General features: G+C 33.1%; 7 protein-coding genes and 2 long non-coding RNA genes across 12 annotated transcripts; 6 read left to right on the forward strand and 3 right to left on the reverse strand.

Annotated features, from left to right (window-relative positions):
- Positions 1 to 17,771: 17,771 nt before the first annotated feature.
- Positions 17,772 to 25,397, reverse strand: LOC133194046 (solute carrier family 28 member 3-like). The gene is made up of 12 exons (XM_061329972.1): positions 25,260 to 25,397; positions 23,748 to 23,890; positions 22,694 to 22,932; positions 22,356 to 22,497; positions 21,850 to 22,041; positions 21,135 to 21,296; positions 20,796 to 20,921; positions 20,314 to 20,444; positions 19,834 to 20,002; positions 19,409 to 19,585; positions 18,999 to 19,179; positions 17,772 to 18,697 (listed from the first exon to the last, which is right to left on the reverse strand). Exons 1-12 carry the CDS (start codon positions 25,387 to 25,389, stop codon positions 18,555 to 18,557), a joined length of 1,935 nt encoding a protein of 644 aa, XP_061185956.1. The 5' UTR covers positions 25,390 to 25,397; the 3' UTR covers positions 17,772 to 18,554.
- Positions 25,398 to 27,482: 2,085 nt separating this feature from the next.
- On the forward strand, positions 27,483 to 34,101 carry LOC133193645 (uncharacterized). The gene is made up of 5 exons (XR_009721965.1): positions 27,483 to 27,615; positions 31,297 to 31,416; positions 32,215 to 32,325; positions 32,739 to 32,801; positions 33,054 to 34,101. It is a non-coding gene; the product is annotated as an uncharacterized LOC133193645 (long non-coding RNA).
- A 6,315-nt stretch (positions 34,102 to 40,416) lies between these two features.
- LOC133193646 (uncharacterized) lies at positions 40,417 to 44,435 on the reverse strand. Its single transcript, XR_009721966.1, has 5 exons — positions 44,229 to 44,435; positions 43,758 to 43,842; positions 43,404 to 43,507; positions 43,038 to 43,195; positions 40,417 to 42,013 (listed from the first exon to the last, which is right to left on the reverse strand). It is a non-coding gene; the product is annotated as an uncharacterized LOC133193646 (long non-coding RNA).
- A 9,604-nt stretch (positions 44,436 to 54,039) lies between these two features.
- LOC133194047 (tripartite motif-containing protein 2-like) lies at positions 54,040 to 57,912 on the forward strand. Its single transcript, XM_061329973.1, has 5 exons — positions 54,040 to 55,056; positions 55,254 to 55,569; positions 55,801 to 55,950; positions 56,146 to 56,244; positions 56,352 to 57,912. The coding sequence occupies exons 1-5, from the start codon at positions 54,076 to 54,078 to the stop codon at positions 56,957 to 56,959; spliced, it is 2,154 nt and encodes a 717-aa protein (XP_061185957.1). The 5' UTR covers positions 54,040 to 54,075; the 3' UTR covers positions 56,960 to 57,912.
- A 3,210-nt stretch (positions 57,913 to 61,122) lies between these two features.
- LOC133193927 (carbonic anhydrase 2-like) lies at positions 61,123 to 75,992 on the forward strand. The gene is made up of 7 exons (XM_061329841.1): positions 61,123 to 61,222; positions 61,747 to 61,896; positions 65,020 to 65,189; positions 71,239 to 71,331; positions 71,575 to 71,647; positions 75,197 to 75,348; positions 75,879 to 75,992. Exons 1-7 carry the CDS (start codon positions 61,123 to 61,125, stop codon positions 75,990 to 75,992), a joined length of 852 nt encoding a protein of 283 aa, XP_061185825.1.
- Positions 75,993 to 81,799: 5,807 nt separating this feature from the next.
- On the forward strand, positions 81,800 to 84,695 carry LOC133193647 (uncharacterized). Its single transcript, XM_061329601.1, has 2 exons — positions 81,800 to 81,859; positions 82,463 to 84,695. The coding sequence occupies exon 2, from the start codon at positions 82,479 to 82,481 to the stop codon at positions 84,258 to 84,260; it is 1,782 nt and encodes a 593-aa protein (XP_061185585.1). The 5' UTR covers positions 81,800 to 81,859; positions 82,463 to 82,478; the 3' UTR covers positions 84,261 to 84,695.
- A 5,079-nt stretch (positions 84,696 to 89,774) lies between these two features.
- LOC133193928 (carbonic anhydrase 2-like) lies at positions 89,775 to 92,761 on the forward strand. Its single transcript, XM_061329842.1, has 7 exons — positions 89,775 to 89,784; positions 89,986 to 90,135; positions 90,288 to 90,457; positions 91,394 to 91,486; positions 91,707 to 91,779; positions 92,150 to 92,301; positions 92,643 to 92,761. Exons 1-7 carry the CDS (start codon positions 89,775 to 89,777, stop codon positions 92,754 to 92,756), a joined length of 762 nt encoding a protein of 253 aa, XP_061185826.1. The 3' UTR covers positions 92,757 to 92,761.
- An 11,391-nt stretch (positions 92,762 to 104,152) lies between these two features.
- Positions 104,153 to 116,877, reverse strand: LOC133194048 (RNA-binding protein 45-like). Of its 3 annotated transcripts, XR_009722035.1 has the most exons (13): positions 116,665 to 116,877; positions 116,263 to 116,360; positions 115,766 to 115,891; positions 115,203 to 115,329; positions 114,501 to 114,650; positions 112,742 to 112,831; positions 110,220 to 110,396; positions 109,127 to 109,289; positions 108,833 to 108,902; positions 108,267 to 108,507; positions 107,505 to 107,672; positions 104,319 to 104,444; positions 104,153 to 104,219 (listed from the first exon to the last, which is right to left on the reverse strand). XR_009722035.1 is itself a non-coding variant. In XM_061329975.1 (12 exons), the coding sequence occupies exons 1-11, from the start codon at positions 116,849 to 116,851 to the stop codon at positions 107,509 to 107,511; spliced, it is 1,593 nt and encodes a 530-aa protein (XP_061185959.1). In that variant the 5' UTR covers positions 116,852 to 116,877; the 3' UTR covers positions 105,797 to 106,427; positions 107,505 to 107,508. The 3 variants fall into 3 exon arrangements, 2 of the variants coding, with proteins under 2 accessions (XP_061185959.1, XP_061185958.1); XM_061329975.1 differs by lacking the exons at positions 104,153 to 104,219; positions 104,319 to 104,444 and adding an exon at positions 105,797 to 106,427; XM_061329974.1 differs by lacking the exons at positions 104,153 to 104,219; positions 104,319 to 104,444 and adding an exon at positions 105,797 to 106,430.
- A 4,126-nt stretch (positions 116,878 to 121,003) lies between these two features.
- LOC133194049 (polypeptide N-acetylgalactosaminyltransferase 1-like) lies at positions 121,004 to 139,574 on the forward strand. 2 transcript variants are annotated; one of them, XM_061329976.1, is made up of 14 exons: positions 121,004 to 121,341; positions 125,036 to 125,298; positions 128,510 to 128,678; positions 129,834 to 130,006; positions 130,325 to 130,429; positions 131,121 to 131,223; positions 131,738 to 131,908; positions 132,233 to 132,350; positions 132,625 to 132,805; positions 133,642 to 133,781; positions 134,164 to 134,262; positions 136,108 to 136,242; positions 138,428 to 138,506; positions 138,819 to 139,574. In XM_061329976.1, exons 2-14 carry the CDS (start codon positions 125,085 to 125,087, stop codon positions 138,872 to 138,874), a joined length of 1,743 nt encoding a protein of 580 aa, XP_061185960.1. In that variant the 5' UTR covers positions 121,004 to 121,341; positions 125,036 to 125,084; the 3' UTR covers positions 138,875 to 139,574. The 2 variants fall into 2 exon arrangements, with proteins under 2 accessions (XP_061185960.1, XP_061185961.1); XM_061329977.1 differs by lacking the exon at positions 136,108 to 136,242 and adding an exon at positions 136,946 to 137,071.
- Positions 139,575 to 144,179: the final 4,605 nt, after the last annotated feature.

Here is a 144,179-nt window from a genome sequence, read left to right on the forward strand (position 1 = left end):
AAATCAAGTGAGCATTTTTCCCTATGTATAGACCAATTTACAATATTATGCGTTGAAATCAGCTGTTCATGACATTGTAAAGACGGGTTTCAGTCTTTATTTATCTCCAGGGAATCTCATCAAGAAAATTGTATTGTGGCAGAGGAAGTGGTCATTGAGAAACAATGATGTCGGATGTCACGAAATTCAATGGCGACAGCGCCGGGTGATCATATAATGCGTTTTGTATTTAATCATATTTTGGAAAATAATCAACGACTAAAGCTAAAATTTTCAACACTTTTTAACATTTAGTTGCTTTATGTTCCATGTAAATTTTATAAGCTTCGACTACATAATATTAATTGTATAGAATCTATCAACGAACTTTTTGATATCCGCTCGTACCTAGGAAAACAGAACTTAACCAGTTTTTTTTTTCAAATTCGATCACTTCATCATTAATGTCAGCTACCCCCCTCCCACTTTTTCAATGAAATATGTGGAGATAAGAATTCGAGCTCAAAAGTCCATTAAACATTACAAAATAGGAGCAGAGCAAACACTGACCTCTAAGACATCAGAGGTGGGACCAGGTGTCATGGAGGAGTGAGCGTCCCCTGCTCATCGGTCACACCCGCCGTGTGCTCCTTGTCATGATCGGGAAATAACGGGAAAATCCGTCGACAATTCAGTGAGCAAATAATGGCCTAACAATTAGTATGAAAAAAGTCAGTCAACAGTTGATTTTATGATAGATTGTATTTGCTGAATAGGTCATTATATCGACAATAATGACAATCCAAGAAAACAAACAAGCAAGAAAACAGAACATAAAACCGACAGGTTAAACAATTTCTTAAAAAGAAAGAGGTCTTCAACTAGTTGATCCCTTCTACACAATAGTACCAATTATTTTATAATGGCGCGTAAATGAACTGCATGATATAAATAAAAATTTAGTACATTCAATCAAATTGGGATATTTTACTAATCATGCATTTAATCTCGATGAATTTTCCAATGGAAAATTTTACAAAGGAATTAACTCTGAATTAAAGTACATGTAGTATCAAACAGGTGGGCCCGATTTTTTCTCGAATTCATTTTTTTAATTTGATAGTTTCTATTTGGAAACATATTTTTCTTCGTGTATTATTTGCAAGATAGTTTGAAATATTAGTATATCAGACCCATGAAAAAGAAGTTGGAATTGGACATTAAAATATGTCAAAATATCAGGTTTGTCCTATGAGGTTTTCAAGAGTAATATCTTAATATGTATACATCTATTTGTTACAGTTATAAAATTATTTTTTGAAAAATATTTCTATAAAGTATACACAAGTATTCATTGAATTCAAGCTAATTTTCCGCTTTCCTCAGTTTTCAAAAAAACAAAACAAAAACAAAAACAAAAGAAAAAAACGATAAAGTGTTTATGATAGAACGTATAATGACAAATATTAGTGTGCAATGTGTTGATAAAATATCGAAGCATAATATACTTTATCCGTAGAATGAAAAACTGTTCAAATCAAATGACAAACTATCAGTATATAGTTACAAGCCATCAGTGTAAAGTGAAAAACCATCGGTGAATACTGACAAACTTCAGCTTATAATGACAAACCATCAGTGTAAAGTGACAAAACATCAGTGTAAATTGACAAACCATCAGTGTATATAGTGACAAACCATCAGTGTATAGTGACAAACCATCCGTGTATAGTGACAAATCATCAAAGTATAGTGACAAACTATCAGCTTTTAATGATAAACCGTCAGTGTAAAGTGACAAACCATCCGTGTATAGTGACAAACTTTCAGTGTAAAGTGACAAACCATCAGTGTAAAGTGACAAACCATCAGTGTATAGTGACAAACATAGGTGTATACTGAAAAACGTCAGCCTATAATAACAAACCATCAGTGAAAGTGACAAACCATCAGTGTAAATTGACAAACAATCAATATATATGTAAGACTCAGAGTCGATGGTGACGCCAAAGTCCGATGGTCAGGCCAAACCCCGATGGTCTGCGCCAAACCACGTTGGTTTGTTGTCGGTGCAGATGCCAAAGTGCGATGGTCACGCCAATGTCCGATGGCTCGTTTCCTATGAGACGCGCTGCGCTAATGTGCGATGGTCTGACATGCCAAAGTCTGCGCAGCTATAATAAGGCTTCCCGAAGCTTTAAAATGCGCTTAAAACATAATATGTCATTGCGAGGTCGGTTTTGGTTTTAATTTATAAACATTGAACCTAAGTACTTCCAATTTATATAGAGGGTTTCCTAGGCTATATATTAACATATTTGTTATGATATCACATGACTTTGCTGATCACGTGACGGTCATTTATAATTTTTTGAAGTGTTTCATATAAATCACTTCGGCGCAGCTGATTAACACAATAATTATTAACATTTTGTTACGTAAATAAACTCATCGTATCCTTGTGTATCCGAAATGTGCTTGGGAAAAGTCATAGTATTACTTAGATACAAAATATTTCCTGAGAAATTCAACTTACCTACAAATATGAGGGTATTTTCCACACAATATCGTAATCTGTATTAAAACAAAGCCAACACACATTTTTCCCAAGCAAGATTCAGTTAGTGAACAACCTCTTCTTACAGATTTCACCAAAAATTCTCAGATTAATCCTCATTAATCACCTGCGCCAGACTTTTTTATACACAAAAAAAAATTCTACCTCCAACCACGGGTATAAAACAGAGTACATTTCAAAAGTATATTTTTCATAAGCATTTTGAACATGCTGAATTTCAAGCAAGGGTAGGTAAGCGGTGTATTTTTTTTTAAATATTCGGACATATACGACTTTAAAAACCTTTAACAACCCATGAATTTTGCAATAGCTATCTAGCATTTTACATACAGTTTGAAATAAAGTATCAAGTTCATGACACTCTCCCCATCATAACACCTCAAGTTTGCAGTGACTTGACATCATTATCTATTATGACGTCATATTTTGGTAGTTCAGAGATGTGAAGGCACAGAGTGCACTGTGCTATTCTACGGGAAGCCTTAACCTACCTGCGCGATGGTGCGGAGAAACAATTAACGTTTATGACGTCACAATAATCCGACGTCAATCCTTGATGCTGTTGTTCTGCATTCAGAAGCCATCATTTCTGAATTCGTCCTTGCATACAATTTTATTGATTTTGCTTATTGCTTGCATCTTCCAGAGATATTAGGATTAGTTCTCGCACACTACTCAACTGATTAGGGTTAGTCCTTGCTTCGCACCAGCCAAAGAGATTTAGGGTTAGTCCTCGCACACTAGTCGAGTGATTAAGGTTAGTCTCGCACCCACCAAGTTATCTAGGTTATACTTGTTACACACTTTTCGAGCGATTCGGGTTAGTTTCGCACCTATCCGAGAGATAAGGGTTAGTTTTCGCATAATGATATTTATTTATACTTATTTAAGACCTTGGCATGGCGCGGCATTGCAGTTTGGCGCAGTAGTACTATGATGTCATAAACGTTAATTGTTTTCCGCACCATCGGACTTTTGCGTGTCAGACTATCGGGGTTTGGCGCAGACCATCGGACTTTGGAGTCCCATCGCACTTTGGAGTCCCATCGCACTTTGGAATCCTACATATATAGTGACAAACCATCAAAGTATTGTGAAAATCATCCGTGTATAGTGACAAACCATCAGTGTATAGTGACAAACTATCAGCGATCAATGACAAACCGTCAGCTTATTATGACAAAGTATCTCCTTATTATGACAAAGTATCTCCTTCTTATGACAAACTATCTCCTTATAAAGACAAACTATCAACTTATTAATGACAAATATGCAATGTACGATGACAAATTATCGGATCAAATACTGCAGATACTATTGTGCATGTTTGTATGGGTTGTGTGCAGGTTGTTGTTGTGAAATATGTATAGATAACGAACAGTATTCAATCTCAAAAGTCCATTAAACGATCAAATTTTGAAGCAGGGCAAACACGGACCTCTAAAACAAACGTTAAAACAATCTGTATTAGGATTCTGGGCAGTATATTTATGTATGTATAAATTGCATTGTATATAGAGCATACAAATTCAGCATTAGAAAATTATTATAACCTAATGACATAAACTTTTTTAGTAGAGAATAATTATATACTGCCCGTAAAATAACAAGGTATCAAAGAAATCGTTTTTGTCTTTAGTATTTTATTTATTTACAAATCACTGTAATCTCTGGAAACCGGTAGTAATTTAATCATTAAATAAACTCCAGAAAAATCCTTCTTCTACTCCAAAAAGGTACTGTATTGTATTTTGTATTTTTTTCAGCAACAGCTGTAGCATTCATTTCCATATCAACAACTAAAGAAACATTTTATTGTTTAAATTTATGTAGTCTAAATGCTAATCGTTTCAGGGATTACTCATGCACCATCTTTTATTTAAATGAAGCGTTGCCTTGCAACACATAAAATTTTATAAGAACAAATTTCGCAAAAACTGTTAAAATTTCAAGAAAGAGATATTTCTATAGGCAGTTTACAAAGATATTTCGATACATCTTCAGTGGTTATTCTGTCTTACTGTGTATCGAAGTTTTCAAAATATAATGTATTACAATAAATATCAAGAATTCTCGTTCAATAACAATAAAATCTCATAATAAAAATGAAACTGTCAGTGTATTTTCTTCATATCTGTCAGATTTGTGAAATTAACAATTTAAAACATTGAATTTTACAATGATTAATCTAAAGTTTAGAAAATAAATCATGTTTGCAAAACAGAAACTGACGCTCCAAATGCAATAAAATACATTTAAAATAACGTAATGGTAATCTTATGTCATATGTGTATCATTGGGGGGCTTTTCAACGATTTGATTTTGTGAATCAGCTTTGGTGTAATAATTTTTTGTACTCAGAATTTAGTTCAGTCTTTCCCGTTCTTTATTGGATTTTATTGGATTTATTGCAAACAAAAATTTCAAAAGCAACATATATTTATTCTGGGGTTTTTTTTTCCATGTATTAGCGGGTATATAAATAGGGACAACAAAAAGGCAATGTGAGAGGCTCTAACATAAGAACACTTACAGTATTAGGATTTGGATAAATTAAAACCCATATGCACATAAATCATAGAAGAACGTCTTATAAATCAGACAGTAGAGTTAATATTGTTATTTTTTTTTTATTTGCAAGAACTCTATTTTCGCGTTATTATGTTTAAAACATAGAGACGGCCTGCTCGCCAAAAGTTCAGTTAATATAAAACATTTATAAATTCGAGAATAAATACCAAACACCTATCTCGCGAAAATAAGGTGTCGCAAAAAATTGGTGACGTAAAGTAAACACAGGGGTATTCAAGATATTCTCATTTTATAATACTGTACAATCATATATTTAAGTGGAGTCAGATTTTCGAGGTTCGAGGAAAAATATAGGTTCGTGGGGATTTGATTTCGTAGATTAAGTATTGTTGAATAGTTGTGTAAACGAAATTTATTTTTCGTGGTGGTCATGAATTCGCGGGTCTCTTCATACCTTGAAAACAACGAAAATTTAACCCCCTCGAAAATTAGTTATTTCACAGCATCCAAGACCATACGTTTTGCAAGTACAATGGGAATATTAGAGAATGGATTTGATGGGTAAGCATTTATGTAATAAAAAAGGGTGAAGATAACGAACAGTGATCGATCTCATAAAAACTTCAAACAATACAAATCTATGAACAGGGCATAATTAATCACAGACCCCTGGAAATTCCGGAGATGGGACCAGGTGCCCAGGAGGAGTAAGCATCATCTGTCACAACCGCTGTGAGTCCTATGTATTGATCAAGTAGACAGAAGACCATTGAGTAGTGAGGGATATTTTTATATTACTACCGGTACATAAATAAGGAAAGTTGACGAGTTGTCGTCTTTAGTCAGCAAAACATCCAAATATGAAGCAGATGTGACAGATTCTGTGCTGTGGTATCTTTAATTTTAAATTCACTTGGACAATTCGAGTCGACATATACAAATGGAAATAATTGTTAATTGATAAAACATCGTCGATAAATCTGAATGTCGGGTTGAAGGCCACAGCAAATGTTTTCTTCTTCTCAGGTAGAGGGTTTTGAATAAATTCTTCATACGAATATAAAAACAGGTCGGCTAATAAAGGAGTACTATTACTACCCATCGGAATCCAAACAGTGTCTTAGAAGACCTGGTGTCCGAAGACTACATAAATGTTGTCAATGATGAACTCCAGAATCTTTTTAATATCAATTTCAGAGTACTTGTGTGTAGAATCAGAGTGATTTTTAACGAAATTATTTTGAATGGAGGACTGGTTGTATAAAGTGTAGAAAAGTCGTACATTTTAATATTGTAGAATTTTGAAATTTTTGTGATTTCAGATTTTCTATAAGTTCTTTAGAGTTTTTGAGGATCCACATATGATTTACACCACTTCTAGAGTATACTGTAACACAGTACGTCTGAAGTTTCTCCTTAACGGCAGTTAATATTTTGGTAAGGAGTAAAGATAGGGGTTTGCCAGAGCATTTGCTGGACCCGGCAATATATTTTTGGTTGTAAGAATTTTTATGACGTTTAGGAAACAAGTATAGTAAGGATGGATAGAACTCACCTTGGTTGACTGGAATGTTAAAGTTATGAAACACTGAAATGTGATTTTGAAGAATTTCATACTTGGAGAGGGAACTGCGAGTTTCCACAGACAAAGAATGACATTTTATTGTTTATATTTTTTTTCTCTATTAAATTACATGGTTATGATAACCACAGAATGTAGTTGTGCATGCACCATCCAAAATGGCCGCCATGGAAATAGAGAGGGTCGGTTCAAGATGACAAACGCTATTGCTTGCAATAGCAGAGTCATAATAATAAGTCATAATTCTGTCATACTCTTTCTGTACATGTATACCTACGTAATAATTAAGTCTTCCAGTATTAGGACAATACCATTTTTTATTAGGTCATCTTTTATATACAGTTGTATAATGCTTGACCAAAGTAAGGGGTAGAAATACCCAGTAATCTTTACGTTTGATTATGCTTATTAGCCATGTTCTCGTCTTGCCCATAGGTGGCTTGATAACGTATATGTTTGGAAACTATAAAAAGAGTATTAATAAAATGGCGCCTATGTTTATTTTATTGATTCACAAATGTTTCCTCCGCATATATAACTCTTTGTTATAGTGAATGCGCTTCCTTCTCTAATCTTTGAAAATTACTCGTTTATGGCGTATTCTGATAGCACGTGACCCACGTGTGACAACAAACAAAATTGGACACAACTTCTGGGCACGCACGACTATAGGGCCTTTGACCATTTTATTATATGTCTCCACATCTTGTTTGAAATTGTAATCCGTACAATGTTCATTCATGTACCAGTAGATTACCTGCGTTTCAGGTTTTATCCACCAGAATGATAAAAATACTAAAAATGATTAAAATAATTAATCATACTAGGTAATACATACAGTATAAGCAAAAACAGCACATGAAAACAGTTGCTTTTACTTACTTTCTACAGCTGGCTGTCAACTTCCTCGCTTGATTCCACAGAATTGTCAACAAAATGAAACGTGAAGATAAGAAATAGTGATCATGCTTAAAAATATTTTAATCAATACAAATTGTGAGCAGAGCCAACATGGACCTCTGAAAATAGAAGTGAGATCAGGTGCCATGGAGGAGTAAGCATCCCCTGTCGACCGGTCACCCCCGTCGTCTGCCTAAGGTTCAATGGAATGCTGTATTCCTATTTCGTTTTTTCCTAATGTATGTCAAGATGCATACATTGGGAATTTGAGAAGACTACTTTAAAATAAAATATAAGGATTTTTTTTTCAAATTTTCTTCACAACATTACAGAATTTGACTTCTGTCATCTTAATAAAAATCACTGTAAATCTCATCAGGCAGATTGGAAAAATTAACAAAGCTATTCAGACCCAATCGTGACATATTGTTACTACAACTCTTTTTAATAAAATTCTTTTATTGATTCAAAGTCATAAAGATTATTTACATAATTATGAAAGGTTCATTGAAAATATGTAAATTTCTTTTGAAATGTCCTAGAAAAAAAACTACCTCTATTGAAGTTCTGTTTGAATTACATCTACATAATCTTCTTATGAGTATTGTTTTTATTTGGCATCGTGTGCCTGTAAATTTGAATAAGTATGAATATTGATATTTTTTTTTGAAATTTCAGACTTTAAGGTCCATGCCCACACAAATTTAAAAATAACAAGGATTGACTGCATCAGGAATACAGAACACTTTGAGTCATGAAGGGTTATGGATGTGAATTTAAAGTAAAATCTTCTAATAGTGCTGATGTTGATTGAATTTCAATGCAAAGGTGCATTTTGTTTTTTGTTTCTTTTTTGTGTGTGTTTTTAATGAGCCCATTCAGATAATTGGTTTTATTATTATACAATTTAAATGATTTCGATAAAAAAAGTTAATATTTTCAGTTCATAGCGACATAAAAGATTTCAAAGAGGAATGTGTACAGCAAATAATTATTAACTGTCAAAGAATATGACTTCTTCTTTACTTTTTACTATTGAATTGTCAAATACAAATTACTCAATGTTTTGAAAATACAAAATTGAGCAACTATTAAAGCAAATTAATATTTATTAACAGACTCTTTTTTTGTTTTGTATTTTAGAACTCAAACATTAAAATATTACTTCAAACCCACCAAGCCGAAATCTTTATCATTTTATTCAGAGATTCGTTTTCTTTCTCCACAATATTTTTACAAATTACGCAAGCTGATTAGGAATCGCAGGAATGGACAAGTATTATCACCGGTGATAAGATCTATATCTGCTATTACACTGTAACAAATTAATTCCTTTGATAAAAGTGAGACTGAGATCAAAAGTGAGCTCGTCTAAGTTTTATGGCCCCGGAGCCTGAAGCTTGTAAGGACAGAAGGATGGAACATTCCGTGCCTATTTAAAAATGCTAGCTAGCTAGGTTAAACCTGCCGGATTTCGAATCACATCCTTCTGTAAAAAATGTTCTTCTTATCCTTGGCGGTTGAAAAAAATGGAAGAACTTTCTTAAAAACTGGTTGAGGGAGAGGTTCTTAAAAAATAAACGCTTTGAGAATTTTTTTTAGTAAAAGGAGAAATCAATTCCCTTTATATACTTTATCACAAAATAAATATTGATTTTTTTTCAAGTTTGCATGGTTGAAAGCTTGTTACCGAATCATTCCACAGAAACGGATATCTTTTAAAATAATGATTCTGAATATACATCTCATTAGGTAGCTTATTTGAACGCCACTCGAAAAACTGACAAATCTTTTCAGAACCAATCGGGGTTACATTAGCTTAGCGTCTTAATCGGTCAGAAACCACCCAGATTATCAGAAGATTGAAAAAAAAGTTGATTGAACAAATGCATATGATCATAGCTGAAATTTTGTAGAAATATGTTGTCAAAAGACTGTAATAATTGTGAAGATTTGTTTAGACCTTTAATCTATCGATAGTAATTTTTTTTTTAATTTTGCCTCCTGTTCCTGTAATTTTGAATAATTATGGACTTTATCTGTACCATTAAAGCTGCAGATTATCAGCTCCATGCCAATACAAGTGTACAAAGAAAAAGGAACTAATTGTCATCAGGATTTCAGAACACTTCTAGATCTGAAGGATTATGGATGTGCTTTTAAAGTACCTGTTTCTTGTTGTGATGACTTTGGTTGAATTCCAATACAAAGGTGACGTTTCTGTTGTGGTTTTTATATGCAACATGACAAATTAACATAGTTGGCAAGTTATTTATATTATTATAAAATTTATTGTTTTCATCATTCTTTTTCTATGGATGTCCACACAATTATATTTACATTTGCTGTGTTTTTCTGCTAAGCCAACTGCGCAATTGATTTGAATGCCATTTTCGTGTATACTCACGCGTAGAAATATGCACGGAGAAATAGCACGCTCTAAAGTGACGTCACAATAGGCTACAGAGACGTTAATAAAAATGTTACGATATAGGGCAGCGAATAATTCAAACATTGAGTATATTTTTGATGCTTTTGAACATGTAAAATGTAAATATAAGGAATGTTTTTAAATTTTGTGTGAATTATTGGACAGGTGTGTAAATCACAGACATGCACATAGGCATATTTTTCATGAAGTGTTAGCGCACTTCATGAAATATGCCTACGTGACAAGTCTGTGTGATTTACACACCAATAACTCACACAAAACTTAAAAACATTCCTTATATGAATTTCATAGTTACCAAATATAGGAAGATTTCAAATATATTCTGTATTTTCATTCCAATTAACGGCCTGGATGTAAAGCAAACGAGAAAAAAAACATTTTAATAAGTGAAAGATAAATTACTTTTAGTATAGATTTCAGCATGCAATAACTTTGAGGGAAAACGTTGCTATTTAACAGTATTTTACTTGTTTGGTATTTCAGAGCTTAAAAAAAAATCATTTCAAACCTTCAACGATTGTTCTTGTTCCAAGCATTTGTTTCGTCTAAAAGACATGCTTACAAATTGTTGCTCAAATTTTGCTTCATTCACGATAATAAGGAAATACTCTTAAGAAAAGGGAGTATTTTGTCAGAGTTTGAAATGATATCGCACAAATGTACTTAATATTCTAAACTCTGTTGGTAAAACAATTCTTGGTATGTTGAAACGGAGGAAATTGCAGGTAAAATGAAAGTTGTGTTTCTCTCTTTTTCAAGCCACTGGTACAGTTATTAAACTTTTTATTCTCAAATTTGCTACTACAGTTATTTTCATGGGTTTTGAATATTGATTTTCATTTAGGTGAAGGATGTTTAACTTTCAATATGACCTATGGAGGAAGAGCTTACTGGTGCTCCCCTAAGTATCTAACCTTTAATGATGCGGAACATGAATGTAATATTAATGGTGGACATTTAGCTGATGTGCCTGATGAAGAAACTAATGATGCTATTTACTTAGAATTGTAAGATAAAAACAATTTATATATTTTTTCACATTCTTCAAACTTGAGATTTATTGTTCACAAATGAAATAAATAGGAAACGAAAGTCATTTATTACTGATAATGTTTTATAATAATATTAATCATTAATAATTGAAATGAATTTTTATCACGATGAGTTAAATCTATTACAGCCCCCCCCCCCCTTTTTCCTTTCTTCTTTTTTTTTTTAAATAATTATGTCAATTGAATGCTTTTTCTTTTGGTCCTTTTCCAACTTTGTTTTATTAACTTTTATATCTTTAAGAAAAGAAAATATTTTATTCAAGATTTCAAGCAATTTGTAATCAAATGAAATGTATAGAGAGATTTGTTTATTTTGCATCACTGTGTATCAGGAACAGAAAGAAAGCCCCACTTGTATATGCATGTACATAGTATTTCTAGAAATGGAAATTAACTTACAAAGTAACGATACCCGTCGTCCTTCTGAGTAATGATCCAAATTTTCAGTTTAAGCAAAGCTCTAAAAGCTATTTAAGTTTGAATATTTAAAGAATAAAGCATCTGAGATATCTTTAGCGAAGATAATGCTTATTTTTTCAACTTGAAGAATTTTTTTTTTTGTATGTTGTTTTACCGTCCCTCTCGAGAATTTTTCACTCATATGGAGACGCCACCACTTGCCGGTGGAGAGCTGCAAATTTTGTCCTATACTCGGCACTTACGGCCATTGAGCAGTGAGGGATCTTTTTCGTGCCAGCACCTACTGCGACACGGGACCTCGGTTTATACGGTCTCATCCGAAGGACCGGTCTCCACGTCCCACAGTGGGATTCGAACCCGCGACGTAAGGATCAACTCCTTACTTCGCGACTCTAGAGCAGACGCTCTAACCACTGCGCCACGCGGGCGACTGAAGAAATTTTAGCAAAAGATTCATGAACAAAACCTGATAAATTGTCTACAATGCTGGTAATGAATACAAAAACAAAGCAATGGTTTAATTTGCTTTTGCCAAAGTATGTAATTATAAAGCGTTTTGGTGATTCAATTGTTTTAAATTTTTGTCATCGGTGCATCATTTTTTAGACTTAGATTTTCTCAAGAGTACAGATGGATTGGTGTCCATGATAGGATAGACGAAGGTGAGTACCTTAATATGAGGAATATGAAGCAGACCTATTTACAGTGGGGGGATAACGGACCACCTAATGGTGTCTACTATTTAGAAGCGGACTGTGTTGCCTTTTTCCAAGGCTTGTGGATTGACAGCTACTGCTATAACTCATTTCAGGCCCTGTGTTCAAAACCATTAGGTAATAATTTTACAATCATTGTTCCCTAACAAAAAAAATACTACAGGGCCATCTTTTAAAAAAAATTATTATTTGTCCTCTCCCGACTCAAGATGTAAAACATGATTTTTCAGGTAGGTATTGAAATTTAAAAAAAAAAAAATCAATACTTAATTTTAAAAATCTTTTGAAAATGAAGGTATTAATGAAATATGGAGATCTCGTTATCTAGATAACGAACAGTATTTAAGCTCAAAGTCCATTAAAACAATACAAATCGGGAGCAGAGCAAACACGGGCCTCCAAAATTATCATAGCAACCCTGCTCTTCAAAAATTACATCCTGTGCTGTGAATACCGATTCACATTATATAAATTTCTCTCCTTTCTTTTCTTTGTTAAGGGTACACTTCTGGATTTGTTAGTCAGGCTCAATCAACTTTGCAAACAGAAACTCTGCAATACTCAACAGGAATTAACGAACTAACGCTGTCATCGACTGCTTCTAGAGAACACAATTCTGACTCCGAATCTCAAACAACCAAGACTGTTACTCTGCAATTAACACAGAACGAATCTTCTTTCTCTGAATCATTTACAACTAAACTCTTTAGAATGACGTCACCATCTTACAACGTTCGTGGAAATATTTCAGACACAACGTCACAAGAAATCGAACTAAACACCCAACACATGTCGATGAACGAGACGAGCACCTATGTTTTCGAATTTGGAGGTTAGCAATTTTTTTTTAACGCAGTTGTCAGACTTTCTGTAAGCAAATTGTAAAATATTTCGCTGAGAAATATATTTATTCGTTGTTTATTTTTACATAGGCATCCCTGATATGACAGTTTTTTATTCATTCATTATAAATATATTCCATGTCTTGTTAACATACCCTTGGTCAAGAAAAACTTCTTGAATGCATAATATAATTTTTTTTTTAAAATTTCAATTCATAGGATGTACTTGTACGTGCAGGACAGACTCTGGCACAGACAATCAAACCTGGATGCAGGAAATGAAGATAGCGAGGATTAAAGCAATGTTGCTGGTCGCAAAATCTACTCTTTCCAGTAGGATTCGCCGGAAGATCTCTGCAGACGATCCACGAACCACATCACGTGTCATTGGGAATGTCCTTGGTGCTGGTGTTCTGACAACCATCGCCTTCTTTGTTGTCACTTACGATATTTTCAAGCTTTATAGACGTATAACAAAACACAAATAGAATTAATCCTACATTCTGATGACTGTGAGTTTAATTCAATTACCTTTTGCCCTGATTTAATTCAAAGCATTCTGAACAAAAGATAACTTGTTCATTTTACTGTAACAGTTTGTGAAGACATCTTGTCTCCTAGAAGTTCAGGTGTAGAGATAAGGAACATTGTCTAACGAATTTCCATCCAAATGTTCGGACCCCAGGTGTTCCATTTCCAAATGTTCTACTAATTACTGCAAAACCTGTGATATTTTGATAACAAGTACTTTGTGTTATACTAAGCTCACTGGAAAAAGTTTTTTAAACTAAAACTAGAGAAAATTTGACCTGTAAAACTTCAAATGTTGTCTGTGGAATTGAATATACTATCTGTGGACTGATTTATATTAGGAAAACCAAAGGTTCCCTCTATAAGAAAATGTTGGGGTATGGTTTTAAAGTAAATGATGGGGGCCATCAGAATCTTTATAAACATCTTCATAAACATTTCAATTCGCTTGAGCACTCTATCCTATCAATGACTTAGAATTTTGGGGAAAACATATATCATCCAACTAAAAGCCTGACTTTAAGTACTCCAGTCGGTAGACAATGAAAGAAATACTGGATAAGAAAACTTAACACTGCATTTCCGTATGGTTGCAACAGCCAATAAATAATGCAAGGAATCTTTAAAGCCCACAATATGCCAGTGTGAATGTGAATTTTTAAAAGTACATAAACTTTACTTGGTACTCTTGAAATTTTGTAATGGACTATTTGAAGGAACTGAAGCAAGTCCATACTTGAATTTCAATGGCAGAATACAAGATACTGTTTATGACATGGATGTTTGCCAGCACAGGTTCTTTTAGCCGCCACGTGTGTCGGAAGATAATAAGTCCTATACAACACGTCCGTAGGTTTGTTAACCTTAAATTTGTCAACAAATGAATAAATGCAGTAAACAAGTAACATTTTTATTCAAAAAATGTTCATTCTTGCATTCCACAATATTCCAAGTTGAAATCTACACCCTGCCTTTCATACAGATATCTCCAAACTGTTGCTTCTTAACTTTCCAATTATAAACGCACATTGCAGTGCCTAGATATTGAACATCTAAAACAAAATTCTCAAAAATGTTCTTGCTCTTTGTCTCCTTCAACTATAGTCTCGCTGGACAGGTCAGTACTGAGTATTTATATAGTTGAAAATGACCACCTAAAAGCAATCATTTTAAAAGGTTCTAAAAACGGGGAGCCCGAACTTTCAATTTGCGGCATGCAGACCTCCATTTCTATTCTGTCGAAGATTATGCCAGACGTTAGGTGAAATGTGAAGAGGAAGACCTGGACAATTTGTCAAAATGTATTAAGTGTTTTAGAAATACATGTATATCAAAGTATTGTGTTAGAAAGTTTTAAAAGACAATATGCGAACCATCTATCCTTCCATTTTCACTACATCGGAGATGATAAAAGAATTAAAAAGACTAGGCCTACAGGAACAATATGTTATGGTTCCCACAGACAAGAATTGTACCAATATCGTCTTTGTTTAAAAGGTTCATCATTATAAGTGTATTTTATAAGAACTTTGTTTTAATTCTACATCTAGAAATCCTACTTATACTCACAGTTCCTTTTCTAAGGAGAAATTCTCCAAAATCCCATTACATTCTTTAATACTTGTAACATTCAAGTCAAAGAAGATTACGATCTAGCCTACCTATACTGGACTCCGAAACAAAAAATAAAAACATCCTTAGTTACGAAGATGCACTGTCGGGTCCAGCGAGTGCTTTACCCAGCCCCTTTATTTCTCACAAAACTTTTTAGCTGTTGTAAAGGAGAACCTTCAGACATACTGTTCTACAGCATATTCTAGAAGGGGAGTAAATAAAATGTGGATTCTCAAGAACTTGAAGAAAATTTTAAATCACGATTTTTTCAAAAGTTCATATCATTAAAATACCTGTATATCTATTGACTTTTCTACACTTTATACATCTTTCCTCGTGATTAATTAAAAAAAACTAGTCTTTTTGGTATCAAAAACAGCTGCTTCTTCTATACAAATTGAACCCGGAAATTTTCATATCTTGTTATTGGTAATCAATAAAAATTACTCTGTTCAAATATCACTCCGATTTTACGCACAAGTACTCTGAAGTTGATACTAAAGGATGTCGAGTCCCTCATTCACAACATCTATAGATGTAGTCTTTGTGAATACGAAACTTTTGGAATTCAGACAGGCACTTTTCTCCTTTATTAGCCAACCTGGTTTTTTATTCCTATGAAACAGAATTAATTCAATAACTTCTACTGAGAAGAAGAAGGCATTTACTGTGACCTTCAACTCAACATTCAAATATATCGACGACGTTTTATCAACTAACAGTACTTACTTAAACTCAAATGCAGACTTGATATATCCCACTGAACTCGAAATAAGAAACCACGGAGTCTGAAAAATATGTCTCAATTTGGGTGTTTTACCGACTATAGACGATTAGAGCCAACTAGTAGCTAACTGTATGACAAACGAGATGCAGTTTTTCCATCGGCAACTTTCCTCATTTATGTAGTAATATTTCGCCATCACATATGATGTTTCCTGGCTTATTCAATACTCTAAAGCATTCTCCGAGTATGATCAATTTTTAAACCGAGACAGACTCCTAACAGATAAGATGATGTTACAAGGATTTCAACTATCTCGTTTATTGTCAGTATTTCTAAATTCTATGGTCGATTTAATGACCTTGTAAGCAAATATAACTTATCGATGGGATTTATGTTGACTGACATCTTTCATAACAATTGTTAGGTCTTTGTTTTTATGCTAAACTTGTAATATTCCGTCTACCTGATCAATACATAAGGCTTACAGCGAGTGTTACTTAGGAATATTCCGTTCACCTGATCAATACATTGGGCTTAAAGCAAGTGATACTGATCCAGAGGATGCTTACTTCTCCTAGGCACCTGATCCCACCCCTGCAATGTCAAGGTGTTCGTGTTCTAGGCCCTGTTTACAGATTTGTATTGTTTGTAGGTTGTTTTTTTTTTTCAAAGATCCATCACTGTTCCCTTTCACCTTTAACATAAACATTTCCAACTTGCTCATTTTCCTCCTATTCATCCTGATCCATGAGTAAAGAATTCAGGAAGTAATGTACAGGTACAGGGTTCTTTGCGAATATGTACATGTATTATAGTCACGACAAGACTATAACTGCATGATGGCCCTGAATGTTTTAATGGTTTCTGCCACAACCCTCTGGTCACATGAAAGCTGACATGTACCATAATATTCAAATTTTTTCCACCCTTTACCCATTATTGATTGTTTGAATTCCAGAGAAGAAGCTGAAATTATACAAAGACAAATAGCAATAGGTCACCTGAGTGAATCAGATAAACTAGGCATAAGGTCATTTCATGGTCTATATATTACACCATTTGAAAAAAAAAAAATTAAACTTTATTCTTTTTTTTACTCTTATAAGATCTTAAATAAATGAGTTATACTACAAAACAAAGGCAGTACAATAACAGCAAAAAATTAAGTAATTTAGTCTCTGCTAATTTTATATTTCATTGTCTACTAAACATATTACACTGGAAACATGCAGAGAAAATACTGGTACATGAAGAAACATGTAGCTATTGAATATCTTGAATTTGAAATTTCAGTGCTTATGCAGTAAAACTGTAAATCTAAATATCTTCTACTTGACATTTTTCCCTACTCTGAAGTGCAACACAACATCAAGAAGCACTTGAAGAATAATCGTATGTAAGTGAGACAGGAGAATTCTCAATACTCTGAATCAGTTTTGTGCAGCTAAACAATATATACATCATCCCTCATTCTTCTCCAATATTGAACAGAATACATTTAAATATAAGGCAATAAAGTACATTAGTACTAAGCTTTTGTTCTAGATTGTATTGTAAACATAAGAGGTGCATGATGATTGTTTTCTCGTAAATGATAAATGTGTGGCAAAATTGGATTTCTTTCAAAAAGAAATAAATAAAGGGTAGCATATCAAACTTTCAGTCTTATGTATGTTTAAAAGTACTATAGAGTACAAAAACCTCTTGTACTTGAAATATAACTATTGATTAACCTCTATTCAATAGAGTTTTGATTCTATAAAGCTAATTACATAGATATCTTATCCTAAAAAAGCAAAGCTAACAACAAAAATAAGGCTAGATACAAATCATACAAAAATTTAAGAAGTATACAGGAAATGAAAAAAAAAAAAAAAAAAAAACACCAGGATTTCATTATTACTTGTAAGTGTTATGTATTTCTCACCCCATAAACAAGTAAAATAAAAGTAGACTAGACTCCAATCACCTAGAAGAAATCTTTGTTAGTATCAAAGACAAAATGAGCAAATCAAAATAATTAAAGCACAAAAAATTACATTTTGGGATTTGATAAAAAGAAGGTTCTTTGTGTGTTTGACAGCAACCATATTGGAGAGATTCTTTAAAAATATCAATTAGGTAAAACAAAATTGAGTTCTCTTAGTAATAAGCAACTTGAGTAAAATGTGATTAAAAATAGTGTAAGGGGTGCAACTCTTCTAAAAATATTATAAATGATGAAAGAGCTTCTACATGGACTGTTATATAAATACATGCATATAAAATATATTAATTTGTAAACCTGATGGTTGAACACAACACTATCAGCACCCCCCAAAAATACTGTGGCTAAAACACACTTCATATATACATAAGTAAATCTGGTAAAGAGCTCTCGCATTCTGATAAAAAATCATTCACATTTACACACAGAACAATTTCAAAAAATATCAGAAATGAACCTCCCTTCATCTCATTGAGCATTAATCTTGATCTTCTCATGATCTGATATATTTTTGTGCTTCTCCAACACAAATTTATAATTCAAGTAAAAAAATAAATATGGCTGCCTATCATTAATGGGATGAAATAAATACGACTGTATATCATCGAAAAATAAATACGGCTGCCTATCCTTTAATTGTCATCAGACGGATAAAGTTGTCTGCTCGATGATGCGTGTCACAAAGGTCAAGGACGATGTTGAGTTCATCATGGGAGCCACGGTTGAGTTGACAATAGTGGCATTGAGACAACCGAGATGTATCAGGGGTTCCTGGACAAGCAGGCCTGGAATCAAAATATACAAAAATGATTTGATTAATACATAAAATTAAAACAATTTCTCTTTTTGATTTAAACTTAGGTAACTTATTTTTAATTAATCAATTGTAGTAGAATTTTATGTAAGATTTGCACGTCCCAAATATGAAGTTGCAAGGATTTGAAAGCCACAAAAGGACAACTTCTTACACCATAACACAAATCAATTTTTAGTTTCTGCAATAAAATACCACAAAGTTGCTTTTGAAGATCAAAAAATTGTAAGTGGTGGGGGGGTGGGGTGTTCAACAGTTACAGTTTACTGTACCTGCTATACATGCGGTCATGAGACTGGTCACAATTCCTCCCAACAGAGCCCTCAGTACAATCTGGGCCAGGTCCCCCTTTCTGCTTGGAGCCATGGGACTTAGAGCCCCAAGCTGAATCCCTATAGAGCTCAAGTTGGCAAATCCACACAAAGCATAAGTGGCTATGATTTCTGAGCGAACCTAAATCACAAATAAAATAAAGAATATTAATTTGATTGATGACAAATATGTAAGAACTGGAAAATGCCTTCAAATATAAATTCTGAATAAAAGGGAAAATAAACAAGCATGTCTAAATCTTAAAGAAAATATAGAAACCTGTTGCAAAAGATTTTTTTTCCTTTTCAATGTTAACTTATGAAAAAAAAAACAGGAATTCAGTTTAAGAGCTACTTGTTTATTTACTCACCGCCAAAATACGACCAATGCACTGTTTTCGGTTGGTAAGATAGGTTGATAACTCTCCATATGCAAGGAATTCATTGAGGAAAGTTTTGATTCCGATAAGCTCTCCCACAATGCCACAGTCTTTCCAGTCTACGCCCATCAGGTACGCCAAAGGCATCAAGACGTAAGAGCAGATCATCTGTAGATGAAGAACTCATGTTACAATAATACAAGATTTAACCTTGCATGACTTTATTTTTTTCAATATAAAAAATGATAAAATATGATTTACCAAATGTTATTGTACATATTTATATTGTAATATTCTTTAAAAGTTATTCAATATGATAAAATTAAGTCAATCATCCAACTCAACATTACTTTATTCCACTGATTTAAAATAAAAGTTATCAGTTTCCATCAATTCCTGCATCTACCAATACTTACCTGAAATGAGAACTCAGGATAACCTACAAAGCCCCCAAACCAAGAGAGGACAGCATTCACAAACTCCAACATAGCCAGAAATGCAATGAGATTAGCAGCAATGTTGGCGACCAGTTTAATGGAGGACGAGGCACCAGCAGCTGCTGCCTCCAGAATGTTTCTCTCTGTCCTACAATTACATATCAAAAATATAAATTACTAAAATGTGCCATAAAATCACTGAGGAAGTTTATGTTTGCTGTTCTATTTCATACTTGTCTCTTATTCCCACAATATTCCTTTCAGAATTCTAAAAATAGACATGCAAATCTATGGTTATATTTAAAATTTAAACATTTTTAGATACATGAAGTACCCAAAATGTCTGACTTTGAAATTCAAAATGACACAAGTTGTATTCTTATGGGAAAATTACAATTATGGGAAAATTTTATCGAATTGAAACCAAGTTTTCAACAAGTTTTCTGATAGTGCTTATACTTTTCCTCTTTGTCGAGGTCCGAGGCCTTGCTGAGTTTGCTGGACTCGGTCTCGGGATACAGGAGTTTGGACACAGCCAGGGCACAGGGAGCATTCATCACGGAGGCACACAACAGGTGCTCAGCTGACACCTAAAATGTTTAAAACAAGGAAATGCTGAGACTTATTGTAAAAGAATTTTAAACAACATATCAAAAGTAATCAAAACATGATAAATCTTGGAAAGTATGAAATCATTATAAATGAGAGTACTTACTACCTAGTGATAATTTTTTTTTCAGATCTAAAGTACATGGCATACAAAATGTATAAAATGACATTCTTGTTTACTGAATTACTCATCTGCATGATAAGTTCTTAAAAAACATCAAAAAGTTTCACATTGTCTCAATGTTTATAATGCATTCCATAATGCTGAAGAGTAGCAAGCTGTCAAATTAACAACTGCTTATTTTGGTGAGTGTAAAATTTCTTGTACTTACTCCAAATGATATGTAAGCAGCTAGTACTCCCCCAGCAATGGTAGCAAACCCCCCAACCATGACGGCATGGAGCTCTGACTTCGTCATTAAGGCCAGGAAAGGACGAATCAGGATAGGGGCCTCTGTCTATAAATAGACAAGGTTCACTGAGTGTAAGGCAACATGCATGTGTTTATAGAATACAAAGTATAAATAATTTTATTTTTGTTCTGGATTCTCTCTATTTGTTTTTATTTTTTATTCTTATCATATAACTTAATCATTAAATACTGAATAAACAACCTATGAAAAAAAAATATCTTATTAAATTTATTTGAAAAAATTACAGAAAAAACCTACTTGTCCGATGAAAATATTGCCTGCAGCACACAAGGACTCAGGTGCAGATGTACCTAAGCTGATCCTCATAACCCAGGCGATCTTATTGATGACAACCTGCATGGCCCCTATATAGTAGAGCACAGATATGGCACAGCTGAAGAACACAATCACAGGTAGTACCTTAAAAGAAAATAACACACAATACAGAAGTTGAATACTGTTCAAATATAGTTTAAATCAAAGGTAAAAGATCTTTAAAAAGTCATTTCTGCCTCAAAGGGAAATAACTCTCTGCTCACATAAACTTTCTGTGTAGTTTCTGACAGAAGATGAAGAAAAAAAAACAAGCAATTCAAGCATATTTTGTATACATGTACCATACAGGACAAAATTTGATAAACATTATTGAAAATTAAAACTTTACAAAGGAAACAGCAATTTATCAGAGTTACAATTATCTCTCTTAGATTGAGCATCCCTTCTTCTTCAGCAGACATATTTGTCAAAAGAATTAGATGTGGAAGGGGGAGGGGGACTTCAGGTAGAGGGTTGTCTCACAAAAGCATTACACTCAAGCTTGTCCAACTTAACCCAATTGCAAAGTTTTGTGAATAATTTATTGAAAGAAAAAAAATTAAATCAATTTTAAAAATGATGAAAAGAAAATCATGTCTGCTAAAGAATACTGTATTGAAGAATGACAATAAAAATGTTTATACAATACAATGCCTACCATCATGGCAAAAGGGTGATCAGTGTACTTGTCTCCAAACACAAACTTGGTTCCTGTGTTGGTAAAACTTAAAAAGGTTTGGACCTGGTTTCCCAAAAATTCAAACACTGCTTGACCAACACTCCACTTCAGGATCAAAGCAGCAAAAAAGAACTGCAGGGCTAACCCACCAAAGACCGGCCGCCAGTTAACCTAGGTTAGAAAACACGTGATCGGCATTTAACATCAAAAAAAAAAGGTGCACATATGTAAACAAGAGCAAACATCTAGTAATTTTTAAAGTTTTACAAGATAATTGCTGATGAAATGTATGAAATATTGTTCAAAGACATAGTTTTAGAAGTATGCTTTCTGTTACAAAAATGCATAAGATATTGTGTCCATGCAATGAAAACTATACCACCAAATATGTTGTTTTGCCCAACAATTTTAACATTATATGGTAAAGCAAATGTATCTTTTTACAAAAAAAAATGTTTGCAAGAAGGAAGGGGGGTGGATCTTACTTTTGTGGGGTGGGCAGAGCAGATGAGGAGGATGAACAAGAAAAACACATAACCACAGATCGAGATCAGATTCCTGGGCCGATCCCAAACAGAAAAAGCTGTAACACCAATGGCTGCCACAATCAGTAGAATGCAAAACACTCTGTGTAAAAAAAATTAATTCAAATTAAAATTTCATTAATTACAAATTGATTGCATCTTCATTCAGAAAGCATCAGTCTACAACTTAATATACATTAAATTGACAAGTATTTTTATTATCAAATTTCTTTATAAACAGGGAATTTTGTCACATATAAATATAAAAGGTTTCAAAAACTACACATATGTTGACCTACATTTGAATGACCTTGACCAGCATCTGACGTTGATCAAGGACACTAATGAAGGGGAAAACCAGTTTTTCTGAGATCTTTCCTCCAAATTTCTTCCTCATCAGCCATATAACGATACAGGTCACAGTCACCATGGTAACAGCAATAAGAGGTGTAGGGTCCTTGACCTGCCTTTGGTGTGTGATCACCATGGCAGCCACAAAGTAGGCCAAGTACAACACACTCAAAGATACATATACCCCCTGCAGGAATACAGAATAAATTTAGATAAATTGATAATCAATGGAAACTATTAAATGTAGTACAAAAGAAAAAAAATCAGAAACTTAGGAATTGTTAATGTGGTGTCTTACAATGAATAAAGTTCTTTATACATATGATGCCATCATACCTTTTTTTTAATATTTTACTGTGAAATCACTCATTTTTGAGAGGGTTTAATTTTTGTTGTTTTCATGGAATGAAGAGATCCACAATTGATATCCTCCTGGAAATGCTTAAATTTCATACTACAGTACAGTGGTTCTCCTATAACCACGAATTCAACCAGCTATTTTTCCTTAAACCACAAAAATTTGACCCCTCGAAAATAAGTGATTTTACAGCATTTTTCTAAACTTCACAATTTTTTTTTCCAGATATTCTTCATATTACAGTCAAGGTAATTGGTGTCAAACTGTGTAAACAAAGGCTTTACAAATAAAGTTGGAGGTGTGAAGAAGGTGCTGATTATCAACAAATACTATGATAGTCCAAATTTTTGTATCAGATTACTGATAAAACGAAATTCCAATATTTTCTCATCAGAATATCAGGTGAAATTATTAATAAATATATAAGAAATGGTTTTGTGCTCTGATATTATATTGAAATAGCCGAAATATTAGTTAAACCGCTATCCAATAAAATGGAAGCCAGTGTACTACTAGTACAATTATCATTAAATACTAGAAGCATTTTTTCTGTCTTTTTACATGTATTTGGATATTTAATGTTAAACTGGCTTAACTTCCTGGATGGACCAATTTAACATTTTTTTTATAAGTGTGTTACTTACCATTTTGATGTGGGAGTGGTTGGACTTGTAGAAATTAGAAGCCCCACTGTGGATTTTGACAAAACTGTTAAACAACATGTTACTGCTGTCTTCAGATGACAATATGGAGCTACTGTCTGCTGTTCCATTTATATCTCCCTTCTCTGTGAAATAAAATAGAAAAAAATATGCAGAATTCTTCCCCTTTAGGGAGCAAATTTCGATGGGTTAAAAGTTTTTACAAGCAACAGAGCTAAGTGCAAATCCAACAGACATATATCTTTGTTGTTCCGAGCTACAGAGCTATTTTTCTGAAGTGCTTGCAGTTTTTACATGGCAATTTGTATTTATTAACAATATTCAGCATATTAAAAAAAATAGAAATATGTCCATAGGACATGAATGCCCCGCCGAGGGTATATTAGTAATGCAACATTTTAACACAAATTGAGAAAAGTGAGGTCAAGGTCAAAGGAAAGGTAAAGGTCAAAAAACATTGATGCAGTTGAATAGCTCTCATCGGTATGTATCAGCATATGAAGTTTGACACTAATTTAAGAAAAGTGAGGTCAAGGTCAGAGGAAAGGTCAAGGTCAAAAAATGTTAATGCAGTTGAAAAGGTTACATCAGTATGTATAAGCATATGAAGTTTGATGAAAATATTATGAATGGTTTCTTTAAAAATGAGCTAAACACTAATTTAAGAAAAGTGAGGTCAAGGTCAAAGAAAAGGTCAAGGTCAAAAAAATGTTGATGCAATTGAATAGCATACATCAGTATGTATCAACATATGAAGTTTGATTACACTATCTTGAATGGTATCTTTAAAACTGAGCTAAACACCAATTTAAGAAAAGTGAGGTCAAGGTCAAAAGTAAGGTCAAGGTCAAAAAATGTTGATGCAGTTGAATAGCTTACATCAGTATGTATCAACATATGAAGTTTGATTACACTTTCTTGAATGGTATCTTTAAAACTGAGCTAAACACTAATTTAAGAAAAGTGAGGTCAAGGTCAAAAGAAAGGTCAAGGTCAAAAAATGTTGATGCAGTTGAATAGCTTACATCAGTAGTTATCAACATATGAAGTTTCATTACACTATCTTGAATGGTATCTTTAAAACTGAGCTAAACACTAATTTAAGAAAAGTGAGGTCAAGGTCAAAGGAAAGGTCAAGGTCAAAAAATGTTGATGCAGTTGCATAGCCCTCATCAATATCTATCAGCATATGAAGTTTGATAAAAATATCTTGGATAGTTTCTTTGAAACTGAGCTTTGAACAGAGCTAAACGCAAAGTGTGACGGAAGGACAGACGGAAGGACAGAAGGACGGAAGGATGGAAGACGGACATGACAAACACTATATGCCCCGGCCATATTCATGGCGGGGCATAATAATAAAAAATGCTCAAGTAAGCACCATGAGACAACAATGTTGTACGTTTCAAAACTATCACAACTTGACAAGCTGTGACTTCATGGCCGTAAAAGCCTTAAAGACATCAACATCAATTTACACAACACATGGCACACCTTTTTCAATACAGAGAGAGATTCCTTCTGGGACGACGTCATCTGTGGGAACTTCTGTATACGTCGTCAGTAGACTGGCGTCCGATTTCTCGTACTTCATAGGGGTGGAGGAGATGAATGGTTTCGACATTTTAGAATTCTGAAAAAAAATGTTGAAATACTTTTGTTGATAAATACACATATTACAGATACTCAGTCCTTAATTCCTCCTAATGGCATGCAGGCAATTCTGGCAAAGAAAATACTCCAGTAAGAAGATCAGTAAATTGAATAAGTCGCCATTCGCATTTACAAAGAATAGAAGCATTACATACAAACTGAAAGTATATAATGCAAGCCTTAAAACAATGGGACCTTCACTGCTAGCCTAGTCTGCCACTTAACATACATAACAGTATATCAACATCTGAACAAATTTTAAATTTAAACATGTTAAAAGAGAGGTTCCTTGCTGTGCATAATATGGAAACTGACATGGGGTCAATTCAAGTGGACATACATGTAATTCTTTTTTTAATCTGTGAAAATTTACTGTAAAATCATAATTCTTCAGCGAGATGCTAAAAATATCACAGGTACTATTTTTGAAATGAAATATTAAATAAATAAATAGATAAATACTTCAGTATTTGTATTCCATGTCCCTTTTATAAATAAAGGGGAAAAACAATGTGTATCTTACGAGTTAATCGTTTTTACATTCTACTTTGTTGTCAGTTTGTTGAAAGCAAAATTAATTTTCTGTCCCATCACATGATTTACCTTCATATTTTTACTTTCTTTTACATGAATCTTGAGAAAAGATCTATACTTCTCTCGATCATTTTAATTTTAGTTGAATGTCAATACATGTTTAAAGTTAAGTGTATTATCATGATTATTAAGTCATTCATGATTTTATTAATTCTCAATGATTTTACATGTTAAACTTGAAAAAATAATAACTAGTTGTACAGATTAGAGGAAATATATATGAAAATTTTAACTAATTATTGCATTATGTACAATGTAAAATGGCGGTATTTCACTTCTAAATTTAAAAAAAAACATCAACGTTATAATCATGATAATGTCTCAGTGGGTAAAAAGAATATTATTTCTCAGATTTTATAAATTTTAGTCTTTGTAAAGATTTAATTTTTCAATTTTGATTAAAATTCATTAAATTTTTACTATAAACACGCATTAAATTTTCACTATAAACACGAAGTCTTTCTTTGTCTTACCCAGTGTTGTATTTCCCTCTTATTCCTAGAAAGGAAATGGAATTTTAAGCGCGCATCGCCAGCGCGTTAAAGCGCGCCATGCTTTATAATCCCCTTGATGATGCAACCAATCGATATACAATCGCCTATCGGAGTATTTTATTAATAACTCAAAATTTTTAAATGAATGAATTACTAATTCTTATGAAAACAAATACTTGAAGCAAATATTGAGTAATTACTAGACTTTAAACACGGTGGTATCGATACCTTATACACTAAATGCTACGAAAGGAAATAATGAATTTCTACACACATGATAGGGGATTGTCTCTCGTTACCACATGGCACATCATGTTTCGTGAAAAATCAAGCGATCAAAAACAAAAATAAAAAATCTGACACGAGAAACATATTTAAAAAACTTTGAAACAGTAGTTATCTGCTTAGTGATATTCCAAAATTGTTACATTGGCATAAAAACTTACTTCTTTTAGCACTGGCTCCCGCGTGTTTCATTCATTCCCTGTTTTGTGTTTCCCTCGAATCGATGAATGTAAACAACCAATCGTGTGAATCGGAGATGATCGGCTCTTTTCGTTACAATTGAGGAGCGGATCATTTTATTTGAGTCCGTATTACAAACCCGAAGCAAATAAATAAATACATAAATAAAAATAAATAAATAAATAAGGTTATGTTAAATATTGAATCATAAGTGTAATCATCTGGTAATTATAAATAAAGAGCAAACGTAATGAATTATATTCTTAACTTTTGTGTGTCTGGTGGGGAGATAAGAAAAACATAATTTGCTCAATATTTTATGTGGATTACTTAGTAGAACAATACATGTAAAATGAAGAAGGAACTGAGGTATATTTACTTATAGAAACAGGCTATGAGACCATGGTCTCATCTAACTCAAAACGAGGCTATTGCTCACCGGAATGGGTTCTCTCATCTATTTTCCCCTAATCATATCCGGTTATAGTGTAAGCCTAGCGTTTCCTTGCAAAATTATGAAATTATTTTACTTGTATCAAGCCTTAAATTTAGACCTTAAATATAGACTTTAGTTCTGTCTTTAGGGCCATGGAGCAGTGAGAGTTCTGAAGCATTGTAAACAGATTTTAAAATGGAGAAGGCAGGTATGATAAAAATTGACTAAAAAATATATAACCATATTTCCAGGGACCTACTAGTATATAGGTCCCTGATATTAATTATTTCATTATTAAAAAGAAAATGTCCAGTTTACAATGAGGAAAATATGACAACACACTTTGACACCTATGAACAGACAAACACACATGGTCTTAATTGTGTTTACAACACTGTAGTAAGAGACCATTGACATAAAATAGTCTTAAACGTGGATGGTCTCATGTTTACAAACTGTAGCATGAGACCATTGACATATAACAGTCACAAACATGCATGGTCTCATGTTTACAAACTGTAGCATGAGACCATTGACATAAAACACTCTTAAACATGGATGGTCTCATGTTTACAAACTGTAGCATGAGACCATTGACATATAACAGTCACAAACATGCATGGTCTCAAGTTTACAAACTGTAGCATGAGACCATAGACTTAAAACAGTCACAAACACACATGGTCTCATGTTTACAATACTGTAGCATGAGACCATTGACATATGACAGTCACAAACAAACATGGTCTCATGTTTACAAACTGTAGCATGAGACCATAGACATATAACAATCACAAACACACATGGTCTCATGTTTACAAACTGTAGCATGAGACCATAGACATATAACAATCACAAACACACATGGTCTCATATTTATAATACTGTAGCATGAGACCATTGACATATAACAGTCACAAACACACATGGTCTCATGTATACAAACTGTAGCATGAGACCATTGACACATAACAGTCATAAACACACATGGTGTCATGTTTACAAACAGTAGCATGAGACCATAGACATAAAACAGTCATAAACACACATGGTCTCATGTTTACAATACTGTAGCATGAGACCGTAGACATATACATGGTCTTATGTTTACAATACTGTAGCATGAGACCATTGACATAAAACAATCTTAAACATGCATGGTCTCATGTTTACAAACTGTAGCATGAGACCATTGACACATAACAGTCATAAACACACATGGTGTCATGTTTACAAACAGTAGCATGAGACCATAGACATATAACAGTCATAAACACACATGGTCTCATGTTTACAATACTGTAGCATGAGACCATTGACATATAACAGTCACAAACACACATGGTCTCATATTTATAATACTGTAGCATGAGACCATTGACATATAACAGTCACAAACACACATGGTCTCATGTATACAAACTGTAGCATGAGACCATTGACATATAACAGTCACAAACACACATGGTCTCATATTTATAATACTGTAGCATGAGACCATAGACATATAACAATCACAAACACACATGGTCTCATGTTTACAAATTGTAGCATGAGACCATAGACATAAAACAGTCATAAACACACATGGTCTCATGTTTACAATACTGTAGCATGAGACCATAGACATATACATGGTCTAATGTTTACAATACTGTAGCATGAGACCATTGACATAAAACAATCTTAAACATGCATGGTCTCATGTTTACAAACTGTAGCATGAGACCATTGACACATAACAGTCATAAACACACATGGTGTCATGTTTACAAACAGTAGCATGAGACCATAGACATATAACAGTCATAAACACACATGGTCTCATGTTTACAATACTGTAGCATGAGACCATTGACATATAACAGTCACAAACACACATGGTCTCATATTTATAATACTGTAGCATGAGACCATAGACATATAACAGTCACAAACACACATGGTCTCATGTATACAAACTGTAGCATGAGACCATTGACATATAACAGTCACAAACACACATGGTCTCATATTTATAATACTGTAGCATGAGACCATAGACATATAACAATCACAAACACACATGGTCTCATGTTTACAAATTGTAGCATGAGACCATTGACATATAACATTCACAAACACACATGGTCTCATATTTATAATACTGTAGCATGAGACCATAGACATATAACAGTCACAAACACACATGGTCTCATGTATACAAACTGTAGCATGAGACCATTGACACATAACAGTCACAAACACACATGGTCTCATATTTATAATACTGTAGCATGAGACCATAGACATATAACAATCACAAACACACATGGTCTCATGTTTACAAATTGTAGCATGAGACCATTGACATATAACAGTCACAAACACACATGGTCTCATATTTATAATACTGTAGCATGAGACCATAGACATATAACAGTCATAAACACACATGGTCTCATGTTTACAATACTGTAGCATGAGACCATAGACATATAACAGTCACAAACACACATGGTCTCATGTTTACAAACTGTAGCATTAGACCATAGACATATAACAGTCACAAACATGCATGGTCTCATGTATACAAACTGTAGCATGAGACCATAGACATAAAACAGTCTTAAACATGCATGGTCTCATGTTTACAAACTGTAGCATGAGACCATAGACATAAAACAGTCATAAACACACATGGTCTCATGTTTACAAACTGTAGCATGAGACCATAGATATAAAACACTCTTAAACATGCATGATCTCATGTTTACAATACTGTAGCATGAGACCATTGACATAAAACAATCTTAAACATGCATGGTCTCATGTTTACAAACTGTAGCATGAGACCATAGACATAAAACAGTCATAAACACACATGGTCTCATGTTTACAAACTGTAGCATGAGACCATAGATATAAAACACTCTTAAACATGCATGATCTCATGTATACAATACTGTAGCATGAGACCATTGACATATTACAGCAACAAACACACATGGTCCCATGTTAGTGGTTAAAGTATAATCCTCATTAATTAAATATCACAGGTCGTAGATTAGCAAATACCATATAGCAGGATTTTTTAGCGGTGTGCTAACTTTGGCTTATTTTAGCAGATTTGTAGTAGCTCGCTAAAATTTGAATTGCTAAATTTGCACCCTTGCTTATAACTACTGAACACAAGAAAAATAACTTTGATCAGCCTGTTGGTAAACGTTATATATATCATTTGGTATTGGTTTTTTCTCCAACTCTTGCTTAAAAAGGTAATCAAACGTTTATTTAACGTACTGAAATTCATCTAAAATGTGAATTTCCTCTCTTTTGCAGAGTCATTGAACTATGTGTCCGCCAAAATTATTGGCATACCTTTTAGAGAGCAAAATGCCAAATTTTACACCCGCTATATGGTATTTTGCAGGCTTTGCTTACACAGTTGATAAGGGAATTTTAAAGTGTTTTTTTTTCAAGGGAAATGAAGGAACAACGTGTAAGTTGATAATTGTTTCTAGGGAGCTTTTAAATAATTTTACATGCAGTTCAGTGATCAGTGATCAAAAGCAGTAAAGGGGTACAATTAGAGCCCATAGGAATTCCAATAAGTTGTTCAAAGATTTTGTCTCTAAAGACTTCATAGATATCATCAAAAAGAAACTTGGACATATTGCATAACCATTTGAATGGAATTACTCTAAAAATTTTGTAGCTGTCATGAATGTCAATTAGACATTTTTCAGTCAGTTAAATTTTAAAGTAAAGATACATGTAGCATCCATTAACCTTTGCATTATGTTAGATAAACATGATAATTGTTTAAGTAATAAGACATTCAAAAAATAGGTAAATGCAAGAAATATTCAGTGTTAATTAATTGAAATGTTTTTATTTTTTTCTTTAGAAAATTCCTTGAAGTTAGCATTGCCAGTCTTGCGCTCTCACAGACCAACTGGTCTGTAAACAATGTACCCATGTTAAACAGCCAGACAACAGTTCCTGAAGGGCCACACTCTCTTCCAAGGTGAGATACTAAGAAATAATGAGAATTAAAACTTAAGTGAAAGCCATATTACATAGTGTAGATTAAAGTTTGTTTTAAATGTAGTAATGCATAAGAAAATTCTTTAAAAATCTTTTTCTCTAGTGGACTTTTGCAAAAAGCACTGACTTTTACAATCAACAGATTACTTTTACAGCAGGAAAATATACGGAAGCTCTCTTGTAATATAAATATTTAGCTTAACAGTTAATAAAACGATAATAATGGGCCATTTCAAAGCCCGTATTACATTGTCTAGGAAGGGAGGAGCAACAATCCTACCCTGAACCCCCTCCCTTCCCAACTAGATCAACTCCTGCCAAGTTTTCCCTCCAGAATGTTTTTTCTTATTTATTTAATTCCTTTAGAAAATGAAAATAAAAAGGAGATACTATCTCTCATGAACAAGGTATTTTAAGTCATTTTATTCTACCTCCAATCATCTCTTGTATTGGTAATTGTTGACTCAGGTTAGTGTTGTGGCCCATATGCTTCTTGTTGTACATGCATTTAAAATCTATTTATCAACAGTCAACCAGCGAATTTATATTTTTGTGCTTTGATGTCCACAATTCATTTCGTGATAGGTACTCACATAAAATAAGGGATTTACAGTATACTTATAATGAAAATGTTATGGTAAATAGCATCTTAGTCAGTCCTTAAGACTGTTTTTTCCATGATGGAGAAAAATTAAAACTTTCACTAACAATAAAACAGCAATACTATATATAGAAATTCATTTTCAATTCAACCCATTCACACAATTTATTATAAAAGTTTGCAGAGAGGATTTTGCATGGAAGAGATCTTTTGTTGGAAAGCAACTATGCAGTTTATGCTACCTTTAGGCTGAAAGTCCAGTTGTGGCATCTATTACAAAAAATCAAGGTAAGTATACATTCTAAATTTTTAGGACCATGTATGACACATCCTTATCAAACATACTATTTAAAAAAAGGTGAGATCTTTATTTAGGAAATTTCAATTCAAACAGGTATCTTTGCTGGAAGAAAGTTTAATCACCCACCTGGAAGTATATATTTATTTGTAAATGATAAGTAAAACAATTTTAAAACCAATTTATCGACAACAGTCAATTTACTTGAAAAGAACAATATCTTTAAGTTTACATCATTTTCATGGACAAATCAAGAAAAATTCTACCTAATGTTAGAATTGCCCTAAAGGCAATGTCACCTTAAGTCTTCTGTTTTAATCTACTTTAGGGCCTCTTTGCTTGTTCTTGCCTAATATATGTAAAAAAAAGTATTTATATTTTTCTATTAACTTTATTTACTCAGATCTTGCATCTTTAATTGGACTGCCACATATGTCAAGAGTCCCAACATCCCAGAGAGTACCTGGTATATATACATGTATTATACATATTTTCTTTTCTACAATAATTCTTCAAAAAACAACCAAAAAAAAATATAACATTAAATCTTTCAATCTTTATTGAAATAACTAAAAGCAATTTGTAGCCTCCTAAAAGTATCAATATTGTATGTTTATTCCATTTTATTTCGATCATATCCCACTGTCATGTTTTGGGGCTTTGTATACCTGTAAATGGATACATTTGTATGTATATATTTATTGTGTTTTTATTTCAGATGGGTTATAAAGGATGTGATGTGTTTTGATACCACTTCCTCTGTTAAAAGACACAAATGAACATTTCCTGATGTTTTGAGGAATTTTCAACAAGGAGGTGGTCTTGTTTATATGTCTTACAGATTATCCTATGTCTTTAAATGGAAATTATGCATGTTAACTGTTCATATGTGTTTGTACTCAATTACATGGTTTTGTCCAGACATTTTACTGTAAAATCATATTTTTCGTAGTTTAAGGAAAACATGTTGGATTGTTAGCATTTGATTTCTTAATTAAATTAGTGCTGAGTAGTTATAATTAGAAGTTTTTCTTTTCATGGATGACATGAATTTGTGGTTCTCTCCATACCTTGAACAATGATAATTAAGCCCCAGTGAAAATTAGTTATTTCAAAACATGAGACTTAAACTAATGGATTTCTCTGAAAAATTTTACACTTTTATTGACCATATCAAGATGTGCATTATATAATAGCATATTGATTGTACAATTTTGGTTTCATTTTACAGGTGTTTTTTTTTTTCAACTTTATAGACATTTTTTGGTCATAGTCCACAATATATTTTAAAAACTGCGGAATATATATTGAATTCACAACTATGTAAACATTGTGCTTTCTCTGAAGGTTTGCATCTGACATTTTAAAATAAATTTCTTGAAGTTAAAGGAAGATATAAAGAATGTTAATATCAGAGGAAGGACTTATTTTGTCATTGTGACTGGGGTCTTATAGACAGACAACATGAAGACATTTGCAGGTTCAATAGGTTGTTTAATTTCCCAGCTGTAATTTGTAATAAATATAGAACATGGATAAATTGGGAAAATGATCACCCAGTAAATATTCATATAAATAAAATTAGTACAGTATAATAAAAACGGGATGACAATTCTTGAAGCGTACAATATACTTGTATAAAAATCACAATACATTCTATGCATATTATGAAAGAGTTATTCCCCTTTTCACAGTGATCATTTATACTTGTATGATTATATATTCTCTTGAAACATATATTGAATTGTTTTACATTATTTAATTGTAAGTCCAATTATTAATTTATATATATATATATATATATATATATATATATATATATATATATATATATATATATATATATATATATATATATATATATATATATATATATATGATAAGTTCATTTTTTCAAAATATAAAATGTGCCTGTTTATGGAACAGAGTTCCTGGCACTTAATCATTTTATATAGTGTAATAAAACAAAAACATTAACTTTCAACTCTTGCACACATGTTTTCATTGTTTATTTCACTTCAGATAAATCAGACTTCTGAAATATATTTGGTGAATATGAAGTAAATAAGATGCTTTTAGATTAGAAGCTGGTATCCAGTTCACAGTGAAAGTTATAATTTATATTTAATAATCATATCTTCACAGCCTGAAATCAAGCTGAATAATGTCAGATGCAAGAAAATGATGAATATTTTCATTTCTTTGACAAGAGAAATTCTTTTTTTTTTCCTGTGGAGGTATTAGTCTCATGAGTTGAATACCCATAAGGGTATAATGCTATGAACAAAGAATGAAACTTTATGTAATTTTGTATCATATTATGCATAATATAAATGCTAAAATTATGTTACTTCTTATTTCTATCAATACAGTGTGTGCTATGTCATATGAGATATGTCAGTCTTTGAACTAACTAGAAAAATATACTGTATATGTAAATGATAATTATTTTCATATATATTGGTTAAATATGATATGTTGAACATCTATGAAATCATATACATTTGTATATTAAATACTGTGTTTTAACATGTTATTTTTTATAGTGCTTTTTCACGTAATATGGTGTACTGATGTAATTACTGATGGACCAAATCTCAGGAACATGCTTCATATATATATGGTGTCTATTTTTATATTCTTGTAATCGGATATCTTTTCACATTCTGGAAACTTTTTAAGGAAGCTCTAAACACTAACAAAAAGTTCTTTTTGGACTTGGAGAAAATTATGTCATATAAAGGTGTGCATATTGAGACTGATTAGTTCATTTTCAACATAGGGTATCTGCCTTATTTCCGCAGGAAAAATGTTCAAAGAAAATGGACTATTTTTGAACACAAATCACTGTTGTTTACTGTTGGGAAAATTAATGTAAATAATGAATTCAATTACTTATTCTTGGTCTAGTATATGCTAAGAATATTTTAATCTATTACAAATTGTGTAATTAACTGTAAACAACTATTTTATTTATCTTACTTCTAAGGGCAGATCACTCTAACTGCATAAAACTACCCTTCTGGTAGAACTCTCTTGTGTGCAGTGTTTAGAGCTTCCTTAAAAGAGATGGACAATTGTGTATCAGGCATAGTAGATGCAGTTTGATTATTTAAACAATAAAATGCTTTCTTTGGTTGGTACGGGAATTAATGTTGCAGCTGTTGCAGAAAAAATGCATAACCCGCATAATCGGGTTATGTATTTTTTTCTGCAATAGCTGCAATGTTAATTCCCGTACCAACCAAAGAAAGCATTTTATTGTTTATATTTATATCTATACAAATAATCATTTAAAGTAGGATTTAGTAGATGAAATATTGTATTATTGATATATATATCATTGTATGTTGATGGAACAGCCACTGCTCAAGAAATCTGTAGAGGTGATATGCTAAGCGGTGTTTACTGACTGATAAAAGGCAATGGTTTTCTTAATATATCACTATTTACTGATATCACTATTTATATACTTATTTTTTATGAATGATTTCAGAGTCTCTGTATTTGACAGTTCAAAATATTTGTATTAAAATCAAAAAACATTTTTTTTCTTTTACAAAAATTTAAATGTTATACACATGTACTTTAAAGCACTTGTCATGAACTGGAAAATTAATGATTTATTGCAACAGAAATGATATTAAAAAAAGTCTTAATATATAAAATAAATTAATGAAAAGAAATTCTCCTTGTTTTATTCCAGCAATGTGTTCCTGAATTGAACTTAGAAATTTTGTCATGTTGAACATAAATGGTACCCATGATATTCCATTCCCCATTGAAATATAGCCCCTTTATATAGTGCTTAGATTTTGTTGTTCAGGGATTAAAGTTTATTAAGAGTTCACCTTTGACCTTTATTTAAGTAACCTTGACCTTCTGAGTTATTCCAGGTCATGGGAGATGCCATCACAAAGATTAATATGTGTGATGGGGTTTGAAAAAATAAACAGGAAATTTCAATAAAATGCAACAACTACATTAACCTTTTTTGGATATAACCAACGAAAATCTTAAATACATTAATTTCAAAGAATTGAAAATTTGTATAGTATATTGAAGATCTTACTAATTTCATTATTGCACTCAATAACTGAACGGATGCAAGCATCAAATTAATTATTTCTCTCGATTATTCAAGCATACACCGAACCATAATATTGGTTTTTACAACCATATTGCCAAAAAATTAATGTAGCTACTTATAAGGGATGTAATACCAATATTTTCGTACACACTTTTTCTGTATTGTTACGTTTTTCGAAATTTAAGGCAATCTCGGAGAGCAAAATGTTTTTTTTTTCCTTGTTCTTTAAAATTTATTTTATACAGATTAATATATCTTCATCAAGGAAAACAAAATTAACAATATCAAAGTACATGTACGTGTATTCTATAAATTTTTAACGATTGACAATTAAAAACATCAGTATATTTGTCAATTTCATCTTTTTTTCCTTGGTCATTTAGTTCAATTATCTACTGTTCTGTTGAATCAGACAAAATTACAAATGCTCAGAATAAGTACATGTTCATGTATACCTTTGATAGAATGATTATACCCGCATAAGGAACTATTGAACATATTGTTCAATAGTTCCTAATGAACCATTGTTCATACGCAATATAGTATAAGTGGTTCTAATAGCCAAATATACTCCATGAAATGATATTTTATTACAGAAAGCTTTTAACTGGAACTGGAACCATTTCAACACTGAAGTGATAATATACTGGGACTTGGAATTGGAACACGTTAACCCCCCAACCCACCCCACCTCCCCCGAAAATAGATTCTTATAAATTTTCTACAATAGGAGGGTTGCGTGTTACTCACTATATATGAATTTTTTAGGTAAAGATGGGAAAAAAATCACAGGTGAAGCCCTGAGCCATTTAGAAAATGTTTACCATAAATAGAGAAACTCTGCTGATATGTGATTCAAAATTAATATAAAATCAAATAAATGAAAATATCTTTAATTTTGAAGAAATCAATTCATATGACGAGCGCAATAGGTCAATTGAAGATCTTTTTAAAGTCTAGTATTTTGGCATTTTGTTTGTTTTTTCTTTTCTTTTCTTTTCAGAAATGTGCGATATAATTTCTAAAATGCCCCAAAATAATTAAATTAATTTCAAAATACAATGAAGCTATTCACATGCTAGAAGAAATTAGCAACGATAATAATGATATCTGAAAATATCTTGCATACTATGACATTCAAGGTCTAGTAGCTATATGGCTTTTCCAGTGACAATTCACCAGTTACTAATGTCATTATTATTCTTTATTTCCTTACTACATAGTGTTATCACAATTATAGATTTTCAAAAAGAGAAAATGGTTTGGTATTACATATCTTACATATACATGAAAAATTAACACAAATATAATAAACAGATAGGACAGCAAGGACACACCTCTTGGTTTCTTAACTTAAATAAAAGCTAAACCCCCACTCCCCTTACAAATTTAAGTACAGTTTTGGACAATTAATAGGTGTACAAATTTATTTTTTTATAATACTTTTTAAGATATTAACTGTCAAGGCTCTGTATGGGCGGCTTATCAAACAAAATGTAATTCACCCTACAGATTTTTTTTTTTTACAATACGTCCACTTTCAATGCAAGATTATACGTGAAGACATTCTTATCTTGTTTGTTTGTTTTTAATTTGATACATACGTAAAAGAGAAGATACATGTTTTGATTTTGTCAATTTCTGTACTATGTGTCTGTGTTTTCTTAAAGCTTCTGCTTGTTATTTTTCAAATAAAATATGATTTAAACAAATCTATTTGTAAAAAATACATTTTGCTGAACAGTTAATTTCAGCCGAAAGATTTTGCAATTGTACTATTTTGTCTTTTCAAGCCAAATAAATCCAAGTCCGTGTTCAAAAAAAGGTTTTCTTTGATATTTACAACAATTATAGCGCTTACTAGAATATTATTGATACCAGCTAATGGCTTTCTTAGCCGGCTTTTATCGGAACGTCGAATTTTCAAAATAACAAATTTTATGACCAGAATGTTTTTAGACCAGCTAAAAAAAAATTAATTTATATAAACAAAATTTGTGATATTTGCATTAATACACATGTCCATGAGTTGAATATGGAAAATTAACTTGAATAAAAAGAGTGCTTAACAATAAAGATATTCAATGTCTAATCCACGTTGCAATTCTACAAAATTGTTTAAATAGTTTGTCAAATTACTTGTAATTAAAATTTAATATAAGGCATCAACAACATACATGATGAGCATAATTATATGAGAAATTTTCATGATTTTGTCCATTTTCTATAAAGTAATATACCAGGGAAGAGGGACGCTGTAACGACTTATAAACATATAGAACAATTTACCAAGACTAACAATAAAAAGGACATGACAGACTACTTACAGAAAAAGAACAAATCAGTACTAAATAAAAATATAACGTGGAGAAGTTAATGCAGTGCATTATTCCATGAAAATGCATTAAAAAGGCATCATTTTTATTCCTTATTGAAAATATTTCTACCCAATGTCACACAGAATAATCCTTTGAAGTGTCTTTCTTTCCCTTTTTTTAAATTAGAAAAGGTTGATTGATAAGTCATATTACCTTAAAAGTTACATTTATTACCGAATATTTTGAATTTTCTGAAAACTACTGAAGCTTGATAATAGGAATATAGAGTTTTGAAATAAATGTTAAGTCTTTACGTTCTACAACTGCATAGTCCAATATGAATATTTTTACTTCCATTTTAATTACACACTAATATGCAAATGTGGTACATTTTCAGAAAAGTAAAAAATGTCAAGGTTTTAAACTTGTTTCTTTTGGTAAATAAGGACTGATAACGTTAATGCATTTTATAATACCCCTGTTTGAAAATTGGGGTATATATTAAGAGGGGTGTACATTATCCTTGGGGATAACCATCCCGTATCTGCAACTTCTCTAACACCATGAAACTTTCACGAAATCTTTATTCCATAGTGGCATAGTGTGCATTTCATCTTACGTTTCGATAGGACTTATATTTGGGGTTTCCCATCACAAAACATTTACTTTGCCTTTCTTTCTATAATATTAGGGAAACCCATCTTTTATTTGCAATTCCTACTATAAAAAATAATATATATATATATATATATATATATATATATATAAAATTGAACGAGACTCGCAGAATCTTTATTTCAAAGTGCTCTTCCTATTTTACGTTTTGATCGGACAAATAATTGGAGTTTCCCATAACAAAAAATCGATTTTGCCATTATACTTGATAAAGGTGTATCCAATTTGTTACTGCAACCCCTCCTACACCCCAGAATAAAATTCAATGGAGCTTTCACAGAATCTCATTTACATAGTGCCAAGAAATGTACTCTGCCTTTTACTCACATGAGAGGGGGTGGAGTTATATTTTGTGAGCTTAGTGCTCACAGTACCTCTAGGTTTACATAGATTCACCCCTTCTAACATCAAACAAGTGGCCTTTGATTGTGTCTAACCCTTTTATCCATATTCTTGGGATACCCCCAACAGAATAGATGACTCTATTTATTTAAAGTCACAAGGTCAAATAATTTTAAGTTAAAAAAAATTCCAAATGTTAAGATCCTTTGCTTGATACATACATCAGACTGTGTACAATGGCTGCCTCTGTCTAGTAGATCATCCCTAGTTGTCCTTATATAACTATAAATACTCCAAATTGAAGCTGAACCTTTTCACTGTTACACCTAGGGACCATATATGTTTCATATACAATTCATATACAATTTTTCCTTCAAGTTATCTGTAATCTTCATCCTTTGGTTATGAACTATTTTCTGTTTTGAGTCCATCATGTGTAACAGGAAAGGAGAAAATGTATGACTGGACTAGGAATAGAACCCCAACCCCTGCATCACTACCCAGGTGCTCTCTGGGAACATAACATTTCACTGTTGACTACTTACTGATATAAAATAAGGAGAAAGTATTTGAAACTGAAGATAACAGTTTACTTAAGTGTAATAATCAGAACACATTAATAAACATATAAATGCAATTCAAAATAATTTCCACATATTCACATTTTCTTTCATACATCAAGTGTTGAAGAAACTAGAAGAATATTTCCCATTTTAAACAAGAAATAATAAATTTGTCCAATTTTAAATTGCATATAATTTGATTTACATTGTAAAACCAGCTCAAAAATTCAATACTGGATTGTAAGAGCTAGCGCTGTATTTGTACATGTATATTGTAACCAAACTACTCATACAGACCTTGAAAACAAGGAAGCAAAAAGTCAAATAAGAATAAACTGTGCATACATGTATAAGTAACGAGTTCTTTTATGATAGTGTAACAATAACTGGTCATGTCTAACAGTATTCAATTCATCAATGTAAGGAGTAAACTAATCCATTCATGTATGAATACATAATGAAATATGCTGAAATCAATTCAATATTTATTGCTCAGGAAAATATGGGAAATTCACAAATGTGCTTTCAATCACAATATAGTAGATACATTCAAATGATTTACTAACAACAAAATAGAATATGTGTATGATAAGTAATATTATAATATATGTGAAATAATTAAGCTTATAAATTATGCATATGGCAGAGAACTTAATGAAGAAAATAATATACCTACAATGCTTGCAAATGATTGCAGCAATAATAGTAAAAAAATAAAAATAGTTACCATGGTATGTAAAAGAGTAACAAGGGGCCCATGGGTCTTAACGGTCACCTGAGTATAAAACAACCCTGAGAAAATTTTCTAAGAAATAATGCATTTTCACAATATAATCAATAGAGCGAGCCCACCCTGACACCAGAATCCCTGACCCAGGATCCTTGAATTCAACAATTTTGAAAGAGGCATTCTTGCTCATCATAACCATGGCTAAGTTTGTCTGATAAATATACAAAGGGAGAGAAGAAGATTTTTAAAGAATTAATGCATATTCTCTATATAATCAAATGAGTTCTGACCTTACACCAGAACCCCTGACCAAGGAGCCATGAATTTCACAATTTTGGTAGAGGAGTCAATTCTTATTACAATCATGCCAACAATTTAAATGCGTGATGTTCAGGAGCAAAGGAGATTTTCAAAGATTGCATTAATTTTGATGGTTTTAGCCACACCCTCAGGCTCCAAGGGTAGGGACCATAAAACTCACAATTTTTGTTCCCCTTCACCCATTGATGCCTTATGCCAAAATTGGTTAAAACTGCCAGAGCGGTTTCAAAAAAGCAGCTCAAAATGTCAGTATGTTAACACAACATTGACAAGAGTGATTCGGGTGACCTAATAACAGTAATAATCTACACTCCTAGTAAACAATTCTATTATTGAAAGTTTCTCATTTCAATTCGTAAATATCACATGCTTGACAAAAAATTCAAACATATACTCATTCAATACTTAATTATATTTCTCTTCTCACAGGAGTGTGAAAATTGTGCTCTTTTCTTAAATTGATGATTAACAAATTCTTGTTCCACAAGTAAAATATACAATGCATCATGAAACTATTTGCTGTCATATAGGAAAGTTGATCTTTAATCCTTGTCAACCCTGCATTTGATTGTTCATTGCATTGGCTGTTTTTGGCAGACAATTGTGGGTACAAGGAAAAATCATAAGCAAGGCTTCAAGCTGAAATACAAGAAAAGTCAATGTTAAAATATGAATCATGAATAAATTAAAAAAACATTTTCAAATTCAAAAAAGAAGATTTGTGTACATGTGGAAGCTTCAAACATACAAACTCAAAAAAAGGTACATGTATAGTAATTCAATATACATGAATAACATTAAAAGAATTACTATTGAAAAATTTCAGTAAGTTTAGACTTCATCCTCAGGCAGAAATAGTCTAACTAGATATCATTGGGATAGTGACCATCTTAAGGGGCCTGCTATTTTTTGTAAGGGTCATTGGGATGAAATAGACATAGTGTAGAGGAATGTATTTGGAGCTTGACCTTGACTCTTGACTTACACCTTTACCCTTGGACACTCTTCGTGTGAGGTATGAGCCACAATGGGCCACAGGGAGAACATATGTTCATTACAAGGATTTTAAACAGAGATCTGCTATAATCTTGACCTTGAATCTATAAAATTGGTTCAAGGTCATTGTATACCCATAACCATTTAGCACTCTAACCATAAAACACATGTTAGTTTGGACCAAGGGGAGAGAAAATAAGCCCTAGACAATGATTTACACACTTTGACATTGCTCTTGATTGAATGAATTGGTTTAAGATACCTACACATCCTCTCTATTCACAAGCAATATGTGGCTGAAGATTTAGCAAAGATTGGGAAGGGGAAAGAAAATATGCTTTGCATGGATTTAAAACAGTAATTATTTTTTTTTTGGTACCTTAACCTTCGATTAAAAAACAGTATGAAGAAAATAAGGCAGAACATTCAAGAACTAAAATGTGGACTTCCTTATACCCCTATCAGAGCGGAAGGAGATGCCCGGTATAATAATGCCACCTTCAGTGCCACCTTCAGTGCCATTGGAAAAACCCCATTCCAAGCTGCCACCAAAGCGACTTAAGTGAAAATGTAACTCGGAGGAAAAATGTTGTGGCAGTGTTCTGTGGGAATAAACTATGCAAAAAAGGTGCACACCTAAGAAGCAAAGCAAAGGAAAGGAAGTTACCTGCCAAGGAACAAAGACTGCACTGCAACCATTCCTCCAGAGACCACCACTGGAGATGAGAAGTGATGGACTGCAAAATGTATTGGTGAGTTACAAAGTGATGATCGTCCCCTAGTCATTTCCCATTTCACCAGTGATGGAGAAAGTAAGCGCTGCATCTGAAAAACAAGGACATGTCATTGAAAACCTTAAAGACTTGCATCATTTCTTTGACTCTCAAAAAAAACAGACTGCTAAGGCTCCATTCAGCAGTCACATGTTTCTGGGAAGCACCAAAGCCATAAGAGAATCCATGCAGAGAAGATTTGGCTTGGACCTGAAGCTTCGATGCAGGACAGAGTACGAGACACCACTCTGGAGACTTACCTTTGATGAAGCGGACTATGTCTACTGCTGTCAGTTCCATCGTAAGTTGCTACAAAGGACAGTGTGGGAAGTCCTGTCAACTTTATTCCTTTTCCTGTCGTGGACTGAAAAGCAATAAGTGGAAATCTTCAGTGTTGCCTACTGACTTTGAATTAAACATGACAGAAGAAGACAAATGTTTGTTAAAAGACTATATAAATTTGACTTTAGGACCAAGTAATCTTGATAGAATTAAATATCATACTTGTACACAAAAATATGGATCTGTGAATAGGGCATATTTAAAATCAAATCCAAAATATATTACAAGAAGTAGAAATTTTGAAAGTAGAACATACAAAGTTGTGCACTCACTGAATAGGGGTCATGGAAACTCAACATTGGAACTTTGTGAATCTGCAGGGGCACTGTTGTAAAAGGAAGTAGAGTGGTCCATCATCTAAAACAACAACAAAATAAGCAAAATTACTTTAAAATGAAACAAAAACTGTTAAAATATAAATCTCAAAGAAAATACTTTACATCTAAAAGATATCAGCTGTACGATAAAAAATCTAAAGACACTTACAGTAAATCACCAACAGATCCAAAATTAAAATGAAAGTTGAAAGACCGTATGGTAATAATTGTTGCTATGTTTTATTATGCACTGATTCTATTCAACTGTGTAAATGGGGAAAATGTGGATATGTAAATGACGTATAAAATTGTACGTGTAAAATGTGACATTTTCTTTTACAAGGGAGTCTGTACCTGTAAATATGTTTGATTTTTTATCATTTATCTCATTAAAATTATTCTAATTTATTTTCTTGTTTTTCTTACCTGTCTGATGAACACAACAAAGGTTACGGAGGTGATTGGTAGAAATACATGTATACGGGTGTCAAAACTCTCTCTTGATGACCAGACTGCATCCCACATTGTATATCCACCATTATTGATCTTTAACAGGGGAGACTACTCCTGAAATCAGAGAAATTGCAGTCAAAATGAGAGTTACCTGTTACTCTTTAGGTCTCACAGAAGGAAAAAATTTCACTATATGTTACTATATAGCTTTAATTAATAAATTAATTAACTAGACTCTCAGCAGATAAGTCATGAAAGAGATAATAAAGATTAATACTTAAACAAAAATTTGAGATCAGAAAAAATAAGCCTTATGCGACTTTTAAGAAAAAAAGTTGAATGTAAACATACCTACCCCGAAATACATGTAGATTTCACATGTTGACAAACAGATCTAGACTTACACACCATCCAGGAAGTTGCTTCATGCACACCTAAAAATGAGTTCCCTTTAATTCAGTGGGACAATTGTGCTAAAGATATGATATACCTGATACATGAGTCCAAAATTAATACTGTAGGCCTAAAAACGATGCCGAAAATGAAAAAATAAAAAGAAATTGTCTCTAAATATATAGAACTATAATTAACTAAGTTCAATTTGATTGGCTATTTCCTTGCGTAAGACCTTTAAGTTGTCCATAAATTACACCTCTTGTATATACCGGTATTGACATTGAATTTTCAGTACATACCTGTATGACAATTCAAGTGCAGTCAATTGATGTAAAATTCTGAAGTCTGGAAAGACAAAGGGTCCGTCTTGAGACAGTAATGCTCTAATTTACAACATTTTCATTTATAATGAATTAGGTGCTGAAGAAAGTATAGAGTATGTGCCAATAAAATTCTCAATATTCAGTGTATATAATAGACATACTTTGCAAAATGCAAATATCAATCTCACAATTATTTAATTACCTTATCTAAATTATGTTCTTAAAAAATAGTGAATGGCACATTTGGTAACTCAAGGGACTCCATGACTTGAAAACCAGCAAAACATCTGAAATTAAACAGAACAAATATAATAATACTACTTATATAAGTTAGCATTTCAAATGATATCATGATTTTTTGTGACTGTTATATGTCAATAGTCTCATGCTACAGTTTGAAAACATGAGACCATGTGTGTTTGTGACTGTTATATGTCTATGGTCTCATGCTAAAATTTGAAAACATGAGACCATGTGTGTTTGTGACTGTTATATGTCTATGGTCTCATGCTAAAGTTTGTATACCTGAGACCATGTGTGTTTGTGACTGTTATATGTCTATGGTCTCATGCTACAGTATTGTAAACATGAGACCATGTGTATTTGTGACTGTTTTATGTCAATGGTCTCATGCTACAGTTTGTAAATATGAGACCATGCATGTTTAAGACTGTTTTATGTCAATGGTCTCATGCTACAGTATTGAGACCATGTGTGTTTGTGACTGTTATATGTCAATGGTCTCATGCTACAGTTTGTATACATGAGACCATGCATGTTTGTGACTGTTATATGTCAATGGTCTCATGCTACAGTATTGTAAACATGAGACCATGTGTGTTTGTGACTGTTATATGTCAATGGTCTCATGCTACAGTTTGTAAACATGAGACCATGCATGTTTAAGAGTGTTTTATGTCTATGGTCTCATGCTACAGTATTGTAAATATGAGACCATGCATGTTTAAGACTGTTTTATGTCAATGGTCTCATGCTACAGTTTGTAAATATGAGACCATGCATGTTTAAGACTGTTTTATGTCAATGGTCTCATGCTACAGTATTGAGACCATGTGTGTTTGTGACTGTTATATGTCTATGGTCTCATGCTACAGTTTGTATACATGAGACCATGTGTGTTTGTGACTGTTATATGTCTATGGTCTCATGCTACAGTTTGTAAACATGAAACCATCCATGTTTAAGACTGTTATATGTCAATGGTCTCATACTACAGTTTGTAAACATGAGACCATGCATGTTTAAGACTATTTTATGTCTATGGTCTCATGCTACAGTATTGAGACCATGTGTGTTTGTGACTGTTATATGTCAATGGTCTCATGCTACAGTATTGTAAACATGAGACCATGTGTGTTTGTGACTGTTTTATGTATATGGTCTCATGCTACAGTATTATAAATATGAGACCATGTGTGTTTGTGACTGTTATATGTCAATGGTCTCATGCTACAGTTTGTAAACATGAGACCATGTGTGTTTGTGACTGTTATATGTCTATGGTCTCATGCTACAGTTTGTAAACATGAGACCATGTGTGTTTGTGACTGTTATATGTCAATGGTCTCACGCTACAGTTTATAAACATGAGACCATGTGTGTTTTTGACTGTTTTATGTCTATGGTCTCATGCTACAGTTTGTATACATGAGACCATGCATGTTTGTGACTGTTATATGTCAATGATCTCATGCTACAGTATTGTAAACATGAGACCATGTGTGTTACTGTTATATGTCAATGGTCGCATGCTACAGTTTGTAAACATGAGACCATGTGTGTTTGTGACTGTTATATGTCAATGGTCTCATGCTACAGTTTGTATACATGAGACCATGCATGTTTGTGACTGTTATATATCAATGGTCTCATGCTACAGTTTGTATACATGAGACCATGCATGTTTGTGACTGTTATATGTCAATGATCTCATGCTACAGTATTGTAAACATGAGACCATGTGTGTTACTGTTATATGTCAATGGTCGCATGCTACAGTATTGTAAACATGAGACCATGTGTGTTTGTGACTGTTATATGTCAATGGTCTCATGCTACAGTTTGTAAACATGAGACCATGTGTGTTTGTGACTGTTATATGTCTATGGTCTCATGCTACAGTTTGTAAACATGAGACCATGTGTGTTTGTGACTGTTATATGTCAATGGTCTCATGCTACAGTTTGTAAACATGAGACCATGCATGTTTAAGACTGTTTTATGTCAATGGTCTCATGCTACAGTTTGTAAATATGAGACCATGCATGTTTAAGACTGTTTTATGTCAATGGTCTCATGCTACAGTATTGAGACCATGTGTGTTTGTGACTGTTATATGTCAATGGTCTCATGCTACAGTTTGTATACATGAGACCATGTGTGTTTGTGACTGTTATATGTCTATGGTCTCATGCTACAGTATTGTAAATATGAGACCATGCATGTTTAAGACTGTTTTATGTCAATGGTCTCATGCTACAGTTTGTAAATATGAGACCATGCATGTTTAAGACTGTTTTATGTCAATGGTCTCATGCTACAGTATTGAGACCATGTGTGTTTGTGACTGTTATATGTCTATGGTCTCATGCTACAGTTTGTATACATGAGACCATGTGTGTTTGTGACTGTTATATGTCTATGGTCTCATGCTGCAGTTTGTAAACATGAAACCATCCATGTTTAAGACTGTTATATGTCAATGGTCTCATGCTACAGTTTGTAAACATGAGACCATGCATGTTTAAGACTATTTTATGTCTATGGTCTCATGCTACAGTATTGAGACCATGTGTGTTTGTGACTGTTATATGTCAATGGTCTCATGCTACAGTATTGTAAACATGAGACCATGTGTGTTTGTGACTGTTATATGTCAATGGTCTCATGCTACAGTTTGTAAACATGAGACCATCCACGTTTAAGAGTGTTTTATGTCAATGGTCTCATGCTACAGTCTGTAAACATGAGACCATGCATGTTTAAGGCTGTTTTATGTCAATGGTCTCTTGCTACAGTGTTGTAAACATAAGACCCTGTATGTTTGTCTGTTCATAGGTGTCAAAGTGTGTTGTCATATTTTCCTCATTTGTAAACTGGACATTTTCTTCTTAATAATGAAATAATTAATATCAGGGACCTATATACTAGTAGGTCCCTGGAAATATGGTTATATATTTTTTAGTCAATTTTTATCATACCTGCCTTCTCCATTTTAAAATCTGTTTACAATGCTTCAGAACCCTCACTGCTCCATGGCCCTAAAGACAGAACTAAAGTCTATATTTAAGGTCTAAATTTAAGGCTTGATACAAGTAAAATAATTTCATAATCGTAAGGCTTACATTATAACCGGATATGATTAGGGGAAAATAGATGAGAGAACCCATTCCGGTGAGCAATAGCCTCGTTTTGAGTTAGATGAGACCATGGTCTCATAGCCTGTTTCTATAAGTAAATATACCTCAGGAACTTCATTATAAGAACAGATGTAAGGGACAGATTAATATATGAATAATATTTACGGGGTTATGGCGATCCATTGATTCCTTTATTTAATTGTTGTGGGAATAAGGAAATATTTTGATCTCGTCTGATCCCTGTTACAAACAGAGATTATTTTGATATTTACAATATGTTATGAAATAACAATGAATGATTCTTCACTTGTGATCAGTTAATCGGTGCATTTAAAGGACATGTGATTAACAAATTACAAAAAAAAAAAATCAATAGATGATCGTTTGTCTGGATTTATGTACAATCAATTTTTTAGCCACAGACACTCCCCATTTTTTTTCTTTAAATCAGATCTAGAAGTTTAAATAGGCACAAAAATTGCCATTTATTCTGTAGGCATATTGACCTAGCATTATGTAAATCATTGTGCTTATGTACATGCATGCTTGCTGCATGTTATTTTAAAAATCAATAGATCTAACAATATTATTTTTCTTAACCTAATGTACATATAAGAACCTATACGTTGCATTTAAATGCACACTAGTGCATAAGGTCAAGATTAATTAGTGTTACAGTGTAAAAAAGGGATTAAAGAAATGTTGTAGAGTCCATACAGGCTTGAAAAAATATACTTATATATCTCAAATGGTGAAAGAAGAATTATGGAAAGGAATCACACACTTTTTTCATATCAATACACAAGTCATATATATATATTTTTAGTCTTTTTAAAAGTATTTTAAGTCAACTTCACTCAACAATCACATGGATTAAGGTATGTCACTCGCCAGCTTTAGAGTAAAGTTTGGGTAGAACTTCTAACTTCAAAATTATTTATTAAAATTCAGATTTCATGACATATTTGAATTAAACAATGCACTGAAATATTCAATTTGACTACTGCTCAAAAAATTGTAAAGAAACAAGATTTATGGGGAACCCAGGCAATCCTGGAGAAGATCCATGGAAATGGAGGCAAAAGAGGCAGGTTTTACCTGGGCCCAAGTGAAAAATATAGCCCAAAACGGAGTCCGTTGGTGCGGTGTTGTTGCTGACCTATGTACCCCCAAGGAGCGAACAGGAATAAGTCAAAGTAATTAAGAGCATTTACGATGACACAAACCAAAGTATACCACCAAATGTTCATTACAAAAAATCTTTTTATTTTTGAATTTTAAAATATCTTGAATTTTTCTTTTTAACTTGCAGTTGCGTGTATTATAATGAAAATAAAATAAAAATAAAACCCAGTGTTTAAAATATTTTGCAAACACAAATACAACATATGAATTTTAATTTGATTGTTAACCTTGTTTTGTAGTGATAACATTTGTACTGTTTTTAATGCCCACTGTTTTCTTTTACGTTTCGATTACATAACGTAATCTATGTAATTGAGGCCTATGTTACTTCGTTATAATAGTATTAAGCACAATTTAAATCTTCAGATAAAAAAAAATCAAGGATAAAATTATTAAATAACTTCTTAGATAGAGATTATCGTGTATATATAAATTGATATAATGATTAATTGATAAGTGATAGACAAGCCAGTAGAGAACGTATAGATTTCAGTATCGATTCATGAATGTTTGACGATAAATATTGTCCGTGGTGTCAAATATCTTAAAATGATTACAATTCATGAAGAGTGAACTTACCCAATATATAAAAGAAAGCATTTTTAATATAAATTTATCAAAAAAATTTTTTTCCTTCAATCCTTGATTAGGGAATACACTCGCATCAAGACAAATTCAAGGGGGGGGGGGGTTATGGCGTATGGACAGGAGCAGTGGATGGTGATATACAATGCAAAAACTTGCCCATCATCATCAATCATCATAATTTCCGAAAAAAAAACTTGTCTATGGTGTTTTATCAATAGGATAGCAAGGAAGATTACACAATGTAAATAACATCTTGTCTATAGTAGTAGGCAATTTCAGACGTTTTTGTCCTGATAAATTTATCTGTTCGATCGAGAAATACTGAAGTGTACACAGAACGTAATGTAAAATAAACACAGAGGCATCTACATAATACATTTTGTTTTTCCACGATAACGTACATGTAGCTTACAATTAAACTTAAAACGACGGTTCAGAAACATAGAATAAAGATGTTCGCACGAAATCCTTTGTCCCCGATGTATAATTATATTACTTAACAGATCAGTAAATATTATTAAACTTTTGGATATTAGTAAGTGAGATATGATTTTTTTTTTTCAAAAAAAGTGACAAAAGACACATTTATAATCGGCAACATAGCTTACGGCACCTTTAAGGATATCCGCTCCTCAGCAAGGAACCATAACTCTTAAAATTATTATTTACTTTAAAAAGTCTCAAAATGAAGCTTGAAATTGAAATCTTTTCGTGCAATAATTTTCACTTCATGCATCTCAAAATGATTCAAAGTTCTTTGAAGTCTTCGAAAATTTATATATAAAGTTAACAGTTGTACCCCATAAAAGTACAAAAAGAAACATTTTTAGAGTAACCAAATTTCCTTTTACCAGGCCTTTGATGCTTATTAGCATGATATGAAATTAGAAGTGAGTCTTACAATGATCGATAGCACATGCTTTTTACACAATGTATTACATAACAATTATAATTGAAGTAAATAGAAGAACTAAAGTTAAACACATAAAAAATGCAATTTTCACAGAATGCCTGGATACCTGTATTTGTTTATTCTGAAATATATTTCTGGATTAATTTTCAATTAGAAAATACATAGCTTTTGCCTTTATTCGTGTTTCCTGAAAAAAAAAAATTGACATTAGATGATTTTCCCTATATAAAATATGATTAACTATAATGATGAACTTTGAAGAAATACGTGTAACATGAGTAAGTAAACTTTACTTTGTTAATTTAGAGACATTTTCGAGAGCATTTTCCTTTACTTAGTTGGCCATTTTCATAACCTGAGGATCGAACTACCTTAAGCAACATGAAGTCAAGCTGAAAAATGAGTACCGAATATGGTTGCACATTATTAGTAAAATACTTGCCTGCATTATGTGTCGTAGATGCAATGAATAGGCCCTGAAAGATACGGCAGATTTCACAAATGCGGAAATTTAAGATACCTGATTGACGCGACACGCAAAATTTGGCAAACTTGATAGGTTTTCTGCTTTGTATTTCACAAAATGATTTCTAAAGAGGTTTTTGTTCTCATTCTGTATGTATGCAGAGTTACATTTGAATGAAAAATAATGATTACACATACTTTTTAAATACGTCATGTTTTTCAAGTAGGGCCAGAAGACATGCATTCTGTCAAAATGCCCACTTATTCTGAGAATGGGTAAACAATAATACTTTGTTTTTCTTCAAATATTTGTCTTTCTCGTACCGCTTTCAACTGCATAATCAGCTAGGGACTGTGCACACAACATGCACAATGTAAACAATTTCAATGTGTTTTAGTCTGCTTGTTACGATAAGGACGTATACGATAGGGTATCCTTTAGTACCACAACATTGGCTTCTTATCCACATACATGTATCGCTCTCTCTCTAGGTATAGAGTCAGGCCCGTAGGAAGCAAATTCAGTTGGGGGGGGGGGGCACAGCCATACATTTTCAGTTGACAGTTGAGGAGGCACTACCAAAAAAAATTTCCTGACAAGCAAAAAAAAAAAAAAAGGTCATCAGACGTTTTTATTGAGGGGGCACAAGCATACAGTATCTATGCTCACTATAGTAATGTATATATCGGCAAAATTATTGGGGGGGGCACGCCCCCCCCCCTCCGTGCCCCCCGGTTCCTACGGCCATGTTAAGAGTACTTTATTAAGTATTATAATTATATCAATATAGAGAGTGAGCAATATGTGAAACCACAAGCAAATAACCCAGAAAATTTTTGTTATGCCCCCTTGGCTTCCCCGGACCGTGTATGTCCCCCTTAAAACGGAGAATCAACTCAAATGGCTTTATAGACCTGTCTTTATTGATCGTACGAATTTTGGATCCGCTCCTTATGTCGTACCGCTGCATGAGAGATTTCTTCTTCCCTTTTACCAATTGAATAATAACCTCTATGGATGGGAACCGGGGAGGGTAGGATGACTGTGTTATTTCTTTTTCCTTCAAAAATACACAGACACAAGATTATGCGTAATTATCAGACTATTTATAAGTACCAACAAATTTTCGACTTTCGTTTTAAAAACTGTATGGCAAGCACTTATTGCATTCTTTCAAACACATGACAACAATTCAACATATTACAAGACTTTATCAATATTCAACATTTATCTTAAAACCATCAACAATAATTCGGTCCATTCCGAATAAACATTTAAAATAAGCTGACACAGATAAAAACGATGTACATCATCGCAATTTTCTAGCATACATTGTAATCCAAATGCACCTCCATATAGTGTATCAATTGACAGATAACACAGAAATAGTATTCTTAAATCGAAAGCTGCATTGATACACGTAAGTACTGTGCCTCATCTCTGAATAAACTTTTATTCTCTAGTACAAAGCTAAGATTCCTCGAAAAATATCAGCGTGATTTTTTTTTAGAGAGAGAGAAACAATGAGAAAGAGGGGTGAATAAGAGCAATGGAGCGTTTGATAATTAGTCCGATGGTTAAATGAGAGGAAGCGAATGCATTTATAGATTCTAAATTCAGTAAAAGGAAATCCTGAAATTCACAATTTAATAAAATCTTAATTAAAATACTCGACAGCCATTTTCATTCATTAAAACCTTTATTTTTTATATGAAATATTTTGATGTTTCAAAACGAAACTAAATTTCGAGGAATGAAATGTTAAATAAGATCGCAGCTTGTGTCATTAAAAACCACGTGCAATTAATGATGGAAATTTTATAAGTACATGGAAATCTGAAAATGTTACTAATGTTCAAAAACTTTACATGTCTTTGTTATCTAAAAGATATATATTGTCACATATACCATTGCATGCATGCCAGTATTGATACGTAATAGATACAATTTCGATCAAAGTTAGGGTTTGCATATAGGTCAATGTATTTAACGTTATCTGTTTTCCCTTATACATAAACAAAATATTCATTTTAATTATTAAAAAGCAACCATGACGTCATAATGCTAAACTGGTTGTGAAAATTGAAACAATGTTCTTGAATGAGAGAATGAATAAATGATTATAATTCGGACAGGTGTGCAATATGCTAAGATAACCACCTTTTTTATATAAACAATATACTGATCAACCAACATGATTGTATAATATCAATAGTAAACTTTTCAACTGTTCTCTCGTTTGCTAAGTACATGTACTTAGTTATTTCTACTGCTGGTATCCAATCTTCAGTAAGATATGTTGCAATTCATGAGTGCTATAGATACGAAGACTTATATAAGGAAATTCGTCTCTCAGCTCATATTATAAACTAAATGTTGGTATCCAAGAGTAAGATTGTAATTCATGAGTGCTATATATCCGAAGACATATACATGTATAAGGAAATTTGACTTTCAGGTCATATTATAAACTGAATGTAATGAAATAAAATAAAACGGAAAAGCGTACTTATTTTTTTTGATATCGACATTAAGGACTTTCCTGTTGTTGCAGATACATTGTATCACAATGGCAGAAACAGAATTCGAGGTTGTGGCCCCTTCCAACATTCCACAGGTGTCTCTCGCACCGGACCAGTTGTCCCGGAAGTTCCTTATGTGTCATGTCTGCAATGAGCAATATAACGAGGATGGAAAACACCCCCGTCTTCTCCCCTGTCTTCACACACTCTGCTTCGATTGTCTCAACAAGACCAAGGTTAATGACGAGCTGCAATGCCCAACGTGCAAGATAAAGCACTCCGTGACCAATGTAGACAAAGTCTGTCCACGAGACAACACGCGTCGTGACCTTATGGATTTTGTCAAGGTCAAACGAGCGCCGTCTGCTGTATCCTGCAGCTCCTGTCCGTCAAACGTTGCAACGCACAGATGCCGAGAATGCGCCGAGTTCCTGTGTGTGGAATGCCAAAAAGCACACGAGCGGGTAAGCGCAACTAAGGGTCACACCTTGATCCTATTGGAGAAGCTGAAGCAATCACAAGACCTTGACGCTTTCTGCCGACAGTTGATGTGCAGTGATCATAATAAAGATCTTCAGCTCTACTGCACCAAGGATACCTGTCAGAAACCCGTCTGCATGATGTGCGCCATTGTTACCTGCAAAGAATCGAACGGACATGTGATCGAGAGCGCTGAGACTGTCGCAAAAGAAAGACGGAAGGACATCAAAACCCAAAAGACGTCCATGGAGAAGGTCGGCAAGGAGGTGGAACAGGTCATTGGTGACGTCAAAAGTGAGCAGCGAAAAGTCGACGATCTGCGCAAGAAGGTGGAGGGTGAGATTGATGAAACATTCGACAAACTGATACAGATCATTGAAAGGGGTAGAGCGGATCAAAAGAAAGCTTTAGAAGACAGTGTCATGACTAAACAAGACAACCTGAAAACCCAGGAGAAAGAGCTGAAAAGAATGAAGGGTGAAATAGAAGAATCAAGCAATTTCACCGATCAGGCTCTCGCTTACACAAACGCCGCGGCATTATTGCAGGTATATACATGTATTGTGAATTCTTAACTAGCAGTAATGGCTCCTTCGTAAACCATGTTAATTGTAGTAAAACAAAATGCATTTTAATAATTTAGAAATAGGTGTCATTCTCGAACATTTATTTTCTTCAAAGTTACAATCGGGTGTCAAAGAAAAAAGTCAAAATGAGATCTAGAAAGATTTTTTTTTATTTTTAGATTGACCATACCATTGACAATAGACTGAATGCGCTGACTAAGCAATTCTTTGATAAGGAGCCACATGAGATGGCTACTTTCGGTTTTCATGCTAAAGGTTTAATCTCTGAAATCCAAAGCAAGGTTGTGGAAATGGCTAAGGTCTGGTCCGTATCGGCCTTCCCGCCAAACTGCAAGATTGGGCTAGAAGAGGAACTAGAAGAGAATAAGTCAACAACCTTTGTCGTCAATCTGAGAGATTTCCAAAAGAAAACACCCTTCAAAGACTGCGATTTAGACGTATGTGATGTAAAGGCAGTTGTGAAAGATCCAAAAGGTAACATATTTTGCATCTCTAAGGCGTTTGAATTTTATGACGTGTTTGCATTTGTGAAAATTGCGTCAAATACCCGGTACTCAACAATCTTTGAAAGTATACAAAAAACATGCATATCTGTGTTATTTATTTGTAAGAAAGTGTGATGATAGAAGGAAAATCGTAAATATTGTGGATAAAACACTGTTTCTAATTACCTTTTTCACTGACATTTGATCGACTCTGTATTAGGTACCGAGACCGAAATTTTGATGAAGATGAAACATGGAAGCAAGGATGAAATGGAGGTTACTATCAAACCAGCCATATCAGGACGACACGTTCTGGAAATCAAAGTACTGGACAGAGTGGTAGTCAGAAAAGAGTTCGAGTGTAAACCAGGTACATATATAGACAGACACTATTTTTTGTATTTAATGATCTTTTTTTAAATTCCAATTTATGTACATGTAATACATAATGCTAGAGGTTTTCATTAACAGCTTTACATAATTATGCAACAAATGTCTTTGCAGACTTGAAAGGATCCAGTATGGGTTTTTTGCATTGAAATGTAATGATTTTTTTTCTTTGAAGCTGTCGTAAGAAGTGCCAGCAAAAAAGAACCACCACCGCGCAAGGAGACCACTCCAAAGAAGGACCCTCCAATTAATCCTAAGCCACCTGGAATACAAAGTAAGGATTATCATGTTTTTATTATTTTATGTGAATCTACAGAGCTGCTTAAAAATTCAGCGATTGTATTTAAATACCTAATTTTTTTCATCTTACTTTTTTTGTAGAGCCGGACTTGACCTTTGATAAAAACAAGGCCCACAGAGATGTATCTATTTCTCCTGACGGGAAGATCTTCAAGAACCTTTCCTCTGGAGAGCAAACGGAATTAGTCCCGAACAACAGCCGTCTGCAGAAATACAAGGGCGCAATTTGCTCTTCAGGTCTCCAATATCCCGGAAGATTTAAATATGCTATAAAGATTGGGATCCATGTTAAAAAGCCTCTGGACAAGAGTAACCTTGTGTTTGAACTGGGAATCGCAAGGAAGTCCGTCATTGGGAAGAGTTTGGTTGTGGAGGGAGAGAAGTACGCATGGTCGATGATTGGCGCGCATCACGTGGATTGTGACGCAATATGTTTACACATTGCCCATAACAACCACTTGCTGTATCATGAGGTCCTTACATCCAATGCCGCCGGAAGTTCCATGGAAAGAACCTTCGGTTTTCTTTTGGACACTGAGTTTGGTCAATGGAAAGTCTTCGACAAGAAGCTTGAGAAGGAGATTTGCGTAGTAGAGGCTGTTGACTGCTCCGAGTTGCTCTATCCTGTTGTTGCTGGGTACAATCCAAGTAGCGTTGAGGTCACAGCAACTATCGTTCATGTTGATTAGAACGAAAGTGCAAAAATGATACAAAATATGCAAGCCAAAAAGCATGAACTATACTTTTACGATCTTGGAAGCTATTTTTTAAAGGCTAGAAATGGTTGAAGTGAACATATGTACGATAAAAAACATTTTTACTTTCGTTCTAGGAGTTGATTCGTTGTTTGTTTTATTGATAGAAGTTTTTTTAATTCAATTTACTTATCTATGCATATCTTCTTTCTGTTTTCTTACGAATAGAGGTTTTTTTTTAATTTTCGATTTGTTGAAGTTGAATTTGTGTGATTTTGGAATTGTTTTAATACACAGACAAATGATTTCTTTATTCATTCCTATAGATAGACAGTGTTATGCACTAGAAGCTATTACAATCGTCCAACTACCTTGCATATCCTGCACACATATTTAAACATATATTGAAATCTTTTAATTTTTACATATTAATATATTGTGTACAATCCACATCCTTGCTGTGTGTGTACACATGTTATCTGTAGTATTTTTTTTTAAATATCGCGGTTTTTATCTGTTATTTTATTTCGATAGAATGATAAGATTGCCTTGTTTTATGTAAAATCATGTTATTTAATTTCTTATATATAAGCTATTTATAGGAGCATTCCATAATTTTGACATATAACCATATTATGCTTGCTTTCCATTCATTTATGAATCATGGTGATTTGGATTTGAAATACATGTATATTTACTTTTATCTCACTGATTCATATGGTAAAACATGGTTTGTCATATTTCTGTAAATCTTACAATAAACTTTTTAAATATTCATTAATAACTACATGTACACGCGTGAATTAGATTTTTATTTCATACGATGAATGTTTATTGTTTTACAAATATACATGCATATGTCATTTACATAGCGTCATCTTGTAGCTAATACACAAAAGGGTTTGTATTATTGGAAAGATTAAATAATAAACTATACAATCAATGCCTCTCTCTTTGTATTTTTTAAAGCAATATGAGCTGCATTTTTGAGAATTTTATTTTGCTGTTAAAATGTGCTGTTATGACAAATCTGTATGTAATTTAAACTTTGTGATCAATTAGACTAAAATAAAGTATTAAATTTGTTTTAGAAGAAAGATTTCTGTACAATGGAATGTATAGTGTTATATAAGAAATCAATATTGTACAGGACGACAATAATGTAAATTTGCTTCTATCAAAGCTTGTAAACAGTTCCCTCCATCGCAAATAAGAACAACAAAGGCTTATAAACGTTCGTTTTTCTGTCATTGAAATAGTTCATTTCAATATTGCAACAAAAATTTCCGACATCAAAGTTGTAGCTCATATTGCTTTAAATTTTATTATAACGTTTAAACTTCGGGTCTGGTACCAACAGGAGAACTGTTACATAATATTGAGCAGCCATCTGTATTAAATCTGAAATTCTTTTCCTCTGAATGTAAGATTCGGGTAATTTATGCCCTAGGTTAGAGGTCAAAGGGTGGGACCAAGTTTATATTATATTGAAAGAACATTATATACTTTTCAAAACTGCATTAAGAATTCAGGGTGGCTTATTTAGTTAGTTAGTTTGTTGTTTAACGTCCCTCTTAAGAATTTTTCACTCATATGGAAACGCCACCACTTGCCGGTGGAGGGCTGCAAATTTTGACCTATACTCGGCTCTGAGGGCCATTGAGCAGTGAGGGATCTTTTTTGTGCCACCACCTACTGCGACAGCGACGCGGGACCTCGGGATCGATTTTTACCGTCTCATCTGAAGGACCAGTCTCCACGTCCCGCAGTAGGATTCGGGCCCGCGACATAAGAATTCCTTACTCCGTGATTCTAGAGCAAACCCTCTAACCACTGCGCCACGCAGGCGACAACATATTTAGTCATATATTTTTAAAAAAAAACTTTACACCTTTAAAAATCTTCTTTACTTATGGATGTTCAGCATACAATGTGTATGCATTTAAATGATTGAAAAATTAAACCTTATGAATAGTGAAAATCAAATTGAATGTGAATTGCATGTAATAATCTAAAACTTTTGTTTAGAATCCATTATGAAATGGATGAAAGTGAATACATGTATATTTACTTTATTCAATGGTCCTCAAATAATCAAACTGAAAACATGCTTTGTAATCTTACAGATATATTCTGTATCTTTGATTAATGCTTTTTTAAGGGAAAAAAAGTTTTTAAACGCTTCAAAAATTAATCTATATCTTTTAAGAATTCAAAGCACACCAAAAAGAAAAAATATAAAAGGTTGAAAGTATTACCATTAAATATATTTAATAATGATTTGGTATTAATAATTTGGAATATATGTAATTGATAGACAGGAAAATTGAACATGAAAATGTAAAATATGGTTGCGTACTTCATTCGTAAACACATTATGACAATATGTAATTTCTCCATAATTGCATTAAAAGTGGTTGAATAAAATCAACGATAAAATTAATTGAGGATTTCAAAATCTTCCGGTAAATCAGAAATGACATAGGACTATAGAGAAAACAAGTAGAGCTTTTTCAAAAAGCTTACCGTCTTTAGCAACAACCTTAAACAGTAAACTGACCTAAACCTATCAGGCCGTATAATTCTTGAAAAATTCTTGGCTTTGTATTTGATTTTCTTTATTAGTTTTTTCTGACATAAGCCCTACCGAGTGAAAGGTTAACAGATGCTCGAACTTCGACTCTGCTGCCGAGATCACCCGGCAAACCTCGGGTGATTCCGTCACCGTTGTGATATGTAGAAGAGATACGAATCGGCCGAGGTGTGCCGAGTGCTGCCGAGATTAGAAAGACAGTGCAAAACAAAGGGGAAAAGAATACATACAAGCTGTAAAGCTTGCATGCAGTAAAGATCAATTCTGTTAACAATGAAAATATAGAAACGTTTTTTGGTAATTGCTATAAAAATACTAGTATTTTATTTCGAATTAATTACTGCTAATTTCCACTGTTCGTTTTGTCATATTTTTTTACGATTGAAAATCTTGAAAAATTGTTAAGTCGTTCGAAAATTAGATCATCAGAAAATTATCTCCCTTGCCTTGAACAGCATTTCAACCAATGAAATAATTGAAAATTTTCTCATCATGCAATTTCTACCAATCACAAAAGAGAGGAAGCGCATAGTCCGAAGACTGTAAAATACTTCAAATCTGTATACCGTCTTCCAAGGAAGACGGTAAAACATGAACATTGAGGAGGAAAGCGGGGGCATTAAGGTTCTCCACTGCGTTATTATATGTCCTTCAATCCTTATTTATTGTTTTTTCCTTCCTTTTTTCCTCGTATAAAAATTCTTTTTGGAAGTCGATTTTGTATTAAGAATCAAAGAAAAAAGAGTTAAAAGCCACAGGAAGCTGATAATTCCAGATAAATTTTAATGGTAAGAACTTAGTGAATTAAGCTCGAAATACATGTAAAAGTGATCAACATACAGCATATGATTGTTGGAAACGCTCTCCAGGTACCAACAAACATTAATGTGCAAATTGCATGCAGTTTGAATGGAGGAGGCAATGTATGAAACTAGCGTGATGAACATTTAAAATATTTTTTCAAGTAGATACATGTATTACTGTAATTGATATATCGTACAAATTCCTACTTTTTTGAGTGGACTACAATGTACACTGTACATGTATGTACATGTACAAACACTGTACATGTACATGTATGTACATGCATGGAATACTATGAACAAAAATTCTGCTCCTATTGTTCATGCACTGCCACTGATTTCTCGGATCACATAAAGAATTTTGCAAATAAACATCTGCTTATATTTATCATAACCTTATGTCAGTTGACTGTTTTCGTTCAATATCCTCAATACATATGTTAACATGTGTAGAAAGTCACCTTAGTTGTGTTATACACATACTACTTGCTGCAAAAATTGCATAAATTAATTTTGAACGTTGTACGTATTGATTGTTAGTGTTCACAGCCTTTAAAGCACATCTTTTCTTTTCTTCATTTTTCTTCACTGTTCAAAGAAAAGTTATAATATTCATTAGCAACATTGCTGAATACTTTCTTCCGTCGTTATTTTGTGCGACGATTCTTGTGGAAATGTAGAATAAATCTCAACGAAATAAGATAAAGGTGACCATCAATGGACTCAACAAATCTGCTATGTTAATTATCGCCGAGGACACAATGGGCAGACTTTTTCAGAGTTTGATCATAGCGTCTGTTATAAATGTGTCTACTCAATGTACACGGCATCATGAATTTTCTTATGGTGGACATCTGTACGGTTTGTATATGCGTGTGATCCCTCTACATAAATCATGCTTAATCAGGAAATATGTTAGATCCATTTACACGTAGGACATTTTTTTAAAAATATATAAATGGAAAGACATATTAATATTATGCATTAGCACCTTTACGGCTTAATATATGAAAAGCCCAACATTTTCTGATGTGTTAATTAACAATTTGTCACAAGCTCCTTTTAATGAATATTTAAAAAAAAAAAAAACACATGTGATATGAAGAGATAAGTTCATAATGATGAATGCAGAACTCAACAATCGATACTTCAAAAAGATTTTTTTTTAAAATCATTTACAATAATGAACCTTGAAATATTTTCAAAACATGTACGATAATGCAAGTATTGATGTGTGTGGTTCAAAAAATATAAACAATATACACTAGTCTAATTGAGAAAAAAGGAATTATTCTCTAGTAAAGATTGGTATCGGGAGTAAAGCCATAATCGTTTCGAGCTAATTCTGAAAACTGGCTCTCGAACCTCTCAATAAAATATTTTAGGCCCCTCAAAATGGGGCGCCACCTGGAAGGAATGCGATGGTAAAAACCAGTCTCCTATCGACCTGCGCTGCTCCACCTGCCGTAAGAAACACTTCAGACTTCGATTCAACAACCATGGCGAGAAATGTGACGGGTACCTCATTAACAACGGTAACGTAGTTTGAAGTTCTTTTATTCAATTTAAATTGAAATTTTGATTGAAGTTCTTTTTTTTTAATTTAAATTTAAATTTTGATCTTTTTAAGTATTTACTGAATAAATTTGCAGATCACGGTATTACTCACACTGGTATATATCTACGTGCAAAAGAAAAGAAATCGAATTAGAGATTAATTTACGTGTGAGGAATTTATAGAGAAAAAAAACTGAAAATTGAAAAGGATAAAGTATGCAGTTTTAACTGTTTACATGTTTTAACCTCAAACCTATGACATGAAAAATGATAATTAAATGTTTATTAAGCTGTACCTATATAACTCGTCGAATAAAATATTCCACTAAATAAATGAAATTTTACTTAATAAGAATTTAATAATCTCTGCCCGCTGGTGCCTGAGGAGTGGGGTCAAAACCATCAAAATAAATAGTCTTCGAACATCTTTACTCATAAACATCAAGCAGTTAAACTAAGGGCGGGATTATTAATAAGCAATGAGCCTTTACCCAAAAAATGCTTGGCCCCTGGGTACAGGTTCCAGGGTTGGGCTAAGTTGGTGATATATTGAAAATGCATTATATGGTATAAAATCTTCTTCTTTACTCATGGACATATAACAGACAAACTGTTTACATGATTATATTATATATAAGACAAGATGTCTAGGAGAATTAAGCAACCCCTGTCGACTGGTCACACCCACCACGCGTCTTCTGTACTTGACTGGTAAACGGACAAATCCTTAGTAAAATTTTGTATAAAAACAAATGCCTACCCAACGATATAGGCAAGCAAGGTCATTATATCGACCATAGAATTTGCAGAGAGCTGACTTTAAATGAGATTTTCGAAAGGTCTGTAGCTCTACATGTAACTTATATGCCAGAATCTTGTGTCGCTCTAAAAATTGATCTTACTCAGAACTTGCTTTTATGTATCGAATCAAATGAAAGTATAAAGATGATAGTGCAATTTTAGGGGGTCATGTCGTTTTCCTTTAAAATTTATTAATTGTGTTTTAGCCATTTACATCTATAGTCATAATCATCCAAATATGAAACAGATGTGGTTAGATCTGACGTGTCTTTATTCCGAGTTCACTGGGATATATACTGCTAAAAAAAAGAAAAGCATGATAGCAATAATATCCTGAATAATATAATATAACACTGTAGTTTTGTCATGCAATGTTTTTTTCAGATGGATATGATTATTTCGAGTAAAATGCATTATTTTTTTTAACGTTTTTGTTAGCTTGACAGCCGTTTACAAAACATGAACACAGACAAAATGACCTGATTTTGCAGAATAAAATTTGGCCTTTTTTATTTTTTATTTTTTATACTTTTCATTTGTTGGTTTCTGGTACTCATCTTTCAGGTACAAAAGGGGAATCAAAACCCTTGGGTTTTCGATATTTTGATTCTGTTTTTTTTCCCCTGAAAATTGACACCATTTAAAAATGCTGCATCTGAATGTTGCATATCGCAAAAAGGAAACTGGGCGACTGGAAGCAGGTGTTACACAGTCTACAATTGCAAGAGGTATTAATGTTGCACAAAGCACCATATATAACCTATAAAACAGATACCGACAGCTTGGTACAACAAATGATCGCCAAAAATATGGCAGACCACGCGTGACATCAGCAGCATGGATCGCCTTAGTGGTTTGCGTAATTTTCATCAACGTTTCCCAATGACGTCGTCTATAGCAATAGCTAGCCCTGAACTGCACAGAATAACAAAACTATGCGTACGGAATACTGGAATCATCGCCAGAGGACTTATATGTATGCCATTGTTCTGACCCCACAACACGGCAAATTCGACTTCAAAGGTCTCAGACCAACAGCGTATGGCCACAGCAACACCGCTGAACAGTTTGGTTTAGCTACTAGTCCAAAATGTTTATTGCAAAGCCTGATGTACATGTAAGAGTCAGAGAGCATAAGCTCTGTAATGAACGTTTTACAGAAAGATTTGGTGGTGGTAGTGTAATGACGTTGAAAAGGGTATCTTATACAAGTAGAGCTAATTTGGTTCATATTTAAAGGACTTTGACGAAAAGCGGAACTCTAACGATGTCCTACCCCCTCATGTCTTTCAAATAATGCAGCATCTTGGAGTCGTATTTCAATCTAACAATACACAGCCACATACTGCTCCGTAATTTGACAAGCGCATTTTTTGCAAAACCACAGCATCCTGTACTGCCTGTCATCTAAATCGCCAGATTTTAACCCATTTGAGTATGCATTGGATATCTGCGAAAGACAATCGCATCCCCTAGACTCTGCAACAGCTGGCCAAAGCTCTACATTTAGAGTGGGATAGCATTTCCATGCAGTTTTTAATACTTTCATTTGCGTCCATTGGAATAACGTTCGTTGGTGTCTGTGGGGGGCATACCAGATATTGATCTTTAATGACCTTGAACTGTCTATGATTGTAAAATTCTTGAGTAATTATGACAATTATGACAATTAAATTGTAGACCTTTTGTTTACCATCTTTCTTTAATATCAATACATCATTCTACTAATTAATCATTATGTTCAAGGAGTCACTAAATTTTACTATGCGTTTCTTTTTCAGAAGAGTATACTGGTAGTATATATCGAGTTGACATATATATGAACTTTTACTACATGTATTGTTGATTAAACGTCGTCGATATATTTAATATCGAATTCAATGGTTTGTTTTTCTTCTATGGTCATAGTGATCAAGTTGACAAACTGTTTTCATAATTATAATGCACACTAAACCCTCTACCAAAATTTCTCCTGGACATCGATCTAGCAGCAAAATTGTTGGCATGGTTATAATGAGCAGCTAGCTCATAAAATCATGTCACATCGGTGCATGAGTGTGGCCTAAGTGTGGGTCTAAGCTGATAATATGTTGAAATTTATCGTACAGTGTAGCTGCATCTGAGCTTTATGATGCAAAATTAGAAGTTACGAAAAAAATTTCGTCTCGTGAGGTTTAAACCCAGGGTCTTGAAACGTATCTAATCCATGTGATAATTTACATGTACACAACACCACAAAACAGTTACATTTGTACAGTATGATTATGTAAACCTAATAATATTATTTTTCTTTTCAAAAGGACACGCCCCCACGTTTGTTGTCAGGAAGTGTTGTAAAACGAAATTCATCACGGGGATCCCGTTTTACCCTCGGGTTAGGTATCAGCTGGCTCAGTGGCATTTCCACTTTGGTTCAAAACGAGACTGGGGAACAGAACATGCCATTAATGGGAAAAGATTCTCAGCCGAGGTAAATAACTCCAAAAAAGCGTATCTGTAATTCGAGAGGGGATGGCAGCTAGGGTCTCGGTTTGATGGTTTGGCTTTTGTAGTTCATCTACTTGATCTCAGCTTTTTCTATATCTTTAATATTAGATGATGAAGCATGCACATATAAGTAGTTTCATGTGTCATAAATAGACGTTGAACAGGCATTCAGGTTATAAAAACATATCTTAAGCAATTTCTTATCAATTTTGATTTGTTTTATCCTTTGAAATAATCTAAAAGCTGCTTTAGATATCCCATGTAGAAGAACATTTGTTTGAAGCTATCTTCTGAAGTAGCTTTTTGATGACATTAAAGGACAAAACAAATTTCAATCTCTATAGGAAACTGTTAAACTTTGTAGGAAGAGCTATTTCTCTATTACTATATTTTGTTTAGCTAATGTAGATTCCCTTCCATATTTCTTTGTACAAAGCTTAGCATATCAATTATTGCACTCAACTATACTGATCACGAATTATTGAATTACATGTAAAAATGAATCATTGCACGCATCCTCTATTGACTTATTGCACAAATATATTATTTCTTCCATATTCTAGCGAGACAAATCTTTCATTTGATTCTAAGTATCCGGTGCTTTATAAAAATAGCCATATACAATTGCGAAGATATGATTTGTATATTATATAGGTTTATCTACTTTAATTTTTTGATTTTTCGTGTTAAACAAATTGTTATTATGTATTTATAGAAAAAAATGAAAAGTCCCCTGGCCGGTTTGTTATTACCGGTAGGGGAAGGGGTGTGACAGTTCATATTTTAGGTTCTGTACGTATTGTCGCCGGTGTAACGACGAAAAGTGACCCCCTTAGAATATTGATCGGGGATCATTTGTTCCCCTGGTCAATATTCCACGTAGAAAAATGACTCATTTTTGTAGAAACTCTGGCCTTGGGGTCATCTTTCTCCATGTGGATTGTAGATAAACGACCCTGTAGATTAATGACCCTGTGTCATTTTTTGATACAAAAAAAAAAAAAAAAAAACTGCATTGGTTGGGTAGGAAAATTCTTGTTAGGCAAATACATAGGGGTTAAATCACACAGCCTTATTATATGAAGTGTTCATTTCTAAAAGCTTTAATGATTAAATGACAAAATTAAAAGGTTATACTATACTTTACATTAATAATACAAGATGTTTTATCCCCATTAAAGGAAAGCCTAACAAGGCTATAATGATGTTCTATCACTATTAGAGCAAGAATACATGGTCGTACATTCTTTGATTTAATTGTTTTATCACATTTGATAAAATAAGTTTCCACAGTTGTAATAATTTAAAAAAATCAAGATCATTTTTTTAGCTGGTTCATTCATTCATTCATTCCATCTTTATTTCCTCTTTTCAGAGATTTTACAACACTTATATAATTCACATGTTATATCATGTTATGTTAGGAACATAAAATTGTAAATTGACAATACAAAAAAAGGAAAGATGTACATACAAACGTATTTACGAAAAGATCAGTAGTATACTGGAAAAGAAATATGTTTGAGTGGAAGCCCTGCTAAGAAAGGCAGAGGCTTCGCAGATAAACTTTGCACAACAACAAATAAATTCTTTCTGATCATACTTGTCTTTCAACGTTAACGTTGGAAGGCCACCTAATAATGATAAATACAATTCATAATCACACATGTGAATTAATTCTACATACAAGTGAACATCAAATTGGTTCACTACGCAATCAAAAAATGAGTTTCTGATATGCTCTGTGGCGGAGCACCACAACACGGCATGCTGGAAGGGATCGCTATATATTTTTTCAAAGAGAGCACATGCTTGTTGGCATAACTGAGGCGTTACAGTCCATAATTTTGCGACAAATTTTATCAGTCTGATTTCATTAAAAGAAAAGTTGAATTTGTAGATCCTTCGATGTAAATCTTGAAACAAGTATCTGTCCGTTTCGGTTCTGGTTGTCCACGGTAAGTTTTGATAGTGATGGATTGATTGGCGCACGATGTTTTTCCAGGCATATTTTTCAGGAAACCTTGCTCCATTTAGAAATATCTGTAGACAATTTAAAAGCTTGTATTTCGACAAAATTTGCCAAATGCCTCGCACAAAACCAGTGACCTGTGTTCCTTTATTCGTTATAAAGTCATATAATCTGAACAAGAAAATATGTTTTGATAAAACGTCCAATTTAAGATTACACATTTTCCAAAAAAGAAGAGTTTGCGTTGATCAATAATTTGCGATTATAAGAAAGGTTAAAGTTTCGGAACCCTACCCAAATAAATTTGTGGGGAAAAAATTGAAGATTGATAAGAAAATTCGATCTCGTAAGTATCTTGGAATTTCTATGAATAAAGTCTTAAACTTCTCATAAAAATATAGGGAATATTACATTTGTGAAAAAATAACACAGAACCAAATCAACATGCATCTGACCTTCGTTATCAGGGGCACAAAAAGTGATTAGCTCAAAATCATTACCAATGTCTGTTGTCGTTTGACACTTGACACTAAGTCAACAAAGTCTTTAACAAAATGAGACTTTTTACATTAAAAAAAAATTGATTGCTTAAAAATAGAGGTGTTTAGTATACCAAGAATTGACAAGTTTATGCACGGTAGTATCGTCTTTTCCCTCTCGTTACATGCAAAAAAAAAATTACCGATAGAAAAAACAGAATGTTGCATTATGAAAAAAGCTTCTCAGTCTAATTTACATAATTTTTTCCTGAGTATGATTGGCAATATTACATGTAGCACACGTGAAGTTGCGTGTGCAAAAAATGTAGAACTGTACAAAAAAGTACTGTAACACATTGTGTTAGAATCAAGTACCATGCGAGATTCGTATAAGCGTATATCTATAGTGGCGAGTTTTTAGGGGAGGGGGTTACGGGGTTGTAACCCACTCTTTAAATTTACTAGTAGCCTATAGGGAAAAAAAATCCCTGCTGGGCATGTACGTCTTTCCTACAAACAAATAAAGCGTTCTTGCGAAAATCCTCTTAAAAGGATGTTATTTACATAATGAATATGTGCATTGTAATGCTTTAATTCATTACGATTTAAAAATTTTATCTCGATAATGTAACATGGCTTGAGGAGGGCGGTATGCGCGACAGAGGCAACGTTGTAACAATTTTTAAGCACACATTTGCACGGCTCTTTTTTTTTTTTTTTTTTATTGAATGGCTTTACTGCTTAATGGAATGACTGTAATTTTTCTAGAAGCACGACTAAGGCCTGTTATAAAGCGAACATTTACTCAAATTACACTGATGTCGCAACGGTAAATCATTTAACACTATCCATTCAAAAGCTATGGTTAGTAGAGTAGAACCATGCAACAAATAAAGGTTACATGTAGGTTTTGTTAACAGTACGCATTTGAATAAAGTACCAAATGAACATTCATATGTATGCAATGAGAAAATATCACACACCGGGTAATGCGTAGAACAACGAGGGAGTCAAGATGCAAGTGCATTTTGGCTAACATTCAACGCAACGACACGATATCTGAACAGACAAATATTATAAATATTTAAAATTTAAGTAAACTGAATGCATACAAGGGAAAGAGATAGTGAATGTCAAACCCTTATTACATACTTGGTCAAATAAAGAATATTTTATAGACCTCCTCTCAGCATGTGGATATTTTAGATACTTTTCATAACGGTACAACAAATAATATCCAACTGGGATTTCAAGCTGACATATCATCTTCCTTGCATGTTAGCAAACATATAAGTATTGTTTTCAAGAATATAAAATTCTTCTTCATTAAGTACGCAAACAAACAACGCAATGATCTAATTGTGAACTGGGAAGCAGTATTTTCTGTTGTGTGAAGTTATCGCCCGTATAATTTTAAATTGCATTCATTTTTTGCATAAATAAACATTTCTGCTAAATCCATTTTAAAGTAAAAAGATCAAGAATAAACATTTTATAATTTATTTTAAAATAACGATAAAATTTTTCTTTTTGTTTTAGAATAAGTATTCTCCCCATTATTTTTTATTGTAAAAACTATGAAACATATATGTATTAGGCGTATATATAATTTAATTTACAAGGCTTAAGTGTAACTGAGTCAGACAGACAAGAAATATATAAAAAGAGAGGGAGAGAGTGGGAAGGATGGCAGGGAGAGAGAGAGGAAGTGGGGAGAGAGAGAGCGAGGAGGTGGAAGAGTGAGTGGGGAGAGAGATAGTTTGGAGAGAGAGCGAGTAAGTGGGGAGAGAGAATGAATGAGTGGGGATAGTGAGTGAGTGGGGAGAGAGAGTGTGAGTAGAGAGAGAGAGGGAGAGGTGAGCGAGTGGGGGGAGAGTGAGTGGGGAGAGTGAGCGGAGAGAGAGTGTGAGTGGGGGGAGAGAGAGTGAGTGAGTGGGGAGAGAGAGTGTGAGTGGGGAGAGAGAGTGTGTGAGTGGAGAGAAAGTGAGCGAGTGGGGGAGAGAGAGCGAGTGAGTGTGGTGGGAGAGTGGAGGTGGGAGAGAGAGTGAGTGGGGAGAGAGGAGAGTTTGTGGGTGGGGGGGGGGGAGAGTGGGAAGAGAGAGTCAGAGAGAGTGACTGGAGAGAGAAAGTGAGCAGGGGAAACGTTACTGCTCAATGGCCCTGGGTGCCGCGTTTAGGTTTTTAACTTAAAGCTCTTCGCCGGTGTATCGTGACGTCTCCATACGGGTTTTGGAAGAGGTGTCTTTACTCCTCATTACCAAGCAGCTAGTTTATCTAAGGGGAAGAGAGAACATATAATTGTTAGAGTCACGCTCTTACATCAGAACCCCTGATCTGGGACCAAATATAGCACAATTTAGGAAAAGGCACTTTTTCTCAACATAACCACGTACCTAGTTTATCTGCTATATACATGTTTATATAGGGGAGAGAGGACATTTTCACTATATGATCATAAGAGACCCGCTTTCACTTAAGAACCCCTGTCCCTGGGACCATGAATTTTACAATTTTGGTAGAGGGCTCAATGCTTAATGTCCATGGGTAAAGAGGAATTTTTTTTTTACAGTAAAACATGTCTAATCCGGACACTACTGTTTCGATAGAAAATGGCCGGATTAGACAACATTTAAAACAAATGAATTTACTGAAATGGACTTAAAATTAAGATCGTATTTAGCAAGTTTGCGGATTACATGTATACATCCGGATTAGACAAATTTTACTTGTATTGTATAATATACATGTAGTTAAAAAGTAAGGGGTCAGATTTCTATGGGGGTCATTTTTCAACGTGTGTGGAGTCGTAGAATGACCGGTCTGGCAGGGTTTTCTACGGTCGAAAAATGACCCTTCCTGCAGTAGAATATTGACTGGTGGGTCATTTTTCCACGTAGAAATTTGACCCTCCCGATCAATATTCGTTTTTACACCGGCGACGATATGTACATTTGAAATTTTGCGCCTAAAAGGTGCAGTGATGGTAGGTGCGTATTATTAGTAATAACAGTATGTACAGGACGACAAAATGTACCGTCACAAGGGATCCTATACCTGTGGCAGAGTATAGAAAACATTACCCCACCTTAACTGTATTTGGGATCGAAAAGTAGTACAAATATCATTTCTGCTTGAACTTTCAGTAAGGCGTGACAATCTCGGCGATACATAATTAGCGTCTCTCAAATGGTGACCTAGATTCTCATTGGTTAAGAAATTCATAACATTAGCAAAGTTAGATTGTTGTTAACAAACAATGGGATGACGTAAGCCACACCTCTTAACAGTAAGAAACGAATTAATTGGTTCCTTGCGTCACTCGTTGACGTCTGAACAATTTTTATTCCATGTGTATTTCACTCGTGAATGAAAAGCTGTGTAAATTTCAGTATTGATGAGCTAATTTGGCAACCAATGAGAATCTAGGTCATTATTTGAGAGACGCTAATTATGTATAGCCGAGAATATCACGCCTTATTGAAAGTTCAAGCAGATATGATATTTGTACTATGTACCGTATATCACTGAGTTCTAGAAAGAAAGTTATTTTTTTTAAATCACTGGCTTTAATGTTTTCTCAGCTTCACATGGTTCATTTCAACACCAAATATGGAACTGTGACAAATGCCATAGATAAAAAAGACGGTATAGCAGTCGTTGCTATTTTATTTAAGGTAATTCCTCTCTCTCTCTCTCTCTCTCTCTCTCTCTCTCTCTCTCTCTCTCTCTGTATGTGAATTTGAAAGTAGACACTGTAAAAGACTCCGATTGGAAGTTACTTTCTTACCTACCTGAATATCTTCTGAAAATTACTTCCGATATAACTGCTGAGTAGTATTTGTAATATGTTACCAAAACAATAATCCCCAAAGTAATTTCAAAATAAAATTATAACATGTAACTTAAACACCATGCAGGAGTGTTGCCGAGCCCGACTCTCACCAATTGATTTATTTTTCCGGAAATATGGCTCCCATGTGTATTGTCCAGGTAAGATTGATTGATTGATTAATTGATTGTATGTTGATTTACGTCGAGGTAAAGGGCTTCAAATTTAGACCTTTACTCGGAACTCAGGGCCATTGAGCAGTGAGGAATCTTTATCGTGCCAACGCCTACCGTGACACGGGACCTCCGTTTTTAAGGTCTCATCCGAAGGACTCGCGACTTTCACTTCAAAGACCCGAGCGCTTAGCGAAGGAACAGCTGCTACCTATTTTTTAAATAGGTAACAGATCAGTCGCAGCCGTGATTCGAACACACGACCTTCCGATCACGGAGCGAGCGCTCTACCGACTGAGCTACCGTGACGGCTCCAGGTAAGAAGCAGTTACTATACCTGATCATCTATGTTGTACGCCAAAGCACTTCACTTTTTCTTCGGAGAACCAGACTAAGTGCATGGTCGCTATATGGAATTATACGGAATTTAATAAGCTAATGGCACAGTGAGAAAATTTTAAAATCTTATCGTTTATGTAAAATCTTTTAATTTCAAGAAATGTTTTAATTGCCATGGAAGGCTTGATGAATAAGACGAAACTTTTTGCAGTATTTTTATTCTATACAAGCTGAATCAAATTGCAAATACGTCTTAACTTTCAACAAGTCTATAATAAAACTTTATGAACGTGCTTTTAATATCAGACATACTTTTAGGTCATGGACAATAAAATACTAAAATCTGATTTCATTTGATTTCATTCCAGTCAAGAGTTCCAAAATTATGACCAGGACAAATTTGTAACATTTTTACTAGATAAAAATAATTCTTGAATAAGGTTCCCTTACTAAGAGTAACGCTTAACATGAAATAAAAACCAACTTATGTCAAGTTCAGTCCCTGCTGAATACACTACAATGGCATTAGTATAGTTAACCCGGATTAGACAAATAACCAAAATCCTGAATAAAATACTTTTTTCTACGTAGTATAACTACGTAGAAAATGGATAATGATTATGAAACAAAATAATGGCAAAATAGTCCCTTAGAATTAACAATAATAATTAACTCAAAGAAAATGTCAACCTAACCGTTGAAGCTGCAGACTAAGTGGTATAACAAACAATTATTGTGTTGATTCCCGAAACAGCCTGCAAATACCGGTAAACACTTCATAAAAGTTATCAAGTCACCTTTAAGTCACAGCGGCACATGCTTAAGTCACCAAGACACCATGCTAGTCACAACCCATACGAAAAAATACTAATAGAACTCAATCGGAGTATTCAGTTGGCGGTTCGTTGACGATCAACTGACCGTTGATTGACCATTAGTTGAACTTCTACCATGCAAATGAGGGGACGTTCAACTCCTATGCATACAGTTGACCACTGTTTCTATATATTCTGTGCAATGGAACACTGTTGAATGCTCCTATATATTCTGTGCAGTTGACCATTGTTGAATACTCCTCTTTTTTCTTTGCAGTTGACCATTAGTTGAATGCATCTCTATCTTCTGTGCAGTTGACCTCTGTTCAGCGCTCCTATATTTTCTTTGCAGTTGAACGTTGTTGAATGCTCCTCTATTTTCTGTGCAGTTGCCCACTGTTCAACGCTCCTATATTTTTTTTGCAGTTGAACATTGTTGAATGCGCCTCTATTTTCTGTGCAGTTGCCCACTGTTCAACGCTCCTATATTTCTTTGCAGTTGACCACTGTTGAATACTAGTACTCTAGCAGTCAGTGCATGTTTCATTTAAAAAAAAATGGAGTGAGTTTTTAAAAAAATCCAGGCAAGCAGTGTGCTTAGAAAAGCTGCCATGTCTCTGAGCAGGAGAAGTCAATACATGTATGTACCGAGAGTAATGCTTTCAGCGCAGTCCCTGGAGGCTATCGAATTAGTACTGTTGGTATTTTTAAGCACTTTTAAGTTTATCTTCAATTGGAATCATACAGGTAAACCTTAATTAAATTGTATAAGTTATACAATCATAGTCAATTACCTAGTTACTCTACTTTTAGTATTTTTTAAGAGACACATATTTTCTGATAATGACTTAATTACAGGTCTTCCAATTATATCCGTTTTTTAAGTCCTTGACCCTTTCTTCTGTTTTATGTAATGTACTTCGAATAAAACTTCGACTTTTTAATACACTGTAATACTGTCAATTAAATCAAGATGGTCTGAGTTGTCTCTCTTTGTTTCCGGTAAAATCAAGACGAGCACTTGTTGCGCAACAATAATGATACCTAGCAATGTGTATTTAAAAAAAAAACGGGAATAAATGAAGGGCATATGGTATATAAAGGTAAATGAACATACATACATATTATAATTCATTGAATCGTTATCACGGGAACAATGCAAACGCATTCAAAGTGCTTACACTACAATCATTGATCTGGAATTTTACCTCCGATGATTTAAATTTTTATGGACATGCTCAATTCGTAAAAATTTAACGCGTAAAAATTTTAATCAACCTTGCTGATTGAACCAAAATTCTTAAAAATTTACAGCAGTAAAAATAACCCGTTATACGGTATATAAATGAATAAAAATTGAGCTAACACACTTTCACAAGCTGATATGGCTATGCTATTTTCTGTGCAGAAAAAGTAGATTTATCTTTAAGCAATAGCGTATTTTTACCGGTAAAACAACAAGAAACACAACAAAACACTTGATGCACGACAAGTTATAGGAATTCTTTTGATAATTTAATAAGTGCACAATATAGTGGGGACATATTCTAGCTACAGCATTATGTCTTTCAAATATCTTTTAGAAAAAATATGAATGAAAAATCTTTAAAATTTACACTTACATGTATTGCACAAGTAAACCTGATCTATAATAATGTCATTTCAAACCCAACATAATTAGAGTCAGAGAGTTTTTCGAACTCTGAGTGGTCAACTCTAGTCAACTCTGCAAGATTTCACAAAGTCGGAGTGTTCAACAATGGTCAACTCTTAATTTCCATACGAAAATGTCTAGTTGACTGTACCCTCGTCGTCAACTAGCAGTCAACTAGTTGCCAACTGAATACTCGAACTAGTATTAGCATTCAACTAATGGTCAACACGGTGAAAAGTAGTCTATTCTAAATATTTGGTTGGCTGAAATGCTGATACTGATTAGATAGATATACAGTTATATAATTGGATGATTTCAGATGTGTTTCAATCCACTATCCTAATTCTATATCATTACACATTTTTGTGAGCGTAAAGACAGAACAGACTGAGAGGACAGACTGCTAGACATACAAATTGAATCTGTCTCTCCAGTTGGGAGACATGCTTAAACTTTATAAAGGAATATATGGAGATAACGAACAGTACTCAAGCTCAAAAGTCCATTCAAACAAAACAAATCAGGAGCAGAGCAAACACGGACCTCTAAAACATCAGAGGTGGGATCGGGTGCCCTGAAGGAATGAGCATCCCCTGCCGACCGGTGCTCCTTGTACAAAATAATGATCATCAATCATCAAATATTCAACACATTTATTTGAAAAGGAGTTTATAGTAAATACATATTGCTCTATTTGAACATATATCTAGATTAAGTGTATTCCAACAGGACATGCAGTCAAGGCTGTGTTTAATCCTGTGTCATGTATTCCAAGGAAAGGTCGTATGTTCTTCTACAAAGGATCGTTAACAACGCCCGGATGTTACGAGAGTGTTAATTGGCTGGTTTTCAAGAAGCGCCTGACTATATCAACAAGAACAGTAAGAGACAAAGTGATCAAACTATCAGAAAATGAATGATTTTTTCTAATTTATGACCTAGGAAATGTTTTATCATACGGCATCTATCTTACATTAGTAAAAGCATACATGTGCATTGATTTTCCGGGAGGGAGAGGTGTAAATTGCATCATCTTGTGATAATGATTTAGTCATTTCCTCACTAAAAATTGTTTCTGTAATAATGACAGTATTCTAAAGCAAAAGATGGTGATAACAATGAAATTCGAGCAAATTTAGTACCACACAGGGCGAAAATGATGTGAAGACGAAAAAATTATCACGGAAACAGAATTATAAATTTTTAGAGTTATCTCACGTAGCAGAAAACATTGAACTGACAAGCATATAATTCAAATAATATTACCAATTGGCAAACAATTTTCAATCACGTTCTGCATTTGAATTTGAAATACTAATTTAAAAAATATGGTAATGTCAAATATTGAAGTTACGTTTCCGTAGGACTATCAGATTTAAAAATATGTAAATTATTAATTATGCTTTACAAGATGGCGTTTTTCCGGAAATTGAAAACATATCATCATGGTGCCCCAATAGCAGAACTGACCAATCTCCGACCACTACAAACTCTAGGGAAAAGACATGTGTATTGTAATATCTGAGCACTCATGTATTTACATTTCAATAAAATAGATGGAATAAAGATAGAAATTTTGACATTTTTAAACTAATGATTAGTTTTCTGAATGATATTTTAAAGGTTTTTTTTTTTTTTTTTTTTTAATTTTTGATCTTTATGTGTTAGTATAATGAAGATCTTGATACGATGTTTAATGTAAGAGTCAAACAACAACAGTTTTAGCATGTGAATTAATGAAAACTTGAATGCGCAGTGGACATTATAGGAATCATGATGTACCTACTTAAAGTTATTTGAGACTTGTCCATTTGTGTCGAATGCATAGCATGGCAGACACATAGGGACTCGTCTGTTTGTCTGTCTGGTAGGCCACTCTTTCGCAAAAAGCCTGAATAAATATAATTGACTTTCTTATTTCAAATCAAACCGTTGTGAAACTTCAGGAAAAGATACCTGTCAATAGGATGCAAACTTCACATAAAGTTTAATGGCCAAATCAAGTTCAAAAGTGACAAAATGTTCCGCATTAAGAACCGTCTGTATCGATATGAAACCGTTCTTGGCGTACATGTATCCTGGACTGAAAAGTCACATAAACATTCATCATCAAAAGTTGTCCAATGACAATGCCGTAAGAAATGGATGAAAATGCAAAAAGATACGGATTTAAATTTCATTTTTTAAATTATTTTTTTTTAAATTTATTTATTTTGGGGGGTGGGGGTGGGTGGGTTACAGGGATAGGTATGTAAGAAATACTTAATGAATTTATGTAAATAAGATTAAGTGAAAAGATTCTTAAGAAAATTAGTGAAAAGATTCTAAAGGTAGGCCAGTACATATCTATGATAGATATTAAAGCATAATTTAATCGTAATTTTGTATTATTGAGATTAATTTCTAACATATTCAGAGGGAATAAAATGTAAAAGAAAATTCTCTCTTTTGGGCCAAGGATTAAAATAAACCTCACAACATCATTCTGACTTTCTTGTAAGCTATGCTTCAGTTGCAATACCAAGAAGAACAGGCATAGTCAAAATAATATTGTAAAAGCAGAACAAAGGGTATTTCTAAACTGCGCATACATGCATATCAAGGCAAGACATTGCTGTGAAAAAGGGAAATATAACGAACTGTGCTCAATCTCAAAAAATCTACAAGCAATACCAATCACTGAAGGGTTTAAAATACGGACCCCTGGAAAAAAGAGGGATACAAGGCAAGGGCAATCCCCCGGTCTAAGACAATATATTTCTCAATTTTCAAAGTTCACGGAAAAGTTATATTTCACTAAAATTATGTTTTCAGTAATGTCATCTTCAACACATTTGATTCATTTTTTATTGAACGACTTATTTATTGATAATCTCTTAGTTGACAGTGAAGCATTCTAAGTGAAAAATGGGTTTATTAGAGTCATAAAAAATTATTTTTGAACATGAATTGTTCTAGTCTCCATTCTTCATTAACGTTTAAATGACGGAAAAGTAAATGTAAAATCTATTTTATGTTTTAAAAAAAAATGGAGACCGAACCCACTCTAAATGAAAATCGAGCATTTCTGAAGGAATAATACGTTTCAACGAACTCGTTTATTGAAATTACACTGATACACATCGAATACACGTAGACTTTGTAGCGTAGTGGTTAACGCGTTCAGTCTTGTGCCTAACCGTGTGCTTTGGAGAGAGTTCGAATCATGAGTGAAGCTTTTTTTTTTTCTTTTCACATATCTTAAAAATATGAGTGAAAAATATACCATTTATCAATAATTTATTCAATAAAGTAAAGGAAGCATTCATGTAAAAGATTATATTGACGATTTTTTGTAACATATATATATATATATATATATATATATATATATATATATATATATATATATATATATATATATATATATATATATTAGGGATGTCAACGAGTACCCGGTTAACCGGGTACTCGATCGAACGTCCGAGTATCGAATACTAAAAATGGTACTCGGATATGTATTTTTTCTTAATTCAAAGTACCTATTTTTATCAAAAACTAGCTTAAATTTGTATACGGTAATTAAAGCTTGTAGTCTTCTACACCTGTAAAACATCCATTATCGCCTTTGGCTGTGTATATACAGTAATTAATGACCAATCACCCAGCCGTTCTCACCTATTGTAGTCCTTAAGTTTTGGATGGCTTCAATGATTGTTTTCAGTGAATATCAATGGTCAATTATCTTCAAATCATTTTTAAATTAGTTAGTAATATACGGCAGCGAAATCGGACATGCATAGAAATGCCGATACCCACTTCAAAAGTGAAGAAATATTTAGAAATAACTATTTAAAAAAAAATGTTGAAAGTCTGTTTGCGAAGTAAATTTAGTGTATACGGGGGAAACAACATATGCAATTGTTTCCCCCGTAAACACTAAACTTACTACACGTGTATAATATTAGACTAAACTTATATAATATTAGACTAGCGATCCCTATAACGTTCGTTCCTTCTCCTTTTGATGAAATAGATTCTAAACAAGAACTGTTAACCATTTGTAATTTTTGATGTAATAATTATGTCTTTTGTGTTTATTTGATAAATAAATTTAGTACCAAAAATCATTCACGTTGGAATCAGTGTTTATATACATTAATAAACGTGATAAAACAGCTTTGGGGTTTAACGTAGCTCAAGAAAATTAATACACTTGTATTTACATTTTTACCGAGTACCCGGGTACTCGATCGGAAAAACGTCCGAGTAACCGATTATCAAAAATTGACCGATTTGACATCCCTAATATATATATATATATATATATATATATATATATATATATATATATATATATATATATATATATATATATATATATATATATATATATAAAAAAAACTTTTCATGAACTCCGAATTGAGAAATGTTTTCTGAGAGCGGGGGATTGTCATCGCCTTGTACGCCTCCATTCTTCCAGAGGTGGGATCAGGTGCCTAGGTGGAGTAAGCACCCCCTGATTACTGGTCACCCAGCCGTGAGCCCTATGTATTGATCAGATAGATAGAATATTCCGTAGTCAAATTTAGTATTAAAACAAAGGCCTAACAACTGGTGTGAAATATGTCAGTCAAAATGCGACCAAATGATAGGTTATATTAAATTTGCAAACAAGGTCATTATAACGACCATTGAATTTACAAAATGCCGACTTCAAATGAGGATGTTGAATCCCTGTAACATCAACTTACAATACATCCTTCAGTAGCCCGCCTCGGTTTAAAAATTGATCTTACCAAGAGCACGCTCTTTGGTATCGAATAAGTTGGGAGATATAAACAACATACGCAGGTGATAGCGGAATATTACTACATAAATAAGGAAAGTTGACGATGGAAAAACTGAAGTCATCTCGTTTGTCATACAAAATAGTTGTTAGTTGATCTTTATCGTCTATAGTCAGTATATCGTTCAGACCTCTATGTGTGACGACATCGAGGGTGCATACTATCAATCATGAATTCGGAATGTGATCCATATTTTCGGGATGAGTGAACAGATTGATGTTTCGAGACTATTTCCATTCTCAGGGACCTACAGTTTTAATCAGAGTTACATGGAATGGACTGCAAAATAAAAAGGTTCATCGTTTTACTGTACCTTTTACAGATTTCATCAAAGATTCTATTATTAATTATTATAATTAATAAACAACTCAGCAATGTCTCATTCTTCAAAACTTCATTTTAGATTTACTAAAAAATACGTAATTGACAGTAGCAGATTTAGAGAAAGCTCTACCTCCTTTTGTAACCAAATACTGGAACTACCACAAACGAATGATATATATAAAGATATAACTGTTTGTTATCTTCTCCTTCATATGATATAGCCTCAAATGATCAAGACATCAATTAAAGGCAGATAAACATAAAGTACTGGACGTTTTTAAAACTTTAAAATGGTTAAAACTTGACGAAGAAAGGAGCTAGTAATAAACTGATTTTGAAGGATTTCTGCAGGTACAGTGTATTGCTGAAGATCTGTTTGTTTTGAGAAAGGCCTTGCCATTTAAATGTTCATATTATGTAATATCATGGTTCCCTGTATCCTGCATTGCATGTAAAAGTGAGGGTATTTGAAGATAAATTATCAGGTAGATTAAAGCAAACATGAATGTGAACAGTTCCTATAAGAAATAAATAAAAATTTTATAGATTCAGGATTTGTAAAAGAGCGCTGTTTAAGAAAGAAAATTCTGATTAAAAAATGGGACAACAAAAATTATTTCAAAGTTGACATTTTAGCACTCGCTCAAAAAAGTCTTTACTTCAACTGTATTTATTTAGTATTTTAGTGTACCTGTAAAGTTATTATTATTTTGTTCATTCAGACTTGATATAAATTAAGTGTAAAGATATGTCTCCATGTTTTTCATTAAATTAAGGTTTGTACTCAATAGAAATTCTTGCTTCACGGGGAAAGATTCCAGCTTAATATCTGAACCTTGATCTCTGCATTGACTTGACAAGAGAGCAAAACTCCTAGCACTTAAACGGTTTTTTGACATTTGAAACAATTGAAAATGCATTTTATGTGATAGAAGACGTGATTTGACATATATTATTGTATTTATAATATGAAACACAAACTTATATTCTATTTCTTCCTATTTTCATTGAAAGACAAATAACTTGTATAATCAAATATTATTTCTCCAAGTTTTATAGTAAAGTTTCAAAGTTTCAGGTTGAATAAATGAACAAAAATGGAATATCAAAGTATTTAAGTATGTACTATAGTAAATTGTAGAGACTTTTGTTATGACTATCTCGTTTTATTAAAAGAACTACATGTACCTTAAACATTTGAAAAATTGCACTTTCTGTCCTCCATACTTTAAATCACCTTAAGGAGTGTCGGCCGGGTTTTCCGATCTATTTATATATATCAAGATATCAAGGTATGATGTTCTTTCCTCAAGACACATTGTAGCAGTGTTTTAAGAGTAAGTTCTTTTATTCTTATATGGTTTATTCTTATATGATTTTCAAAACGGAATACATTTGTTTGTCAAAGTAGGATCTGACTCTCAATCAATGAAAATAGAAGCAGACTTCACTATTGATCCATAAGTTCATGGAAGCATAACATGCATAACGAAATGATGGAGAGCTGATTTTTTTATTAAGGTCAGATGACATGTTCCTTGAATAACTGTTTTTTTTTTAACTCTTCGTAATATACGAAAAATGTTTTTAAGTATCATTACTTTCTGATTTCTAAACTGTAAAATGTCTGAATAAATATATAAACTAAAATCTGTGATATCAATAATTCAAGCTATCTCCAGTAGGATTATACAAAAAAAAAACCGACCTCTGGAATCTTGCACAAATGCCTGGTAATGTGCCTCGATTTTTTTGTGAGGAAACATCTTAAAGTTACAAGTTCTTGGGTAAAATAATATATTATAGAAGAACGTGTCGTGTCGTCTGACCTTAAATTATCCAGTTTCTTCCAATTAGGATACTGTGCATGTGCATACGACCCAATATGTAGCAAGGTTTGAATAATATATAAAAGATATATTTCCTTAACATGACTATGAATATACAATTTCTCAAATTTATGTGCAGAGAGGCTGGTGCGACATAGAATTAACTTTTCGTAAATAATAGCAACCTTGAAATTTTTGAATTTTTATCATTATTATTTAAACGATCTTATTTTTTTTTTTTACATAATTAACTTAGATGAAATAATATCGCCTGTTAGAGCATTATGAAAGTTGTATATACTTACATTTTTCCATAAATCATTTATTTTTCCCCTTTCTTTTTTGATTAGGTGAATTAAAAACATTCAAAATGCAAAATGGTTTTGAAAATTGAACTTTAGATATTTCAGGTAAGATTTAAAGTATTAAAAACTTTAAGATGAGCAAGATATGATCCTTTAATTTATGCATTTGAACTACAACATCAAATGGAAAAATATAAAAAGAATCTGAGTTTTTGAAAGTTAACACTATATATATATATTTATGCCTCCTCTTTACCTACCTACACATCAAAATTAGACAAACTCACATGTGTGTTGAAAAAATGTTTATTGATCAAAATATGATAATATTCTGATCAAATCAAATCATAAACTCGTACAAACTTTCAAAATACAGTTCCAGTAAAACAAAATGGATTTAACAATGTAAATATGCAAATTACAGTTCCATTATACAAATTGGATGGTACAGTGTAAATTTGCAAGTGAAGTTACAGTATTGCAAAGGAGGGATCTGTCAATGTAAAGAAACAATTGTAATCAGCAAACATATCACACATAAAATACAAGAAGTAGAATAATACTCAAATTACATGAAAAGAAACATATGCTCGATATAAAAATTATATATATCTATATATATATATATATATATATATATATATATATATATATATATATATATATATATATATATATATATATATATATATATATATTCTATTTAAGAATCTAACAACAAGCAATGGGTATCAAGTCATCCAAACAAAAGAAAACGCAACATATCCATATGATGCAAAATGACTTAGAGAAAGACAAAAGAGCAAAAGACATAAATGATGGTACATTGCCTGCTATTGCTGAACCTCTGCAGTCATTGCCTTTGGAAAATATAAACAAAAGTTTTATTTCGAAAGAATGTAACGCATATCATCAGTTTCCCATTGTACGTTTTAGCCCCAAAAAATTAAGCTCGAAGGAAATGTTGCAAAGTCACGGAAACCTAGATATTAGAGATGATCAAAGCCAAAATGAAAAGATATGTGAAGACACCTTTACGTATCAGGAAAACTTTAGGCAAAGTAACATGCTAGAAAGGTGTACTATCCATATAGAAAACGTTTATACATACTGGTGTGAGGAATGCAAAGTACCAATATGCGATAAGTGTGTAGATCATTTGAATCATGATATAATTGACGTACAAGAAGCTTACGAAAGGAAAATAACAGAAAACAAAAGAGCTTTCAATACCATTAGCAAGTGGATACTGCCGTTAAATCTATCGATGAAGGTAAGGACACAGAAAGACATGGGCAATTATTGCACCCTGTTGAATGAATCATTCGGGGACATGCTGGAAAAATCTCTGGGGTTAAAGAATCTGTTAGATAGATTTGTATCCCATGATTGTGCTAATATTTCCAGAAAATTAGTAAATAACACCAATAGCATACTAAGTAAGCAAATGATGAGTACCAATATGCACTATAGAAAACTGCAGATGTTTTGTGACAAATATGACCAAACAGCCAACAAGCCTGTTAAATTTCTCCTTTTTCTGTCGAGGAAACATTTTCCGAAAAATGTACCCAAAAATGTGTCAAAATTGGATCTAACGTCCTTTGATGAAAAGTCGAACAAAGTTGCAATGGTCCAAATACTTGCAGATTTCATTATCAAAGAGAACAAAATGAAACATGCGCCAGAAAATATAATGCACCAGCTAACTCTTGTTTCTTCATTTCAAATGACAGACATTAACCGTGTATGTCACATTAACTGTGTTACTCCAACACAGGTATGGATCAGCGATTATAAATACAATCTTATACTGATGGAGATTATAGAAAACAAGCTATCTGTAGCTCACCGAGTTGGTGATGACTCTTGGGGACTCGGTGTGTATACGGTGTCCGATACTGGCGACCTGATTTACATCGACAGAGGATCAGCTATCAAAAAGCTGTCTTTAGATTGTAGAACAAATGAACGCTTATTTACGATAAAAAATGATTGGCGACCACGATGTATATATTACTCCCACTTCAAAAGAGACCTGCTCATAGGCATGTGGAAAGAAAAGAGATGTAGAGTAGTGAGGTATGATATTTCGGGTCAAAAAATCCAAAATTCAGAAAACGAAAGTCCGACACTATATAAATATCCTGCTTACATAACAGAAAACTGGAACGGGGATGTCATTGTAGCAGATTTGGATAAACACGCACTTGTAGTAACTGATCAAAAAGGTGCTTATCGATTTTCCTATGAAGGTCCTCAAAATGGATCCCAGCTGGACCCGCGGGGAGTTTGTACCGATGGAATTGGTCACATTTTAGTGAGTGACTGGGCAAGCAGTTCAGTGCAAATAATCGACAAAGACGGTGTATTTTTGCGAACGTTGCTGACTGTCAGCAACAAAAACAATCCACCATATGGGCTATGTTATGAAGAAACAAACCACTTTCTTTGGGTAGGCTATGATAACTCTAGTAAAGTGACAGTATTTAAATATTTGAATTAAACGAAAAATTGCTAACTACCATTCCTTTCATTTGATAATTACGATTACTATAGTAACTTTACTACTAGTCAGTTCAGCTAACGCAGAAATTTGGTAACAGAAATGCTGTTCATAAGGTATCAGTTTATTTAAGACAAATGGATTTTGTTGTTGCTTGAACTTTTTAAATCAATATGTTCTCACAAACACTGCATAAATTATGATTTTTGTTGCTAGTATTGCAGTCTTTAAATTTAAGATATCTATTTCTTTTAGCATTTGTGCTATTTTCATTTCAACATTGACATAGCCAAAAGAGCAATATGGTTCAATAAAGTATCAGTTTAACTAGCTATTGTATGCTTTTTTAAATCATACTTTCAAATGAAGAAGCAATGCTGCAAAAAATCAGAATTGATATTGTAACTGTAGAAATGCTAATAAATATTTATTTATATTGGCTTAAATGGATTTTAGCATTTCATTAAATATTGTTAGTTATAAACTTTAATTGTACAGAAAATGTGTTACAAAAAAAGGAATGATTTTAATGCAAATGCTTAGCAAATAAACATTATAGTGATTATACTATATAATTAATATAATTATTTGTTGTTTATAAGAAAGGAAGTTTTGTTTTACTTTGATATGTATTAATTAGTATTACCACAGTGTTTTAGTAAATTGAAATTCGAGGCCCATATGCATTGGTGATCACCTGAATATCATACATTTCTCAACATATGACCATCTTTGACCCATCTAGGTCTTGAACTCTTGACCATTGTGACATAAATTTTACAATTGTGGTAGATAATTTTTAGATTATTATCACAGTGCATAAAGTTGCTACCATATGCTTAAAAGTTATGAAGTAAGGAAATATAATGCATTTTCCGATGATCTACTAAGCTCCACATTGAAACCCTAAATCTAGAAACAGAGAACCTGAATTCTACAAGTGGTACAGGGCTTATTGCCCAATGTCATTCTAAATTTTGTCTGTCTTCTAAATGTCCTAGGAAAGACTTCTTATGCATTTTCATTGCTTGAACAAATTAAGCCCCACCTTGGGGCTTGAAATCAGCACACAGGGTTCCTTAGTTTTGTTAGCGTTTTATTTTCTATTGCAATCATGCAGTCTGTATACAAAATGTCCAAAAGTACAGACAGAAAAAAAGATTGTCTTTCTTTTAACGATTCGATTTCAATCAGACTGTCAACATTTGGCATGGGCTACAATCCACCTAACTAGAGCAACACACAGACCAGTATACAAATATTATTATGACGTCCTTTGTTCTAAAAAAAACAGATCTGTCTTGTTTGTTCTGAATTTTTACTCAGGATTGTTTAGACTTTCTATTTCTTCAAGAATTTTACTCTTGATATCCAGAGCTTTATTAAAACTGAACATAGGTGACCACATCGGTGCATTTTTTAATTAACCAATCAGAATCCAGGATTTTGTACCCTATTTGCATAAAGATTGTCCTCAGTTCACATCTGCTTTATATGTCACAATGAAATATAAGGAAACTGAAATCATATATAATTTTATGCAATGCTCTTCAAAATTTTTAAAATTTAAAAAAAGCGTAACTGAACAGGAATATCTGTATAGTCGTCACACAATAAGTCAAGCTGGTATTCCGCCTTTGTTTTACCATTTAGACGAGTATACTTTTTGGTGGACAGATCACAGAAATATCAATAGATGACCATGTAAGCCCCGACATAGCATTATTTATGTAAGGAATACAAAATGTATTTAACACAGAAGGTTCATTATAATAAAAATTATTTTACACATGTGTGACATGTATGCAAACATTTTGATATTTAAAAGAAATAAAATGATATATAAAGCGAGGTATGTCACTCGTCAGCTTTTGAGAAAAATTTGGTCAGAACCTCTTACTTCAATATCATTTATTACAATTCAATTTTTATATCATATTTTAATTCAACGATGCAAATTTTATAATATTGGACTGTTTCTTGCAGTGGAAGGATATTTAGAAGAAAATTCTTCAAATCTACGCATTTGTTAAGCTTAATATTTTGAATATCTAGCCCTACGTATTTTTGCTCAAGGAATTATATTCGTTATTATATGCTAGGAATATTAAATATAGGTTTCAATTAATATTTTTAGAACAAATTTTACACATTCACTCATAAAATATGGATATAACGAACAGTATTCAAGCTCAAAGTCCATTTAGACAATACAAATCGGGAGCAGAGCAAACACGGACCTCCAATAACATCAGAGGTGGTATCAGGTGCCATGGGGTAGTGAGAATCCCCTGCCAACCGGTCACACCCGCCGTGTGCTCCTTGTAATGATCGGGAAAACGGAAAAATCCGTAGACAATTCAGTGTGTAAATAATGGCCTAACAATTAGCATGAAGAACGTCAGTCAGCATTTGACTTAATGATAGGTTGTATTTACTGACAAGGTCATTTTATCGACCATAAAACTTGCCAAATGAGACTGTTGATATCCTTGTTTCATCAATTTGTTTGTCAATAGCTTGCCTCGTTCTATAAATTGTTCATACGTAAGACATGCTCTTGCGTATCGAATCAACTGGGAGTCAGAAACCCCATATGCAGTTGATAAGGGTATATTGCTACATAAGTAAGGGAAGTTTGTAAATTGTAAATTCAACGGTCGTTATAATGACCTTAGCTTGTTTGCAAAATTTAATATAACGTATTATTGGGTCTCATTTTGACTGACATATATTATACCAGATGTTAGGCCTTTGTTTTAATACTTAATTTGGCTACGGAATATTCTATCTATCTCATCAATACATAGGGCTCACGGCGGGTTGACCAGTCATTAGGAGATGCTTACTCCTCCTAGGCACCTGATCCCACCTCAGAAAGAATGGAGGAGTACAAGACGATGACAATCCCCCGCTCTCAGAAAAGATTTTTCTCAATTCTAAGTTCAGGAAAAGTTAAAAGCTTCACTCGATTCGAACTCCCTCCAAATCACACGGTTAGGCACAACACTGAACGCGTTATCCACTACGCTACGAAGTCTACATGTATTCGATGTGTGTCAGTGTGATTTAAATAAACGAGTTCCTTGAAACGTATAATTCTTTCAGAAATGTTCAATTTTCATATAGAATGGGTTCGGTCTCCACTTTTTTTGAAACATAAAATAGATTTTACATTTACTTTTCCGTCATTTAAACGTTCATGAAGAATGGAGACTTGATCCATTCATGTTCAAAAATTATTTTTACGGCTCTAATAAACCCATTTTTCACTTAGTATGCTTAATTTTAAACTTTCAAAAAGAGATTATCCATAAATAAGTCGTTCAATAAAAAATGAATCAAATGTGTTGAAGATGACATTACTAAAAACATAATTTTAGTAAAATATAACTTTTTCGTGAATTAAGAAAATTGAAAATATATTGTCTTAGATCAGGGGATTGTAATCGCCTTGCACACCCTCTTTCTTTCCGTGGTCCCTGTTTTATGCCCTTTTCACAGATTTGTATTGCTTGTAGATTTCTTAGATCGATCACAGTTTTTTATCTTCCCCCTTTTCACAGCAATGTATCTTGCCTTGATACGCATGCACAGTTTAGAAATACCCTTTGTTCTGCTTTTACAATATTATTTTGACTATGCCTGTTTTTCGTGGTATTGCAACTGAAGCGTAGCTTACAAAAAAGTCAGTATAATGTTCTAAGGTTTATTTTTGACGTTGGCCCCTAAAATTTCCTTTTACATTTTATTCTCTCTGAATATGTTAGTGTATGAGGCAATACACATTTTACATACATATGAAAGAGAGAGAGGATTACCTCGAAGAGAATAGCAACGACTGCTGTACCGTCTTTTTTATCAATGGCATTGGTCACAGTTCCATACTTAGTATTGAAATGAACCATGTGAAGCTGGGAGTACAAGAGAAATAAACATCAGAAAGACAGAGTTATTTTATCTATAAATTAATTTGTTATTGGGCATTCCTACGCAAAATATAATACAACACTTTCAGTTTCCATAGGTAGACGTGATTGTGTCGTGCATTTTTGTTTCTCTGTAATTTGAAGTGCATGGAATAACTTATATTATTTTTGCTCAATAATTCCAAAGTGAGTGTAATAAATTCAGGCCCGTAGGAAACAATGTCAGCTGGGTGAAGACACAAAACAAAAATTCTTGACAAAAAAGACGTTAGGATTGAGGGAGCACAACGATAAATTTATCCTTGTTTTCTATTGTGTAGCATACACTGGCAAAATTATCAAGGGGGCAAAATCCTTGATCAATTTATAACAATGTTATAATGTGTCAAAATAGTTATTTTTAAGGTATAAAGTGGATCTATGCTCCATGATTTTGTTAACCAAAAAACGTTTAGGTAAATGTATATTTTTACGCATAATTTGAGGATAAAATTCCAAAAAAAAAATATTTGGAGGGAAGACCACTCATATTGGAAAAAATGTGCTATAATATGAAGAAATGTTCGTTTTTGCCCCCTTTGGTGTGTGTATGCTATTTAATTGCTTTATAATTGAGATTTATTTTTCACCTTCTTACATAATATTTGTCGCAACAAAGGCATTTGCGCGCCTTGTTAGCCCATCTTTATTGTCTTTTCGTTTCTCCCTCTTACAAAAGACTGTTTAAAAAATCATTCCATATTATGACTAAAAAAATTGTTGTACTGTTCAAAAAGAGTCAATTTAAAAAAAATAAATTTTTGAAACCACAAAAATTATTTCAGTACTTATTTATACTGCCAACATTACGAAATATACATATAGAGGACAGAAAAGGAGAAGTTATTAAATAAATACAACTTGCCTAAAAATTGTATAAATACATAAAAAACGTTGTATGTATTGATTGCCAGGTAAACAACCTCTCAAAAGACGTTTTTTCCTCTCTATTAAGCCGGATCATGCAGAAAAACAGTGTACACAGAATTATTTATAATATTTATTGTCAACAATGCGGAATAACATGATATAATACTTTCTTTAGTTGTTATTTTGTTTGGTGATTCTTGCAGAAATATCGAGCAAGTCTCGCGGAAATACCGCGAAGATCACGTGAACAGCAGTGAACTTAACATATTTCTAATATTAATCATGTTAATCGCAAAGAAAACCATGAACAAGATTTTTGAGATCTTGATCATAGTTTCTGGTATTATTGTGTTTGTCCAATGTACACGGCACCATGAATTTTCTTATGGCGGGCATCTGTATGGTATGTATAGACTTAAGTCCTCGGAATTTATCAGAAAAAAGTGGCACATACCTTTAAATTAATTCAAGAGAAAAGAAAAATAACCACAGAAATGATAGAATCATTGGCGCCTTTAAGTTTAAAAGATATAGTGCCCAATATTTTTTAAATCAGTTGTGTGTTCCTTTTTTTCCCCCTTTTTAAATATTAATCAATGTTGTCTAATTGAAAAATTTTAATTAAAAGAAAGATGCAATAGTGATATATACGGAATATTGGTATCATTTTGTAATAATGTGTCAAAGTATGTCTAGATATATATTCTTTTTACGACAATATAATTTTTTACACTAAAACATTTATAGATGTTTATGTTGCAACATAAAAGAGTACCTATAAACAATTGCCATCAGTCTAGGTAAGTGGGGCTAAGAGTGAAGACTTTAAGTTCATGATTATCTAAAATGTTTGCAAGAACTAACACAAAACCTCTTAATTTTTACAGGACCCTCGAAATGGGGGGTCACCTGGCGCGAATGTAATGGAGAAAACCAGTCTCCTATCGACCTAAGCTCCTCCAAATGCTGTAAGAAACATTTCAGACTTAAATTCAACAACCATGGCGAGAAATGCGATGGATACCTCATCAACAATGGTAACGAAATGTAAAGCTCTTCGTTGAAATTAATTTTGATGTTTTTCAAACAATAACGTGATTTCGTTGTAATCAATTAACAATTGCAACATTGCAGAAAAAAATACATACATGTATAAATAATTCTAATAATTTTTTTTTCTTGAGAAAAGGACACGCCCCCACGTTTGTTGTCAGGAAGTGCAACAAAAGGAAATTCATCACGGGGATCCCGTTTTACCCTCAGGTTGGGTATCAGCTGGCTCAGTGGCATTTCCACTTTGGTTCAAAACGAAATTGGGGAACAGAACACGCCATTAATGGGAAAAGATTTTCAGCCGAGGTACACAGCTTAATACACTAATATCATATCAGAGAACGGATGAGGGGTAGTTTCTCCGTTTGAATAGAATTATAAACTTAAGAACATGAATGAGGCTACTAGTATTTCAGTTTATAGCCTTTTTCAAACAATGGAATTAATGAGTTTTTCAAACTCATTTTTCGAAAAACTCATTTTTCAAAAATACATATACTCCTAGAGTTAAGATTAAACTATCCTGTTATGACCATGAATAGACATTAAAATATACCCCGGTATTACTCAGTTTCAACAGAACCTTTATGCTTTCCGTTCTCTTTCAATTAAATTTTAAGCTGCTTCAGTGTATCATTGTTTGAATCATCACATGGATTGTCAGATTAAGACATCTTTATAGAAATTATCTTCATTTGAACTTGCTGATAATTAATCAACTATAATCGAATTAATAGTTCATTAAGCCCGGAACGGGGAGGGCGTAACCGCCTCCAATTACTTAACAAGGCAATTAACGGTTTCGCCCCTTAATAATTTGTCCAGTGTATACTACACCATAGAAAACAAGGTTAAATTTATTGTTGCACTTCCTCAATCGTAATGTCTGATGACGTTTTTTTTTTTTTTTTTTTTTTTTTTTTTTTTTTTTTTTTTGTCATGAAATTTTTGTTAACTGCCCGTCCTAACTGAATATTTTTAAGGGTCTGAATTTATTACAATAACATTAGAATTATACTGAACCAAAAATAATACAAGTCATTGAATGCACTTCAAAATTATAGAGAAACAACCACCTCTTTAAATAAAAGATGCATAGCATAATCACCTCTGTCTATTGGAACTGAAGTTTTTCTGTTGTATTTAAAATATTTTGCTTGGAAATGACCAAAGAAAATTAATTTATAGATTTATAGATAGAATAATTCAGTCTTTATGATGTTTATTTCTCTATACTCTCAGCTTCACATGGTTCATTTCAATACTAAGTATGGAACTGTGACCAAAGCCATTGATAAAAAAGATGGTATAGCAGTCGTTGCTATTCTTTTCGAGGTAACTCTCTCTCTCACTCTCTCTCTCATGTGTATGTACATGTAAAATGTGTATTACCTATACATGTAATGTGTGTATTGCCTATACATGTAATGTTCTCGTAACTTTAAAAATAATTCTTTTTGGACACATTGAAATATATGTTACTCTAGAAATCATTTCAACAGAGATCTCCAAAATATTTTAAAACTATTTAATATCCTCTTAATTGAATCATCAGGAAAGTCGGAGGGCCCGACTCTCACCGATTGATCTATTTTTCCGGAAGTACGGCTCCCATGTGTATCATCCAGGTAAGAAGACAAGCGATCATGTATATTGTAAGGACGTTAGATAGGGAAAGCTAAACTTAACGTGCAGATATGGTCAGTTCCAAGAGTTGATTGCAAATTAACTATATATGCTTTTCCAAGCTTTCATGTTAACAGAAGAAACTGAACGCGTTAGTCACAGGGGTCACAATATTTGCAATGTAACTGTTTTATTCCATACTAGACTATTTGCCAAACTTCAAAGGAACATGTTTTGCATATATCTTCAGTTGCTTCCATTTTACAATGTATAGCAATTCATGAAATACACTTTATATTGAAATAGAATTTAATTTAAAATGCTTACAGTGATTTATGTCCATGTTTATGAATATTTAGTGAATTCTTACAGGACATGCAGTCAAGGCTGTGTTTAATCCTGTGGAATGTATTCCAAAGAATAATCGTATGTTTTTCTACAAAGGATCGTTAACGACGCCCGGATGTTACGAGAGCGTTAATTGGTTAGTTTTCAAACAACGCTTGGCTATATCGCCAAGAACGGTAAGGGGCTAAAGGAAGGGTTGACGGAATAATCCAATCCTTCCCTTAAAATTTTTTTTTATCGTGAAAGATCCAAATAAACGTAGATATAGTGTTACTGTGTACTTATATATATCTCAATTTTAGGAGAAAAATTAAATTTCATTACATTTTATGTGCAATGCATACCATGATAATAATGATTTAATATTTACAATTAAATTGATGAGATATATTAATACACAAAATAATACTATTAAAACAATATTTTCAATTTTCTTTTAAAGACTAATATGATGTTTAAATAACGTAATAAAGGAAATAATTTCTTAAATTCTTCATTACCATTTTTATCTTGCAAGATGACATTTTTCCGGAAATTGAAAACTTTTCATCATGAAGCGCCTATTGCACAACTAACCAACCTTCGACCACTACAGACACTGGGAAAAAGGAAAGTGTATTGTAGTATCTGAACACTTAATAATAAAATAAACCCGGAAATAAAACCGAGAGAATGAAGATATACTGAAATATACACAGGATGAACTTGCACCATTCAGTCAACTGAATGGTCACTGAAAGGTCTAGAAAGTCACTAAATGGCAGAGCTCTGCCATTCAGTCACCTTTTAGTTAACTTACACTTTTCAGTTTACTGAATGGCAGAGTTTTATCTTGTAATAACCTGAACCTACTATTAGTTCACTATCTAAATTTTAGTAACTTTGGTTAGATGGAACTCTTTACCTTAGCATATAGAGTCTACTAATTTATAAGATTATTTTAAGTTGAACCATAATGACTGATCCTTGTAAATGTGAAAATACAACAGATAATGAACGAACTTATAAAAGTTTTTTTTTTTTTAATTGCCATAGTCATTGGCTCAGGTGTGAAAAGATAGGGGGAAAAACCAACATCGTTGACGGGATTAAATTCAGTAAACTTATTGGCCCATGCACTATTGTGATAGTAACTGTATATTATATAAAAGTTCACAATATGGGGTCTTTTTTCTTTATTCATTTTTCAGAAAAAGAGTGAAATGTTACCGGTGAATATCAAATATACCTCTTTTAAACGATTTTTTTTCCATTAAAAGTGTTTATAAGTTTAAAATAAATGGAATTAAGATTTACAATAAAGGTTGAAATTAACCGTTAATGTAAACAAAAATTAAACTTTAGTATCAATTAACAATATTTATATTCTCCCTCACTTCGTTCGTCCGAATATAATAAATCAATGAAGTGCTAAATGAATATAACACAACACATATTAAGCAGGAACGCTGCTCGCTAGTGCTTTTATTCAATTATATACTGCTAACACATAACCATAACACATTAACTAATACAACTGTATAGCCCAAATTCATTGCACTCCATTGGATTTGCATCACTATCAGCCACACTAATCTTTAAATCCTAGCGAGCGAGCTTTGAGTGCCGTGCTACCGCATGACCTTACTATTTATACCCTATATAACCACGTGACTTTCAAAGAAACTTTTCGAACACGCTACATAATACCATGCCGCACATAATTTTAATTTTTTTCATTCATATGTCAACTCGGTACACCAGTATCCCAATGAACTCCAAATAAAAGACACTACATGGATAGTCTGTCACAACTATTTCAAAGTTGGATGTTTTCCTGTCTATAGAATAGGTGCTGGTAGTTATATTTGCATCCACTTAATATTATTTTCTTTATCTCTTATGAAAACCATGGTCGTTTATAACTAAGAGAGCCACCTGTATAGATTTCTTGAGCAGTGGTTCTTTCAGCATTGAAACATACAGTGACGTACATATAAATAATACAATACTAGTATTTAACATACTTAACCCTACTCTATATGATTATTTATACAGACATTAGATATAAACGATAAAATGTCTTTTTTACATTGTTTGTTTGTAAGGAAATAATGTTGCAGCTATTTCAGAAAACAATTAAATAAACCGCTTACCTGGGTTATGTACTTTTTTCGTAACGTCAGCAACATTTAATTCCCATACAAACAAAGAAAGAAAGTGTGTTATTGTTTAAATATTCCTCTATCACCTGCATATGGTGTTGATGTCTCCCAACTAATTCAGTACGCAATATGTTATGAGTACGATCAGTATTTAAAACTGAGGCATACTACTGACGTATAAGTTGATGTTTTCAACAACCTCGTTTAAAGTCAGCATTTCGCGAATTATATTGTTGTTATAATAATCTTGTTTGCAAATACAACCTAATGTTGGTCGCATTTCGACTGACATGTTTCATACAAATCTTTTGACCACCGTCTATACTTACTTCAACCACGGATTACTCCTTCTGCCTTATCAATGCAAGAACGCTCACGACGAATTTGACCGGACTCCTCCTAGGCATTTGAATCCACTTTAAATTTAGTATTTTCAGGGATGCATGTTTTTGTCCTGCATATTCACGATTCGCATCGGTTTACAGGATTTATGAAATAAATCACAGGATTTAGGAGACTGAAAACTGTTTACAAGATTTATGTAATTGATCATTGTTTACAGGATTTAGGAGATTGATCTTTGATTACAGGAAATATGTATTTGATCACTGTTTACAGGATTTAGAAGATTGATCATTGTTTACAGAATTTAGGAGATTGATCAATGTTTACAGGATTTATGTAATTGATCATTGTTTACAGGATTTAGGAGATTGATTACTGTTTACAGGATTTATGTAATTGATCACTGTTTGCAGGATTTAGGAGATTGATCACTGTTTACAGGATTTATGTAATTGATCACTGTTTAAAGCATTTATGTAATTGATCACTGTTTCCAGGATTTTGGATATTCAGATCACTGTTTACAAGATTTAGGAGATTGATCACTGTTTACAGGATTTAGAAGATTGATCATTGTTTACAGGATTTATGATATTGATCACTGTTTACAGGATTAAGGAGATTGTTCACTGTTTACAGGATTTATGAGATTGTTTACAGGATTTAAGAGATTGATCACCGTTTACAGGATTTATGTAATTGATCATTGTTTGCAGGATTTAGGAGATTAGTCACTGTTTGCAGGATTTAGGGAAATTTAGATCAATGTTTACAGGATTCAGGAGATTGATCACTGTTTACAGGATTTAGGAGATTGATATCATTGTTTACAGGATTTAGGAGATTGATATCATTGTTTACAGGATTTAGGAGATTGATCACTGTTTACAGGATTTAGGAGATTGATCAATGTTTACAGGATTTATGAGATTGATCAATGTTTACAGGATTTATTACATTGATCGCTATTCGTTCTCTTCACTCTTTCATTAAGGGTACATTTTACATTAAAAGTCTCAACAGCGGTTTTCTTTTCTTACGAAAACAATATTTTAACGCCCTTAAGCAAGCCACCTGACTGTATAGATTTCTTGAGTAGTGGCTCGATCTTCATCAACGAAACATACAATGACGTACATGCTAATGATACAATACATGTATTTAACGTACGTGTGCGTAAACCTACTTGATATATTATTTACACAGAAATAAATATAAACAATAAAATGTCTTTCTTTGTCTGTTAGTATGGAGATTAACGTTACAGCTATTGCAGAAAAAAATTTACATAACCCGCTTACAACCACCAAACAGAGACATGATTGTAACTTTACATTGAAATAACACCAACAAGAGATTTACATATCGTTGTTTGATGTCCCTTGAGGCTTCTGTGTATTACTGCTCACAGTACACAGACGAACCATTCGGCCAAGAGAGAAAAAACGCAAATACCTTGTTATTCTTGAGTAATATGAATAGAGGTAGGTCTTCCGAGCTTCGTGACATAGATTCCAAATATTTTCTCCTAAGATTCTTTAAACATTAAAAAAACTGTTCATTTTTTCATGAACTATAGGATGAATGAGCATGAATATCTCGTAGTTGACGTCAAAACTATTGTGCAAACCGTTTTGTTTCAAAATTGATATCTGAATGATATAATTTGTGGCAAGTCATCAGATAAATAATGTAAATAAAAGACATGGATTTACTTTTTTAAAAATTCATGAAATACATGAACTACAACGCTTCATGTCTGCATATTTATCATAAAGTGCTAACGCGCTTCATGAAATATGCCCGTAGCATCGTAGTTCATGAATTTTCAAAACTTAAATTCATTTCTGAAATAAATTGTTACGCATCGACGAGATATATCTATATATACTGTGCAGTACAACGACACTAACCCAGCAGCAAGAGGCTAGAGCCATCAAAATGGCTTAAATGTGTGCAAGTTTTATTTTGTTGATGTAGGTATGCTTTAGCGACTGCCTAGGAACACAAAAATATAATTATCCTCATAACTTGAATCATTGCTCATTAATTCTTTCAATTATTCTTAAAACAGAAAAAAAAATTAATGAAAAGTAATATGAAATAAATACTCTTAAATATGCATTTGAATATTACCTTCGGAACCACTACTATACTTATACGAGTTGCAATTGTCATTTTATTGCAAATTCGTCATAAAAATCCTACTAAATGGTAATAAAAAAGTTCAATTTAAAAAGAAATACAGTGGCGCCGCGTTTATCCGGACGCCAATTATCCGGACGCTTCACCATCCGGACACATGCCAAAGAGAAGGCGAATAAAATTCCCAGTGTTTAACACGGAGGTCTCAGCATAAAATTGCCTATTATCCATTTTTTATTGTGTAAATTACATTTTAATGTTTTTTTCTTTAATTAATTACTTCTTTTAAAACTATAAAACCAAAATATTAAAGTTTCTTTTCTTTGCCGTCAAATTTGATACAAGAATGTGCTTTATACATGCTTGGAGAGTGTTTTTTGAGAAGTGATATATTTATCCGGACGATTTCGTTGGGGACAGAGGCGTCCGGATAAACGAGGCGCTACTGTACATGTAATAATAATTCAAGTAAGAGGCCCAAGGGCCACATCACTAATCTGAGCACTTTGGCTAGAGAAAAGCAGAAATCAGTTCAGTATTGAAAAGTTTAAATATATGTGGCCCCGCTCTATACTCCTTATCCTAGCTACCTCCTGAAGGGGCATGATTTAAACAAATTTGAATGTACACTGAGGACGCTTCCATGGAGTTTCTTTAAAGAAAAAAAAAATTAAAAAAATAAAGAAACTCCTGGAGGGGCATGATTTAAACAAATTTGAATGTACACTAACTGAGGACGCTTCCATGGAGTTTCTTTAAAGAAAAAAAATAAATAAAAAAATAAAGAAACTCCTGGTGGGGCATGATTTAAACAAACTTGAATGTACACTAGCTGAGGACGCTTCCATGGAGTTTCTTTAAAGAAAAAAAATAAATAAAAAAATAAAGAAACTCCTGGAGGGGCATGATTTAAACAAATTTGAATGTACACTAACTGAGGACGCTTCCATGGTTATATGACTAATCATAGCTTCAAAAACGTTTAGAGATTTTAAAGATTTTTTTTCGAATATATTCCTTTGTAGAAGTTTGATCTTCTATTGTGGTCCATCCTTAATTTCCTCGGTGGTCATGATTTGAAAAGCTTGAATTTACACTACCTGAAGACGCTTCCATATTAATGGGACTAATCATGGCTTTGCTGTTCTTCAGGAGATTTTTTCTACACATTCCTATTTAAAAATTTGATCGCCAAGTGTGGCCTCACCCTTCAACGGAGGTTATGAATTGAGCAAACTTGAATCCACACTACCTAAGGATGCTTCCATATAAATATGAATAATCATGGCATTTCTATTCTTGAGAAGATTTTGAAAGATTTTTCTTGTGTATTCCCATGTAAGATTTTGATCGCCTACGGTGGTCCTGTCCTATACCCCCGAGTATCATGATTTGAACAAGCTCGAATCTACACTACCTAAGGATGCTTCCATATTTATGTGACTTATCATGGCTTTCCTGTCCTTGAGAAGGAATTTTTTAAAGGTATTCCTATGTAAAAATTTAATCGCCTATTGTGCCCCCACCTTAGCCCTGAGGGACCTTGATTTGAACAAACTTGAATCTACACTATGTAATAAAGCTTTCGCGTAAGATCATCTTTTATGGTCCAATGATTTTTGAGAAGATTTTTAAAAGATGTCATTATTAGGTCTTCCGTTTTCAACGGAAGACCTATAGTGATTCTACTGTTTCTTATTATTATTATTCTTATTTTTTTGACTTTCTAATTTTGTGCACGCGATTTCTCGAAGACTATTGGATGGATTTACATGAAATTTTCAGGAAAAGTGTGTTGTAACATGAACTTGATCTATCTGAGAGATTTTTTGGAAATTCCCTTCCGATGCCAAGTTACAGACCATTTTCTGATTTCAAAATGACATTTTGTCCGCGGATAATCTCAAGAACGACAAGAGATATCAAAGTCAAACTTTCAGGGATTATAGTTCGTGATAGGTACTAGCCAGGTCGCTACTTTTCGTTCGTTGTCGGCACTTCCGGTCGCTTCCAGAAGTGATCAAAGAAATCGTAAAATTTCACCTTTCCTTTTTTAAATCAATACTTACATCACATTATTGGATCTCTTTTGTAGTTTCGAAATATGTTGGTCCCACCGGAAACAAAAACGTCAACTTCCGGTTATAAGAGAAAAACTACATAATTTGAGTATTTTTCTTTCCCATTAATATCTTTTGTAGATAAAGTATTTGAAATGAATTTTAGAGATGTTATTCAGACTAAAAATGTCTAGAGTAACGTCAAATATCTTTGTAAAATTCACTTACGGTCGCGTGTTTTCCTGTCCTCGAAATGAGAAGTTGTGTGAGCAAGATCTCGGAAACGGTAAGAGATTATGACACCAAACTTTTACGAGAAACAGACCTAAAGAGGTAGGCAAAACCATTTGGGTTATGAGCGTCAGTCGTCACTTCCGGTCGTCACAGGAAGTGATCAAAGAAAACGAAAATTTCAACTTTTCTTTTTTTAATTAAAAATTGCATCACTTTATTGCATCTTTTTCGCAGATTCGAAAGATGTTCGTCCCACCGGAAACAAAAACGACAACTTCCAGTTAGAAGAGAAAAACTAAATAATTTGAGTTTTTTAATTTCCCGTAAATATTCTTTATAGATAAAGTATTTGAAATGAAATTAAAATGTGCTATTCAGTTTGCAAATGTCTAGAGTAACCTTAAATATTTTTTCAAAAATTCACTTCCGGTCGCGTGTTTTCCTGTCCTCAAAATGAGAAGTTGTCTGAGCGAGATCTCAAGAACAGGTAAAAGATTAAAACACCAAAATTTTAAGAGTAATGGACGTTGAGGGGTAGGTGAAACTATTTGGGTTAAACGCGTCAGTCGTCACTTCCGCTTGTCACAGGAAGTGATCAAAGAAATAAAAAAATGAAACTTTTCTTTTCTAAATTAAAACTTACATGACTTTATTGCATCTCTTTTGCTGTTTTGAAATATGTTAGATTCCACCGGAAACAAAAACGTCAACTTCCGGTTTTAGGAGATAAACTACGTTATTCTTATATTTAACTTTCTCATAACTATCGCTTATGAATGAAGTACCTGAAATGATTTTATGCATGTTGTAGATACTGCAAATGTCTAGAGAACAGTCAGAGATTTTTTATAAAATTCACTTCCGGTTGTGTGTTTACCTGTTCTCAAAATTAGAATTTAGTCCCACCATATTGTTCGGCAACAGTAAACGACTGAGGACTAAAACTTTCACCACTGGTATTCAGTCATCAGTTTATTTGAATCGTGAGAAAATCTTGCATCGCCGTTATTTCCGGTCGTGAAAGGAAGTGAAGTAAAAAAGAGAATGGTTAATGGTTAGCACGTTGGATTTTCATGCTGAGGATACGGGTTAAATCTCCAGAGTGTCTGAATTTCTTTTATCACTTTTACAGCTTGAATTTTCGTTTTTATTTTCAGAATGGGACGGAAGACCTCTCATTGCTCGCAATGAGTTTCTAGTTTTTTCACTAATTCTTAATTATCTCGCCTTGAATGAGGGTGTAGCCCTTCATTTAAACAAACATGAAGTCCCTTCATCCAAGGATGCTTTGTGGCAAGTTTGGTTGAAATTTGTCTAGTGGTTCTGGAAAAGAAGTCAATAATGTGAAAAGTTTACAGACGGACGCCGGACACCATCCGATCAGAAAAGCCCACTTGAGACTTCGGCTCAGGTGAGCTAAAAAGAGGGAATTGTAAATGATAGAAAGGACAATCCTAGTTACGGCATTAGATTTCATTTTTGAGATTGGGCCTTCGCGATTTTAAATTGAAAATCGCTATTGATTTTTTTTTTAGATTTTTAAACTATGTTAAACAATTATAAGCTATAGCTTATGAGTGTGATTAATAGTTTATGACGATATACAACGCATGATGGACATAATTATGCTTACAAGAGGCCATGGGCCACAACTCTCACCTGTGAAACTATGGCCCTACTGTCCTTCATTAGCAGATTCTTTTCCCTATATATTGCTATGCAAAAATTTGATCACTTTTTAAGGCCCACCCTACCCGAGGGGGTCATGTTTTGAACAAACTTGAATCTACACTATCTGAGGATGATTCCATATAAATAAGACAAATAATGGCTTTACTGTTCCTTAAGAAAGGTTTTGAAAGTCTTCAATATATTCCTATGTTAAACTTTGATCCCAAATTACTTCCCCCACCCTACATGTAGGGGTCATGCTCTGAACAAACTTTAATCTACACTAGGGGTCATGATTTTAACAACCTTGAATCTTGATTCTACTTTTCCTGAGGATGCTTCTATATTAATACGACTAATCATGGTTTTGCAGTTCTTGAGATGACTTTTTAAAGATTAATCCTATGTATCCTATGTATAACTTTGATCCCCTGTTGTCTCCCCGCCGTACCCCAGGGGGTCATGATTTGAACAACCTTGAATCTACACTACCTGAGGATGTTTCTTTATTAATATGACTAATAATGGCTCATCTGTTCTTGTGAAGAAGATTTTTAAAGATTTTTTTTCTAGATATTCCTATGTAAAACTTAGATTCCCTGTTGTGGCCCCGCCCTACCCCCGAGGGTCATGATTTGAATAAACTTCAATCTACACTACCTGAGGATGCTTCTATATAAATATGACTAATAATGGCCTATCTGTTCTTGTGAAGAAGATTTTTAAAGATTTTTCCTCTATTTTCCTATGTATGACCCCCTGTTGTGGCCCCGCCCTACCCCCGAGGGGTCATATTATGAAAAAAAAAATTGAATCTACAGTATGAAATGAAGCTTTCACACAAGCTTCATATTTTCTGGTCCAGTGGTTCTTGACAAAATTATTTTTAAAGATGCCACCTTTTTTTTTTTTTACGAATTCTTAATATTTATCTCTCCTTGAACAAACTTAAATCTCTTTCATCCAAGGAGCTTTGTGGCAAGTTTGGTTGAAATTGGCCCAGCGGTTCTTGAGAAGAAGTTGTAAATGTGAAAAGACGACACACGGACGCCGGACACTCTTCGATCAGAAAAGCTCACTTGAGCTTTCGGCTCAGGTGAGCTAATTAATAGTAATCTCTCAAAACTAAAGTTTACGATCGACCGTTAATTATACTTAAGGTCTGTCAGATCAGTTTATGAGCACAAAATCATAGTTTTATTATTGTTAACTATTATTCACGACCAAAAACTATTCACTAATGTAAATTAAATAGTACAATTTTGAAAAACCTAGTTTATAAACTGTAAAAGTATAAGCTTATTTTTGTCCCCCGGTTTCGCGAAAGCAAGGGCACATTAAATCTCAATCGTTTGTCAGTCAGACTTCTGAATGAAAAACGATGGGGCTTGCGTATGTACATTACCTGTGACAGACCTTTCCAAATCTATCATGAATTTTGACCACGTTATCTTGACCTTGAAGTTTGATTACTTTTCAAACATTTTAACATTGGTGATATCTTTTGAATGAGAGAAGATAAGGCATTCATATTTCACATGTGCTTCGATTTTTCAAAATTTATAACATTGGTGATAACTATTGAATGATGGAAGATATGGCGTTCATATTTCATATCTGCATTACCTGTTAGGAGACCTTCCCGAATTTACCATAGTTTTTGACCTTGTGACCTTAATTTTAATCTATTTTCAAATATTTAAACATTGGTAATGATTTATGAATGAGAGAAGATAGGACATTCGTATTTTACATGTAGATTACAAGTGACAACACCTTTCAGAAAGATCTGTCATTTTTGAAGTGACTTTGACCTAGAAGTTTCGGATACTTTTCAAAAATTTTAACTTTGGCCATTTTTACATGAGTAAATAAGACTTTTCGGAATGTATTACGATTTTTTTTTGTACAGAGTAAAAACTTTCCAGAATGTATTATATTTGACCTCAAAATGCTTGCTGCTTACTTGTCACACATATGCAGTTATCTAAAAGACTTTGTATAGCTGCCACAGTTTGTGTAGTTTCTCTGCAGTAAGTGTGCATCAATGTTTTCAGCAGATTACTAAGAAATGTTTGCTGCAAATTCCGGGTACCTTGATATTTTATCGTATTCATTCTTTTTCACTTTGATTTTTTTGTTTGTATGTTGTTTAACGTCCCTCTCGAGAATTTTTCACTCATATGGAGATGCCACCACTTGCCGGTGGAGAGCTGCAAATTTTGTCCTATACTCGGCATTTACGGCCATTGAGCAGTGAAGGATCTTTTTCGTGCGGGACCTCGGTTTATACGGTCTCATCCGAAGGACCGGTCTCCACGTCCCACAGTGGGATTCGAACCAGCGACGTAAGGATCAACTCCTTACTTCGCGACTCTAGAGCAGACGCTCTATCCACTGTGCCACGCGGGCGACTTTTCACTTTGAATTCTCATCTCATAATTTCTCAAAACCTTTATCGCAGGGAAAATCGGTGTAATCTTTACATTTAACATTTTTTTAGTTTGTGCCAAGGACAAGCACATTTTCCTTGTTCTTTTTTGATGGTAAGTAGCACACCGAAGAAAAAGATATCAGTATCATGTCAAAAATTAATGTCAAAATACTAGTTACGATTAAATTTTTTGGAGAAAAATTTTAAAACATTTTCTCATATTTCCACTGCCAGAAATAATCCAAATGTTGGGTTCTTATCACTTCAAGGATATAAAATTCAGAAAATAATGCATAAAATTTTCAATTTTTTATTTTTTTTAATCCAATGAGACTGTCACCATCTTTGTGAAAGAAGTTATTGGCATTCTTTCCATAACTTCAATATACATGTATTTCTTGTAGAACAATGATGTAAGATTCATAATCTAAATAGACTCTTAAATAAACAGTCATATAATTATTCATTTTAAACCAATGCTTTACTATAACATAATATATACTGTAATATACACATGTACTTGGCAGAGTTATGTGCAGTAAAACAAATCTCTAACTTGTGAATATACATCTAAATGTTCTTCAATATATTGAAAATTTTAACATCAAACTTACTAACAAAACTGCTTTTAAAAAACAACTGATGTACATATGATGCTGTCAAAAAAGTTTGTGTACAAAGAATAAAAGTATATGTTGATCAATTTAAAAAAAATCTCTTTTTCAAAGTCCATCACTTTAGAACTGCTACTGCATGAGTATGTAATTCTAGGCTAACATGTAAACATGCAGGTAATTACCCAATCTTTTTTCAGCTCTGTGAAGTCCCTACAATAAAAAAAAAACATGAATGGATTCAGTGATGTACCTTTTGTAAATGAATACCAGTACTAAATTTTTACATGCATCCATTCTTCATACAGACATGAGTACTGAACATCCTTAATTATTTTTTTTTAAATATTACATTGTATTTGAATTTTTCAAAGGAATACCTCAATGTCATTCATATTGACTGGATTCCTTGATGCAATCCATCATTCCTTATGGACACCTGTCAATCTGCAACACAGCACAAGAGAAGTAAATGAGAGGCATATACTTCTGTACAACAACAAATTTAAAGATTGAGTGCCTTCAAAAAGAGATAGTGTTTCTCACCTTGCAAATGAAAAAGCTTCATGCCATTTCATGATTTGCTACATATACAGGTATCTTTAAAATGCATGTTGGAGATGTTGTCTTCCCCTTGGATTCTCCTTGTCTTCAGTATGCTATCCATTAAATCTATTAAATAACAAGAAGAGGTTTTAACGGTAAGCTACTCAATTGGGGTAAAATTTCATTTGCCTGAGCATAATGCTTGAACTACACATTTTTTCTTCATTTTATATATATATATGTACTTTGTATATCACTTAAATTTTATTACATATAAAAAGTACTGTACATGTACCTGAGCACATCTTAAATTAAAAATTAATGCTTTTTACTTCTTTTTTTTTTTTAAATCAAAAATAAATGTGCAACATTTTTTTCAAATGAATAGGAAATGAATCTCAAAAGTTATATATGTGACATGCCTTTGGAAAGGGACATGGATAAATTTGAAAAAACAAAACAAAACAAACAAACTACAGGTACATTAAGCACCAAGCTCAAAAAAAAATGATCCCCCCTCCCATACGAGTATAATTGCTAAATGTATGTCTTGGCAGTATGGAAATGAAATTCTGTGAAAGTTTCATTGTAATTCATTCAGAGGTTTAGAAGGAGTTGCAGATAAGAGAAGAGTACTCCCAATATTACAGGCAGTGTCCATGTTTTGCTACAGAAAACCCCAAGTATTTGTCCAATCAAAAAGTAATATACAATATGCACAATGCCACTACATATATAATACAGATTTTGTGAAAGTTTCATTAAATTGCATTCAGTGATCACTAAATAACCCCCCTCCCCCCAATTTTTCAAGCTAGAGGTATAAAAAGCTTTTTTTTTAAAAAAAAAAAGATTAAAACAAATAAACAACAAAATGGACCAAAATGAAAAATAAATTGGGGACATTCTATACTTTCCAGAATGTATCTAATAATATACACATAATCTCAATGACAGTTTTTTTTTTTAAAAATATCTTTGTTCTTTTTTGGCATGTCACATACATTTTATTTTGAGAAAGCAGTGATAACAATTCATGATTCAATTGAAGGTCCATGTTACCTTTGCTGGTTCTCATGTCTGTCATTTTGTCCTAAACTGGTGGTCTTCCCATGTATTGTCATACAGTATCCGTCAAAATTGACAACCAAAACATGTTAAATCAGACTTGTGACTCTTAATTGTTTATGTCCATAAACAATAACAAACTCAAACACTGGAGATATTATTTAAATCAAAATCTATGGAAAAATTTATTAAAGATTGAGTGTCTTGATGCCATTTTTTTTGTTTTTTTTTTTTTTGGTATTTTCAAATAGAAAATGAATATGCTTCAAGTATGTTCTGTCACGTCACAGAACCTTAATACTATGTATTAGACTGAAGAAACTAACATCTAAAACTTGCAACAGTTCAAATCAGATTCTGAACCTCAATCATATTTTTAAAAAAAAAAAAAAAAAAAAAAGGTCTGCACATCACCATCAAACACATTTATTTAATAAATGCAAAATGAAAAGTTCTCTCTGAAAGTATATGCAATGATAGAGGCTACATAAATGCTTCAAAATAGATGTTTATTCACAATAAATCATAACATTTTGAAATGAATCTTATGAAAGAGGGCAGGCAAAGGCCTGACTATGGTATACCTTACCAACTAAACAGCAAACATGAAATGAGAGATCAATCAATTATGATACAATTTAGAAGCAACATCAAAATTGCATGACATGTGAGGTTTCTATGAAAGGGTATTCTTGTCTTTATAAAATTTCAAATTGTCCATGATCTTCATTCATTAAAACAACATACTACATATGAAATTTTATGTACATGTATCTACTAATGAATTGATAAAATGACGACAATTACTAGTCTGGTAAAAGAATCAATCAATTGAACGTCCTTTAATATTGAAAGATGGATGAAAACTCAATTATATTTTTTTGTTTCATTTTGTCCTTTGTAGTACCATAACCTTATAGAGGTCAGATGTTTTGTCAAGAGTTATTTCCCTTTGTCATCCTTTGTCATCCAGAGTGGTCTTTCTTGGTATCCTGATGTATATAATGTCGTCAGTCGTAATTCTGCAGGTCAGTAGTTTATCTGCTGTAAACAACATGATTATGTAAAACACCTGCTTCAATTGTCTTTATATCTGTGTTTCCTATTTAGGAGAAAATAACTGAATGTACGACAAATATGAAATTATTATCTTTTTTCCAAAAAGATATTTCAGAAATTTTGTGGGGTTTTTTTAATGGTCAATACATACATGTTTGTACATATTTGTGAAGGAAAGATTGTGTGCTTACAAATAAAATACAGGTACCTTTTACAGGTCACTCGAGATCTCTCAAATTAAAAAAAAAGTTCCAGTGATAGGGGGGATTGAAAGGGGAAAGAAATCCGGAATTTCCAGGTCTAATCATTATGGTTCTATTATAATGTTTACCAGAGGTATTTGCTGAAAACATTCTGGCACATTTTGATTTTAAATCGAACAAAGATCGTATCTTTATTAAATAAGAAAAAATTTTCAAGTTCCAATATTTACTTGTTCTCATTTCTTTACGTACTAATTTAATTATCAGCTCTTAGGACAACACACAGGTGTATGGTATGTAAACATCAATTTAACGCATCCACGCTAGCCCAAGGCATTTACCTTTATTCAGGTAAGTCCTAGGTGAATTCATTACATTTTTAATTGGTGTTCATGTGTGTGCACAATCAACACTTCAAGAGATCAACAGTAAAAAGCAATGAAATCTGTGTAACAGGACCCAGGTTTTTGTTCTCAAGATGGAGAACTTCAAGAGACCGGAAGTTTGAGAGAACGGGTTTAAATATGCTTAGTTTTTTTGAAGGGAAAAACAGGACTGGGGTTTTAATTCTTGAGATCAAGAACTTCAAGAGAAAGGAGTTTTAGTCATCCATACGTTATTAAATTTTTTTCCAAATGGCTTTTTTAAAAAATTCATTCTAGAGTATTTTTTTGTCTCGCTTATAAATACTAAATACCTATCTCTCCAAAATATGGTGACACAAAAATTTGGTGATCTACAATATGCAAAATGTACCAATTTGTTCTATTCAACAGTTGCCTGTTCTGGATCTTTATAATTCTTTTTTACACACACTAGTATATTATATGAATGACTTACTGTATAAAATACTCACCCTTTTACATTCTGGCTTTCTTAGAAGGTTCCTCATCCTCTGGTCCCCTCTGTGGTTCAGCCTCCAGAACTTTCAACCTATTTCCAGCCAAATTCTGTCCATGTAAAGTCTGAATGGCTTTCATGGCACATTCTTTGGAGGCAAATTTGGCATATCCATAGTTTCGAGCTGTAAAAAGATGTATATATCGTCTTAAATGCTATAAACCTATTATACAGACAATGTTTTGATATAATTTATCTTTTGTTTTGTTTTTTAAAGATAAATAGGAAGATATTTTTTACAGTTTTCACCTGTGTATGACCCCCAAGATTACTCTAAGACCCAAAATAGATAATGAGTGAGTACAGCAATTTTTTTAAGAATTCTTGAAATTTCAAATTCATGTACATTATCTAATACAGCATATCAGATAGCACTAAAAAAACTAGGTCCTGTAATATTTTTTTCCTCCTTGGATCTTATGGGCGTACCATTAAATTTTGGAATCCATTTATCCTAAAATTGATTAACAACACTGTTTGGCATTAAACTGTCTTCAAAATTCCACCAAAATGACCATTGAAAAACATGAGAACTACTATCTGTCAGAACTAAATACATGTATGAGAAGTGAGACAGTAAAAATGATAAACAGTGGATCCTATACTCATCCCTGTCACTATTTCTCTTTGTATGTACATATGATAAAAATGGCTGAATTGTGCCAGAATGGCAAAAAAAAAAAAAAAAAAAAAAACTGCCTCCATTTTTATCCTTTACCTGGCAACAAATACACATCAATGAGATTTCCCATTCTACAAAAGGCATCCCTCAAGACTTTTTCAGGAATTCCCGATGGCTGACACACTATGAAAAGTCTCTGTGCGACATCGGTGTCCTCGGGTAACATCTGTTTGGGTGGGGGGAGGGGAATGGAACAGTATGGCACACGCTCAAAGTTGTAACTTGTATTAAGAATGGTCTCTGGATTCAGGCCTGCCCTCTCCAACACTGCTGCAGCCTAGCCAAATATTAAAATGGGTTATGATGACTTTTATATATCTCTTAGTAAACAATTCTCTTTTCAAATCCCATTCAGCATTACAATGCATGACGTGCAAAGAATAAAATCTATCGATAATTAATTCTTTTACCAGCTTTTAATCACATGCAAAAATTTTCTGGGAGTTTCATGGCCTTCACTGAACTCGTGAATATTATTCTGACCATAAAACATTCATTTAATTGTGTATGTATATAGCATGTTTCCTTATTCCTGAAGCTGATGGATTTCAATCTGATGTCATGAATACTTAGTTAACAGTTTTATGATTAATTCCTCATACCCTTCGAAGAGTCTCGTTCTGACCATCATTGGGCGGCCCTCCTCTGGGCCCGGGGTAACCACCATAACTCCTAAAACATTCCATATTCAAAGCTTCAACTTAATTCTTTCAAAAGGAAAATTACTCTCAATTTCAACCTCAATCAAAATAATGTGTGCTTTACTTGTTAATATACGTTTAGATTATATTCAAGAGAAACAGTTGCAGCATATCATGCTCAGTGAACATTAACCAGACAGCAAAACAAATCTGAACCTTCAGTGGGAAATTATTACCTCTCTTTATGATACTTACGGGTCCATCATATTAGGTCCCCCCATGGGAGGCCCCTCCATTGGTCTCTGCTCATCAGCAAACCTAACCATCAGACGACTGCCAATAGGATACTCAAATCCATTCAGTTTATCTCGAGCATAGGCTGCACACTGAGCACTCACATAACGGGCATATGCCACACCTGAAACATTATATTAAAGCATTAATGGTTGCCAAGGTTGAAAATCACACAATTACTTACGTTAATACTTTAAAATCACACAATTACTTACGTTAATGCTTTAAAATCACACAATTACTTATGTTAATACTTTAAAATCACACAATTATTGAGGTTATTATAAAATCACACAATTATTGCTGTCCCCTTTTCTCTGGTATTCTTGAAATCTGCTTCAAAAGGGATGAAAATAAAAGTTTACACCATATATACAGTGTGCGCCAAATACTTTTTTCTTCAGTACTAGTCCACTTGTGCTGGTTGACAAAACTTTACTAGCCCAAATCACTTTTTACTACCCTCACCCCTTAAGTTTGAAAATAAAATGCACTTAGTTTCATTTCAGTCCTTCAGAGTTAATTTATGTAGTTTAATTCACCATTTCTCAACTTCATTGGCAGTCTCTGTCTCAACTGTTATTGACACATTTCCCGCATTCTTTACGGCCATTTAAACATGACTAGGATGAAACAAACCAAAAAGGGACAGAAAGAAATATTCATCAACCAGGATATGAAAATCACCAAGAAAGCCGTAAATTTTAAAACAAGATTATATTTTTTGGACAAAAATGTTTTTTGACATTTTTTAACATTACCAAGATAAAAACTAGTGTGTCTTCTGAGCTCTGCACGATGCAATTAAAAAATATAGATAAGTATGCCCATATGTGAAAACGGAAAATGCTCCTACATTTTACTAGCCTAACCAGATTTTTACTAGTGTTCGGGCATCTGGCTGGTCATTTTGGCACATACTAGAAATATGGACAAATTTTGATCACTGACAGATAAACTTACTCGAGACAATTGCTGAGAGAATTTTCTAAAGACAACACTTGCAATATGTATGAGTAATAAATCTGAAGACACAATTGTATGTATAATTTACCCGTGGTCTCGTTCAGGTCACAGTACTCAAGCCCTGGAATAAGACTGAAGAGTCGGGTGAGGTACCCTTGAGTAAGGCCTATGGGGGCCGTGATGTGTAGTCTTGTACTCAAAGTAGGGGTGTTGTACGACTGAAGTAGATCCATGGGACCCTGGCCACCACCACCCATCATAGGACCTGCTGAACACAACTAATTAGTTAATCTATTTTATCAAATTTGACAAATCTTAATTAAAGGCTACTCAAAATAATAACATTTACAAAGATTGTTAGAAATGTTTTACTGTTTTACAAATTCCATTGTGTATATGTGCTATTTGCATGAAAACCGTAAAACTCTGCAGAGTTTTCCCTTTACTTCAAAGTAAAGGTTATAGATCAATTGTAACAGGCTAGGGGTTGAGGTTGAGGTTTATGAACAAAATCACTGTGGACCTAGTCCTTACAACAATTATTTTTAAATTTTTGATTTCTAAGCGGCATTTTTATCAACTGAAGTGGTCAATTTGGCTGGCAGCCGGTTCTTAGGGAAAACACTTGTCTGCAGATAGAAAATATACATGTAGGTATTTTCAAATTAAATACAGACATTTTCCAATAGGCAAAGATTTGATTTTTTCTAATGATTTATAAATGCAAACTCTCTGAGGTGACTACAGCTCTACTGGTTTGTACTTATAACAAAGGAAGAAAAAAGTAGCACTTGGAATTGAAACTTTGTAACAGCAATACATAGAATAATGATTCTTGGTTTACTCTCTTTTTGTGGTAAGATTTATTGCAATCCGACTAAAACTGTAGGAGGAGTAGCATTTTGAAAGAATTTTACAAAAATTTCTATTTTTAGTAACCATGGCAACATTGTTCATCAACATCAAAAACGATAAAGACAGTTAGGTATCTAAGTGTAGTCTACTTGCATGCCATTACTTATAGAAAATTCTATTTTTAGTAACCATGGCAACACTTCACCAACAAGATATATATCACAGATCACTTCCGGTGTCATTTTATGCTAATAAACTTTGGTATCTTAGGCATGATTAAAGGAAATTCAATTTTCCTAAAAATGTAAATTTTGTGTTCTTTTATGAGGGCTATTCCAGGAAAAACTGTATGGGGGGGTTGGAAGGCACTTTTATTTTTACCCCACCACCCATACATTTTTAATTACCTTCTACCCCACCCCCCATCAATTTAAAATTGCGTTTGATACAACCACTCATCTAAATTAAAAAAAAAAATTGTGTCACATATATATAAGCAATAAAATTTTATGTACCTTTTTCAGGTACTGTAATTTATCTGACTTCGAATGAGTGTTGGGTTTTGACATCTATCCAACCAAGGCCCGTTTTACAAAAGAACTTATGACTAAAATCAAAATGTTATTATGCAGATAATTTTTTTTGGCATTACTTTAAAAATGTTTTAAATCTTTTTGAAAAAAAAAATAGTTTTATGCCAACAATTTTTAACAGAAACATAAGTTTTGTAAGATTGGGGGGGGGGGGGGGGGGGGACTAAACTTCTGTAGGCAGTGTCTGTGAAGTGAAAACTTTGATTAAAAAAATATATTTAATGAATTCTAAATCCCATCTAACAACTTAGACCATTGGTGCATACAAGTTCGACAAGTTAACACTTAACAGGTTAACATGGTTAAGGACTGGCATGTTTTTGACATAATATACTTCATTTTGTTTTCAAACTTATCTTCCTTTTACTCTGTATGTGGTATAAAGTAAAATATTTGACTTGCAAACTCCGTAGTCATGGTCTAAAACGTTCATTATCAGAAACGATTTTTTTTTCTACTTTCGGTTTAAAATAAAACGATCTTTCTGATTGTTTCTAATATCATTTAATTTACCAATGTAATCATGTTTGATTAAACCGGCGAAAAGAAACTGGACCAGGGAGTCCAACGCACAACTAATCCGTTTTCCAATCACCCACTGTCATTGCAGTCACAGTTGCACATGCTTTTATAGTTATCTGCCCTTGTTTCCGTTTCGTTCGATTCTACTTTCACTTTCAATGTAAACACACTTTACAACTGTTTAGGACGAAAATATCAGTATTTACCGATTTATACAAAATGAGAGGAAAGAAGTACTTTGCACTTGATTATTTGTGAGGGTTAATACAACCACCCATCTAAAAATATATCGAGTAAGGACAACCACCCATACAAATTCAATTGCTCCAGACCCACTACCCATACAAAAATATATGAAGTGCCGTCCAACCCTCCCGTACATTTTTTGCTGGAATAGCCCTGAGGTGTAATGTCCATTTTTTTTTTTTTACAAGACCATTCCTAGGACTTCAAAGAACCTTTAAACAAATTATCAAGATGCAGGAAATGAAAGTTGTTGCACTAAAAAAAATCAAATTTCAAGTTTCATTTTGAGACTTATTCAATTAAACAGTAATTTTAAGAGTTATTGTTTCTGAGTGAGGAGCAGGTGTCCTTAAAAAGAAATCGATTGCTTGGTTTTTTTAAATCAGGAAAATACCTGGAGGTCCTGGATTTCCCCCTTCATGCATGTAAGCATCATAAATATCCCTTGGAGGGCCTCTCATCTGCTCATAATGTCTCTTGGATCCTACAAAGAAATTACATGTACCTATGAATGTATCTATAAAACAACCCAAATCAGACAACACTCTGCAAAAAGCATATCACAACCAGATTACTATACTGAAAGTTGGTTTAAACAATTCTTGAAAAAAAACTATTGCTGACACATTAGCATTGTCCAGTCTTAATCTCACATACAGAAAATCCTGCTTCAATTTAATATACTGTATACAGGGATATTTTCATCCCCATTTTATTTTCGCCCCTTTCGTCCTAATCACAGGTGGGTGAATTTAAAACGGGGCAAATTCAAGGAACACAGTATAATTTCTTTAACAGAATTGTGACTGGGCGAATTTAAAACTGGGCAAAATAGTTAGCAAGAGTGAAAGGGCAAAAATAATACGGGGCGAAAATAACCCTGTATACAGTATATTCTGCCTCAAAAGTAGCTGGCTCACAGACAAACGTATAGTACTGGATTACCTGAAGAATGTATGATGCATAGTTGCATACTACATGTACCTCTGTTAGACATGTAGACTCAATTACCCAGAGTGTACAATTTTACTGGTATAGGAACCCAAGTCAAATAAGTAAAGCATTAGTTTCCTGGAAATCCAATAGTTAGATAGAAGTAAACTTCCTGGAAATCTGTCAGCCTAAATAATCAGATAGAAGCAAACTTCCTGGAAATCTGCCAGCCTAAATAGTCAGATAGACGTAAACTTCCTGGAAATCTGCAAGCTAAATAGTCAGATAGAAGTTAACTTCCTGGAAATCTGCAAGCCTAAATAGTCAGATAAAAGTAAACTTCCTGGAAATCTACAAGCCTAAATAGTCAGATAGAAGTTAACTTCCTGGAAATCTGCAAGCCTAAATAGTCAGATAAAAGTAAACTTCCTGGAAATCTACAAGCCTAAATAGTCAGATAAAAGTAAACTTCCTAGAATTCTCCAAGCCTAAATAGTCAGATATAAGTAAACGCTCAGTCTCATAGACAGATATTGATAAACTCTCTGGGAATCTCCAAGTCTGTAAGTCGGATATTGATAAATTCTCTGAGTCTATAAGTCAGATATTGATAAACTCTCTGAGTCTGTAAGTCAGATATTGATAAATTCTCTGGGAATCTTGAGTCTACAAGTCTGATATTGATAAACTCTCTGGGAATCTTTGAGTCTGTAAGTCAGATATTGATAAACTCTCTGGGAATCTTTGAGTCTGTAAGTCAGATATTGATAAACTCTCTGGGAATCTTTGAGTCTGTAAGTCAGATATTGATAAACTCTCTAGGAATCTCTGAGTCTGTAAGTCAGATATTGATAAACTCTCTGGGAATCTTTGAGTCTGTAAGTCAGATATTGATAAACTCTCTGGGAATCTTTGAGTCTGTAAGTCAGATTTTGATAAACTCTCTGGGAATCTTGAGTCTACAAGTCTGATATTGATAAAATCTCTGGGAATCTCTGAGTCTGTAAGTCAGATATTGATAAACTCTCTTGGAATCTCGAGTCTACAAGTCTGATATTGATAAACTCTCTGGGAATCTCTGAGTCTATAAGTCAGATATTGATAAACTCTCTGAGTCTGTAAGTCAGATATTGATAAACTCTCTTGGAATCTCGAGTCTACAAGTCAGATATTGATAAACTCTCTGGGAATCTCCGAGTCTGATAATACTGTACACTTACCTCTGTCTCTGCTGTCATAGTCATTGTATCCGCCCCCAAATCTGTTCATCTCCCTGTCAAACCCTCCTCCGTACCCTCCCATAGGATCAAAATCCCGATCTCTCTCTCTCCTCTCAGAGTTTTTGGGATCAGCAAACTTTGGCTTAAATGCTACAGCAAATATACAAGGGTTAATAAGAAAAAAAAATTCTGTAAACTTTTTTAGAGTGCTGAACAAATAACAGTCGTCAGTCATGCTAGTATCTGCTACTCTTGCACATATAATTTACTCTTTGTGTCCAAATAAATCAATCTGTATCCTTAAAGCCTTCAAGCAAGTTGAAAAACAAAAAACTGATCTCCAGGCTACTAAGGGCAAATACTGTATAACAAGTCCATCATCAGATTTTTTTCCAAGAAAATGAACAAAGAAAAAGTTTATATTAGACATATCATCCTGTTCTTGTTCAACTGTTTTCTTTGTAACTTACAAGGGTCACTTATTTTCTTTGTAACATACAAGGGTCACTTATTTTCTTTGTAATTTACAAGGGTCATTTATTTTCTGTGTAACTTACAAGGGTCACTTATTCTCTTTGTAACTTACAAGGGTCATTTATTTTCTGTGTAACTTACAAGGGTCACTCGTTTTCTTTATAACTTACAAGGGTCATTTATTTTCTTTGCAACTTACAAGGGTCACTCGTTTTCTTTGTAACTTACAAGGGTCACAGTTTTCAAATGCCAGGGCTGCGTGGTATGGTCGATGAAAGCGGATGTATCCAAAGCCCTTTCTTTCTCCTGTGTGTTTGTCAGAAACGATCATCACTGAGTCAATGTCCCCATATTTCTATAAATAGAGATAAAATTGTTTACAAAGAATGTTGCCTTACTTCTGTTTAAATTATTCAAAATTATTTAAATGATTCATATGTAATGAAGAAGCAAACATTTTTGCTTATCATATTAATCGTACATGACCCTGAACCAGAAACATATACATTGCAAAACATCCAATTACAGAAGCAAAACATTCCTTTCTTGTAGATTCCTTACATGTATTTTTATGTGTACTTAATATTGCAAAATGATTCTTAGATCTCAAATCATGAGAACATTAATTTGCAAATGGACTGCTTATGAAGAATTTTTACATACAATATAAAATATTGCAAGTTTATTTTGCAAGTGGTTTTTCCCAAAAATTACACGATAAAAAAAAATTCCCTGTGTATATTTAGGAATCAACAATACTATTTTTTTTCCATAAAACATGTTAATTTTACCTCAAACTCTTTCTTGAGGTCATCTTTGCTGTAAGTTTTGGGGCAGATTACAAAGAGGCGGAGATTTTTCTCATCCTCCCTGGGATCTCGGACTGCTCCCTCTCTCTTGCTGCTGGCAATTATTACCTGTAAATGCAAACCATTCTGTTTAAAGCTGTATTTCATGTTTCAAGGTCAAATAAACTTTGTCCCATCACTCTTTCTCACAGAGGTGAAAAATTACAGAGAGCTTCCAAGATAATATCTATATATTAAAAACAAAATTTTACTTTAGCTGTAAATTCCTGTCAATAACCATAACTGAGTAACAAATCAACAAAAAATATCTTGTCTTATAAATCTAGATTCATATAAATACTTTTTTTTATTTGAATTTTGAGAATTCCACAATTTGAATATATATATATATATATATATATATATATATATATATATATATATATATATATATATATATATATATATATATATATAATAAATATATATATATAGGTGACCTTAAGTGGTTTTGGGTGTCCTGGCAGGGTTTTCATGTTCATTTCCTCCAATGCAAGAGCTGCCTCAGACGCCTTGGAATACTTGATGTAAACGACACCTAAACAGGACCATAGGAAGAATAATTAATTATACATTGAAGAAAAAAAAAAACAGTAAAATGTTCAGTGCTTATTGTGTAGACTACATGATTCGATTTACTGATTCTTCTTATTTCCCTTGGTATCAATCGATTTTTAACTTTATTTACTTTTAAGAATTATTTCAAAATCTTTAGAGATTCAAATAGTTTGTCATCTTCACACACTTAATGTAAAGATACAAATAAAAAGCATCTTGTTCATGTTTATACAGAAATACGCCGTCAGGCTTTTTTTTTCTTTAAAACCGAAAATAGACCAGACCTTTGTCCTCATTTGTTTTTCTGTCTTTCACGACCCATATGTCTTCTACAGTCCCAAACTTATCAAAAGCTTCTTTGAATTCTTCTTCTTTGATTCCTTTACCGCATAAAATAAATAATCTACTGTTTGGAGGCTTAACATCCTCTTGTAACTCCCTGTGTCTCTTATCATGCGGTCTGTGCGCCATCTTTAATATTTTGAACGAAACGGATAGTGTTGTAGTAAATCGAGCATGAAATGTTTCGTGCTAATGTTAACACCCCCCCCCCTTTAATAGCTATTCCTGTAATATAACCACAGAAAGTGTAGGTCGTACACGTAGAATGAAGGGTACAGGGACTGGCTTCGGGGCCTCACCCTTTTCCGAAAATAATATTCTGCTGTTGATTATATTTGATTATTTTTTCTTTCTTTAATTTTTTTTTTGGAGGGGGGGGGGCTTTGTTTTGTTTTTGCTTTTCACTTAAATATATCTTGTCCATTATATTTTCTGCTACCCCCTTTCCACTTTGAAGAACATTACAGGCATTTTGAGGAGGATAGCGTTGTTTTGTTTGTTTGTTTGTGTTTTTTTGGGGTTGTTGTTGTTTTTAAATATTTATCATTTTAATTATATATAATTCAGAACACACTTTAATAAAGTATAACATATCAATTAGAAAACATTGATTTATCACAGCAACATTTTTAAATCTGATGTGTGACTATATCAAAGTATCGGAAATGTGTCAACATGGTCAAGAGTGTACGAGGACCGAGTCTCCATTGGTTGGTCCATCCATCCATCCATCCATACGTTAAAGGGGTACGTGGGAGTTAACGTTCAGTCTCTTTTCAAAATTCAGTGTATATATTTATATTAAAAAATTCTTTTCAGACGTAGTGACGAAGAGACGTAAAATAACTTCAAGAACCATACATGAACATGTATTTAAGTCATTGCTTTCTTTTTAGCTTATGTCCCTCTGCCTAAAAAGGTTTTTATCCACAAACAAAATGTTCTACATGTATCAGTTTTTATAATCCTCTGCATGTAAGAGGGTTAACCCATCCCTTGACTGTTTTCAGTGCTTCTTACAGTATTTTCATGGAAATAAAATCTGATTATAAATATATCGGACTGTCATTAAATCTTGAGTTGAAAATAATTACATGAAAAATTTAACATGATATCAGTTTTAACTTTACATTGAAAATTAATAAAGACACTGTGTAAGTCGATTTTGGTAAATGTAATGATTTTTAAATATGTAATTTAAGGAGATAATCTATTGACCTTTTTTTTATACAGGAGACTATCCAATATATATTTATTATGAGTAGGGCTGCGCAATAATATCGATATTCCGGTATATTGCGATTCGTTACCAAAAAATATCGTATTGCGATACTTTTTTCCAATACCGATATACCGGCAAAATGATTTGGGCTTTAGATTTATGAAGTAAAATATGAAATTTAAAAGATGTCTGAAACGTTTTCAATTGTGCCAAACAGTACCAAATGGTAAAGGTTTCTGTTGTATGGTTGCATTTTGTTGCCAAACTGTAGTGAAATCAACTAGAACTTTTTTGTTACAACGTATCTATAAAAGTTTTATACATTCTGCTTATAAATGCATGGAGGTTAATAGAATAAGAAAAGAGTATTTTAACTGTTATTAAAAATATTGCAATACATATCGCAATACAGTTCCAAATATCGCAATATATCGCAATACGAAATTTCCAACCAATACCCAGTCCTACTACTTAATAAGTAAATTAATGAGGAACAATTTATAGTCATACATGCAAGATAAGTAGTTAATAACCCCGAAATAAGCCCTTAAACCTCAAGTTTCTCTTTTTTTCTCTACAATTTAGATCTGGACTTTGTTGTGAAATTAGTACTGTCTCCTGCCACCTTTTACATTTCCAAATTTTACGGAAATTAATTAACCATTTTGGATATAGAAAGTACACGAAATGATTAGAAAAACGAAACCATACGTTCAATATCGATTCACCGACCTTAACATGCTGTTGGAAAGTGCTTATAAACATTGGATCTTCCTGTAGCAGAAAAATGAAATGACTCGTATTATTCATTTAACATTTAACCCAACTTTTTTTTAAATATCCTCATTCAGACTGCCAGTAACCCAGAACTAACATTTCTCCAAATTTAATGGAGTCCATACCCTATTAGTGGTTGTTATTCAACGCAACCTACCACATGCAAGGATCCAGGAATTTTTCGTTGGGATGGGGGTGGTTCACCCAATTTAAAAAAAAAATCGATCCGAAATTTTTGGACAATTAAACAAGAAAGACAAGTAAAACCTAACAACTTGTCGAAACCTGAAAAAAAATCTGTTTTGTCGTTGGGGTGGAACAAAACGTTTTCCTTCACTTCGTAAATAGTATACATATTTCTCTCATTGCCAACTTACTAGGGGTTTGCGGACCAAGACTTATTCTAAAATTAATTATATATTTTTGCACCGGTCCCATCATAGAGATAAATATTGCCTGGTTCGAGTTCCTAGGGCTCAATCCAATGATGAGTATCCAGGTTTACCGTATATACCTTCGGCTTTGTTTCCCACAGTTTCAATACCGTCTTGGTCAAACCATAGAATGAGATGATGATTCCTAAATATACCTTATCATTATGAAAATCAGATTCATTATTAAATATCCTCGTTAGAATGTAGAATAAATCAGCAGTAAATAATGTAAAACAACGTGTCGCGCGCTATATTATGTATTAATGTTGCTAATAACACCACATGATGATCATTAATTATTGTTGACAGTTCGTGGATAATTTGAATAAATTAAATTTATATATACGCTGTTTTTATGGCTATCGTAGGTAAAAAAAATTATATATATATATATATATATATATATATTGTATCAATATTGTAAAAAAAAAACAAAACAAAACAAAACAAAACAAAACAAAACAAACAAAAAAAAAAAAAAAAAAAAACAAAAACAAAAACAAAACAACCCCCCCCCCCAAATCTCAGAGATAAAGTGGGTGGGGAAGTCGGGGGGGGGGGGGGTTAGGGAATAAAAGTGATAAACCTAAATATGAATTTTCAATTATAGAATTCGATCAAGATAGTGGTAAAGGAGGTTACACTGAGATGTGTATGCCAGATATTTCTCACTGGGGGCATATACGTTTTCGTGAAGTCCCCCATGTAAATCCTTTATTTGTGATAAATATTTTCGATGCATGCATAGCAGGGACGTAGCATTGTTTTTTAACTTGAAGGAGGGAAGGGGGTTAAAAACATTTAGTCCTGAAAGAACTTTGGCAAGATCAAAAAAAGAAAGAAAACATTCCAATGTGTGAGTAGGGGGAGGGCAAAAAATTAGGGTGGGATGGAGCCTTTAAAAAATTCATACTGATTTAAGAGCAAGAGTTTTCGCGGAAAAAGTGTGTGGGGAGGGGGAGGGGGGGTGGCCCGACTCATGCATGTTCTCTGCCTTGATTCTAGGTTCCTGGATCTAGTAATTTTCAACAAAGTATTCATCAGGGAATTCAAATGTATTTTTTTTATTTCCATATCAACTCCCAAATTTCATTTTACGAAGCATACGTATAAAGAATGTGCATCCAGTTTATGTTCTCTACTATATACATTCTTCATGATGCAGCATAATGATATATCTATATACTTATTTACTGCGTCATTTGAAATTTAAATCAGGTCCCAACATTCATCACATCTTGATACCTTTTTAACCACACACATTAATTTAATTCAATTAGGGGGAAAAAAGCTAATTAGATGTATAAAATGTATAAATGTAAGATGTACAGAGTAAAAAAAAAATCTTTGAAACCAAGTATAGTTACGCAAGCAAAGTGAATAAACGCAGTGCTTTGATTTACAATCCAGATATTCATGATATTTTGTAGCAATTTAAAGTTTGTCGATCAGAGAAATACAAATATATAACTTAATTCTTATCTGTTTGTTCTTTTTTGCATGTACTTCTTTTCAAGTTATTTGTTTTCCTTACATTTTTTTGTTACATCCTAGCTTTCAAAGATAGAACATTCGTTTCTACTTAAAACATGTATATTATTTGTCAACGTGAGAATTTTGAAACAAAACGTACCCCCACCCCCAGTGGCCACCCTCCCCCCCCCCCCCCCCAAATGCATAACAAATGCCAAACAACCTTTTCACTAGACCGACCTCTTTTTTTCGTCTCTTTATCGTTGTAAGTAATATGAATCTACTTTTATATGTCCGGAAACACGTAAAAATTTCAGTACAGTCTTCAAATACGAAATGTAATGGATCGTGTTGTCTAAATTCGAAATCGTCATTTCCGGTGTCGGTGTCACCAATTTGTGAGACGTGGATGCATTGAGAGTTAAAAATCAAATTCTGTGTGTATTCCAGCTGTTGTTTATTGATTGGAGGTGCAAATTTCCCGCGGAAAGTATCATACTGGACAATCAACAGGACGCAAAGCTTATAGGCATCCTGAAAACTTGCTGCAGATTTCATTTTTTATCGATCTCTCCAAAACCAGCCTGACATAAATTTCGGCTGATTGACTCGAGTGACAAGTGTGTCGCATTGAAAATGTACGCGTGTTGTCATTAATGGTCGTGAGCGATAAAATCAGTCATGGAAGAGTGAATGGTGACGATTGAAAAAATGTGAGTCAATTTTACTGAATTTTGTAAAGTGAAATTATTAACCAAGCAGGAAGAAAAAATGGTTTGAAGAATAAATCGTGATAAATATTTAGACTGGGATATTTAGTTAAATGGGTTTCTCTTTTTGCATATTGAATAACGCATGAATAAAACTATTTATAAGTCACTTGATATGACTTGTGACCTGATTATGATGAGTCTTAGCACTGTAATTAATTTAGTTAAACTTAAGGCAGTTTAATCAGTATAATTGTCACTTCATGCAAACATGTATCCAATATTCAAATAGTCAAATGATGAGATTCAGATGTGGTTGTCATTGAGACAGAATAAAAAAGCTAAACTCTCTACAGAATTGGTTACAAAACTTGTCCTAGTACTTTAAAGTTTTCTTTCTTACTTAAATATGTACAAAGAAAATAGCTATGAGGAGTACATATGACAGATTGAGAAAGAGTGATATAATTTTGTAGATTATGTTCCAGATGTATCATTTAATTAATTGCATGTATTTAAGTCCTTGTCAAAACTTTTTTGTACTACTGGCTCATAAAACATGCCAGTTAATGAAAACTGCAGGCTTCTAGGAATTCTGGAGGCCCACACTTTTTCTGTACATTTAGAAATATCAGAAAATATATTCCTATTGAATTTGTTCACCCTATGTACCTGTTTGCCTGAGTCTGTTTGCCTTGAAACTCGTTTGCCAATGTAATGGATAGCGGCAATAACTGTTCGCCCTATTATCATGATTATGAATTCGATGCGAATTTTTAAGTAGGTTCTCATTTATTTTATATTTAATCTTCATTAATAGTTGAACGATTTGTATTTCCTTTCAATTGAAAAATTGACATTATTTCCGATATAAATGTTTGTCAAAAATTTTTTAAATGGTTTTATTGTTATTTTTTTAATGCTGTGAATTAGGGATCAAACACCTTTTTTTGGTTTTTCTTACCAATTTGCGTTTTGATATCCATATTGAGGCGTTTACTTACAGAGTCAATAAAAAATAAGAAATGTAACTATTTCAGATTTATAGGACATCAATTTTTGCATTATACCTTTGAATGATATACATTTCTGTAGTAACATCTTTTAAATTTAACCATTTTATGCATGCATGAAAATGATCTCAACATTTTTTTGTTCATTAAATAAGCATGGATGTTTTGATTATTCATACAATACAGGGTTCAAAAGAAATAATGCCATTTACATGTTAGACAATAAAATGAAATATGATTGTGAAAATTAACAGTCTAACATATTTAAAAATATAATAAGGCAAACAGTCTTAGGGTGAACAATAATTAGGGCTAACAGAGTCATGGCAAATGAGCACTAGAGCTAACGGTGTCAAGTGCTAGCACGTTTTAGCATGTTTAGGGCAAATGAACATACATCCTTTTCTTAGCTATTGGTCTGTTTTTCTGTTTTGTAATTCATTATTAGTTATTCCCAGTAAAGATCAACTTTTAAATTTTGGTAAACACTAAATCTAACCAAAGTAAATTCGGGTAGAGCAGTGATTAGAAGTGCTGTTCAAATCATCGATTATAGGGCTGTCACGGTTCCAAAATTTTTCGGGTCGGGTCGGTTCTGTAAATTTTCGGTTCGGTTTCGGGTTTTTCGGGTCTGGTATTTACATCTATTTTAAACCTTAATTTCATGAATTTAACTTAAAAAATCTTTATTTGTTACAATAAATTTACATTGAAAACAAGTCTTAACCATGCGAACGTCAAGACATCGGTGACTTGGCCTACTGTTAGCCACAACCTGACCATTCCTGCTCGTTTTGATAATTATCTAATACTTCCGTGACAAGTGTTTTGTCATGGGATGAAGTAGATTTCAGTTGTGCAGTCTATGCGAAAGTCTAAAATTTTTACAGGACATACGGTCTGGTAAAAATATATATTTTACCAGACCAAGAATTCACTTACCAGACCGACCTTTTTCTTTAAATTCATACATCATTATGATACAGGAGATTGAAAAAGGGGGGGGGTGTATTCTCACTGTTAAATTGAACCTTAAATAGATCCAGAGTTGAGATTATTTAAAAAAAATGATTTAATTGAAATGAACAAACTTATTATTGTTTCCTTTTTAAAAGGTAGTACATATGACAAATGCATACAATTTTCTCTTTTTCTGGTTATTTGACACATACAAACGAAGTATACAATGTCAAAGATTTTTTTTCTAAAACTTAAAATGCACTTTAAAATATATTTATTTATTTCCTGAAGTAACTCATAATAGTTACTCTTGTTTAATAATGAAAATAATCTACCCAACCGAATCTACATATGTGCTATCTATAGATCTATATTCCATGACAGAGGAAATTCGAATTAGAAATAACTGATCATGACAGGGTTGATATAGATTAAAATTAATCATGCATCACTGCTAAATGGATCGAATAAAGGATATGTGTGGAAAATAAGACCATATGAACATGTAAATTCAGATTTTTAGGCCTATTTTTTCATCGGACATTTGGTCCTGTATCCTGAATTTTTTTACCGACCCGAACCAAATTTTACCGGTAAAAACCGACGGTCCGGTGACTTTGGCACAGACTGGTTGTGATGTTTATTTATCACTGTTATCGTCATCATTCCTTTGATTTGGACGCCGTTTTTTGTATTGAACAGACTCATATGTATATAAACCAGACCCGAACCGAAATTTAGAAAAATGGAACCGGAACCGAACTGAACAACTTGGACCGCGGTTCTCGGTTATTTCGGGTACTCGTGACAGCCCTAATCGATTATAATCGAAAATCAGTCGATTGCTGGCATAATCCAACATCATGTTGATCCAAGCGCTCAATTACAAAATTTTTATTCTGATTAATCACTTTATTACTTTCTTTATTTTATGAGCGTAATCATAGTTTTGTAAGCCAAATATTCCAGCTGCGACTTATCTATTAACTTATTTGTGTATCGTAATGGCGCAGACAAACATACAAGTTGTATCTATTCCAGGTAAACAGATACACACTCAATATAGCATTCCGATGATATCCATTCATTATTTTTAGCAAAATAAAAACAAATACATATGCAGAAAGTAGTTAATTAACTAAATTGATGGACTTTGTAAATGTCTGATTATAATCGACAATTAGCTAGATACAGTAACCTGATCATCGATTATGAAATTCTTACTGACTCCCATCACTAGTGATTAGTGCACTCGCCTCGCACTGCTGTGACCCGAGTTCAATCCCTGTGACTGGCAGTGGTTTTATGTGAGAGGGTAAGGTTGTTGCCTGCTTTGACACATGGGTTTTCTCCGGGTACTCCAATTTCTTTCCACAAAAATGATCCCTTAGTGCCAAAATGTATGCAATAAAACACCATTGGAAATAAGCTTTTGAGCTTTCATGGGCTATCTTTGGTATTAACTATTATATGTTTGTAATGTATTATGCATATATATACTAAATATACATTTATTTATTTTTTACCCTTGCCCAATTTGTCTATTTATCCTGCCTAGGTATGTCCTTTTTTTATTGTTTAAATGCTTTGATCATGTTGATAAACAAAAAAAAAGGACATTACTTACTAACTTGACTAATAGATAATATCTAAGTGTAGAAGACATGATGACAATTTTATCATTGAGGGATCTTGAATTTAATATTTTTTTATGATACTTTCAGGATGTGAATTTTTCTGCCAAATTTGTTGGGACATTTCAAGTAAAACAGGATGGTCAGTCGAGCCCGCCTCCATTACTGCAAGATTATTCTGGCCACCTCACTGGTCTGGTTTCTGCTGGATGTCTTCATCCTAATGTACTTCACTGACTGTGCGGCTAACAGTGCCAACACAAACTGTAAGGAAACTGGAGGAGGGGGAGGAGAACCAAAGAAAAAGTCTGACGGTGGGGGAGGGGGAATTCTTGACAGAATCCTGCCAAAAGGTAATAGCATTTAGAGTTAATGACTTGTTTTATTTGGTAAAAATGTTTTCTTATAATAAGCAATGTTGCAGATGATACAATCCATATACTTTAGAATCATCATTGTTCGCGAGGGACCAATGTTTGTGGATTTTGTGGGTCACCTCAACCTAGCTGCTGAACTGTAGTGTTATGGTTTTTACATTTTAGTCTTTGACCATTACACTACAGATCCTGTAATGCAAGTAAAGTGCAATTTATGGCGCAAGATTTTCTGTGCACGGTTGGGGATGTATTTCTCCACCTTCCAGCATTGGTCAATCAACTACCTTTCATTCCTTAATTCTAGACATATTCTATTACCAACCTGTATATTTTATCCACCTCCTAACCCTTCATAGTCTTCTCTACAGACTAGTAAATTCACTTGTTATGAATTTTCTGTCTTCCGACGGCCTTGTTGTCATACTGACAATATCCTGCTAAGATGTCGGTAGATACACCTATAAAGGGTTAGGAGGTGGATAAAATATACAGGTTGGTAATTCAATATGTCTAGAATTAAGGAATGAAAGATAGTTGATTGACTAATGCTGGAAAGTAGAGAAATACATCCCCAACTTTGTGCCAAAAATCTTAATCCGTAAATTGCACTTTAAGTTTAATTGCATTTCGGGATCTATAGCGTTATGGTCAAAGACTAAAATGAAAGACCATAATGCTGCAATTCTGCAGCTAACCCCATCCCACAAGTAGACATCCCCAGGAATGACTATTTTGTCTACCTTCATATCTCTTTAAATCTCTTGATCAAAAGTTTACCACGAAATTACATTCCCCACAAACCAGTAAAATTTTGCTAACCCCCCAAACATTGACCCCCACAAATTGAAATGATTCCACAGTATCAGTAACTGTAACAGTTGTTTTCAAGGCAGAAGTGTACTAACAAACATCTAGTGTGTAAAGGCTGACACTAGTGCATAAATGTAACATATATAAGATAGTTCATTTGCTTAATTACCAATGTAATTTACATATGAACATGATTAAGTAGATTAATGAATATGGATAAAACATTATATTCTGATAGAAATTCTTAGCTAAGACTTGAACAAGATGTTTGCGATAATCATTCAACTTTAAATTTAAGTTTTTATGGACTTCCTTCACATGTAGAATTTAATATTTTTAAACGTGTGCCAGTTGCAGCTAACAACTGTTTGGGTGTGGGGATGGGGGGATGTCCTTTCATATCATCAAGTTATAAAGTAAAATCAAATTTTAAAATGGTGCACACTGGCTTTAAATTTAACTTCATATTTGTTAATCAAAAACAAATTACACAAAATATACTGAAAATATTTATCCATGTATATACATATCTTGTAGTTAAATAATTTTATAAGATTTATGTCAATATGTGTAACATTCAAAATATGGAGAAGGTTAAGGGTTGTTTGATTTCTGACCATTAACTCTCTTTTTCTGCTTTACAGAAGTAATGCTTTTATAGATTGGCCATTTTATTGATAAAATGATAAAACTATGATTGTGAGTGCTATGTATTTGGAATTGTCATATTTGACGTCACTTGGTGCTTGGGGGCTACACATTCTATAACTTTTTGCCTTCGATATCGACTTAATACTACAAATGTATTATGTTCTTTGAATGTGAAACTACAATTTATATTATTTATTTATTTGAATGTGAAACTACAACTTATATTATTTATTTATTTATATGTTGAAAAACACGTGAAATAGGTTGGTTCTTTGTAAATATTTATCCCCTTGGGATCTAATGCGTGGATCTGAAGAGTTCTTTTCAGTCATCATGATCATGTTAATTTAATGTCAACATTTTGGTAGAGTGATAATGAAACATTAAGCTTAAGTTAAATTGGGGAATTCTGGGGCTGTGTAATATACTTTAAAATATGTAACAATGGTTCTAATGTGATAAAATACATTAACATGTACAGGCCTTATTGGCTGTTCGAAAAAATGTAGCTATTGAAAAAGTACATATATACATATTTAGAACTATCATTGATAGTTTAAATAATTGAAATATATGTTAATGAAATTGCTGTTGACTGTTACATACTGTTAATTACAGAAGAATTGGAAGGAAACGAAGGGAAAATAATTATACCCGAACCTGACTTTAAATATATTCCGACACCCAAACCTAATCGCAAACTACCGAATAGGAACTCACACGATAAAGGTTGTAGAAGTCTTCTTAATTCTGGCAGGTGGATGAGAAATTATTATTTCTATTGTCCCTGGTGAATGGGTTATCCCCCTTTACCCTGACATTTGGTGTATACCGGTACATATGTACTTATTTTATCAAGTCATTGTGGAGGGTAAAATATAAAGATGATGCAGTGAGAACTGCTGAATACAACAGCTGACTGCTAGCTGCCAACAAAATGATCAAGCAGAGCTGATAACTAATAATCAAAACATTTTTTTTCTCTATATTGTCAAGCATTGATTTATGATGAATGTATCGAAGAATTATACAAAAGATCACCGACTTTTAATAGCTTGGAATTGGTTCAAAATCTGGCGACTTTTTATGATGATCTAGGTACTAAACTTTTGAGAGAAAGCATACTGTAAACCTTATTTGACATTTTTAATTTGCTAATCACCAACAGATAACTATCACACAACAATTAAATTTTGCAGTTGAGCTTTCCTGTTTCTAAAACATGTCATAGCAATTTAATCATGTTAATGATTGGAGAGGATTAGTACCGTATCCACAACTTGAGTTGCTTGCAAATCTTGCAGGTATTTCTTGCAGGTGTATAGAAGCTGGTTTGCAGTATGTTATATACTAATGATGGAAGGCTATCAACATAATTTTGTATTGCCTATGGCATATGCTTATGAAATGATGGAAAAGTGCCACTTGATAAAACATAGATCAATTTATCCTATTATGTTAAAAAGGCAGCATTTACTGCGATGCTTCTTTTCCATTCAATGGTTGTATAATAAAACTCTGCAATCAGTGATAACAAAACAAAAAAAAAAATCATCATTAACCTTTTATAAATGTATTGATCAATGAATTCTAATTTAGACAAGGGATAATTTTTTCTGTACTCAGATTTGGATTGGAGAAATGTTTTTTTTATCTAGGCCAGAGCTTTGGTGATTTATGTACACATACATATTGTAGTTGCTGTATTTTTGTGATGTATTTCTAGGTATCATTCAGCGAGTTCCTACTGGTCCCGGAGAGATGGGAAAACCTGTGGCGGTCCCCTCTGATAAACAGAAGGAGGCTAAGGAGAAATTCAAAATTAACCAGTTTAATCTGGTGGCCAGTGAGATGATCTCTCTGAACCGGTCACTACCAGACTACCGAATGGATGCGTAAGGCTTTTACCTATATTTTTAGCTTACCTGAGCGGCTGAGCCTTTCAGCCAAAGGCTCAAGTGAGTTTTCTGATCATAATATGTCTGTTGTCATTGTTATTGTAAACTTTTTTACAGTATTTCATCTTCTTCCCCAGAACCACTGGACCAATTTCAACCAAACTGCCACAGAGTACCCTTGGGTAAAAGGGATGCAAGTTTGTTCAAATGAAGGACCATGCCCTCTTCCAAGGGGAGATAATTAAGAAAAAGTAAAAATTGGATGAGGTTATTTAAAAAACCTTTTCAAGAACCAATGGGCTAGAAAAGAACATTGATATCTTGAATGCCATGGATATGTGGAAGTGATTTTAAAGTCCAGATTTTTTCTTCACAGTTTGTTTTTGAACCTCTACATCTCAAATCCTCGGATATCGGATAATCTCTATGTTTTTTTTCTCGACCTGATTAATTTGAATAGATCAAGTTATCCAGGTTTAGCTGTATGCAGCACTAGACATTTTAGATGAAAGTATGTGTTTGTATTTCTGTTTGAATATAGAATTTTCAATATCTCCTGAGTATTGTATACACATTTTAACAAAAAAGTATTTAGAGTCTGGACAGTTATTCTTGTTAATCATAAGCACCTCAATTTCACTGGCTCAGACTTGATAGATGTATCACTGTTTTGTTTTTTCATATAAGTGTAAAGTCCGTTAGATTTGATAGCAGTCATATGTTTTTTAGGTAACATTACACTGGCATTAAGTCTGAGGATAGGGGAGTATTGATTAGACAGAATAACGTCTTGTTGTAGAAACTGGGGTTTATGGTTTTTTATGGGTAAAGAAGTTGTTGTTATCATGGATAAAAACTAAATATCCTTTCAAGAATTGAACCTTACATCCAGCATTCATCCAGGATGTAGTCTAAAATTTCAACTAGAGATACGTGTCCCAAGAGACTATATTTTTAAAGGAGAATTATAATAAACTGACTAGACAAGATATTTTACGATATACTTTTGCCATTAACCAAAATCAAAGGGTATAATTTTCTGTCCATTCAGAATGATTTACTTTATTTTCTTTTTCAGTATCTTTATAGAAGAATTGTCCAAAGTAATCTTTTCAGAAACAGGCATTGAAATTGTACGTCTGCTTTTTTCAGTTGTAAAAGAAAACAGTATCCGCCTAATTCTGAGCTTCCCGACACCAGTGTAGTAATCGTATTCCATAACGAAGCCTGGACCACGCTACTTAGGACTGTTCATAGTATAATAAACCGATCACCTAGAGAATTACTTAAAGAAATCCTGCTTGTGGATGACGCCAGCGAGAGAGGTATTTATTGAATGCAGGGCTGTCATAGATGCATTTAACTACCATGCAATTTTAAGATTTCTATTAAAGAATTATTTGTGAAATCAGGAAATCTGAATGAATTGTTTATGATTTAAAATGTGAGCATTGAAATGAAGCTTTGTATGATATGTTTTCTAAAAAGTTAAGTTTCAGCTAACATTGTGTTATAAAGAGAAGCTAGTGTATTATTCCTTCAGAGTGCAGTTTTACAAAATTGATATGGATTTTAATTTAGCCTGAAAAAATGCAGTCTACTTCTCTGTATTGTAATTGGATGATTCTTTTTACCCATTACAGAGGAATTGGGTAAGAAATTAGACGAGTATGTAGCAACATTGCCAGTTCCTACTCATGTCATCAGGTCTGAAGAGAGAACGGGTCTTATCAGGGCAAGGTTAAAAGGTCAGTGGATTTTAAAAATAACATGTATTAATCTTGAAATATGTGTTAAGAAATTAATTTTTAAATGTTTGAATTTATTAATTTTTCAAAAAATTAAATTTTCTGTTTATTACATTTTCATTCATTTTCCCTTTGCCCCTATCTTTTCACAAGACTGTATCATATGCTGTGATGTCATAGTTGATCAGTTGAGAGGTTATAGCTTAGCAATGGTGAGATTTCAACAACATATTTGGAGAAACTTTGGCAGTTTTTGTCTCTGTCAGAATGGTTTATTTACTCAATCTTATAACAGGCCAGGGTTTTTTAAAACACTCTTCGTGAAGGGAAGAAAATTGAGAGTTTTGTTGCACTTCTGGTATTTTTTCACAATGTCACAAAATATCACTTAGATATTGTTTCACACTGCGACAAAACATCAATGTAATCCTCTTGGTGTGGCAGTCAGACAGGTTTGATTGCCTGTGGTCAGATGGCTCAATTTGTAGAGCACCCGTCAAGTGATTAGGGGCCCAGGTTTGAATCCTGGTCTGGTCCGTCACATTTTTTTCCATTCCTGTAACTGAAAATATACCCATTACATTCATGATATAATCAATTCCACAATTTCGATATAGACTTGCATCGTTCATTTAGTGTGAGACCCATTTTATCATTAACAACAATTTTTATATATTGACTTTATTAACAGGTGCAAAGAAAGCAAAAGGAAAAGTTATAACCTTTTTAGATGCACATTGTGAATGCACACAGGGTTGGTTAGAACCCTTATTGTATGAAATCCATAAAGATAGGTAAGTAGAGGTAATGCTTGGTTTAAAATCATCTTAAATTTTATAAATGCAAAGATTTGTTCAAAATACCAGAATTGTAGGCTTCTGTAATCCAGAAATTTTTACGTTCTTAAAATTTGCATTAAATAAGTAATTTGAGAAGTAGAAGTCTTCTGTAAGAAATTAATTTATCTACAAGTATATTATAATTGTGAATTGGAGAAGTTGTGATTCATTCCAAGCATTAAGTGTAGGGTAGTAGTAGCAATACCAACTTGTTTCTCTTCAATTCACAATCTAACTTTTTACTCAGTAAGTAGACATATATATGTTCATGTTCAGTGTGTATGTGTTAAGTTCTATAAAATTCAAATTACAAAAATGTTAAAATTTGGCATTTAATTAAATTTTTAAGACTTTTTATGCCATGTAAGTCACAAGGTATGAGTTACTGTGTGACTGAATGGACTTTAACCTGTGGCTCTGTGATGATTTACGCCTTTTAGTGATTTCCTTTATTTATTATTCTGTGCAGGACGGCTGTCGTATGTCCTATCATTGATGTCATCAGTGATGACACGTTTGAGTACATCACGGGCTCAGACATGACCTGGGGAGGATTTAACTGGAAACTTAACTTCCGCTGGTATCCCGTCCCCCAGAGGGAGCTGGACAGGAGGGGAGGGGACAGAAGTAACCCCACAAGGTATGGAATCTCTGTATTGATCAGTTTACATGGTGATGGAAATTAAAGCTTTGTTGTGTTTCCAAAAAAAGATGAAAAACTAACATGACTGCCTTTGGGTTTTATTATTTTTGATGACATATAAAAGATTGAAAAATAGATTATGTTCATGAAACACATTATGTAGTTATTATAAGAAAATTTTAAGACTTTGAAGTAATAGACAGTTACACAAATACATCATTAAAATTTTTGAATTTTTGCAAACTTGAGAATGTGAGACTATTCAGTGTTTAGCTGTTAATAAAAGGTATTGATGTATGCATACATTTTTTTCTCCTACAGAACTCCCACAATGGCGGGTGGTCTGTTTTCTATAGACAGGGACTATTTTTATGAAGTTGGATCATATGATGAAGGAATGGATATATGGGGAGGGGAAAACTTAGAAATGTCTTTCAGGGTTAGTATGACAGCTGTTTTATGAGTTACATTACTCGTTCTTACTGCCTTGTGAACAATGATAATCAGTGCTTCTTTATTTTTCATAATTCTGACAATGTTTTATACATTTATAAATTTTTGAATAATATACATGTAAGCATGAGAGGTGAAAGAAGTTTTTTTTTAATTTCGGAATTCGATGTACATTTTTAAAATATACATGTATATTATAGAAATGTATCTTTAATGTGAAAAAAGATTTTAATTGTTTTTTTGTTTAATTTGGTGATTAGGTATGGATGTGTGGGGGCAAGGTGTACATTGTCACCTGTTCGAGGGTGGGTCATGTGTTCAGAAAAACCTCACCTTATTCCTGGCCGGGAGGCGTGGCCCGCATTATCAATCACAATACACAGCGTATTGTAGAAGTGTGGATGGATGAATACAAGGATTTCTTCTATAAAATTAATCCAGGTATGACGGAATTTAATCAACTTAACAGCCAGGTGTAACATTGAACAAGACACATCATCATAAACACTTAGTCCATTTAATTTGATTACTCACCATACATGTACAAGTGTATGTGGAATGGACCAATGACAGTATTCAATGTAAAGTGTAATACATGTACTCACCGTGGAAATAGGTAATATAAGTATGGCCTCATGTTATGTTAAGGTTTATCAACCCTCTGTTCACGCTTAAACTTTTGCTTTAACGCTAATTATTTTCGAAAAGAAATCAAATTCATAATCAACATGCAAACACCTTCAGCATACCCGCTTTATAGGGTAAAATTTGACAGAAATGACGTTTTGACAATCTTTTAAAGAAATAGTAGAAATTTATTCCAGTTAGAGTATCTCTATTATAAGAGGATGAATGAACTTAAGGTTAAGACAAGGTTCCCTTTCCTTAAGTAATGTATATTGTACACCTTGAAAGTAAAGAAAATTTGCATTATTTTCATCAGAATAGCTGTTAATTTACCACAATGTACATTACCTATAATTTTCCTGAACTTTCTTAATAAAATTTTTGAAAATTATTTAATTCAGGTCAGATTTGACCTCATCAGATTCAGACTATGATTTTAAACTTTTTTACTTTGAAATTAAATACAAGCTGTTGTAACTTTATGTTATGAATTAAATATTTTATAGTAAATTTGTGAACTACTTTTGTAATTGTGAAGCTCTCCACTCTTCAGGTTTTTGTTCAAAGTAATTTTCTATTAACCTTGAATTAAAAAGGAGAAAACTATAAAATAAAAATGGGTAAAAAAACAATGTGATTTGTTTTCACAGGAGTAAGGAGCACAAGTTATGGAGATGTATCAGAAAGAAAAGATCTAAGAGAAAAACTTCACTGTAAAAGCTTTAAATGGTATCTAGAAAATGTTTACCCTGAATCTCAGATGCCTGTGGAATATCATGCTTTAGGAGAGGTGGGTCACTTAGTGTTGAGTTTAACACAGTTCAGGATTACTTACTTATATCTAAGATACATGTGTTTAATCAGACACACAGTCAAACCTTTTTATGTTAAACTGGATGGGGCTGAGAAAAAAAAATCAAGATATCAGAGGATTTAAGAAATTGAGGTTAAAACACATAAAGAAAATGTATTTTGGACTTCTAATTTGCTTATCCATGGTGTTCGAGAATACAGAAATTTAACATTATTGTAAAAATGCATCCTTACTTCAGAACTCAACTCTTATACATATTGTTGAATAGTATATTAGTTACACTGTGATTGTAGAAATAAGGTGTACATATTTGTCAGTTATTGTAGTAGTAAGCTGTTACAATACTGTTGTGTTTTAGATAAGAAACAAGGCAACTGGTCAGTGTATAGATAGCATGGGGCGAAAAAGTGGGGAGAAGGTTGGACTAGTCCAGTGTCACGGCATGGGAGGGAACCAGGTTAGTGTTCAATCATGGAGTATAAGATTATATGAATAGCTTAGACCTTTTCATATATTAAAAAAAAAAACAGTAAAGAAAAGATGAGATATTTTCTTAATCTTAAATTGACAAATTTAAATTTTCAAATTTCAAAAATTTGAATTTATAAATTTAAATTTAATTTTAATTTAAAAAAAAGTAAATTCCCCTTGATAATTAGAATTATTTTCTCCAAAAAAAAAGAAATTAATGTAATTGTAAGATTTTATTTCATGATTTTTCTTGTACACATGTATTTAACTTATTGTGATATATTTCTTTGCTTTGTTTATGTTATAATACATGTAGTTGTTCTATTTTCAGACATTTTAAGTATGTATTTTAAAAGTATTATTTTCTGTACATGTATTAAGTTCACGCATTATGTATTGCAAGGTGTAGCATATACAAATTAAAATCATTTATAAAAGGTGCACCATTTTTCAACCTTGGTGGATCTAGTTAACTTCTTCAGCTTTCAAAACAATCACAATATATTGGTAGCTGAGGAATGAATTCATTTATCAGGTTTTTGGAATCAGATAAAGCCTTATAGAAAAAATATCTTTGGTTGAATTTATTACCAGGAACACGTTTTTTTTTTTTAGCTCACCTGAGCCAAAGGCTCAAGTGAGCTTTTCTGATCAAAATTTGTCCATTGTCCGTCGTTGTTGTGGTTGGCATCATTGTCGTTGTTGTAAATTTTCACATTTTCATCTTCTTCTCCAGAATCACTGGGCCAATTTCAACCAAACTTGGCACAAAGTATCCTTGGATGAAGGGGATTCAAGTTTGTTCAAATGAAGGGCCATGCCTTCTTCCAAGGGGAGATAATTGCGAATTCATGAAAAATTTATGGCATCTTTCAAAAATCTTCTTCTCAAGAACCACTGTGTTAGAAAGTATGAAACATGTGGAAGCATCCTCAGATAGTGTTGATTTAAGTTTGTTCAAATCATGACCCCGGGGGGTAGGGTGGGGCCACAGTGGGCGATCAAAGTTTTACAAAGGAATACATAGGGAAAATCTGTAAAAATCTTCTTCTCAAGAACAGCAAAGTCTTGATTGGTCATATTTATATGGAAGCATCCTCAGGTAGTGTTGATTCAAGTTTGTTCAAATCATGACCCCCGGGGGTAGGGTGGGGCCACAGTGGGCGATCAAAGTTTTACATAGGAATACATAGGGAAAATCTTTAAATATCTTCTTCTCAAGAACAACAAAGCCAATATTGGTCATATTTATATGGTAGCATCCTCAGGTAGTGTTGATTCAAGTTTGTTCAAATCATGACCCCTGGGGGTAGGGTGGGGCCACAGTGGCGATCAAAGTTTTACATAGGAATACATAGGGAAAATCTTTAAAAATCTTCTTCTCAAGATTGGTCATATTTATATGGAAGCATTCTCAGATAGTGTAGATTCAAGTTTGATCAAATCATGACCCTCAGGGGTAGGTAGGGGCCACAACGAAAGTTTAAACTTGTAGGGAAAAAGTCACAGTTAGTCAAAAAAAAAGTGTAAGCATCCTTAGTTAGTGTAGATTCAATTTTGTTGAAATCATACCCCCCCTCCCTTTTAGGGGTAGGTCGGGACCACTTATGCATTTAAGCATTGCAATACTAAACAGATTTTTGCTTTTTTCCTAGCCACAGTGCTCAGGTGAGCAATGTGGCCCCTGGGCTTCTTTTTTTTAATTTATAAAATCGAATGTGATTTTTTTTTTCTGAAACTTTTATTATACGCTTAGCTTTGAGTTCAGAAGTTGTGTATACGCTTTGCAGCTGCTTTACATTGAGTGCAGTAATGAAGACTTGTGTTTCAGATTTTCTCATACACAAAAAAGAAAGCATTGCAAACAGATGATGTATGTCTAGACGTGTCATCACTGCATGGGCCAGTTAAATTATTCCAATGCCATGGTTTAGGGGGAAATCAAAAATGGGAGTATGATCGGAAGGTAAAACTTATCTCCTGATGCTGAAGAGTGATCTAGGGAAGATAACTCTTAGACTAGTGTGTGTGTATTTCAAAAAAGCTGAACTTTCCAAAATTGTCTTTCATCACACACTGTAGAAGCACACTTAAGTTTATCACTGTATTTAGAAACAAAGCAGCGAGGAACAGTTGTGTTATTGAGAGACATTGATTAGAGAGTTCAACTTTTGTTTTCTAATTTTACTTTCATTTCAGTTCCAATTTTTGTATTTCAGCCGAGTTGAAGAACACCCCCAGCATGATATGTTTTCTCTCTCACAGCACAGCTTGACTGACCTTTCCTTCCTACATCTATTTTGGGGGATATTTATCACTGAATTTTGCAAGCATTTTGAAAACTTTTTACACACACATTTACTATTCATTGAAATTGTGGTATTGGGCATTCCATGGCATCAAAAATGCATCAAAACTTTGTAAACCAGTGTAATATTTCATATTCCTAAACTCCTACTTCTGCATGCCTTTTCACAAATAAAACCAAGACAAAAATAATTGAAACAAATCATTGACTGGCCATTATGTCAGGAATAATGTATAGAAAGAAAGAAAGTCATGCTTTTGCGTGGGAGAGACAACAACCCTAGTTAAGTGTCAGTAGATAGGTTGACAACAGTAGTTGCGTAGACTTTTCTTTTAATGTCTCCCTCTGCATGACTATGTAGGTGTTCGCGTATTCGGGGACCAAACAACTAGTTACAGATGACAATCTATGTATTGATGCTAGCTACAACACCCCCGTCTTTATCCGCTGTGACACGGGCAAGGGACAATGGGATTATGTTAAAGAGGTAGATTTTACTAAACTTTATTAATCTGCTACTTCTCCCCCACTCAGTTATTGTTATTACATCTAAATGTTTAGATGGCTTGTTTGCCCTGTGTGTTCACAGTCTTATAAATGTGGTTCTGGAATCTAGCTTTTATGGGAGGAAGTTGACACTTTGCATGATGGGAAAAAGGTGTGGATCGGATTATTATGAAGGAGGAATAAGATCGCTTTAATAAGAATGCTGGTGATTTACAGATATGTTGAAATAGAAATCAAATTTTTACCATCCTTTCTAGAATAATTTGATTAGATGCAAATATTAGTACTTATTATTGGTATGTTAAGTTGTTTGTAGATAGTCTTCATTTAATGACTGGCACCAATCTGACCATAGATCTTTTTCTCTTACTCTCTCTTTATTTCACTCATTTCAAAAGAAACTTTGGAATTAGAGGCATGTGTGATATACATGTAAATATATTTTTTATGCTTAAATACTATTCAGTGATTAAATAAGAGGTCTTGTTTGCATGTAGACCTAGTGGTGGTAGGTTTTGTAATAAAGATAAAGGAATATGGCATGATTAGAAATAGATACAAAAGCATTCCCACATATCACATTGATGCATATCTAAAGAGAGCATACATCAGCTTGAAAAAGTGTAACTATACAAACTGTGTTATACACGTACATGTTTTGTAATGTTATCTACCTCTCTCTCCCTCCACCCCCACCCCCATTGCTGCAAATGAAAAAAAAAGTTTTGTTGAGTGCTATGTAGACTATTAAAATTATGAACTCATCAGACCTACACTATAAATAAATATTTGTTATAACAATTTTGCACCAGAAAAAAAAGAAAAATTGGTCTGAACTGAACTTGACAACATACGATGGCTGTTAGGTAAAGAAAAAATACATTCAGAATGTAGAGTACTTCATTCAAAGATGATATGAGCATTCAATACCTCTTTTTTCTGAACTGTAACAAGTGTCAAACATTTAGAGGAACTATTTTACAGTTTTAATTAAAAAATATCAAGAAATATACAGGTAACACTTTTTAAATACAATTATACAACTACTCTTCTAATAGTAGATAATAAGTTGAATTGTCCCTTCATATGAACTATTTTGAAATGCCCCTTCCTATGAATTTATGAAGTGTCCTTTCATATGAACATTTATGAATTGTCCTTTCATATGAACATTTATGAATTGTCCTTTCTCTTCATATGAACATAATTTTGAACATTTCTGAATTTTCCCTTCATTAGGACATTTATGAATTATCACCTCATTTGAACATTTTTGAATCGTCAATTCATATGAGCATTCTGAATTGTCCCTTCATGTAAACATTTTTTTTTACAGACCTTTGAGCTGAAGCATGTAAACAGTAAGCAGTGTCTAGGAGCTGCTGGACCAAATGACAAGGATGCTCCATCTATTGGTGAGTGATCCACAATGGTTTTACTTGTATGAGAAACACCTCTGATGTATGTATGGATTCTGTTGTGTGGAGAAGATAAAGAATTGTATACATATTTTTTCTTTCATTGTTACACATCTTACTACAACCTCTTCATTGATTCATGTTAAATTCATAACATTTGCATAGTTTGCCTCCATTGTTTGAATTACAAAAGGGCTTATACATTTCTAGCCTATGACCTGCCTGTCATTGCTCCATTCCTTTCACCATTATGTCACATGACCTTGACCTTGAAGAACTATGTCAGTAAGTTGTATCCTTCTATTCCAGGACCATGTGATGGCAGTGTAAGGCAAAAGTGGGTTCTAACAGACATGAAATGGTAGAGGAGGGTAGAGACTTTTTTCCCTGTAGTGTGATAATCCGCGATATACATCGTGTTCGCAAACCAATCTCTTCATCTGGGGACCAGAGGTCAAGGTTGGCCAATCAAATTACAGAGTCATTCTGTGTCAGAATGTTCGCATATCTAGATTGGTGCTCAGATTTCTAGTCATCTGATTATGTGTGTCAAGGTCATCTGATCTTAACCTTTGACCTTGACTTGATTTTGTCCGTTGAGCATGGATTTATGGATAAATTTAATCAGGAGAGTTGGTGTCCAATTTGGTCTTTTATATTGATGTTGCTAGAGCTTTTTTAAATTGTTATTTTCTTTTTGTTTCTCTACTGCATCAGTATGAAAACTTGCAAGCATGACTTGTATAGAAGTGATATTTTTGTGAATGATTGCTTGTTAACAAGTTGGTTTAGCTGTATGTTGAGTCTCTTTGTTTAATTATGTGTTTTACTAATAGCAGAAGTAAAATGCTCAGATTTACAGGGAGTAATCAGAATGTGTATTAATTATATTAATTTATTGAAGCACATTCAAGTTGTTTTACTGAAAATTGCATATTTTTTTTTTCTGAATGTACTGAGAGGTTTATGTTTGATGTGTATGTATTAATGATGTTTACTGACAATTTAATTTAGCTACAATCAGTTTATTAACTTTTGTATTTAGATTCAGTCCAATTAGCAAATTTAAATTTTACATTTGCTTTTCATGAAAAGAGGTTGGGGGGGGGGGGGGGGGGGAGTTGACAATTTTTTTTAAGTTTGTAGGCTCAATAGAAAAGAGAAGATGAAATCATGAGTTACCTATGTTGTATATCTGATATGTTACATAGATGTTTGATCTGTAATCAAAAATGTACATGTATTATAGTACCACCATCATTCCATTAAAAGTAGTTATAGCTCAGAGTATGTTGTGCAGTATTATAATTAACTGTTATAGAGAGAGGTTCACACACACAAATGTTTTGTGTTTAATTCAATTTTGAGTCGTGATATATATTTTATTTTGTATAATTCTATGGTGTAATTAATCAAGTGTTTAACTCTAGTTTTGTGATTAAGATTTGTCAAGCTGTTCACTTGATTCAAATTTTGAAAATATTGTCTTTATTGATCAGCTTCATCCAAGAATAATTCAAATCAATCTTTTTTCAAATGGCTACATTGCAAGGTACCCAAATTGGTACATGAGATCCTCTTTTTTTAGAATAAGTTTTCTTTTCAACTATGATATTTAAGTTACAAAATGGCCATTGAGGCACCTGATTGGACATATACAGTAAAACACGCTTATAGCTAAGTGCCAGGGATTAACAGTTTTGATTCATTTTAAAGGTAATTTGCTATAGAAGTTAAGTTCAAAGTTTTTACAGGGAATGAAAATCGCTTTGCTGTAAGCTTGAATTCACTATTAACATGTTCACTGTGTGTTTTACTGTAAATATATTAAGGTTCAACCTTTTTTTCCCCAGACTTAAATTATGTCAGTTCTATCACCGCCCCTGTCTTATATGTCTCAGTTGAGTAATGTGGCTGATATTGGTACATGTTTCTCTCTTTGTTTGTATGTCAAACATTTTATTAAATGTTTATTACTCTACAGCAGTATAGTTAGATTTTTGTTGTTGTTGTAAAGTAAGACTCTGTATTAGATATTCAAATACCGTATTTTTTTAGGGGTCTATTTACAATGTGAAAGATGCATACATCTAAGAGTGATTGAGACAAGTTGTGTAGATGTGATAAAGAGTTGTAAACAAGTGTTTATTTGATACTGAAAAGAGAGTACAAGTCATTACAAAATGTTTGTTGTTATCATCCAACCATAGTTTATTACCGAATGTTTGAGAGCTGTTACAGCAATATAGTTTTTAGTGTGCAATTGCAAAATTTTGCATGGAGGAATTTTTTTGTATATGTTGCAGAAATTTATTTTATTTATGTATACATGTACAGTGTATTTCATGTGTTATTACATTTTATGCAAATTTGATACTATCACAAAAAAAAAGAAAATTTTAAAATGATTTTGCACATGGTTTAATAGAAAATTGTACCTTTGAAATTTAATTATGATGAATATTATTGATTGAGAAGTATTTAGTACAACGTTATCTTTTTGAGTGTTATAGTACATTGCTTTAACCCAGTGCAGGTTTAAGTATAAAAATGTTCCAATTTTGCACCCTTTTGCCATTCAGAAATCTAGGAAAAATGATTTTTTTTTTTTTCAGTTTAAGCAATTGGTACAGTCATAGTAGATTTTGATATTTACAGAATATGCTTTAAACATTGTGTACATATTAATGTATCGTCATGTCATTTAATATTTTAATCAGTGTGGAAATTGTTGAAATATTTAATATTTATTAACTATGTTTTAAACTTGCCATTTTGTTCATCTTATTCTCAACTATATGACAGTGTTGGGTTTTTCCCCCATTGATTTTTAAATAAAAATACGACAGTACATGTAATTCAGAATCATACATGTATTAAGTGTACGTATAAATGTGCTGTTCAGTGCACATAACTTTTTTTTCAAGGACATCAATTTGGGGTGTATTTACATGTATCTTCCACAGTATGTTTAAGAAAGCAAAATGGAGGATTAAAATGATACAGAAATTAAATATGATTGAAAGTAGGGGTCTTAACAATTCATCAATCTTCTTGAAGAGTTAAAATTGATTCCTGTTCACATGAGAAAACTCCCATATCTATAGGCAGGTACTTATCCAGTGTTAGTTTAATCAGGTTTTATTTTCTTGCAAATATTCTGATTTTTTTTTTTTTAATTATAAAATTCTGTAATTGAAAACACCATTGATAACAAGTGCTAGGTTTATTGCTTTAAATCTAAGGCTATTAATCTGTTTGAAAAAGTGTCAAAGAATTGATTTTGTATTTAACATTGTAATAACTGAAGTTAAGAAAAATCTTTTCAGAAAGATTTTAAAATTTTCTTTGCTTTATTTTAACTTGATTAAAAGTTTTTCATCTCATGTCCATTGTAGCATAATTTAAATGCGAAAATTTAACATGAATTGAACCAATGATAACAGTGTTACATACATGTATATGACTGAAATCGTTTCAAAGGTAATGTGTTTTTCCAAATTCTGATGCAAATTGATTCATAGCAATTTAAATTAAGATGTTTTTTTTTAAACATTCACGATATTTATTTATTAGAGATACTTCAAAAATGGTTGGACCTGGCTGTTCTTATTTTAGATGTGAACATTCCAATATTGGCTACCTTAGGTTGCAATGAAATTTTTATAGCTAATAGTCTAGGTCTAGGAAATTAAATGCATTTTCATCCCCTGTTTAATCATTCCATCTGATTTTAGCTATTAAGAATTGTACCAGTTTAAATCTGTATTACGACACTTTTAGGCAATTAATTTCTCTATGTATTTGAGGGGAAGATTTTTGATTTTTAAAATTTTGATGAAACCTCAATTGTTATATATGTGTGGAGAATTACATTATTACATGAAAAGTATGTAGGGAACATAAAATAGTAATAAAATGTAGACAATGAAAACAGTTGTTAGTTTGTTTTTAGGTCACCTGAGTCACTCAGGTGACCTATTGCTATCTCTTTTCGTCCGTCGTCGTCTGTCGGTCGTAAACTTTTGAACATTTTCAGCTTCTTCTCTGGAACCAGCAAACCAATTTCAACCAATTTTGGCATATAGCATCTATGGGCGAAGGAGAACAAAATTTGTGAAATTTGTGGCCCCTGCCCCCCTGGGGCCTGAGGGATGGGGCCAAAACCATTAAAATTAATGCAATCTTTAAAAATCTTCTTTACTCCTGGACATCAAACAGTCAAACTGTTGGCATGATTGTATAAGCATTGAGCCCTCTACCAAAATTATGAAATTCATGGCCCCAGGGTCAGGGGTTCTGGTGCTAGGGCGGGGCTATATAGATCATATAGTGAAAGTGCATTATTTCTTTGAAAATATTCTTCTCTACTCCTGGGTATTATTGAAACAAACTGAATACATAGTTATGATAAGCAAGGGTGACTCTACCAAAGTTGTGAAATTCATGTCCCCAGGGTCAGGGGTTCTGGTGGTAGGGTGGGGCTATATAAATCATATAGTGAAAGTGCATTATTTCTTTGAAAATCTTCTTCTCTACTCCTGGGTATTACTGAAACAAATTGAATACATAGTTATGATAAGCAAGGGTGACTCTACCAAAGTTGTGAAATTCATGGCCCCAGGGTCAGCGGTTCTGGTGCTAGGGCGGGGCTTTATAGATCATATAGTGAAAGTGCATTATTTCTTTGAAAATCTTCTCTACTCCTGGGTATTATTGAAACAAATTGAATACATAGTTATGATAAGCTACGGTGACTCTACCAAAATTTTGAAATTCATGACCCCAGGGTCAGGGGTTCTGGTGCTAGGGTGGGGCTATATAGATCATTTAGGGAAAGTGCATTATTTCTTTGAAAATCTTCTTCTCTACTCCTGGGAATTATTGAAACAAATTGAATATATAGTTATGATAAGCAAGAGTGAATCTACCAGAATTAAGAAATTCATAGCCCCAGGCCAGGGGTTCTGGTGCTATGGCGGGGCTATATAGATCATATAGTGAAAGTGCATTATTTCTTTGAAAATCTTCTTCTCTACTCCTGGGTATTATTTAAGCAAATACATGGTTATGATAAGCAAGGATGCCTCTTTCAAAATTGTGAATTTCATGACCCCTGGATCAGAGGTTCTGATGTTAGGGCTGGGCTCTGTTTATTATATAGTGAAAATGCATTAATGCTTTAAAAATCTTCTTTGCACCTGGGCATGTCCGAGCAAAAAGAGTAAAAGTTTTAATAAGGAAGGGTATTTTTACCAGATTTTTGAACATCAGGACCATTTGGTCAAGTGTTCTGGTCCAGGCCAGGACTCTATTAATCTGTATTCTACTGAGAGGAGTTATTCCCTTTTGCCATTTACTTGTGATAATTAATCACTGTAAATAATGTACTTGAAAGGTTAATAGAATAAGAGAATTATGCAAGAATTTTTATTTTAAAATACAAAAAGTACTTTCATAGTTTTAATGATCAGGTAGAGTTGTAAGAACATGTAATAGATAAATAAAAATGAGACAAAAATAACTTGTCTTATTAAATGTTCATCAAAGACCAAGAGAGGCCAATGTAAGAGATTTCAACAAGGAATTAAAAGAGTACAGAAGCATTGATAGTTTGTTTATATACTGTCTGGTGAGAGTGATAAATGAGGAACAGATTAGAACCTAATT

This window comes from Saccostrea echinata, unplaced genomic scaffold (assembly GCF_033153115.1).
Source record: "Saccostrea echinata isolate AGI-Se365-2 ecotype Australia unplaced genomic scaffold, CSIRO_AGI_Sech_v1 ptg000028l, whole genome shotgun sequence".
Taxonomy (NCBI): domain Eukaryota; kingdom Metazoa; phylum Mollusca; class Bivalvia; order Ostreida; family Ostreidae; genus Saccostrea; species Saccostrea echinata.

Excerpts from the sequence above, each read along its gene's own strand:
- LOC133193928 (XM_061329842.1), top strand. Across the intron at positions 90,458-91,393 it reads GGAAAAGATTTTCAGCCGAG|CTTCACATGGTTCATTTCAA; the intron begins GTACACAGCTTA and ends CTATACTCTCAG. Across the intron at positions 91,780-92,149 it reads CTCCCATGTGTATCATCCAG|GACATGCAGTCAAGGCTGTG; the intron begins GTAAGAAGACAA and ends GAATTCTTACAG.
- LOC133193647 (XM_061329601.1), top strand. The coding sequence starts at position 82,479 with ATGGGTATCAAGTCATCCAAACAAAAGAAAACGCAACATATCCATATG.
- LOC133194049 (XM_061329976.1), top strand. The coding sequence starts at position 125,085 with ATGGTCAGTCGAGCCCGCCTCCATTACTGCAAGATTATTCTGGCCACC. Across the intron at positions 128,679-129,833 it reads CCAGACTACCGAATGGATGC|TTGTAAAAGAAAACAGTATC; the intron begins GTAAGGCTTTTA and ends TGCTTTTTTCAG. Across the intron at positions 130,007-130,324 it reads GGATGACGCCAGCGAGAGAG|AGGAATTGGGTAAGAAATTA; the intron begins GTATTTATTGAA and ends TACCCATTACAG.
- LOC133194048 (XM_061329975.1), bottom strand. The coding sequence starts at position 116,851 with ATGGCGCACAGACCGCATGATAAGAGACACAGGGAGTTACAAGAGGAT. Across the intron at positions 108,903-109,126 it reads GGACCTAATATGATGGACCC|GAGTTATGGTGGTTACCCCG; the intron begins GTAAGTATCATA and ends GGAATGTTTTAG. Across the intron at positions 107,673-108,266 it reads TGATGTGTATTTGTTGCCAG|CTCGAAACTATGGATATGCC; the intron begins GTAAAGGATAAA and ends ATCTTTTTACAG.
- LOC133194047 (XM_061329973.1), top strand. The coding sequence starts at position 54,076 with ATGGCAGAAACAGAATTCGAGGTTGTGGCCCCTTCCAACATTCCACAG. Across the intron at positions 55,570-55,800 it reads AGTTGTGAAAGATCCAAAAG|GTACCGAGACCGAAATTTTG; the intron begins GTAACATATTTT and ends ACTCTGTATTAG. Across the intron at positions 55,951-56,145 it reads AGAGTTCGAGTGTAAACCAG|CTGTCGTAAGAAGTGCCAGC; the intron begins GTACATATATAG and ends TTTTCTTTGAAG.
- LOC133193927 (XM_061329841.1), top strand. The coding sequence starts at position 61,123 with ATGGGCAGACTTTTTCAGAGTTTGATCATAGCGTCTGTTATAAATGTG. Across the intron at positions 65,190-71,238 it reads GGAAAAGATTCTCAGCCGAG|CTTCACATGGTTCATTTCAA; the intron begins GTAAATAACTCC and ends ATGTTTTCTCAG. Across the intron at positions 75,349-75,878 it reads TGACTATATCAACAAGAACA|ATGGCGTTTTTCCGGAAATT; the intron begins GTAAGAGACAAA and ends ATGCTTTACAAG.
- LOC133194046 (XM_061329972.1), bottom strand. The coding sequence starts at position 25,389 with ATGTCGAAACCATTCATCTCCTCCACCCCTATGAAGTACGAGAAATCG. Across the intron at positions 22,042-22,355 it reads GCTCTGCCCACCCCACAAAA|GTTAACTGGCGGCCGGTCTT; the intron begins GTAAGATCCACC and ends TTTCTAACCTAG. Across the intron at positions 20,445-20,795 it reads CTGCTTACATATCATTTGGA|GTGTCAGCTGAGCACCTGTT; the intron begins GTAAGTACAAGA and ends TAAACATTTTAG.